This window comes from Henckelia pumila, chromosome 1, assembly GCF_033568475.1.
Source record: "Henckelia pumila isolate YLH828 chromosome 1, ASM3356847v2, whole genome shotgun sequence".
In the NCBI taxonomy this organism is placed as follows: Eukaryota; Viridiplantae; Streptophyta; class Magnoliopsida; order Lamiales; family Gesneriaceae; genus Henckelia; species Henckelia pumila.
In genome coordinates, this window is record NC_133120.1 from 103,146,397 (window position 1) to 103,290,050 (window position 143,654).

Sequence of the window (143,654 nt, forward strand, 5' to 3'; positions counted from 1 at the left end):
AGGAAAAACGATAGTCAAAACCCGGCAAACCTTTGGCATGCTAGGCTAGGTCATATTTCCTCAAGGAGGATGAACAAGCTAGTGGGAGAGGGCATGTTTGATATGTCTGATATTAACTCTCTACCTACTTGTGAGTCCTGCCTAAAGGGAAAAATGACTAAATCTTCTTTCAAAGGGAAACCTGAGCGTAGTCAAAATCTGTTGGATTTGATCCATACAGATGTTTGCGGTCCATTTAGGATTGGTACTAAATGTGGCAACACCTACTTCATTACCTTTACCGATGATCATTCTAGGTATGAGTATTTATATTTAATGAAATATAAGTCTGAAGCATTTGAAAGGTTCAAAGAATTCAAGGATGAAGTAGAAAACAAACTAGGTAAAAGTATTAAGGCACTTCGATCGGATCGAGGTGGAGAATACTTAAGTACCGAGTTTTTGGACTATCTAAAAGAGAATGAGATTCTCTCTCAGTGGACTCCTCCGATGACACCTCAGCTGAATGATATTTCGGAGCGTCGCAATCGAACTTTGTTGGACATGGTTTGATCCATGATGAGCTTCACTGAGCTCTCACCTTCGTTTTGGGGCTACGCGCTTGAAACGGCGATATTGTTGTTAAACAACGTCCACACTAAAGCAGTAGATAAAACATCATACGAGTTATGGAATGGCAAAGCACCTAAGTATTCGTACTTGAGGATTTGGGGATGTCCTGCTTACGTAAAGCAGACAGCGGGAGATAAGTTGGATAGTCGATCCACCTTATGTTATTTTGTAGGGTATCCGAAGAATTCAATCGGATATTATTTCTATCATCCTGCTGAAACAAAAGTGTTTGTTTCAAGGAATGCCACCTTCTTGGAGAAGGAGTTCTTATTGGATAAGAAAGGCAAGATGATGGAACTCGAAGAAATTCGAGAAGAACCCGAGATACAAAATAACGATCCTACACCTCAAGAATCATCACAAGACACGCCTATTACTAGAAGATCCGAGAGGACTTTTAGGCCTCCTATTAGATATGGTCTTCTTCTTGAAGGGGATCAAAGTGAACCCGACATTGGATATGATCCAAGAAACTTCAAGGAAGAAATTTTTGATGCGGATTCGAATTTATGGCTTGAAGCTATGCAATCGAAAATAGACTCGATGCATTCTAACCAAGTTTGGTCTTTAGTAGATCCTCCCGATGGAATTGCTCCAATTGGGTGCAAATGGATCTACAAGAGAAAGCTTGGGCCTGATGGAAAGGTATTGACCTACAAGGCATGATTGGTGGCAAAAGGTTATACTCAAAGACAAGGAGTTGACTATGATGAAACCTTTTCACCAATCGCAATGTTCAAGTCCATAAGAATCCATATTGTCATAGCAGCATGGTATGACTATGAGATATGACAAATGGATGTAAAGACTGCATTTCTTAATGGAAACATTAAGGAAGAGATCTATATGATGCAGCCTGAGGGATACACATCCATGGAAAGCGAGCATAAGGTATGCAAGCTTCAGAGATCAATCTATGGTCTCAAACAAGCATCAAAAAGTTGGAACCAGAAATTTGATGAAACGATAAAGGATTTTGGTTTTATCAAGAACCCGGAGGAACCATGCGTGTACAAGAAAGTAGCTAATAATGCGGTAACATTCTTAGTACTTTATGTTGATGACATCCTACTCATGAGGAATGATGTAGGGATGTTGCAGTCAACAAAGATATGGTTATCAGGTAGATTCTCGATGAAGGATTTAGGTGAGGCATCCTATATTCTAGGAATTCAGATCTATAGAGATAGATCTAAAAGAATGATAAGACTCACTCAATCAACCTACATCGACACCATATTGAAAAGGTTTTCAATGGATGGGTCCAAGAGAGGACATCTACCTATGTGTTATGGAGTTTCTCTATCCAAGTCTATGTGTCCCAAGACTGACGAAGAGATAGAGAAGATGACACACGTGTCATATGCGTCAGCCATAGGTAGTATCATGTATGGGATGATATCTACCAGACCGGATGTGGCCTATGCTCTGAGCGTCACGAGCAGATACCAAGCCAATCCCGGTCAAATGCATTGGAAAGCCGTGAAGGACATTCTTAAGTACTTGCGAAGGACTAAGAATTTATTCATGGTTTATGGAGGGAGAGAATTGAAGTTGGAAGGCTATATCGACTCTAGCTTCCAATGTGACGTGGATGACTCGAAATCAACCTCTGGATTTGTATTCGTGCTCAATGGCGGTGCTGTCTCTTGGAAGAGTTTCAAGCAGGACACCACAGCGGATTCCACCACTGAGGCACAATACATTGCAGCATCAGCTGCTGCTAAAGAGGCGGTTTGGATAAGGAAATTCATCCAAGAGTTGAGTGTAATTCCTGAAGCTGTTGGTCCAGTCCCGGTGTACTGTGACAACACGGGTGCCGTTGCTCAGGCAAAGGAACCAAGGTCTCATCAGAAGTCCAAACACGTACAGAGTAAATACCACATCATCCGGGAGATTGTGGAAAGAGGAGACATCACTGTCGAGAGAGTGGCCTCTACAGACAATATCGCTTATCCGCTTACTAAGCCCTTGCCAGGACCATTGTTTGACAAACATCGCGAAGCAATGAGATTACGTAGTATGACTAGTTGGCTTTAGGGCAAGTGGGAGATTGAAAGAGTGGGTGCCCGGTTAGCCAACTTGTGGCTAAGGGCTTTTATGACTCTATGTAAAACAATCTTTTGTTTAATATAATTTACACTTTTATAATGGCATTGATTTTATCTTTCTTCATAATGTTAAATTATGATATATTATTGTTGTTTTGATAAAGACCTTGAATATACTATAGTGTATGTAAGATGTGGTAGCACATGGGGATGGCTATCATGAAACACATCTTATAGTCACTGTATATTCTAAACTGTTCCTAGTCAATTGAGCCGTCCGCAAATAAGGATAAGGATCGCTCGAGATTGAGACTAGCATTTGCGATGCCGAGTACCACGTTTCATTGGTATGAAACATAGAGATGTTCAAAGCATGCAAATGGATATTCATATGATGAATGATCGAACTACCCTATTCGGACTTTCCAAGTGGTTATCACTTATCGAGTGGATAAAGTCCGCGGTTTTGGTTGTACACCATTAGTCCTTATTACTTGAAACATCATTGAGACTCTATATGCTAGTACTGTACTTTGACTCGTTTACCGACTCTATTGGGGTCATCAGGTGTCGAGATTGGGTACAGTTATGACACATATAGGAGTCGATGCTTTGTTGTCAAGGATTCACCACATACTTGTGAGTGTGGATATCCTATGCGATCTGAGGAGATATTAGTGTGACGAATCTCTGGCCAGAGTACATGATGTGTTTTAGGTTAATGGGTTTTCCTAGTAACATATGCGATGCCACTATTTGATCTCCAAGATGTAATGCATAGTTATCGAATCTCGAACGACTCTCGATATACCAATGGTTGTTGATTCGATCGGGATATATGGATGGAGAGATCGTACTGTACGCTAACCAAAATCTACTGGTTCTTGCAGGCACTATCAGTAATACCTAGGGAATCATGGGGCGATGTTTCTAGGCGCTCTTACCTATTCGATGGGTAAGTCGGAAATTGTTGTTCCGAGTCACAAGGAGTTGTGAGCCCACGGCTAGCTGTATTCCTGAACCATTGAGGGGTACACAAGTAATGGATTACTAAAACCCCGTAGAGATAGTTAAATTTAAAGAGTTAAATTTAATGAAAGAGAAGTTGGACTTCTTAACCAAAGGGAGTGAGATTTCCTAAAATGACATAGAGATGGGCATTTTTGGAAATCACTGAATTCGGATTCAGAAAAATTATCTTGACTCTAAAAGATGCAGAAATGGTTTCTGTGCACATTGGTGAAATCAGTTTATCAATCGGAGTCACGATGAATTTTATATTAATTTCTATAACAACAGGCTTGGCTTGTTGGGCTTAAGTTATGGATTGTGGGCTTTAAGGAGTTAGAGTCCTGATACAATTATAACTAGAAATTATCTATAAATAGAGGTGTTGGGTTCGAAAATTACACACATTGAATACTGCAATTTTTGAAATTCACTCTATACTATTCAAGAGGATTTTTCAAAAATTCCTCTGTCCCTTTTGGAGAAAATTCGACTTGTGATTTTTGTGAAAAATTACAAATCGAATTAACAGATCATATCTGTTTATTCTCTACGTAAAACTTCTGATTGATTTCTAGTGCAGTCAATCAGAGGGTTTCTGTTTTTCATTCGTGGACCTAATTTCGGAGATAGATCGTGACAGTCATCGGTTCCCGGGATTTACAAGAAGAGCAGATTAAATTCTGTTGGAGTCCACGATCAAGCCTTTGCTTGATGAGGTAAAAATTTAATTGTGATTTTATTTTTACTTGAACAAATTTAATCGTAAAAGTTTTGATACCCATATATGTAATCGTTCCATATAATAAAAATAAAATTTTTAAACTTCCGCTGCACCGGGTATCAATTCTTAATTGATCTGAACACAGTTTTCCAACAATTGATATATGACATGTACATATCATCTTGTGCTTATACGTCTGTACATCTTTTGAGATGAGCCAGTTAGGGTTACTCAGCCCTGTTTGGACGTTTGATATCGAATACCCTTAGGTACTGATACCTAGAGGACTTCGTGGTCCGCGTTCGAGATTCGGGAGTGAGTGGTCGCACACAGTGGTTAGCTACCCCGATGTGACGAGCTCATACTCCAGGCGCCAGTCTGAGCAGTTTGTATACAGTTATCCCAGATTTGGATACCCGTTCATTTGCATGCATCATATTTGTATGTTTATCCGTGCTTTCGTATTGAGCTTAGCGCTCACGTCCAGTATTTTCTGTGTATCCAGGAGCTTGGAGAGGCCAGTAGCCCTTGAAGACAGCAAGATTAGCTGTAGGTTTATTTAAGTAATTCGATTGGGTTGTATAATCGAGTTTGTTGAGCCGCTTGTATTCTGCCGGTATTCTTGTATTTCAGTCTTCCGCAGAAATTTTATTTAATGCATGCTTAATTATGCTCTTATCTTTGATTAGATAGCGGATCCGGTATGGGTCGCTACAACAAGAGTCAACCTAAGACCACTTTCGTGATTTGCAGAATCCAAAAGCCCCGATTCCCGCATTCATGGGGATTCCTAACGATTGAAGAATTCCCTAAATGTACCTGAATCGATGTATCTATGCATACCATACTTCTAGTATTATCCCCAGTACTTCTCGACTCCCTATATCCCAATTCAGCACCGGTTGGAATAATCTGATCGATCAAGTCCATCTACTGTGGCTCTCGTTCTGCCTGACGATATCAAACCTAATCAGACAATTACTTAGTGTCATGCCTGCACCAGTCTAGACATACTATCCACTGTCTATATTCATTCAAGATGATCATTAGGACCTGCCAGACCCAAAACGCACTACAAGTCTGAAAGATTCCAACTAACGCTGAACATGTTCCTAATAATTATATCTCTCGCTAAGGCTGCAACAATTTAAGACTGAGGTAACCTGCCACGATATCCCATCTGAAATCACCACCAAGTGTACACTGTCATAAGTCATGCTTACCTCACGTCTCAAATAGTCATGTACAATCCTTAGCATCAGCTATAACTCATTACTGAAGGAAACCATCATTGCTGGAAAATACTTCCCCCGGGTCAATGTTTCAAAAAATTTTACAAAACCATCTCCTGGATAACTCCTACCACAAGAGAATCCAATCATCGACTAGATCCACTAGTCTCGCAGTATCCCATTGACTAAAACTATCTGCTCAGAGTACATGCTCGTCAAGGAAATCCCTCCAGGACTAGTCCTTACGGCAGAAATCCAAACCAATATCTCCGATGACAGTCAGGCAATATCTGAACCACTATACCTAACCAGACATCTAATCCAAGGTCATATCCCATCGTGACTGTTACCAAGACTCTATACTGAGAAGCCTTCCCACCGCCGATCCTGAAGCACAAGGGCTTCCAGACAATCTCCAAAGTACAAAGACTCCCAGAGTAACACTGGCATAGGGTCGCGCCCCATCACATCTAGTCATGGTCATAGTCCACAACTCGGCATATACTCGACCTGGTTTCTGATGAAATCCCATCATCGCAATTCCCAACCTAACGAAGGTCAAACAGATTACTGTTCTAAGGAAACAACCTAGAACAAAGCCCAAAGTTCATATCCGAACAATATTTACATACCTCCAGATGAATCACCTCAGTCATTCACAAATTCCTGGATAATTAATACATGTGTCATTACTTCAAGTTATGTACAACTTCTTTATTACAATCCCATGTAATACATACAGTATTCAAAATACAACGAAATGTACAACCAATAACTTGAAATGATACAACCGGATTCTGATGATTCATTACCACTGAAATATTGTTTACAACTACAACAATATAGTATTTAAAATCATCGTACTCGTCTTCGTTTCTTGATCATGAAGCCTCTAATCGACACACGCATCGATACAAGCATACTCCCATTCAAGTCTCTCTTCATGTCCTCCTGCAAAGAACTCCGGAGAAATGACACGTGATAGCTAACCAGCTATGCTCTGCGTCAGTACATGTCAGTCGACCACCTCTGCACACGATCTACCATCAGCGTTCTTCTTGTATCCATATCATGTTTTTGAACATGAAGTTTCCCATTTGCCAACCGAAAGCATCGATATAAGCATACCGGCAAAATCATGTTCTGCATGAGTTTAATGACCTTACACTCAAAACCCGTCATGCCTTAAGCACTCGAGGCATTTCCTGGTGAAGGTATATATGACAGTCTCTCCAATTATGAGTGGAGAATCTCTTCGGACTGAAACCACATGGGTTATTACACACCATTCGTTCCAAAAAGCCCTCAAAGGTATCTGACACGATATACTCGTTTTTCTCTTCCAGTCTTTCCCGGCTGGAATCCATATGTTCTTCGATCAGCATCCCAATGCATCGAATGATAATCCGTACACAACAGTCAATCTATCTATCGATATGCTACTATTGGTGTTCTCATCACTGTTTCATTCCTTATAGTAAAAACTTCTGCCGCAAACCTCGGCAATGAAGAACCAAATCTTCTTTCGTTAGGTCTCCTCAATCCTACAAGGAAAATCCAACATCTCAATACTATTTCCCAAGTATCTTGCATGCAGCCCTGATACCATAAATGTAGCGACCCATACCGGATCCGTTACCTAATCAGAGATAAGAGCATAATTAAGCATGCATTAAATAAAATCGCTGCGGAAGACTTAAATACAAGAAGACCGGCAGAATACAACCGTCTAAACAAATTCGATTATACAACTCAATCGAATTACTTAAATAAACCTACAGCTAATCTTGCTGTCTTCAAGGATTACTGGCCTTTCCAAGCTCCTGGTGCTCAATCCCGCACCTAAACCTGCCCCGTCGAATGGAGTGTCCAGATACACAAAAAAGACTGGACATGAGCGCTAAGCTCAATACGAAAGCAGGGATAAACATACAAATATGATGCATGCAAATGACATGGTATCCATATCTGGGATAACTGTATACAAACTGCTCAGACAGGGAATATGAGCTCGTGACATTGGGGTAGCTAACCACTGTGTGCGACCACTCACTCCCGAATCTCGGACGCGGACAACGGAGTCCTCTAGGTATCAGTACCTAAGGGTTCTCGATATCAAACGTCCAAACAGGGCTGAGTAACCCTAACTGGCTCATCTCAAAAGATGTACAGACGTACATGCACAAGATGATATGTACATGACATATATCAATAACAATAACATGCAAACACATAAATGCAACATATAAGCATGCATATCCGCTGAAAATCTCAGTCAGTACTTACGTACCTTTTTACAAGCAGTCCTAGCAGTCCAACTCTAGGTTCCAAGCCTATCATCAACTCTACAATGCAAATACCTATGCATCATTCATTAAGCTCTAAAAGCCTTAACTAAGCTATTGCATACTCCTAAATAATTTAAGGAGACTATAGCTATACCTGCGTCCATCGTCAGCCCACTGATGGCGAATATCCCGCAACTGGGGGCACACCCCTGCTGCATCTCCACAGCCTCGAGCACTGCTCCGCTACATGAGCACTGTTCCGCTACTATGTCAGACATTGTCTGACTATACTATAATATTTTTCCCTACTCCAACTCTAAAATAAGAGTACTCAAAGCCCTAAAATAGAGCCACGTTGACGAAGGAGAGGAACTCGGAATTCGCACCAAATGAGGAACTCGGACCTCATATTTATAGAGCATGTTCGGATCGTCCGATCCTTACTTCGGATCATTCGAACTGCTTCGGGCCGTCCGATCGCCTCATCGGATCGTCCGATCTCCGCCACGCGTCCAACCATTCGCATGCAACCATACACCTGTCCAATACACTGTTCGGGCCGTCCGAACCGGCTCTTCGGATCGTCCGAACATCTCCCCGATGACATCACCAATGACGTATTATTTTGGGACAGCTGGCCGCATGAGTTCGGATCGTCCGAACCCACTTCGGATCGTCCGAAGTCTTCAGAGCCTCCGAAGCCTGGCTCCGTCCATGTTCGGATCCTCCGAACTCAAGTTCGGAGTGCCCGAACCTGCCGAACCATACCCACCATTTTTGAGTGTCCTGGATCCATTTCTGGACTCCGTTAATCAATTTGAAATTTTCTTAATCATGTTTTACTTAATCCGAACATGATCCTTCAATTAATTACTCATTAATTGTTAGTTTTGGATACGGGCTACTACAAAAAGAGTGTAAAAAAATATTACTAAATATGATATATGATTATATATTTGAGACAAAAAAAAAAAAGGAAAACATAAACTATATAATTGAGGCGAAGTGAGTACAAGACTAAGTTTAAAATCTGACAATCTAAAAATAATAAAATCATAGTAAGAGACAAACAAAAAAAATCTTGTGAGATTGTGGAACAGTTTAATTTTGTGAAAAAAAATCTACTATTCGATCAGAATTCAAACCTATTAAAAATTATTTATTTTTATAATAAAAATATTATTTTTTAATCATTAATGGATAATGTCAATCCATTTTATATTTATATGCTGACAAGACCATATAAAAAAAACATATGACAAAACAAATATTGAAGATAAAAAATATAAAAATGTGTGTAAATCAAGGTTTTAAAAAGCGCGAATCGTGACGAAGCGTCACAATCAAGTTTCAAGCTTTATAAGCTTAAGCAAGCTAAGTTTAGAATAAGCTTAAGCATGAAAAAACATTTTTCATTTTTTGTTTAATTTTAATTATATGTATTAAGTTAATTAATAGAATAAATAACATATAAACTTAAAGATTTTAAGAATAAATACATAAATTTTCAAGTTATAAAAAACTTAAGTCTCAAAATAAAAAATTATCTGGAGGAAAATGTTTGCGTTAGGTCATGTTTCATCTCTTAGTCGCAAAGAAAAAAATGTACGAAACAAATTTAATTTGGATGCATTTAAATGTTTTTTTTTTAAATATGTTATTAAAATTTATCATTAAAACAAAAATTTAAAGTTAAAAATATTTAAATAATTTAAATTTAAATTTAATATTAATTTAAAAAATTATGTTTATCACGTTTTTCACGTTTTTTTGCGCTTAATATGGTCAACTAAAAGGTTGACCGTTTGTTTCACGCTTTTGTCTAACGCGAAGCTTTTTGTTCACGTTTAATCCCACTTAAACGGCGTTTTTTTGCGCTTTTTGGAACACTGCCAAACATTTGGGACATGAATTCATTCATGTGTAGTCTGATCAGCTCTTCAATCGAACACAGCAAAATGCAAATCATATTGATAAATTGAGTTGTGGCGGATATGCGTGCCCAGATAGGTTTCAACTGTACTAATTACGTGTTAGCTAGTATTTAAATTTTAACCTCTTGCCTAATTTTTTTTTAAAAAATATTTTTAAGTTTTTATACCCCTCTCTCTCAAAGTTTTCTATATTATATTATATTATTATATATGAAATTTACAAAAAAAAATTGGATATTTTGGAAAGCAAAATAGAAATGCACCAGCCGGGAATCGAACCCGGGTCTGTACCGTGGCAGGGTACTATTCTACCACTAGACCACTGGTGCTGGATGTTAAATGGACGAACCAAAATATATTTATTATATATTAAATTTATTATTTAATTATTTAATCAATTTATTAGCTGTAATCTAACCCGGGTTTGCAACCGTTCCGAATTCATATATAGAATTCAAATCTGTTTCTTAAATCAAATTTCTCTGCCAAATTAATAGTTTTTCCCCTTTTTGTTGTTAAACAAATTAATTGTCTTTTATCTTTCTAGTATATATTAATTTTCAACATTTTTATCAAATCTATTATATTTCTTTATGTTTTCTAGATTCTTATTGTAAATACATATTAAATAATTTGGATGTTTACTTTTTCATTTATCATTGCCATTTTTTTTAGCGTAATATTTTCTTAGGAAATTATAACTAACAATGAAGTTTGGAATTGACGTCATTTGATTTTTAAAAATTATATTTTTACTGTTTTTGGCACAAATTGGTACATTTCACTTGACGTGTTCGTGCATCTACAAATTTTGTTCAATCATACATTATATATGTATTCATAATGCAGTGTAAGGTTTTGCTTTTTATAATCTATTTCCCGGTTTTTTTGAAATACAAAAAATATGATATTCATTCAATCAAATAATCGCATAAAACGCCCAAGTCATAATTTATAACCGAACGCAAATGAAGAACAAAAATATTTGAATTCTTGAAATGCTTGAACGTACATAATGCAGTGAGTGTGCGATTTGATTTGCTGAACCATTTCCGAGTTCTCACCTGTAAAAAACAGAAAAGTTGGCATAATCGTTAGTCGTTACTGCTACTTCAAACTTGTATATTTACACAAAAAAGACAACATCAAACACAATTTATTTTCAGACGTAGTTTCTAAAAACTAATATTTTCTAAAAAACAACATATAAAAAATCGTGATACATTGGTTCTTGACAATATAATTTAACAACAACAACAAAGAAAATGTACAATTACATGGATAATTATATTAATAAAAACCCATTTAAAAAAAAAAGTAAGTAAAGTCATTGATCTGCAAACTCTTCAGTTCTTGATTTGATCCTCTGCAAAGTCCCCTGAACCGCAAAATCAAATGCATCTTTCTTACTTCTGAGCCCCAATGAACTCCCATGCTTTCTGTACATAATTCTAGGCATCATCTCCACTAATTTTTCCCTCATTCTCCTTACTTCACTTCTCGGTATACCCATCAATACATCAACGATTTTCAACCCTTTAAACACAACATCTTCCTTGGCTATAAACACAGAGAATTCATTGTACTCCTCCTCCGGCAAGTGCCACCCGTACTGCTTTTTCGCAGACAAATCCTCGAAAAAAACCGGTATACAACCGGCGAGAATGCCATCGAATGTCGAACGCCTAGCCGGCGTATCCCCCGGAGGCTGCAGGCAGAAACTAGCCTGCAGCATTGGCTTCATCACCATTATAGGATCATGTTCACATACCCCATTCGAACAGTCCACAAATTCGCAGAATTTGCCATATCCAGTGCCATTGGCATTCATATTAGTGGTGTTATCACATTCAAGCCTAATGCTTCTTCTGATATTGGGATTAGCGGAAATCCCACCTCCAGCAGAGAATAACATCAAAGTGTTTCTCCTTGATTTCCTCACCCTATTGATCCACGACTCCAGGTAAGCTAAATTTGGAGGGTGAAACGAGGTGGGATATGGGATTGCTTGTTCTTGCCATGGGTAAGCCCTGGATTCAAGAGTCAGAGCCGTGACATTGAAAAACTCGGGCAATTCGAGAAACGAAGTCCCGAAAATCGGCGGGTCGTTCGATAATGGCTGGCTGAAATCCCAGGCAGGGCGTGCCATTACCAAGAAATGATCGTGGCCCTGATTCTTTCTCCATATGGAAGGGTTGTCCACATGTGCTAGATAATGAAACAAATCCAATCCATGGTTGAAGCTGGAATTGACTTCGGGGCCGAAAAGGTATTTCAAGCTGTCGATCCCAGCATAATAGGGGATGTAAACTGCGTTTGCGAGATTGGGATCAGAGGTCAAACAAGGGTATTCAAGCATACGGCGGTGGAAAATGAGTTCAAGCATAAAAGGGTCGGTTCTGTACCAGCTGTGGGAGTTGTTGTGCGTCTTTTGGCCGAGGCCATGGTTGGAGAGATAAGGGCAGAAATCGTCGAATAGAGGATATTGGGAGCAGTTGGTGAGGAGATGGAGGTTGAATTGGGGCGGGAGGTGGCGGATGTAGATCCATTTGTTCGTGCAGTCAGATTCGGGATCGGAGTCTTGTGATTTGACGGCGGAGACGAGGAAGAGGAAGACGGTGGCGGTGAGTAGAAGTAGCAGGGGCGGCGGAGGCATGGTGGTTATTTATTATGGGTGGAGACGATTTGTTCATTGAATTTTACCGCGGATAGATCTGTCGGTGAATATTGTCACTTTGTAAGTGGTCTCATCACCGAATCCAACGGCTGTAATTACAGTTTTCACTCTTTATTATTGATCATTATTATTATTATTATTTTTTAATTATTATTATATGAATTAAAAAGTGGAGTATGTACGTGTAATGAATGGGGTAGTTGGGATCATTATTATTTGACTTTTAAAGCGTTAGATTCGATCATGTTCACATGCACGAACTTTTTGACCAAGTGTATCCAAATATTCATGGCAAATTTTACTTTCGGACAAACGTTTCCAAATCTTTTTTTTTTTTGACATTAATATTTTCATATATTTTGGATTTTTTTTTGTTTTGTTTTGAAGCCATCTTTTGGAATCATTATTAAGAAACATTCATTTTTCTCATTTTAAGTTTTTTTTTTCTTCCATTTCTAGTCTATACATATTGTCTACAATTTTTTTAAGGAATATGTGATTACATATTTACATTGGCTAAAAAATCAAATAACAAACAATACATTTTTATATTTATTTAATTCCAATTAAAGTTATTCTATATATATAATAAAAATTCATAATATAAAACTATTATACCCACGTTACACACGTGCATTGATGGTTAATCTTAAAAGTAAGAGAGAAATTTAATTACTAACTAGTAAACTAGTAAACATGGTGCAACGAAAAATTTTTAGTTACAATTTATTTTATTTTTTGGATTTTTTTTTTATTTTTGCTTAACATATTATTGGAAAAAAAATCAGATGAAAAAATAAATGTAGAAGTCAAATGAAAAATATGATGAAAATTGAAAAGTCGTATAATTGAAGTTAATGTATTATAAAAAAATACGTTTTTTATTTTATTTTATGTGAAAGTGGAGTTAGTGGGAGATTTTTTAGTGGGGATTGTGGGTAGGAAGGGTAATTATTATGGAATTATGGAATAATATAAGAAGGGAAGGAGGGGCAAAAATGGAACAAAAGATGATGTCCACATGAGCATTTTCTCTAGGTGCCTCAAGTATTATAATATAGATAGATAGTATAGATAGTATAGACAGTGCATTGTGCATATGTTTTGTATGTGTAAAATAAATAATTTTTATGTAATTTTTTTAAATCAAAAATAGATTGAGAGGGAGGTTTATTGAGATAGTGGATAGAAGGGGATAATTATGGACTAAAAAATTTTGGTGTCCTTAAAGCTAGTTACTATAAAGGCTCAACTTTAATTATACTAGCACACAAACACACGCGTTGCGTGCCTTATACGTTCTAATGTTTTAATTGAAAATTTAAAAAAAATAGTGAAAGAAAAAAATGGAAATTTTGTAAATTGTTTTAATTGAAAATTAAAAAAATAATGAAAGGAAAAATAGAAATTTTGTAAATAGATATCGGCAAAAAATGAGAAAAAAAAGAAGTGAAAGTGGCATTTTTATAATTACATGGTCATCAAAGGATAAAAGTAAAGGGGTTGATGATCATACCCACATACCAATCCCTCAACTTTAATAAAATAAAAAATATAATAGTATAGATTTTTACTATTAAACTATATATATCTTACATGTTTTTTTTTTTTTCACAAAACCCAAATTATATATAGTCGTTGGTATCCTTATTTTTATCATAGAAACGTTAAAAATAATAACTCCAACACATAATTATTTTGAAGAATTTCAATAAGGGTGTGCCTGGATCGATGAATTTAGTTTAAAAAATAATTTGAGTAATATATTTTACAGATAAATGATATTAGCAAAAATAATCTTTTAAATTTACCTATTTTGTGTTTTGGATGCAAGTGTTCGAATTTGAGTTTTGATTTTGTAAGTTGGTTTGAGTTTCGATCTTTTATTTTTATTTTAATATTTATAGATATAATATCAACCTTTATATATGATCATAAAAACTTGCATCGACGTCCAATCCAGCTTAAACTATCCTATTGGAGGTATCATGCACCCATTGATCAGTTCAAATTTGTATCCGAAACGTTGATCTGTTGTGGGGAATTAAGGTAATGTTTGAGAGAGTTTTTAGGAAGCACTTCTCAGCTTTTATTTCAAAAAATTTTGAAATTTCGAAAAAGAAAAGCTATGAAGTACTTTCTAAAAACTCTCCCAAACACTACCTAATCTTCACTATTAAACTCCCTGGCCAAAGAATTAACCCAATTTATATTGGCTGACTGGTTAAGGAAAGATAACTCATGTTTTCTTAGTCCACTTGGAGGTTACATAAATTAAATAATCTATTACGAACACACAAAGAGAGCAAATTAGGATTTACAACGACCACTTTCTTTATAAAATGTAGTAATAGATAAATTTATACTTCTATTAATATTTATTTCGCGCACACACGTGCTATGTGCAAAAAATCACTAATTATTAAAATTTATTATCCATTGTATTGTCCGTTTTGCTTGTTTTATCCTTTCATCTTTTATTTGGATGAATGCTGATTTTCATTGGTTAAACTTGTCATTGACTATTTGCATTAATAATATTACGAGTTTTTTTTTAAAAAAAAAGGATTGTGTACCATTACACTTTATATGCATATTATTTTTGGGTAACTCAAAATTCAAACAATTATATTCTAGCTTCCAATTGAAATTGATTAATGAAAATGTGTTACAATTAAGAAATCAATTTTTTTTATTTAAAAAAAGGCAGTAAATTACTTTCTATACTATAAATAAATAAATTTACCTAGCTCCAAAACCCTTTCGGCTTGAACCCAAAAAAAAAAATTTGACGCTTTCCCCATCGCCAATCAAGAAGCCATTTCTACATCTTTTCCCAAAGATGTTGAAATCAGCTCTCTTCAGAAGAAAGAAATCCGCCAGTACTTCAAAACCCTTCGAGATTTTCTACAAAGAGTGGTTCGCCACCCTCGCCGACACTCTCCTCCCCCAGCTCCGCCGTGCTCTCTCCTCCGTTTCCACATCCCCGGCCCTTCTCTCCGCCCAAGTCGACGCCATGCACCACCACCTCCGCTCCTACTACGAGAACATGGAGCTCGCCGCCGTTGAAGACGTGGCTCAATGCCTTTACCCCGGGTGGCGCAACTCTCTCGAGAAACCATTCCTCTGGCTCGCCGACCTCCACCCTTACCTCTTCACGAATCTCCTCAGATCATTCCTCGACGATCAAGAATCCGAAGACGGCGACGTTCTTGATACGATTCGGGAGATTCGACAATCTCGCGAGTTTCTTGACGAGCGGTGGCACGTGGCGGTGGCTTGGAGGAGCCCGTCGAAGGCTTTGACGACGAGGGTCGATCAGATTGAATGCGGGTTGAGGCTCATGGTGCCTGCCCTCGCGGCTCGGGCGCGCCACGCGCAGATGACGCTGGTGAGGAGCGTGGGGGCGGAGTGGGGGAGGAGGCCGGATGGGGTGAAGACGGCGGTGGAAGAGGCGTTGGCGGCGGAGATGGAGGAGCTAGTTGGGGTGGTGGTGGATGCCAACAGGCTGAGGAAGAGCGTTTTAGCAGATATTTTGAGCGTAACGAGTGTATACCAGGCCGCTTTGTTTCTTGAAGCGCTCGCTGAATTCTTGGTTGGATTTAGAGATAACAAATTGCTCAAAGAATTCGATAAGTGCAAAATCTACGTATCAATTGACACATAGAAGCTTAATAATCGATACAGCAGGTGGTGTACGTTACCATTTTAATCTTTGTTAAAAGGGATTTCATTCCTGTGAAGAATTTAGTAATTTCTTTGTGGTGTTTTCAGCAGGAAATTTAAATTTGAGTGTGTATAGATGTTTTCGGTTTGTATCATATCATATATACAAAGTGAATGAAGATTTACCATTTTGTATTTGCGTGAATTTCTCTCTCTTTTCTTTATTTTGTAACTAATTAATATTCTATGTTAAAGTAGATAGAGAATCGTTTACGAGATCCTTTTAATTTTGGATTATTTGGATTGGAAAAAAATAATTGACAATTAGAAAGAAACGGCCCACGGGCAACGTTTTCGATTATTTTAATTATTTAAAGTTCGAGTTTTTTTTTTTCTTCAAAAAATAATAATTAAATTTGTCTTTGCGTGAAGATAATTAAATATTAAGATAATTTACATGGATTTATGAACTTTAAAAATCATGTTCGTACTAGAACTCTAATAAAAAAGTAGAAAGTCTTGATTTTAACTAACTAGTGTTGTATTGGAATAATAACAGATAAAGTCTGATAGGAGTCGTCTACAAAAACAACGTACAAGAGGATACCATTGTCTAATATAAAGTAACCACACCACCCAAATTATATTTTGCTTTCTAGTCGAACATTCCTTGATTATCTCCTCTCCCGACTCTCGCGCTACCTATATATATATATATAACGAGGAAAATCTTCTGTTACAAATTGGTTTAACATTTTATGTCCATATAAATCGGGCATGTACGTTTCACGAAAATTGTTTTGTGCATGAACCATGATGTCTCATCCTAACCCATTATTTCCTGAATTCCGCGATTCGGAAATCCCATGCGATGATTCTTTCGCGTCATGTTCCCACACCCCTTTGCTTGACTCCACCTCCTCCTCTTCCTCCTCCGCGGTCGCTGCCGCCACGATGTCTCCGCGGAAGCATCGACGACGACCCTCCACTTTTATCCTCCTCCTGTTGTTGGGGATGTTAGGGATCGCGTTACTTGTGGTGGTGGCTGTTAGAAATTATGGACACGAGCCTGATGAGGTGGTTCCGACGCCACCGCATTATGATTGCACGACGCGGCCGGAGAGGATGCGTCCGGTGTTGCGTGGGGTGGCGGAAGGGGTGTCTCCCAAGAGCTTTTGGCCGTTGATGTTGCATGCGGGGCCTGCGTATACATGGAATTCTACATTGTTGGCTTGGCAAACTTCGGCTTTTCATTTTCAGCCTAAGAAGAATTGGATGAATGGTTTGTTTGATTCTCTTTCCCAGCTCTCAATCTTTTTATTAATTCTTTCATGCTTCGACAAATTTCGAGTTACCAAATCATTGATTCGAAAGATTTTAAGATTTCATCTTACCGTCCTCGAATCAAAATAATTAAGATTGTACTAGGTGAAAATATTTAATTAATACCATGAATTTTGGCATAAAAAATAATATTTTTCATAGATCGGATCAATATGTGATATGTTTCATAAAATTAAGCAGCTATTTGTGTTTTATTATTAACAAATCAAGATATCAAATACTACACTCATACCTTATGTATATAAAATAGAAATATCAAATGACACTTTTTTTTGGATGAATTTGAAATCTATCGTAATTAACATAAAATATTATATAAACATGAAACAAGAGGATCTGAAGTTTATGGTATTACTTCACTAAACAACAAAAATATTTTGAAATATATGAATTTGAAATCTTTTCTTTCAAACTACCTAAAATTAAATATAAGAGCCCGTTTGGAAACAAAAGTTATTAGCTTAAAAAAGCACTTAAATACGTTTAGTTTTTTAAAGTGCTTTTATTAAAAAAAGCAAAAGCAGTTTTAGTGTTTGGATAAATGTTCAAAAAAGTATTTTTTTAAATGAAAATATAAGCAGAAGTCAAAAAGCCAAAATTTCTGGCTTTTAAAAAAACACTTATTTGGGCTTAAATAAGTATTTTTTTTAAAATGTCTATTGTAACCAAACACATAATATTTTAAGAAAAAACATTTTTTTAAAAAAATAAGTGTTTTTTTCCAAAATGTTTGCTGTTCCCAAACGGGCTCTAAGTGATTTGCGTTATACATGATCATGTGCTCAAGATATTAAAACTTTGATATCTCAGTTAGAGATCGTCTTTTTATTTCATGTTAGGAGATTAGCCAATGTTGTGGCTCACTTCTTAGCTAAATTTTCTATTTCTTCCCCTGCACCTTTTTGTTGGGTGTCCGGGTCTTTTCCGAGATGGCTGGTTAATCTTGTAATGAGTGACTCTTAATTGTCATTTATAAGATTTTCTTTCCTCAAAAAAAAAAAACAAAATGAAAAATGCTAGAGTAGAGTTTGTATCTGCTGTCATTATTAAATTATAACTCCATACGCTAACGCATGTTTCTTCTTTGTTTCTCGGTGGTTTTGCGAATGCTTCGGCTGGCATTGCTTTTATTGGGGAATATATTGGATCGTCTTGTCTCAGATCCCAATGGTAAGTACATTGTATTTCTTTAGGGGAAAGATACTACATAAAATTAAAGTACATTGGATTTTGTGTAACCAATGGTAAATATTTCATTTTCGCGGAAATTAATGATATTTCCCCGTCATGATTCATTAGAATCTTCAATCCATGTAATTGTTATTACTAAAAATGACTTAAAACTCATAACTTTGATGTTAGGTCCGTTGCTATACAAGGGATGGTACCATTTGTTCTATCAATACAACCCATATGGTGCAGTCTGGGGCAACATTGTCTGGGGTCATGCAGTTTCAAGGGACCTAATACATTGGCGCCACCTCCCGATCGCCATGGTACCCGACCACTGGTACGATATCAACGGTGTCTGGACAGGGTCCGCGACAGTGCTCAAAGATGGCCAGCTTGTCATGCTCTACACAGGATCGACAAATGCGTCGGTTCAAGTTCAAAATCTTGCATACCCTGCTGACCCTTTGGATCCTCTCCTCGTCGACTGGGTGAAGTATTCCGGTAACCCGGTCTTAGTCCCTCCACCAGGTGTTGCAGCTAAGGACTTTCGTGATCCGACCACTGCGTGGTTGACACCGGAAGGGATGTGGCGCATAGCTATTGGCTCTAAGGTTAACAAGACTGGGATTTCATTGATGTATGACACTAAGGACTTCAAAACCTTTAAACTTCAAGATGGGGTGCTCCGGGCGGTTTCTGGCACTGGTATGTGGGAATGCGTGGATTTCTACCCTGTTTCGGAGATCATGGAAAACGGCCTAGACACATCGGTTAATGGTCCCGGAGTTAAACATGTTATGAAGACTAGTCTTGATGATGACAGGAATGACTACTACGCTATTGGAAGTTATGATAGTGATGCTGGAATATGGACCCCTGATGATCCAAAAATAGATGTTGGTATTGGATTGAGATACGATTATGGGATTTTCTATGCATCCAAGACGTTTTACGATGAAGCAGAGAATAGAAGAATCTTGTGGGGATGGATCAAAGAGACAGATAGTGAAAAGTCTGATAGAGAAAAGGGTTGGTCTTCACTTCAGGTAAATTAATTAGCATCTTCAGTTATTACATCATTGTTGATCTGTGACTCGTTATTATGAAATGAATATTGTTAATTTGAAAAACAGGCTATTCCAAGGACAATATTGTTCGACAGAAAGACTGGCAGCAACATTCTCCAATGGCCAGTGAAGGAGGTGGAAAGATTGAGACTGAACAAGGTGGTTTTCGACAAGGTGGTGGCGAAAGCTGGTTCTGTTGTACACCTTGATGTTGGCTGTACTGCTGATCAGGTTTGAAGCTCACATTCTTTTCGTCTAGTAGACGAAAAATTGATGCTATTTCGAGTTTCTTTTGAATGATGGTTTCCTATTTTGCAGCTTGACATCGTGGCCGAGTTTGAAGTGGATCAGGAGGCTTTGAGCAGGTTAAATGGAACAGATACGGCCTACAATTGCTCCAGCAGTGCCACCAGAGGTGCATTAGGACCATTTGGTTTGATGGTTCTGACCGACGACGCCCTATCGGAGCAAACTCCAGTTTTCTTCTATATTTCTAAGGATACACAAGGAAATTTCAAGACATTCTTCTGTGCTGATCACTCAAGGTGAAATTTCAAACCTATACAAGATGGATTTCTATTTAGGCCATTAATCAAGTTTGCTCATGATGATTTCCTTTATCATGTGTTGTGTTTATAGGTCTTCTGAGGCAACTGATGTGGACAAGAGGATCTATGGAAGCACAGTACCAGTGCTACAAGGGGAAAAACTATCTATGAGAATGCTTGTAAGTTCAAGTTTGTTGGTTAATCTTCATGTTGTGTCAAGTTCAACAAGGGAAACAAAACTGAAACTTATCTGGTTCCTTGCAGGTTGATCATTCGATAGTCGAGAGCTTTGCTCAAGGCGGGAGGACGTGCATCACATCGCGTATTTATCCGACGAAAGCCATATATGAAGACGCTAAAATCTTCTTGTTCAACAATGCCACCGATGTGGATATCACTGCATCACTACAGATATGGCGAATGAGTGGTGCATATGCCCATTGACCTCAATTTTCCAGCCTCATTTTTTTCATTCACACTTAGCTTTAGAATGTATTGAGTTGAGCCATTCTTGTTTATTATCGTTATGGTTTTTGTTCTATTAGAAAGGCGACACTTGTATATAATAATTTCCAGAGAGTTATGTTTCTTAATTTCTACAAGATCAATGGATTATTACACTGCATTACCAATTTTTTTTTTTTTAAATGAAATCGATTCTTTTGCAACTCTAATCATAACAATTCTATGGAAAAAAAAATGAAAATCGATTAATCATAACAATTCTATGACTTCAAGTTCTTCAATCTAACAACTCAGCTGACAAAATAAAAATAAAAGTTCACAGGGACATAGGCGAGTTGGTAAGGCATGTAGTAACGTGGAAGAAATTTGCTAGCATTGCGGGTTCGATCGTGCACTTCTCTCGATTTAACCTCCGCATGAGCCAGACAACGGGCGTCTGACCCATGTGAAAAGAGTCCTTCTGAATCGTCCCTTTTTTAAAATAAAAATAAAAACTTTGAAAGCCGTAACAAGCAGTGGCACTTCATAAGCCAAGAAGAAAAAAAAGACGAAAAAGAAAGAAGGGAAAAATGTGGCTCGAAGTAAAGCAAAGCGAAACATATCCACAATTTCTGAGTCCCTCCCGTTATCCAATTGTAACGTCTTTTTCTTGGCTGATCAAAATCGTAGAGCAAAATAAACTCTTTCTGGAAAATGGCTCTCAGTTCGATTTCATTGCTGCCATTAAGATCCATGAATAAAATTTCTTCCTCAAAATTTTCTGATAAAAATCTCACTTCTTTTCACGTCTCTTCGAAGCCCTCGTCTGTTTCTTGCCAATACGAAACTGAAAAGGGCAAACCTGGCACAGGTGACCTTCTTGCCTTTCTATTAATTATTTATTTATTTTTATCTGGGCATGTTTTAAGACCTCTCTTTAAGGTAGTTTTATTGCAGTTTAATGGATAGATGATGGAATATTTTTTGATATTAATACACGGACGTTGCAGAGCCTAAGAAGTGGAGAAATCTTGTTTCAACAGCTTTGGCGGCGGCGGCCGTGGTAGCATTTAGCTTTAACATACCAGCTATTGCTGATCTTAATAAATTCGAAGCCGAAACTCGGGGTGAATTCGGGATTGGATCAGCTGCTCAATATGGTTCCGCAGACCTCAAGTTTGTTCCCGTCGAGATTCTTGTACTGTATTTTAACAATTTGCTCGTGTTCAAGAGAATTAACAGTCATGTTCCTTGTTCTTTTGTCGTTGTGTAGGAAAGCAGTTCATGTGAATGAGAATTTCAGGTAGTTTTCTTCACACGAGGTGAACATGTATATTAGAGAATCAAAATTGAGTTTGAAAACTATTGAATGCTTTCCGGAATTCAAATGTTTTATGCACAGTTCAGTATTCAATGGAAACGATGAGTTTCTTGGTCCAAGATTGCTTTTGTTCAATATGCCCTTTACACATTTGATTCATAGTTGCCTTGTATTCACATAAGTGGATATGGTTGATACAGAAGAGCCAATTTCACTTCTGCTGATATGAGGGAATCGGACTTCAGTGGTTCAACTTTCAATGGTGCATATCTTGAGAAAGCAGTTGCATATAAAGCTAATTTCACGGGTACTTTTACTTTCTTCTCAAAACAACGTGAAAAAAGTTGATTCCCGATTCCATTAGTTTATAAATTTTATGCCATAGTGTGTGCAGCACTGAAGGACGTCTTGGTATGAAACATTCATATGCTTTCTGAATGTGGATGTCTTACGGAAATAACCAATGACTTACTTATTTTGTCTCCAACAAGAACCAAATTATACACGGTTTGCTATAAAAATGACCGCCTAATGATCCTGTGGTGATAAAGAAAGTTTGGAATTTTTTCAGCCTCTGGACACTGGACTAGGCACAATGAGCTGTTGAATCTTGCTACTGTTGTTTAATATCTGGTATTTGATTTTGTCATCGGGCCATCTTGCGAACTTTGACTATATAATCGATCTTTACTTATGGAACTAGCACAATGGGGGCGTTGCGAAAGAGGCAACGTCCCTTTCCTGACAGAATCGTTTGCATCAACTTTAGATTCTGTTTGAATATAATTAGATCATACAAGCTTGAAAAGATTGCTTATCGATAACTTGAGTCAATCATATTTGGGCGAGATAGATGCTTGCATTTAGAGCTTGGTCAGTTTCCTAGAGATTGCGTGATTCATATTTCAGAGAGTTGAATACAATAACTATACTTTAACCAACCTGAAACCGTCTTAAAAATTGTGCTTGTTTTCTGCAGGTGCTGATTTGAGTGACACCCTAATGGATCGAATGGTAAGCCAAGAAATCTTGTGTTCTGTTTTGTTTTTCTATTAATATGGATGAAATATAGCATCTACAGTAATCTCTGAGAATTTTATTGAAAGGTCATGCGATTAAGGATACTTTGTGACTCTTTATTTATGTCTATTACACTCATTGGTTCCTTGGTACTTTTCCTTGTTATCATTGGTACCAGAACTGCGGCCACGTTAAAATTTCTTATATTGACACTCGCAATCCTTGAGTGCAAGTGTGACACTTAAAATAAATTTGTTAGATTTTGTTGGTATTTATTATTCATGACAAGTCAGTTGGCCCGTGCACAAACGGTGAACTTCTTCGGTGATGTTTAGTTGGGTTTTTTGGGACTTTTAAATCGAAAGTATTGAGAATGTTGTTTAAAATGAATTCTAAAAATGTATTTGACAACATATGTGCAGGTATTAAATGAAGCTAATCTAACAAACGCTGTGCTAGTTAGATCTGTCCTCACACGGAGTGATCTTGGGGGTGCCATAATTGACGGTGCTGATTTCAGTGATGCAGTTATAGACCTTCTCCAGAAACAGGTATATACTTCAATTAAAAGTTATTTACTATTCATTTCGTTTCCTTTTTCTTTTGTCACAGAAAAAATCCTGAAGTTTCATATAACATAAATTAGCGCGGTTTATATAGTTTATATATAGGACCTGAATTGTTTTATATCACAAGGTTAGAAAGACAATGCTTACATACCTTTAATGTTTTTTATGCAGGCACTTTGCAAGTATGCGAGTGGCACCAATCCTGTAACAGGAATAAGCACCAGAAAAAGTCTTGGCTGTGGGAATACCCGACGAAATGCATATGGTTCTCCATCTTCTCCTCTTCTCAGTGCTCCTCCACCCAAACTCCTTGATCGTGACGGTTTTTGCGATTCAGAAACTGGACTATGTGATGCTAGCTGAATCATATCGATTTATGCATATGTACATGAGGTAGAAGAAAATATGAGTTAGCATGTTTTTTTGGCCCTCAAAAACAGTCGGTATACGAGTAAATGGGTAGAATGCATGTAGATTTTTTCAAGAGTTATATGTGCTCTTTTTCTATCGGTAAACAAGCTATTTCACGTCTGATTATAACTATCTTGTATCCATTACTTCATGGAAACACGATCAATTCGAATTGTTGTTATAAGAATCCATTGTAATTTTTAAAATTATATCTTTACACCCCTCGGACATATGCACGTGTCATCTGATATTTCTTCTCTAAGTTGAGGCTTGAAAGTAATTCAAATCTGAAGCAACTCAAATCAAATATATATTTGCATTAAATTAAAGAGCACTTGACAACGTCAGTTCTGTGCAGTACCCATACATTCTTATTAGAAAGCTCCAGTAATATATATTATCCTGTAGCATATATATTATATATGTTTAGATACCAGTTTCTTTACTATTTCTTGATCAATTTGGGAAGCTCGCTGATTCAGAGACCTGATCAGAAGCCTCATTGGAGTTGTTAACCCCATCTTGGCTCAGCTGAGACGCGACAAACTTGTCGAGCAGTCGCCAGTCGGTCACTTGCTCGAGTACGTCCTGATCGTGGTAAAGTGTGTTAACATCCACTCGAATATTATTGCTTCCCAGAAGTCGTTCTTCTTGGAAGCCATATGGGACATCTATCGAGCTGCTACAGTGAGCATTAATATTCAGTGTGGCTGATTGTTGTGACTCTAGATAGGGAAGCTTGAGAAATGCTGCATCATGTTCAGGAATGTTGTATTGCGATTCGAGTTCTTGTTTGCAGGTGTAGTGAGGATGAGATATCAGCTTAGGTGAATCAAAATATGGCATGAAGGAAACTTGATCGTCGCAGTTGTACCAACGTGCCGAGTCGTGTTCGTCCTCGTACCGTATAGTAGCAGCTATTCTTTTCTTGAATACCCTGCATACTGCCCATCCTTCTTCCTGGTAAGATGTATTAACGGGGATCATTAAAGCAATATTTCGGTGCATGCAAGAGAACCAACAAAAGCATGTGATAAAGACACGCACTTGCCTGAGTTGTTCCATTTTCATTGGTTTCGAGTCGATACTCATGCATGATCCAGTCGGATTTCAGGCCGTTGGGGGCTCGACCTTTGTAAAATACTAAAGTTTTTCTCATGCCAATCAAATTATGCTTAGAATAAATAGCCTTGTCTCTTCCCGTAGCTTTCCAGAATCCAGCTTTAGTGGCTCGATTCGTTCGAGTCCCCGTCGGATACTTCTTATCCTTGTGGCTGAAGAAGTAGTAATCATCCTGTTCTTCAGTTCCAATCTTGCACAGTTCTGGTTTTCATTCAAGGATTAAAATGAAATCGAAGTTGGTTCGCGACCTTTTTCGATCGAACACCATAAAATTTCTTTACATTCTACAATCAAAATCGAGGAGAGCCTGAAGTGTAAGTACGCACGTACCTTGAAGATCCCACGGCTCTATTTTGTATAAATCGACATCTTTTATGACATCTAAATCAAATTTTATGGAAGCAATCTTTTTTCTGAGATAGTAGTCGACTAATTCTTCATCCGTGGGGTGAAATCTAAATCCAGGAGGAACATTTGAAAATGTAGAATTCATTTCTTTCGATGTTGTGATCTCAGGTTCCACGCCTGCAACATGTACGGACATTGTGATACTAATGAAGATAATCAAAATTGCTAGCAAGAAAATTAATTTATTTTTATCTCATTTACATATACATTTTCTTCATGTGCCGTCATAATAATGAACCATTATTAGTCCAATGACAAAGCTTACGTCATACGTAAATAATGATCATGATACTTTTAATTTTTTTTTTTAGAAAATTATATTTTTAAGTACTGTTATAATATTCCTCATTTTTAATTATTCAAATAATATTATCAAACCATTATGCATATAATTATTAATTACGTGCACACAACACACCATATATATGCTCAAATCATTATTTGTTAGTAAACATTGTTTTATTTGACCTCGAATTGATCAAGCTTCTAAGAAGGCACGTCATCCGTTAGAGTAATTTCATATCATTATTTTGGAACAAAAACACGAGCAAATCGAAGAAATCTAAAATTGGACGAATCAAAAAACTAGATATTGGTGTTTTAGAAGAATTATTAAAAAAATAAACAAAATAGAACAAATGTGGTGCTCATTTATTATTTAATAGAGGTCTGGATTCATAATATGCTATGCATGAATGGATACTTTAATAATTTAACGTTTTCAGTAATTAAATAAAAACAAAATAATATATATAACTATAGTAACTAGTAATTGCTTTTTTTTTTTATTTAATGAATGATAAAAAAAAAATGAAGAGGGTTTGTATTAATCCACTAAGTTAAATTTGCCACGTATCCTTATGGGGAAAAACATGCAGCCTTTAATAAGTTGATGATCATATTATAGGTGTAGCTAGGTAAAAACAACTCGAGTTTGCTTTTGCTTGAGGCATGAAAAATTAGTAAAGACATTATTATTCGCTCCACTGATATATATAAATAAATAAAGTCATGAATTCCCGAGAAACAAAATAAATTAAAATCTTACATAAAATATAAAGATATATTTTGGTTTGCTTCCTTTAGACAATTAATACAGGTGCTGCACCAAAGAAGTACGCATAATTTGGTGGAAATGAGCATTATCAGTCTCAATAATTTTGAAAGAAGATAATCCATTAGATAGAAATTTTGGGATCAGTAAAAAAATATTTATAAGGATTATGTAAGAGTCTTATATGCATGTCGCATGAAGAAAAAATCTAAATTACATGTGATATAATAAATGCTTTATAAGTAGAATTATTCGTGAATAATTAGGTCAAAACAACAGAGAAATGGCACGAGGGACCTGAAATACAACATTAAAGTTAAAGAAATGTTGAGCAAGAACTCAAATGAATATACATAGCAGTTATAATTAAAGAAAACTCGGCTCGAATAACGAAACCTTGAAGATCATAAGCTCAAGATTAATTTTGATCAGTTGAAGTGATTGAAAACTATATTATATCAAAATAATATTTAAAAAAATTATTTATATGGAGAATAAGATGAAGAAAATCTTTGGAACTGAAAATACCTTGCAGATCCGGTTGAATATTTCCACCTCGTTTTGAAGTAAATCAGGCCTAAATTAAGAATTGGAAAATACGTACGTACTGTCTCGAAGGTGTAGCTGGATTTATTGATGTAACGACATTTTGGAATGGATTTAAGCAAACAGACAAAAATGGTGATCTGCAAGAAAAATCAAACCCTTCTTTAAATTTCCTCTGGAATTGAACTGACCCTTGTGTGATTTTTTTCAAAGAATGAACAGATCCCGAGGAAGTTAGAGGAAAAAGGAAAGGATTTTCCTTTCCCTTTTTTGATCAAATGAAGGAAATAAATTAGATACATGTGGCTATATATAAAAAAGGTTACGCTGTTAATTTATGATTGAGTTGATTTATTTTATTAATTTATTTATAAAACCATATCTTGTGTTTTAGTTTGAATTTAATTATAAATCGTGAAATAATAAATAAATTAACTTAGGTAGTCATGACTGATTAAATAGTTTCATGGGATGTGAAGCTATTTAAAAAAACAAAGAGGGAACATAAGATAAGTAGATAACCGGAAGGAATGGAGTATGGCTCGACCTTCTTATCATATGAGCTCCCGAGTCGCAAGCAAGCGACCTATATTATGTCCCGAGACTCCTACTTTTTCCACTTTGCATATGGGCTTTATATTCTCTACGGCGTCAACCATAAGTTTGACAGTTCGAACTCTCCGTGAGCTCATTCGTAAAGAAGATCCCTCCCTAGTTTTTTTGATGCGCTGGGATCTCTAGGTAGAGAGCCCGAGCGATAAAGGTCCGTTTTAACCCATAAATAAACAGTAAATATTAAGATGATTTAATTTTATAAACAAAATAAAAAAATGCTATATGTACAATTAGAGTTACAAAATATAATTAAAATTACAAAATTATCTCTACATTTTATTTGGAAAAATCTTTCAAAATTATATTTAGGATAATTTTATAATTTCAAATTTACTTTGTAACCCAACGTGTAATTTTATTTGTACATGTAGCATGATCCAAACAAAATATATGACCTTTGTTCTATTACTATTAATCAAAAGAGAGGGTAATTAATTTTGGTAGGAATGCTGAAACCATTTTTTTTTACGGGTAAAACTTGTAAATTTATTACTCTTGAAATAAATTGTTTCCTAAATGCTGAAACCATTTTTTACTTTACCTAAAATACTTCATGATCATTTTTTAAGTACATTTCCTAATTTAAAATAATAAAATATTAATAGTTATTTATAGTTTATTTCTAATATATATGTTTTTTTTTAGTAATAGTATTTTAAATTTAGTCTAGATTATAAAAATTAAAATATATATTTATATCGTGTCCACTATTTAATTAACGTGTGAAAAATACTTAGTTATGATGAATGATGATTACCTTATAATGTTATTTCCCCTTAAAATGGTTTTGAGTGAGGGGAAAGCTAGCTCCGGGGGACGACGGGAGGCGTGGCCGGTGAAGCTGACATATATACTACACCAGCAATTGATATACACTAGTAATATATATATAGTACTAGCTACTACATACTGCACACTTTATTTGCTTATGGATTAAATGAAAAGTGCTTTATATTTAGGCTTATGATTTTTCTTGTCGAATTAAATGAAAAGTACTTTGTATTAGAGCCATCAAATTGGATTAGGTCCGTCGGATCGGCCCGTCCCGCCACACAATGGGTTGGGTTGGAATTTTTTCAACCCAAATAAAGATAACCCACCGAGGCCCGCGACCCGTGCGGGTTGGCCCATCGTGGGTCTGGGTTGGCCCGCGAGCCTGAAGAATTTTTATTTTTATTGTGATATATGTATTTTTTTAATGAAATTTGTGATTTTTTTTTGTATTGTTTACTTTATATAAAATTTACACGTATGAAATCAATAATTAATTTTTTTATTAATATGTTTTTATTAATATTTATTTATGAAATAAAATTTATAATTAATTATAATAATTTTTATTTATTTTTATTTGTAGTGAACCAAACCGCGGGCCGACCCGCCTATCGCGCAACTCACCTTGAATTGGGTTGGATTGAGAATTTTTAGCCCGCCGAGATGGTGGGTCGACCCGCCAAAAGGTGGGTTTTTGGTGGTTGATCCGGCCCGCCATGGGTTGGCCCGTCTGACAGCTCTATTTTATACACATCATGCGTGTGTAGATAGATACATGTGTGTTTAATATGTAAACAAAAATGGGCTTATAGGGTAATGTGGTTTGTAATAGCTCAAATTATCCAATGTATATCGTGTATATCGAATGATAGTTAGGGATTTCATTGTCATATAAATTATAATACATGTATATATATTTATAAATATTTTTTTTTGGAACCAATAAATATACTATGTTATTTGATTACTCAAAAGCTATATGAACTTTTTGGTGTCTTGGGCGTGCCGATATGTTAATCTCTCGCTTCACTTGACCTTGCTTCTTCCCCGACAATTTAGGGGGCAAAACCCCCGGCAAAGAATTATTCATTTGTTATTTATTAATTAATTGCATGCAATATATATCCTGATTTAAACATTGTTCTAGAACCTTTATAATCAGGAGATGAAGTTTACAAGCGAAAACCAAATAACGTTTGTTACAAAGGGTAATATAGATATATATTAACATGGAAATAAATAGTTTTTGACAATGTGGATTTATTATGCATGCAAACAGTAGAAGTAGACGAAGGATGTGAAATAAGCAGAGTATGCAAAATAATGAAAAAACAAGCAACAATATTAATAACTAAAAACATTTCAAAAATGAAATTGAGCGAAATATAACTTAGCAAACAAGACTACTATATTATTTGTTTATTTATTTTGTACACACAAGAATATACAATGTGTATCGTGCGTTAGTATAAAAGTAAAGCAAAAGTCTAAAACGTGGCATCACTTCTCGTGTGTTTATTTGTTAATTTGTAGACTCATTTTGGCATTTTAATATTGAGTTTTAAATTTATGTTTATTTTATTAATGTTTGCACCCACTATTTTTATGAATTTTTTTCTTAACAAATTTGTAAAAAAAAAAAAAAAATTGTGAAAAAAAAATCCACATTCACTTAATTATATATATATTTTAAAGATTACAAATACTCTCTTATTGAGTTCCGATAATAATTACTTTTCGTTTAAAATTGAAAATGTTATAAACCATATATATATGAATTTTGTTAAGCTTTGATGTCATACTGTTAGTTTTGGCACCAAATGTATTGTGTCTAAACTAATTATAACTTCGAGATTGTAATTTGTAGGGGAATGATTAGCATGTTTTAGTGGAGGATCATCATATCAATTATTTTGTGGGATAACAAATAGTATGTAATACAAAATCAATCTCATAAATCTCGTGTCGCTTTATTTAGTCTTGGTGCTTGAAGTTTACCCGCATTGGCATTTACAAAACGTATTCAAGGGGGTGAAAATTACATGAAATAAATCAATGGGTCCTATTGAATTCTTTACCTACCACTTTACTTGAACACAAATATTCTTATTCTTTTTAACTTATTATTATACCCAAATCACTCCTTTTAATTAAATTTGGATTTGGATGCTTACACTTAAATGATATATAAATATATATATATATATATATATATATATTTATATAGATATATTAGCATAAGGCTATTCTTTTATGCATTTTTTTGGTTATTATATATATAATGAATATTCATAGTGATCGGTACCATGCCAGAATGAAATAATTTTGTACTCAAATAGTAATTATCTGATTACCTGCTAACTTTTTAAATTAAGAAAAAAAAAAACAATTTTTGTCATTTATATTATTATTTTAATGGGTTTGTTTGCTGTACCTGCAAGTGGTATGGAGTAAAGTTGAGGCAAACTCGAATAATAGTAGGCCATACGTAAATCGAAACTATATAATAAATATTTTTCGAAATATTAATTTTGGATCGTATATGTTCATCAAACATTGTAACTTACGTATATAGAGATTAGGCGACTCTTCAACTTCTCCTCTCACTGTTTTTTTTTAAATGTTTTATTATACTAATCTATTATATGTACATGTCAGTTTTTATGATTATCATATCACCTCTATTTTAATTTAATAAATTATGAATTTATCTTCCTTATACAAAATAATTACAAAAATTGATTGAAGAAAACAAATTTAAACAAAATCACGATAATATAAATACGCAACGCGTGTTAGTATAATATATAAATTATAATATAACTGGTTGGAACTGAATAGCGAAAATTTTTTAGGGTTAGCATAAAATAAAATAATACCTGAATCACATTTATATATATCAGGCAGGCTCAACTCATTTATACTTTAAGCCCATAATCTAAAATCTAGTTTGGACCTAATTCAACATATCCTAGCCCAATGCCTAAACCCAGACCAGAAAGAAAAATTCTTCCTTTTTTAAAAATGTTCGTGCACTCTGCAGAAAAAAGAATTTAAAATAGTATTTATTCCTCATTGAAATATTATGGGATATATAAATATTCTGAGAGTTAGTCATGTTGCTCTCTCCCAAAGCCGGATCTAGCTAGGGAGAGGTTACTTAGGCGGCTGCCTAGGGCCTCCCTTTGGTGGGGCCTCAATTTTTTTTAAAAATATATTATATTATATATATATATATATATATTTAATCTTCTATTAAACCCTAGATAGATCACGTGCTTCTAATTATTTGTTTAAAAATATTAAACATTGTCAATTTTTTGTGTTGTTGCTCCTCCTCTTTCTTTGCGTACAAAAGAAAAAAATTCGGATTTGGATGATGTTGTAGTGGATACTGATCCAATCTTTATTGAGAGTGTCAATTATCAACATTTGAATCCTGAGAATATAGTTGCAGATCAAATTTTAATTGAGAATATAGTTATGAATAATGATATTCAAGTAAATAATAGTCGTGAAAGGACTGAAATTAAAGAAAATAATAATAATGGAATGAGAGATGTAGATGATACTAGAAATTTGAATGAAAATATAGATATGAGTGGTGAAGGATTATATGATTTGTTCGATTGGAAAATTCGGAGAATAATATGCTTCAAAGAAAAATAGATTTGTTAATAGAGAAATGCTCAAAATGAGTTATGAATATCGTGTATCCGGTTAATGACCAAGGTAGAAATTTCAATTATAAACGTACGTAATATTTTTATATTTTACAAAAAAAATAATTTATATTGACTTTAACTTAGCCTAGAGCCTTCAATTTTATGGAGACGGTCTTGCTCCCATCTTCAGGTCCTTGTCGTTCGTGCACATCCCTCGATTTAATTACCGCATGAGTCAATGAGCCCCTGACTCATGTGAAAAATGGATCTCATTCGGGGTCAATCATTTTAAGAAAAAAATTTAAAATAAAGAGAATAGATGCTGACGAAGAATAAGAAAAATGTGAATAAACGATCAAATTGATATATTTGCTAATCATACTGAAAATAAATTTCATTACCATGCTTCGATGAATTTAAAATTTCATTCAATAAATAAACATTTTTGACTAAAAAATTATGAGATTGATGACTCATATGGAGTAGGTTAGTCTATGCTACACCGAGACCCTTATAGTTTTATGGAAATTGACATGTGTGTTGATGATACAATGGTTGACATTTGACCACATCATAGGAGAAAAAGTACTTCAGTTGTAGCATAGAATAATCCATGGAAAGACCGATGGGAATTATGATAGTTATGGAATTCCATTTACCATTTATATCCACAAGTTTTTGGACAAGATATAATAAATACATACAATTCTACCCTCAAAGGTAACATGATATTTTTCTTTTTCTTTTGTGAGAGTAACATGATCTTTTTCTAATAGTGTATTTTGGTAAGTGAAATGCTATCTATATGGATATTATCTCAAAGTACATTTAAAGGTAGATATTTATTAATATAGATGAGTTCTAAAGTATTGATAATTTGCACTCTCAAATTTAAATCATTGGGCCTAGTTATGAAAATAGGTCTGGTTTGGTATGATTCTATGTCTCCGTCTCCATCTCCATTTATTGTATCCACCCCATACCAATCCTATCCCAGCTGGATATTCAATTTTCATCCACATCTTCATACCCATCGGATGATCGGATATGCATATCTTACCAAAATATCCTATCACCATTTACCACTTACAATTGTATTTTTTTTTTTCAAATTTGAGATATTTCGATAAAATTATGTTTATTTACCAAACTCTGAAGAAACAATAAGAAACAATTAAAAATTAAAAAATATAAAATAAACATCATATAAGAAGTAATAAAATATTATAAATAATTTATTCCAATACTATTATATTACAAAAATAATATTGACTTTATATTAATAATTTTCTTCATTCCATCCAACTACTATCATTCAACAAAAGTAAATTAGCACATTTCTTCAACATAAATAAATACATAAAAATGTATATGCATATATATATATATATATATTTATATATATATATATATAATCGAGGTACTTGGTTTGGATATGTGTAGGATGTTACTACATCCGTCTCCATCCAGAAACCCGAAAATCTTCATTTCCAATTTATTTAATCAAGTCCGAAAAATCCCTCCATATCTTCCTCCATTTGGGTCGAATATCAGGTTCTCCATCGGATTCGGAGAAAATTGTCATCTCTAATTGGACCGATAACTTGTAGCTCATCTGACATCAAGATTCAAATTTTTAGACGAGATTCAAGTTCCAATTGTAACAATTTCCTCCCCAACAAAAAAAAAAGATATACATCATTGAGATAGTGCTTATAATAGCTAGCAGCATGAAATTTTTCGATTTTTTGGTTGGAGAATTCAACATGCTCAAACATTTATTTTTTTAAAAAAGGAATAAAGTGTTTTTCTTAAAAAAAATCTTGTGTTTGGTTAAAATATTTATTTTGAAAATCATTTAACAATTCTGTTTTTTTATTTTATAAAAAAGTCATACTTATTAAGTAAATTTAACTTCTTATCCAAACTCACCCTCAATAACAAATATGGCAAAAACTCCTATGAGACGATCTTAAGGATCATTTTTTTTTAAACGGGTCTCTTATATGAGTTATTTATTAAAAAGTATTACATTTTATGCCAAAAATATTACTTATTATTATAAATATGGATAGGATTGACCCATATCACCAATGAGACCGTCTTACAGGAGTATTACTCAACAAATATATCATCTCAAACTGATATGGAATCATTTGAACTTTTTAGTATATTACATTATTATTTTAAAACTAACGAAATATAATATATTGTTTTATAATACTACAAATATATACTAATATATAAAAAGTTAGTGTACACCCGCTTCATATGGCTTATGTTCGCGATAACTAGCTAGTTGGCAAATGTTCATAACTTAATTTTTTATTTGATCGAAAGCTTCTTCTTTTTTCTTTTTTCTTTTGTTTTTTTTATTTTTATTTTTCTTAAAGATCAAACACAAACGTACGAATATTGTACTGGTACTGCACGGGAATAGTCAAATAGTGCGACTTTTGCATCTTTCAAGGAGATCTGCACAATTATATAAATATATTAAGACGAAATAACAATTTTGCCACCCCGGATTTTATATATATATTTTTTGTTACGAGAAATGTCAACGGGGCGTTTTTAGGTTTTAAAATAATTTATATTCTTTGAAAAACGAAAATTGTTCATAAGTGTAGATTTTTGTCTTTTATTTATCATTTCATGGTTTTATAGTCTACTATTTATCTATTTATTTACTTATTTATTTATTTAAATTTGGTCTTTTTTGATAAAAATATTTATTTTACATCGAAAAATCATACGGGGTGGCTTGGCTCCTTTCATTTAGAGAACTCCGATATTTATTTAGTTGAAAATAAAAATATGTAAGTCTAGTTACATGACCCGTAACAAGACAAAAAATAAAATTTTCTAGTTAGATGACAAAAAATATTGTTTTTCCCAATAGTTATTTAAGCAGCATGAATTAAATGTGTTATTATAGAAATTAATAACGATAACAACACGATATTAATTACATGAGATTATGATAATTAAAGAGCTTCTTGCTAGGGTTTTAAAAATTGCGGCACTGGATTTATTAAAAATTAGGTGAGCTATTAATCAAATATCTTTCGGTTGACTAATCAGAAAATTAATACAATAAAACAATATTTTTAAAAATTATTTATTTTTAAAATTTCAGTAAATTTTTATATTATAATCCTGATATATATATAAATATATCCAATAAATTGCATAGGAGTTATTTATAAAACATTACCAATTAGTTTGACTATCGATCAATATTTATCTCAAGTCGCGGGAAAAAAAAAATGTATACACTAAACAGTAGAGTTTATTAAACTATTGGAAATGGATTCGCCGCAAAAATATTGTGCACTTATGTTTATAATAACATACGATAAAAACGTAAAATTATAACAAAATAGTTTAAATTAAGGGAATATAATTAAAGACGAATTATAAAAACAGTTCATAGCCAAGAATTTCAGAATATAAGCAATACCTTTAAGGTTTTTGCATTCGATTCGATTCAGATTTATTGGTCTTCCAATCTTCGAATTTAAGTTTGAACAGCCTGTGTTCAAACTTCGGATTTCTTATTTAAATGTTTGAGATTACCGAAGATTAATTATAAAAGACGATATCATTAGATTAAACATCAACTTTAAATATAGTATTTTGTTAATTAATACACTATTGGGCTGATTGTGTATCTTTTTTAATAAAAGAATTAATTATATTAGATCCGATTATTTTTTATAGTTTTCTTTTTTTTTTTTCCCCAAAAAAAATATTCTATCACTCTCATATTTATTTTCACTTCTTCCACTCCAAAAGCATATTTGTTAAATCACAACATTACTGAAAAGCTTATGTATGAGTCCACTAATAACTTCCTGTGTTTTATGTTTTCAACACATATATTTTTGAAAAACAAGTACGGATAAAAGAATGAGTGTTTAAAATTTAAAAACATAGAGATTTATGTGAACGAGATTCAAAAACACGTCATTTTTTTACATAAATTTTTTTTTAACGATTTCAGTGAAACAGTGCATGATTTTATTTTATTTTTGGTTTGGGTGGTGAGAGATCCACCTCCACTCATAAGCATCCTTGAATACACAACTCAGCATACCACATTAATAGTGGCACTGAAAACAAAGCACAACAGCTGAAATCTACAAATGTGCAAAAGCAGGCCTATTCTTATCAGCTTTCGTGGATTTTGAAGAAGCTCATCCAAATACAGACAGCATACTTTGAATTTTCAGACATGGGAAAAACCAGGGGATTCAGGCTCGGACGCAAACTGGTCAAGGTCTTCAACTGGTTCATCCACCGTCGAACGCGGCGGAGACCAACCGCGTACGAGCGCCTGGAACCGCCGAGGGGACCCGTTTCCAAGCTCTGCAGCAAGTGGGTCAACTTCTTGAAAATGGGCCTCTGCTCAGGCAAAAGAAATTCGGGTTATATTCGGGTCGGGCATCGGTCAATTGAGCGACCAAATCTACCGGCGGCGAGTGTACCGAAAGGGCACCTTGCGGTGTATGTGGGTGATAAAGAGGACGACGCGTCTCGAGTTCTGGTTCCTGTAATCTACTTCAATCACCCGTTGTTTGGTGAGCTGTTGAAGGAGGCTGAAAACCTTTACGGGTTCAATCACCCTGGTGGGATTCAGATTCCTTGCCCGAAATCCCAGTTGGAGAATATTCAGATGAAGATCGCCGCCGCAAGAGGCGGTGGAACCTGGCGGAGGAGGCGCATCTAGTAATCGGACTCTTTTCTATAATAATCTACTTCGTGGCAGTTAAGTTCTTTCCCCGTTCAACTTTTCTGATTTATGCTAGCTGGCCCTGTGGAGGTTGGTTTTGCTTAGATTTTAGAAAATTTACATGTACAAATTTGTTGGCGTTAAGCCTGGATTTCATTGCATGTCCCATTTAAACTTTATTAGTTCAGTTCTTAAACTAGATCAAGGTGAAATGAATTTGGTTTCAATCTCTAAAATGAAATTGGTTCAAGAATCAATTACTTGTAAAAGTCTCGAATGCAAAAACAAAAACAAAAACAAAACCATGAAACGTTGAGTTCAATGTTTCAATCCAATGTTTACAGCCAATGGCCATAAGATATTTGATAAATTGATTTTAAAATTTTAATTAAAAAATATATGCTAAAATTAAAATTCCATTTAAGGGATTCCCCATGAATGCATCCCATCCCTTGTTGGCTATTCGACCACATCACTCGAGAAGACGGGGGCTTTGTTTCTTTCAAATCATCGATCGTCCATATTGTACTAGAGATATATATTTCCCTAGTCCACAGAAACTATTTAAAAATAAATACCATAGCCATATTTTATGAGGCTACAAAATTTAAAAATTAACATCAAATTTTCAAAGACGACATCTATGATTTTTGTTGTTCAATAGCGTTTGAACAACTAGCTACCTTCTCACTAGGCCTTTAATTGTCCATTTGACATTTCTCGCGACTCTTCATTTTGTCGTACTCTTTCACATTGCAGATTTTTTTTTTTTTCCCTCGGGAGTGTCGATTTCATTGTCTTTGGCATTTTATCGACAATTTCACATATTCATTCGATATATACAGACCATGACATTTGCATAGAATATGACATTGATTATATATGAGCAAGTGATTTGGATGTCCAATAAAGAAAAAAAAAAGTTAGATAGAGGGAGGGAGAGACTGTTAGAATTTTTATTCTACATTATGTTGGGCTTGCATATTTAGATATCAATTATATTATATACTATCTGATTTAATTGATCAATAAGTGATTTATAATGTTGACCCAATATTTATTTTATATGTATGGAGTTTAATGTGTAGAAACCATATATTAGGATTGATGGGATTCTAATGAAAGGGTGTCACCAATGGACTCTTTTGAAAGAGTACATTGAACGGACACATTGAAAGATTGTAATCCCCAAACCAAATCTATAAATACGTTTTGATCGTTATTCTTTCTCCCCATTCAAGAGAGAGTTCGGGATATTCTATACTAGATTAACGTGAGATTGATTAGTAAAGAATTAAAAGAAGATTTGGTTGTGGAAGGCTTCATCCAAACGAATTCGTCAATATGGATTCGGGTATGTTTTACAGCAGTACTGATAATTTGATATGAATGTTAAAGATCCTGTTATGAAATACTAAATTATAACAGCGATCACATCGTATAAATATCGAAAATTATAATATATATGTGATATAATTCATATTAGCGATTCTTATGTATAATATGTTTTTACCTAAATAAGATACTTTTTAAAAAATTATATTGATATAAAATAAAAACTAACAAGAAAAGACGAAGTCGGAAATGAAATTAATATGTCCGAGTAGATGAAAGTTTAAAGATAATTTTTAAAATTGAAAATTATTGAGTGCAAAATTATGCACAAACGTGAGAAATTTTATTTAATGAAAAACATTAAGTTTTGTCTTCAAAATTAAAGGTGTCTAGGAGATGCTAGAAACCATAATTAGCAAAAGCATGGAAATTGGAACTTGGAGGGTGAATGACATTTTTGGGATTAGAAAAAATATTTCAATAAATTACAGCTTTATAATTTTATTAGACTCTTCATTAGGGCTGACAAATTTTACATAAATCTCGACCCGTCCCGATTCCCGACCCGTTCTCGTCCCGAATTTTTTCCGTCCCGAACTTTTTCCTACCCGAGTGGTCGGAATTTTTCCCGACTCGATCAATTTTGGGATCGGGATCGGGATCGGGATAGGCAACTCTTCCCGACGGGATTCCCGACCCGACCCGACTATAAAAATAATATTTTTTTAAATAATATTTTTTAATTAAAAAAATAATTTTTTTTAATTTTATGTTTTAATATTAATGTTTTATAATTATACACCATATAATTTTTTTATATTTATCTTTTTTAATATTAACATTGAGTTATAAATTTTTATTTTGTTTTTTTTATTATTATGAATAATTATATGTTTTTTTTATTAATCAAGTAGTTGTTTTAGTTTATTTGTAATGTACTAAAAAAATGTTTTAGTTTTTTAATGGTTATATATAAAGAAATTTTAATTTATTTGTAATGTATTAAAAAATTGTTTGATTTTTTTCATAATTTCTTTTAAAAAAAATATTTACATAGAATTTTTTTTTTTTAAAAAATATTATTCGAGATTACCCTCTCCCGACCCGACGGGATCCCAAATATTCGGGATCCCGAACATTTGGGTCCCGACACTTCTGGGTGCGGGATCGAAAAAAAAAAAATCCCAATTTCTATCGAGACGAAAATCGGATAAGAGGGTTACGGGACGGGTCTCGATCCGATTCCACCCCTACTCTTCACCATTGTATGTGTAGTTTAGGGTCTTTTCCATGCTAAGTGCTATCACATAGACAATGTCAATGTACGTTTTTTTTTTCATAGGGTCTTTTCTATGCTAAGTGCTAACACATAGACAATGTCAATGTCCATTTTTTTTGCATTTCATTCGGACATTGCCCCATTACCGGGCAATGAGATAGGATAGACAAAACCCTAGTTTAGATATAATAAACTAACAAAATTACTTTTGAGGCACAACAAATGAAATAGTTAGATCACTTTTTTTTTAAAAAAATAACTAACATCCCTAATAACATCTTATATCTTGGGACCTCAAGTTTAATCAATCAGATAAGTAAAAAGCTTTTCTATTTATTTATTTCTTCTCATTTAGTTCGTATTACGAAAATGGGTATATTCTACAAATTCCGTATTGTAACCTTAAACAAATTGTTTTTACTTTTTAACGAGGAGTTTGCGGGCTTCATCACTTCAGTACTGTAATACATATAGATTTTTATAGGTATTAAAAGTTAGCATGTCTTTTCAACTCTTTATCATCAAGATTCTCTTCTAATGAGTCCAAATTAGCTGAAATTTGTGCAAGGAGATTCAAACAACTCCAAAGTTTTATTATAATACAGGAGAAACCATCCAGTATTAACAAGTACAAACCGTGGCAATCACTAGGCGCTATAACCAGAGGTTATAGGACTCCATATCGTGGAATTGTGTCCGCCACAGGCAGCCATACAAGCTTCCTCCATTTTTTCACCCGAAACCCCGTTATTGCACACGTTTGCAAACGCTCGCATGTGTTTCATGCCATACTGAGTTAATGAACCACAATGCGCCTCAAACAACCGAACCTGAGATGGGACTCATGATTTCAACTGACTTGGGGAAAGAATTCAATAAACATCTACACACACGATACGATGAAAAATTGATGAAAAATTAGCTTACCATTGATTTCAAACACTCCCAGTCATCCACTAGCGGCAAACCAGGACCTCTCAGGGAATTCAGACGCGATGGGCCATTTTCTGGACCAAATAAAACCAGGCCAATGATATCTATGCTGCCATCCAACCGTTTTCTGTGCCGTATTGTGTCGGTTATCTGCTTCAGAAGTTCCGCCTTGTCCGTAGGGTCTTTTACGATTTTGTACTGTGAACATAACAGACTCACGTTCAGGATATAAGCTAAGCTAGTCTTTATGACCTATGCCAAACACTTTACAGAGGGCGGGGCGGGAAAAATGGAGTGCTTGAACCAGGAAATGATTATGCTCGAGGCCTTAAAAAATGGCTCACCCTTTCCCATAGAAATAGAAGATCTGCGTCCCTCTGGTTGACCACGTCCATGTGATATTTGTTGTGGGGTACCCTATTTGGGGGAAGGCCCATGGTTGCAGGATCAAAACCTTGAAACAGAGACAGCTTCTCGGGTTTGAAGTTCTTGTTTCCGTATTCCATGACGTGAGATCCAGCATTGTACGTATTATGGTTAGATGTTCTGTCCTTCACCTGCATAAAATATGATTCCAAAAATTTTCACATGTTTTCCTCCTTGCACGCGTGGAATTAGGTAGTTAGCAAGCGTTTGATTTGAACATCACCTGTTGGTATTGTTGCTCTATTGTCTCCCTTTTGAGGTTGTGAGTTTCACTATGGAAAAAAATGATTTAGAATGAGTAAAAGTCTCTTTCCTATAGTAATGCTAATAGGAAATCTCAGCTTTAAAAACTATTCCACCTATACTGATGCACAGAAATATTGCAAATTGCAAGATCAAGGTATTCTTAATTCCCCCTGTAGAGGATGCACTTTCGACATGCATGGCACCAGAAAGTCTTTGAAGATCGATGTTCATAAATCACCGGTGTAAAGGAAGGTTCAATACAATTAGAGAATTGGCTGTGTAGCTCCACCATTAATTCGGAAAGCAAATATACAAGGACAACATTAAACGAATTTCATTAGGACAAGAATGCTGAATACCTGTCTTCCATCCAAGCAACACTATACAAATCTCCCAAACATGTGATATACTCTGGAGGCGGAGAAGGATCCATCCCTGGACAATAAGTTCCCCAACTATTCTCGTCTGCATTTGATGCAGTTGTCACATAGATGTTCAGGTTATCTGGCATCATCCCTTCAAATAAGCTTCCACTCTCGCAAGCTTCCACATATAGAACCTACAAATTCATTAATTTTGAGTTCACAGGCCAGTTTATGAGAAGAAATTGCCGGGTAGAAAATTAGGCCTATACCTAAATATCATGACATGCCATTGAGTGAAAACAAAAGAGGAGCTTTCATCATTAGTATGATAGTTGGAAAAGTCAAATTTCAGAAAAAATAAACACGAGTGTCATTGTTCCTGTTTTCAGTAGGGGAGCATTCGTGTTGGTTAACCTCTTAAGGTTTCAGTAATTAAACAATTCATTTCTAAAAAAGCAATGCTCGAAAATAAGCCCAGAATTGAGAAACCACTTGCCATTTCTTTGTAGGTTCCAGATGCATGCTTCTTTTTCAAAACTTCAATAAAATCCTTTGCATAAAGGTATGGCATGTTCGGCATTCCTGAAATCACAAAACAAAACAAACCACAATTTTACAACCAACAAATAAACACAATATTAGTGTCCAATTGATTTTTTACTGATCAAGTATCCAAATTATTTACCTAGGACTCCAGGGCCACCATGATCAGAATAGTATATAAATATTCTATCATTAGGTTTACTATCAACGACTTTCCCGCTTCCACCTTTTACGGCTCTTTTGTCTCCAAGTATTACAGCATACAAGTTCTCGGCAGTAACTTGGTCACCAGTGTAATCCTAGAACAAGCGGCAGTCAAGAAGTATATTTAGCATAAATTAAGAGGTCAACTTGTTAATTTTTAATTTCAGCTCCACCATGTCAGAAAAATCTGAAAGATCATTTTCCAAACTTCACAAGATGGTTTCAATTTTTTCTAGAACTACATTATTTCACCTGTAACTAATTATTTTATCGATTCCTGCATATTATAAAGCAAAAACAGACCTTTCAATAACTTTGGCCTAACACAGAAACAAAGGAGTACATTGAGAACCAACCAGGAGCTTGAAATATAATGCAAGAGTGATATGCTTATTATTGCCAAAACCATTTGCCAAAACTGATCAATTAGACCACTATCGGTTCCAGACAAAACAACAGCTTATACACATTGCACGATTTCTTAGCTGCAGTAGTAAGATCACTCATCAACATATACAAAGTTAAGCAAAAAAGCAAGATCAAACATCCTTCCATGAATATTGGGAATACCTTCGGAACGCCTTCGTAGACATCCCCACCTGTCGGATGGTTAATTATAACTCCTCTCCTAGGATTTAAATCATTGTTTGCTATGTCGTCATACATGAAAACTATGATGTTCTCATCTTTTAGACCACCTCTTTTCAGTATCTGGTACGCATGACAAATATCAGCCTGCATCATCCAAAACATGAAGTTACAAATCAGAGTGTAATTTCTTTATAAAACAGAACTTGGTCCAACAAATATTAGGTTCCAAGATCAAGTGTTCCGACTCCATAAGCTGTAAATTACTGCGATAGGGAACTTTGCAAGCAATAATTACCCCCACCGAGGACGAGTCGTTGCGCAGTTGGACTAACCACTCTCTCTGTGGTACGATTATATCTATGAATATCAGCTAAACAACGTAGCCAAGTGCCAAAAGGTTTAGAATCAATTTCCAAATCCAGCCGTTTCTACTTAATACGTCATGGGTGGCCACTAAATACACATCCATCGTACTAGCTCATGTCTTGGATCTTAGATCCAGATATAATTCTCCTTCTTCTACTTTCTAGTTTATATACGATGAAATAGAACTTCAATTGTGACACTCTCTCCCAATCTCATCAAGCCTGTGGAAAAAGTGATTTCAACACAAACACATTTTCAGCAAAAAATAAATCCTGACGATTTTATACCCAATTTTGACTACTCTGACCAAAACACAAGAGAGGGAAATTCAGACGACCTGTTTAATCTAACACCACCTGGCATGTAATTACGATCACGAAATTGATAAACCTTAGAATCAAAACGTCACCTGATGCCGATAATTCCCATACCCATTGGAACCCGCCACCAGCACCGCCCATCTCGTAACTTCCTCCAGCGTGGCGCCTCCCTCCACCGGCGAACGAATGATTGGGTCCCAATATGGGTCTTGACGACTTCTTCCTCTCACTTGGAAAGGCAGCGCCACGACCAGAATCATCAACACCAGAATCGAAGAAAAACGAGAAAAGGCCATTTCGAAATGCAGCACGCATGTTCCCGGCGTTCAAAGTGCGTGCCTTTTGTAGGTAGGGAAAGGTGTGTGCAGGCATGCAAAGCTGAAGAGTGACACCTGGGAGGGAAGAATGGGAGGTGGGCCCGCGGCTGGAGATTGAGTAACATCTGTATATGGGATGATACTAATCAATAATTGAAATTGAAGTTGAAGTGGACTCCCAGATTCATTCTCAAACGTTAATATATGCAAAGGGTAGGTATAAATGATGGAGTATATAATAATATATTAATCATAATGTATAAACTTCTTATTTTTTATGTGGACTGGGCTACAAAATGCAGAATCATTTGGACTGAGCATTCACCAATCGAGCCCAAAAATAGCAGATCACGTGGATTGGGCCAAACGGCGATTTAATCGATGAATATGATATTGTGTTGCGTAGCTGTTAAACGGTTTGGACAAAATTGGATTAGAACTCGGGTAGCTCAACTCATTATTCCCTCCAATTTGAGTGTTGACTCGAGTTACTATTTTTTTAAAGGATATAGTATATATAAAAAATATTTGTAAGCTGAAGCACTGTTGTATCTACAAATATTTTTGAGTTTTTCGAACATAAAATCAAGTATTTCGATAGTTTTTCTAGTCGAAGCAAAGAATAAGTTGAATATGAATCTCAAGCCTAAATTTTTTTGGTGACGCTACATGTACACAGATGTTTACACGCTGGGTTACACGTTATACTTGAAATTATAAAAATATTTTTAATGTATTTTGGAAAGATATTTTTCAAATAAAATAAAAAAATAACTTAATGTGTACATGTAGCATTTTCGAAAATTTTTAGACAGCGGGGAATGGGGATACTGGAGAGGCGCTTTTACTTTTCCAGATCAAAATATTTGTTTTCCAATCTTATCTTATCTTATAATTAATAATAATATAATAATAATAATAAATAACAAAATGATGCTGTAAAAAAAAAAGAAAAAAGTACTACTAGTATTATACAACAGTCCCGATCTTTCTAGAAACCCTCGACCCCCAGTGGAAACCTCTGGGAACTTCACCTGCCTTTTTTTTTATCCGCCATTTTATCGTAAACCCTAATAATATCCAGTGAACACTTTCCTTTCTAATCCATCTTTGTCTAGCATAATAAACCACGATAATCTTCGGCCCGATCAATATTATTCTCTCACTTAATTCTCGTAGTTGTTGAAACCATTCATGGCTGACGAAGCCAAGGCCAAAGGGAACGCGGCGTTCTCTGCCGGAAATTTCGCGGACGCCGTCACCCATTTCACTGAGGCCATCAACTTGGCACCCACCAACCACGTTCTATACTCAAATCGATCGGCCGCCCACGCTTCCCTCAACAATTTCTCCGAGGCCCTTTCCGATGCCCAGAAGACCGTCGAGCTTAAGCCCGACTGGAGCAAAGGCTATTCTCGTCTAGGTGCGGCGCACATGGGGCTTCAGAACTTTGGAGATGCTGCTTCCGCTTATAGAAAGGGTCTCGAGATCGATCCCAGCAACGAAGCACTGAAATCAGGATTGTCCGATGCTGAAAGGGCTTTTCTCAGAACCTCAAGGCCTAGGTCTGCCCCTGAAGCCAGCCCGTTCGGCGATTCTTTCGGTCCGGAGATGTGGGTGAGGCTGGCGAACGACCCCAATACACGGGGGTTTCTTCAACAACCAGATTTCGTGAAGATGATGCAGGATCTTCAGAAGAACCCGAATAATCTCAATTTGTATTTGAAAGACCAGAGGGTTATGCAAGCTTTGGGGGCTTTGTTGAATTTGAAGTTCCAAACAAGGTCATCAGATGAGGATGCCGAGATGCCGTCGGCTGCAGACTCCTCATCATCAACTGCTGGTGAGTCGAAGAGGCCCGAACCTGAGCCTGTGCCTGAACCCGAAACTGACCCAGTGGATGCTCAGGAAAAGGAGAAAAAGGAGATTAAGGCCCAGGCCCAGAAAGAGAAGGAGAACGGAAATGCTGCATACAAGAAGAAGGATTTTGAGACTGCAATTCAGCATTATTCTAAGGCCATTGATCTGGACGATGAGGATATTTCATTCTTAACTAATCGTGCAGCTGTTTATTTGGAGATGGGCAAGGTAAATTAAATTATTTCCTAATTTGTTTCATTGGTTGATGCAATTTCGCTTATGATATCGAATGTTTCGGTGGTAGTAAAATCCTTTAATAGAAGTAGGAAATTTTCGTTACCTTGAGCATTAGACCTGGAGCAAAATTGTTGAATAATTGCTATCATAGGTTAAGCTAAAAGTAAGAAGTGTAGTTTCGGTAATTTATTGTGTTAGCTATGTCCAGTCATTCATCTGAAAAGTGTCAGCACAATCTGAGTATTGCGAATCAGGATGCTTGAACTTTTAGAAATCATGTTAAATAGACAACTTCTCCATCAGCAAATTTGTTTAATAAATTGCTATCATAGGTTAAGCTAAAGGTAAGAAGTGTAGTTTCGATAAATTATGGGTTAGCTATATCAAGTCATTCATTTGGAAAGTGACGGCACAATCCAATTATTGGAAATCACGATGTTTGATCTTTTAGAAAATCATGTTTCATAGAAAACTGCGACATCTAGCATTTCTTGGATACTAAACGATGAACTGGGTATCAACTTTTGAAAGCGGTGAAATTTACCTTTTTAACTATTGAAATTAGGGTAAAAATGTGATTTACTCTTGAAACTGTAGTGGTGGTAGCTGTGTGTTCAGGTTGAAAAATGTCAATATGCATTCATTTCGGTGTTTCCAGATATTTAATTGATTTTACCATCTTGATCTGCTAAGCATATCTATGGTGATTTGAGATTGTAAAATTTGAATGTATGTAATTTTTTAGCAGCAAACTAATTAATCTGTACGACTATTTGACGAGCTTAAGGTATTATCAAATGCCTTAAGTTACCTATTCGGGGCAGCATGTTCTATTCTTGTATGAATTTTCCGAAATATATGTGTTCACTTGCTCCTGATGCCCATGCTTGTGCTGGATGAATCTGTTTGCTTTCTTCATTTTGCAATGTTAGTAGTTTAGAAAAGATCAAGTGTTCGGCAGTGTCTTCTTTGAGATTAGAACTTAGAAGTTCATAAGTTGGCTACTTCCAGTGAACTGAACACTTGGATATAAAAATATGAAAGCAGTTTGGCATAGTTTCTGCAAAATGTGAGTAATTGAATATATTATTCGAGACTCCTGTTCATTCTTTTTGGGATCGGTGTGAACCCTCGTATCCGTTATGATTGTTGTGTTTGTATTAACTTGTGCATTTAAGTTGACAGGCTTCTTAGGCTTCTTCATGTTAAACCCATTGTTTTATTAACTAAAAAGTTGATACTTTTAATGTTTAGCATGCTTCTGATTTTAAAAAACAGCTTCACAATGATACATGTGGTGGTAAAATTATTCAGTTACAAAGGACGTCTTCACTGAGTTGACTGCAATACACTCCTTGGCCCTTGTTATGCATAAAAAATCTGAGAACCCTTGATGAGTAAATAGCTTTCACATTTTAAATGAAACACGATTGCTTTGCACCAACTTGAAATATTTTTAAATGATAGTTGTTTTTACCGTTTACGTCTTGTATGGAGTAAGGTTCTGAACAATTTGAAGACGAATGGTCAAAATTCAAAACCAAGTTTCAAGGTTTACAAGTTTAAACAGGTTTAGTACGAGTTTAAATGTAAATTTTTTTAATTTATTAAAATTTTAATTATCCCATACCAATAATTACTAATTACGCTACATAACACAAATATGTAATGAATGTAAGAGTAATACCCACATTTTCAAATAATAAGAAACACAAAAATCTCAAAATTGTATTTTTTAATGGTGTCCACAACTAGATCTCATAAAAAATTCTAAATATCGGAAGATTCTATGTTAGATTCTACTTTGATCTCATCTTCTTCATTCATCTGATCTTTTGTAAACGCAAATTTGTTCTCTCCTGGCTAAACATTTTCATTTGCATATATTTTTTGAAGTTTTTAATTACTTGATGGAAATTGAAAGTGTCTAATTTTTACCAAGTTAATTTAAAATTTGAATAAAAAATCGTGCATAATCGCAATTAAGCCCGTTTAATGATGCTTAATGCTGTCAACCTACAGTCGACAGTTTTTACTGTTTTTTGCCAAATCGTTGCGTTTTCATCATGTTCGTGTTTAATCTGTGCTTAATCCCACTTTTTAAGACACTGGTATGGTGTATCGGTCTTTTAATTCTAATAATTCACTAGGGCCAAAATAAAATTGACTTTGTTGTCTACCATAAGTGATGTTGCATGTGAGTCATGTTTGCTCATTTACAGCAATCCACGTTTTCTTCGCGGTGGTGTCTTTTATCAGTTTACCCCAAGGCAGCCATATTTTGCATCTATTTCTCCTTACTGTCCTATACTGCAAGTAAATCAACATATATTTTTTCTGTTGTGGTGCTGAATTTGAAGCTTGATGTCTTCGTTTTGTTATTGATTTCAGTATGAAGATTGCATTAAAGATTGCGACAAAGCTGTTGAAAGGGGCAGAGAACTAAGATCAGATTTCAAGATGATAGCTAGGGCGTTGACTAGAAAAGGAACCGCCTTAGTGAAGACGTGCAAAACTTCTAAAGATTTTGACATTGCCATTGAGGCTTTCCAGAAAGCCCTTACTGAACATCGAAATCCCGACACTCTGAAGAAGCTTAACGATGCTGAGAAAGCAAAAAAAGATCTAGAGCAACAAGAATACTTTGATCCACAAATAGCTGATGAGGAGCGTGAGAAAGGTAGGGCGGCGTTTTCTGCTCATCTAGTAGAATTTAATCACATTAGACAGTAGCTGTTAGACAATTTTTAATAGTTCAATACTTCAATTGCAGGTAATCAGTTTTTCAAAGAGCAGAAATACCCTGAAGCTGTCGCGTGCTATAGTGAAGCGCTAAAAAGGAACCCAAAAGATCCCAAGGTACTTCACACTCAGGGTTGTGAGCCTGTTTCTGCAAATACAGCTTCCTAGAAGTTTTTATGAACTCTTTTGTTAAAAAACAATAATAATAATTTGTCGAACTTGCAGTCATATAGCAATAGGGCTGCTTGTTATACAAAACTTGGGGCAATGCCTGAGGGACTCAAGGATGCCGAAAAATGCATTGAACTCGATCCAACTTTTTCGAAAGGTTACACCAGAAAAGGGGCCATCCAGTTTTTCATGAAAGAGTACCAGAAGGCATTGGAAACATACCAGGAGGGTCTGAAGCACGATCCTCAAAATCAGGAATTCCTTGATGGTATCAAGAGGTAGTTTGATTATTGCTGCCTTTTTTTTTTTTTTTTTAATTTCAATGCATGCTGCAGCTATTAGTTGTTTTAACACTCCTATAGCATAATTAATTGGAGCCCATCCTGTTTTCTTGCAGATGCGTGGAGCAGATAAACAAGGGTAGCCGTGGAGATTTGACCCCAGAGGAATTGAAGGAGAGACAGGTAAACGTACTTTCCTTTCAGCATCCTTGTAATTTAGCTATGACTACTGTTATGATTATATTTATGCGCTCTATTTGCAGGCTAAGGGGATGCAGGACCCAGAAATTCAAAACATTTTAACAGATCCAGTAATGAGACAGGTATGGGTTAAAAGATTCTTTTGTTTGCTGCACCCCTCACCATTAGAGTATGCATTTATCTTATGGACATGTCCGGTACATCTCATGATCAAATGGTGGTGAATGCACTTGAGTGTATCACTTGATAGGTCAAAAAGTTATATATTCGGTGTGAATCTCTCTAGCTTTTTTGACCCCATTTCTAGTTTAGATAGTCATAATAATGAGGTTGAGTCTCTCAGCCATATCTTAGGTTTGGTTAACTTATTGACAATTTAACCTCTCTCAAGGTTAGCCTTAACCTTTGTTATTATTCAAACATAGTTGGTCTTGGCTTGAATATTGATCATCGGCATTATGCTTCCCTTTCTGGAATAACAGGTCCTAGTCGACTTCCAAGAGAATCCGAAGTCAGCACAGGAACACATGAAGAACCCTCTGGTGATGGACAAGATACAGAAGCTGATCAATGCAGGAATCGTCCAAGTTAAATAAGCAAAGCACGACTGGACACCGAGGAACGACCGAAAGAGCAGTAATTAGATATCCATCTAATGGAATTAATGTGACCTGCCTCATTTTTTTTAGTTCCGTGATATTTTGATCCGTGTGCCTGCCTGCCTTCTCATATGTTTATGTTTACTTACATTTGGAGTCTGTATGACGGAGTTGCTACTCACGGATTCAGTTTTAATTGAGACACATTTACCGTCCGAATTATTGTCGTTGATCCTTTGATGAAGTCGGTCGCTTTCAGATTTTTAAGTTGATGTTGGTGTGATGCTATTTTTATGCATGTGAAAGTACTTAATTTGGCTTGATTACGCTCTCAAGACTTGGGAAAAAAATTTATAATGTTTTTGGATGAATTGATTTTGTTTAAATGGAATGATTTGATTCGAGATTGTACGTGAAATTTGGATTTGAAACCCCTTCAATATCATCACAATGATCAATGCATTTATAAAACTTAATAAATGATATATTTGGAATACCTTAAATATAGTCAAATCTGCATTTATAAAACTTAATAAATGATATATTTGGAATACCTTAAATATAGTCAAATCTATCTAATTAATTAGTTTTAAGCTTGTAAAATGTTTTTTTTTTGGAAGAATAAACTTGTAAATTTACAATCCACTCAAATGCGGTTTGTGTTCTAAGTTGACCCGTCAGATTCTTTTATGCAACCTTGATGGTAAAAAATTTCTCCATGTGAATTTTACTTTTTTTAATTTAATTTAAACATCGTTTGCTCGAATGAAACATTGACATTACAATCAAATAAATATACAATTTAGCGTTGATATTTAATTTGGATAACGTTAAAAGTAAATTTTCCAGTTTGATTTTAATTATATTAAGTATATCAAAATTAAATGAAAAAAAGTTGTATCAAACAGGAAAAACAAATAGAGAAAACTTGTACGGACGGTGTTTTCAAATAGCTAAACTATGATACTATTAATGTAAAACAAATTAAAACTCAATTTTGTTAAAAAAACAAAAAACAAGTAATAATTGGTTTTATAAAAAATTTATCATTGATATATTCGATTTTTTAGATTGAACAAATATTGAAACGTACATCAAATAATATTTGTTTTCAAAAAAGAAAATGGAATATATTGAAAAACAGCAAAGAAAGTTTTGTGGTTATATTTTTTCGACACAAAAAATAAATAATGTTTACGAATATTATTGTCAATTAATAAAACAAATGAAAAAAATAGTGTGATAAATATATACAATATGAAGTATAACGACTAACTCAAAGCTTAGCCAAATGGTATCCCAATTTACATTCTCTTTTTCGTCAATTTACACCATTTCTCCCATTTACAGGAGAGGTGACTGCTCCAATATGTTTGTATAAAATATTTTACACACACTTTTTTAAAAAAAAAAAAAAACAAATAAACAAACAAAATACTTCACACGTAAGTACACTATATATATATATATATATATATATATATATATATGGAAAATTTGTAGGCATTAACTCGAAACATGTCCAGAGAGCATAATTTCATCAAGGAAATAATTTCATCAAGGAAAATGCTACATGTACACATTTAGTTACACATTGGGTTATACACTACACATGAAATTACAAAATTATCCTAACACTTGATTTGAAAAAAATCTTTCCAAAATACATTAATAATATTTATGTAATTTCAAGTGCAACGTGTAACCCAACGTGTAACCCTCCATGTACATGTAGCATCACCCTTTCGTCAAACTCCAGCATAATTATTGATGAAGGCCAAAGCAACACTGGCCAAACGAGCAATTCTAAGAATCAATCCTCGTACCACAATTTTCGTCTTCCCACTAACATTAAAATCATCGATGCATGTGTCATCATCGGTTAGAGCAGCACTTACCCATGTTTGAACATCACTCATTTGAACAACAAAATTGTACCCCCTTTCGCTATGATTCAATCTGCTCAAGGATCTGTGAAGCTCATACACCGAGTCTCCCACCTCCTCCACGCACTCAGACAACGAACCAACCTCTCCCGGATTGATTTTTTGCATATTCTTCAAGAATTTTAGGGCCGAGTTCGTGTTGTTGAACGCCACGGAAAGAGCGGTGAGGGCTAATGTTCTGGGATTGGATTTAACTGTGGATTCATATCTTGAAAGAGATTCGTAACAAATATTTGGGTATAGTGTTGATGCACACGACTTTTTTATGTATCCAAGGGTTTTGGGATTCGTAGGAGAAGCTCCGAGGGGATAGCATGCAATCTTATTATAGCGGATACTCGAAAATATAAGAATCTGAACAATCATTATAAGGTTGTGAGAATACAAGAATTTGTTTTTCATTATATTCTAATTGTCTTTTTTTTTTCTTTGGGAGAAAGTGTAATATTATTGGTGCTATTGGGAGAATATATAGGATCATGAGATTTAAGGTTCCAAAGTTATGTATGTATGGATATATACATGTGTGTGTGTATATATATATATACCAATTTTTTTTTATGACGTGAGAACCTACAACCACTGCCTTTCGATGTGTACTGAGGGTTACTTCGATCCTATCCCATGGGCATTACCCCATGGGGTAGGTAGAACTCTTTTATTGGTTCAAATCATGGGGGGCCCACATCAATCATGTGGGGCCCACATAATTTGACCAATCATGTGCTTCCACCTATCACATGGGGTAAAACTCATGGGATAGGATGAAATTTTCCGTGTACTGAGTAAACTCCAGAACTAACACAATAACTTGCAAATCATGCTAGTCGGACAACCGTTCTGAGCAAGTCTTATGTGACATGTTAGTCTAAAAAAGTGGTTGTAGAACTGTAGAAGAAATCTAACACCTCACCACTGATCAAGTGCTTATCTATTCCACCAACCGAAACACTCTTTTTGTCGCCTAATTCTTGTGTAATTCTTGTCAATATTTGTTCAGATAAGAACTACACTAGTTAAACTCGATAATACACTCTCAAAATCACAAGATGAGAATATCTAACATCTATGCGTACTAAATTAAATCACGACTTACGACACGTTCTGGTTTGGCAACTATATCCGTACTTCGTGTCTGAATCAGAACTCATGGAGTACAACATAAAATTTAGTCATTTTAATCAAAATTATGCTTAAAATGGATTTGCAATTATATTTACGAATTCCTAAGGAAAATATGATGTTCAAAGATTCACTTCACACAGCTGTAGCACTTCGTTGTCAGTACCATTTCGGTTATTTCATTAATTAATCAATAAATTGTAATTATTCAATTATGATCCTGCTGAAATTTTATCAAATGAAAGGTTTGATTAAAACGTTACATCGAGTTGCACCCAAGTATTAATGTTGCAAAAGCTATTTTGAAGATTTGCTTTCAAGAGCTATAATCAACAAATGAATTATTTCAAAGTAGTGTTGTTTCATGATTTCTTCTACCATAAATTTTCAGAATTTCGATTTCCCCTACCAATATCTTCTTGAACTAGCCTGTCACACAGGGCTTGCCTAGTGTGGTTTACTTGGCTAACGTAATTTGCAGGCTATTGCGTTAGTTCGGGGGTTTACCCAGTGCACACCGAAAATAGCGGCTGCGAGTTTCCACGTCACAAAAAATAGTGGATATCTAATTAGTCATGTTTTGTCACGTCGGTATTACGACCATTAAGTTATCACTATATATATTTTAGTATAGCCAATAGAGACATTGATAGAGTATTTTTTCGGGATATTTTGATTATTGGTTCTAACGTCTAAAGTTTGGTTTAGATAAAATAATTTTGATTTTTTTTTACATGACACCCAAAAATGCTTATATAGTATCGAAAATTAATGATATGACATTAAAAAATAATGATATGACATTACAAAATACTGATATAGCGTCAAAAAATGATAACAATGAAAGCTTCAACATCAATATTAATATTGGTAATACTTTAAAATAATGATATGACACTATAAAATATCAATATAGCGACAAAAAAAAAAACGACCACGTACGAAACCCTTGTCGTCCATGATATTGATAAAATATTGATAATGCTTCGACCGTTGTGGGACAGGATGTCACACATTCATTTTCAGGTAATTGGGTTCAATGAGCTATCTAGTGGAAACGTCTAATTAGGAGGACTACATCATAACACTTATCTTCAATAATTTTAAAAGAAATTCACTTAAGCTTCTTGTCTATGTATCTTATCTTTTCCAAGTCCCCATCCAACGAACGTAGTAATATATATATCGAATAATAATATTTTTTCAAATAAATTTTTAATTATTTATTTTTTTAAGATATTAGGGAAAAAATTCTCGTTCACGTCCACAAAAGATATGTATATATTCCTCTAGAAATGAAATCTTGATTACAGTCATTGTGGTATTTTCGGTTAGAACATAAATTTCTACTTAGAAGGTCGTGACAGAAATTGACATATGATATATATAGAATTGACATAAATGGAATCTTGTAGCTAAATACTCTGTAATGTAGACAATTATGTCCTTATAATATCAACAATTGATAATTAATTTGAAGAGGAAATAATTGACATAAATGATACGTGCACTTGTGGCTAATAATTTTCTGAAACTTGTCCAATTTTTAACGAAACGTATTGCAGAAAACGAAGTAGACGGGACCAATCATCTGAATTCTAAACGTTGATTCAACTGGAATAAAGACCAGTATCTTTAATTATTATTAATTTTTTTGAATAAAGTACCCTTAATTATATATTTAGGGTGAATTTTTTGTTATTGTTTAATCATTATGAAACTTGAAGGATTTCTAACCCCGTGTGCATTAGGACCACGCATTGTATTTATTTAATTATTTTGTTTGCATATTTTTTGGTTCTCACATTTTACTCATGATAACAAAGATTTCAAAGATGACGTGCGAGTAACAAAGATTTTGTTTGCATATTTTTTGGTTCTTCACATTATATAGTTCCACCTTTAATATTGACCATTTTTTGGGGTTAGTCTATGCTACATCGAGAGTGTTTCTCCCCCTATTTCAATACCATTAGATTACGTGGGACCAATATATTTTTATGGAAATTGACATATGTTTTGAAGATCCAATGGTTGATATTTGACCACATCATGGGGGAAGAAGTACTCCAGGTGTAGCATAGAATAATCACATTTTTTGTGTGTAAAATCGCATCAATTTTTTTTTTTTGTTATTTTACCCCTAGTTTAACACACATCTTCTTAAAATTATACCTCAAATGACTAAATTATCCTCATTTTTTTCTAATATTCTTATCTTCTTTTTAAAATTTCATCATTTATTAATTCTTATTGAATTATCCAAATAAATTTTTACAAATTATTTCTACCTTTTTAAAAATTCATATGTTTTTTAATGTTCTGAAAAAAAGGTTAACCCAGAATGGGACCCCATTCCACATTAGTTAGAGGATCATTGGCTCATCTGGAAGTTAAATCGAGGGATGTGCACGAGCGGCATGACATGAAGGAGAGGGAACAACATGGCTCAATCCTCATAACATACCCCACAATATTTCAGCAGGGAATATGCTCTACACGAGGATCGAACCCGCAACGCTGGAGAATCTCTTCCCACGTCACCTCAGACCTTACCAACTCGTCTATGTCCATGTGGACATGTTTTTTAATGTTGTAACTTATTTACATGCCAACTAATTAAATTATCGAGCACGTGAAAATCAAATTTCACGATGACCAATATATATAAGGGATGGATTTTCGGTATACCGTACCAAAAATACCGATATGAAAAAATTCATACCGATACCGCGGATACCGAAATTTCGAAATTTTTGTATGAAAAAATTTTATACTCATACCGTATAGATACCGAAAAAAATACGGTATACCGAAAAAATGTCTGTATATTGAAAAATTTCGATACGATATCCCAATAATTCGGTATTTTGGTACGATATCCCAACCCTATATTAACACTTTGGCTTGGAATATTCGTCATTAGTGGGAGTAATTATTAATTAATTTATAGTTATGAATAAATTTTATCAATTTTTAAAATGATTAAAATTAGTTTTCACTTTTTAATTAGCTTTATAAATTATAAGTTACATACGTACTTGACAAATAATTTCGAAAAATGAAATAAAACTATCAACGTGCTATCTAAAACGTGCTCGAGTGATAAAAAAAATCGAGCTACTAAAATATTCTTTAAAGTCAAATTCCAACTCAAGAATTAATTACTACTAAATTAAAATTTATAAGTCGATTTTTTTGGGACAATATAATATCGACACGCGTCATATATATTAATTTCTAGTTATAAGTCGAGGAGCCATCATATAAGCATAAAAGACAACAAAGTCTTGATTGTCCGTAAGGTAGCGTCGACTGAACTTCATTGATTATTTTCAATGAGAATTCAAGATGTTTCACTATTATTGTCCATGTACGTTATTATTTTTTTCCCGTAAAAACATTGGTATTATTAATATTATTATTATTAGGATTAGGACTAAGACATGAGAAACCGTAATCACTAAGTATTATTATTGTTATTATTATTATTATTATTGATGTCTCACGAGTTGGACAATCACATATTTGACTCCAATAGAGCTTCATAAACCAAGAACTAATTAAGGCTTGAGTCTTATTCTAAGAGGTAGGCTCGTCCATGAAGGTAAGTGTTGGAGAAGAGAAATGTTTGTGATGGGTTACGTCTAAAAAGTCCATTGGACTCAGGTCCGTTCATAAAGGTCCAATTCAAATATTTTTGGTGCCCATGCTTATCTAATTATTATTTAGATTTAATTCAAGCAGGCCCTGAATTCTACAAAAGCCCATAAGAGGTTCAAGCTCATGAAACGCTCTGAATATCTATAAATAACTCAAGTCACTTCATTATTAAGGTACACACTTTTTTTAGCACGATAATGTTTTACTCTTGATTATTATTCCTTGAGTATTCACTGACTTGAGCGTCGGAGTGCCTACGTCGGAAATCCTCCCGGCTCCTCTGGCCTTGTTTTCTGACGTAGGAACAACCCACTGAAGATCTCTACAGGGAACATACAAGGATTTGTAGATACTCCGGATTTTGTGGAAGCAACGTGTCAGATACAAGTAATTTTTGACTACATCAGTTTGTAACACCTTAAATTCAATGAATGTCTTCATTATACCGAAGGGTCACCAATATCATAATTATCCCAAGCAAAGCATGCTTCACTTTGAAATTCCTAAGTGATGAGCTTTCCAAAAAAAAAGTGCACCTTGAATATGAGTAGTAACAATCAAATCTTTTGTACCTACCATTCAGGTGTATGATCGGTTCATTCAATCTACATCGCACATTCATTGGTGAGATTTTTTAATCTTTTATGTGTTAACAACTCATATTGCGGACCATGTACTGTCTTAGGAAGTGCGCTTCGAGTGTTATAATGTTTGCTCCCAAGACATGAGGAAAAACCACATCAAATTGGGCCCTAGCTATGAGGTAATAAGATTAGACGAGATTATGACTGTATAGAATGATGAAATGTGACAAGAGGTCAAGGTTTGGATAGATGGGTGGAGAAATGAAAGAGAATGAAGATGCATAGCAGATGAGAGGGGCTAGAGTGAGGTCGCCCAAGTCTCAGCCTTGCCCTAAGGGCAAGGTGGCAATTAAGGTGTAGCACCCAATATTTTTTTATACGTAAATTTGCATGCATAATTAAGGAAAATAATTATTTAAAATTTTGGTATTTGGGTTAAATGACATTTATGTGTTATTATGTGAATTATATGCATGATTTAAATTTATTTTAGCATTTAACCCGCAATTATTATATTTTTTAGATTTTTGGAGTAAATAAGTTATTTTATCGCGTAGACGGGACCGTGCACGGACGAGATATTGATTTTTCATCCCAATTATTTTTAGGAGATTTAAGTAGCCATAAATTATTATTTTGAAGTTTTTATTCTGAAAAATTATGGTATTTTATTTTTATATTTTAGAAAACTCATTTTTAGCCAAGTTAAGTCATTTTATTGACTTTTATTAATTTTTAAAAATCCTCTAATTTAGTATTTCGGGATTTATGTTATTATATAAGATTAGTACAGATTTTAAGAGTTTAAAATTTTATATTTTATGCTATATTATCTATCTAATTAATTTATATTAATTTTAAACCTAAATTAAGCCTAATCAACCCTAAACTTACGTCTCTATCCCCTAGCCGCCTCCCCCATCTCATTCTTCATCTCTTTCATCGGTTAGCAGCAGACAACTCAGTCCCATAGCCGATCTTCAAGTTTTTCTTTGAGTTTCGTCGTCCCGGGGCCCTTTACGCATATATCTTCAAGAATTATTATCAAAGTCATGTCTATTTCCTTCGTTTGGACACCATATAAGCTATGTATGCATTATTGACAGATTTTTATTGTTTGATATTGAGGTTCATGATTTATATGCAAGAACTTGATGGTATTCATGGTTTGATTCATGTGTTGGGTGTTTTCATGGTTCATACTCACGTTTTTATGGTTATGGGCGTGCATGGCTGCTGGTCAGGGGTCTTAGGGGTTCCTTAGGGTCCCTATGGTCGAGTGGGGTGGTCGGTTTGGGGTTGGATGGGTCTAAAACGAATCCCTTCATTTCTAGTGCACAACTCACGCAGGTTCAGGGTTCAGAGGAAGAAGACTTCGTTCTCCTTCCTTAGGCCCCTATTTTAGGTGAAGTTTAAAGGGTTTGAACCCTCTAGATGTTGGCTAGGATTGGGAAGTGGTTTCACGGTCATTGGTGGTCGGAGCAGGGAGAACAAGCGGAAATATGGCCGCTGCTCATGTCTGCGCGCGAGCTGGGGAAGTAGCTGAATGCAAGACTTCGTTCTCACTCCCTAGGCAATGGTTTGGGATTATTCTTGTCATGTTAGGACCGCCTGGGAGTGGGCTAGACTTGGGTGGTGGTAATCCGGCCATTGGTGGCCGGATTTGGCCGACTGAACGCCGGGAGTGGCCGGTGCTCATTGCCGAGAAGAGTAGAGAGGGGGCGACGGGTTTAGGGTTTTGGGATGGTTCCTGGGTCGGGTTGGGGTCTGGGTCGGGTCTGGGGTGTCATGGGTCGGGTCATTAGAGTCCGGGTCCGTGTTAGGTGGGCCGGGTTTGGTTATTTTAATTTTTAAGTGTTTATTTATTTAAGTGGTCTTTGGGCTTCAATAATTAAATGGAAAATTATTTGGGCCTCCAAATAATTTTATTTGGGGCTTAAATAATTTATTTAAGTTAGCCCAATAATTTTTATGGGCTTGGGGAGCCATGGGAATTTTTGGGCCAGCCAATGGATTGTTGGGTCTGTCTAGGAATTTATTGGGTTTAATTAAGTTAATGGGCTTAAATATTTTTATTTAGGCCCAGTTAAGTTTAAGAAAATAATGTTTGGACTTTTGGGTTAATTAATGGGCCACCTTAAGATTTAATGGGCTTAGAGTGAGTGATCAGCAGTCTGGACCAACCCATAAAAATTACTATGTCCGAAATATATATTTAATTTATTTTATGCATGAAAGTATTTTAAGTATAAGTCTATTTATTATGAAAATCAATTAAATATATATTACGAACATATTTTCAGTGCATGCATTCATGCAAATTTACATGTTATGATTATGATCAAGTGTTGAGCAGCAAAATATTTTTATGATAGGAATTGAAGTAGTGTGACAACACAGAGGTGGTTATCCATTATTTATGTTAAGAGATAGTTTACTACCAGCACAGAGGTGATTTATCACCGCCACGTACGTTGGTTCAGGAGACTGATCATTCGGCACAGATTTAGTCACACTTACTGATAGGACCATAGACTGTTTCAAAATATTATGCTCAACTATATTAAATATGCTTATGATGTCAAGTTATGCTTATGTTTAAGAATCAGTATCAGTGATGTTTATCTCATGATTATGCAATATTTTTATTCATGCATGCATGTACACGTATATGTATTAGTATGATTATGTGATGCATTATTTTAACCCTTGTTATAAAGGATTAGACATGTTGAGCCTCTAGGCTCACTACGCTTATATGGTGCAGGTGAGAGTGTTGATTCTTTTGTAGCTCCTACTGGTGGTGGGGATCTATGAGTTCGTTGGCAGTAGACCCCGTGACCGTCGCAGTATAGAGTTATTATTGTTTTGAGATATTTTATCAGGGTTTTTAAAACAAGTTTCAAATCTTTATTTATGATTAATTCCTCATACATGAGTTATGGATTTTGGAGTTACATATTAAAATTATTATTTCATGTCTCGAGATTTTTATTTATAAATTTTTATTTTTATTTATTTAAGTTGTTGTTAAAAGAATTTATTTGTAGTATTATTTTTCATGTTTTTACATATACGTATGGGCGCATATGTATAGTTATTATTTTATTTAAAAAGAAAAGTTTTCCGCATTTTATTAGTAGTAGGCGTTTCATAAGGTGGCTCTAGAAAGGCGAGCTACGATAATAAACGTGTGATCCGCACATTGATCACTGAGTTTTGACCGTGTATCACACATTGATCATCACTGGAGTTGATCGGATATAACAATAAGCGAGTGATAGCAGCTCGAAATATTCGATCTGGTTCTTTGCTTGAGTGTGAGAACACTCGTACGCTTTGATGATTAAAAAAACCAGAAGTGCTTCAACTGTGTACATCTTCGAATATTTATAGGAGAAAATATCCAACGTTTAAAAATCTAGTCGTTTAGAATATGTTCCAGTAATAGCCGACAATTCACCAGAATGCATCACGTGTCTTTGTCTTCTTTCCAAATATAGTACAAATAGTACGGAGCAATTGGAATGCAGCTAGATATGAGAATAACATATTTATTCTTTTTGTCTTTTTTCTCCAACAACCTTGATCGATCTTATATGAAGGTATGAACGAAGTTCGATAATTGATCTAGTCTAGATTGTCTTGAACTTGTCTAGTAGCCTGAATTGGTTTGGAAGTGATGATCGATGTGAAAGGACCAGACTAGTTCTTTTTTAGTCAAAACTTGATCTAATCTGATAAAATATTCCTTATCATTTTAGTCTTGTTAAAGATCAAATATTCTAAGATTGTTTTATCATTTGAATGTGTTCTTGGTTTTGCACAATGTTTCATTTGGTCTGCTTAAACTTGTCGAGTATAAAATTTATGTCATTACCAAAATTAAGATTTTTCCTTATCATATTTAGGAGTTGCATACCGTACCCTATCGAAAAATATATACCGTACCGTATATCGATTATACCGTAAATTTAAGGTATACCGAGATTTTGATACGGTATCGGTATATACCGTTTTATACCGAAAAAAACCTTATATTTTTTATAATTTATAAATTTATTGTTTAAAAATATTATATATTTTTAAATTTTTATATAATATTTCGGTATATCGATATACTAGTATATACCAAAATTTTCAAATTTCATACCGTTACCGTATCGAAAAAGTCGGTATCGTTACCGTACCATACCGAAAAAAATGGAATACCGAAAATCCGATAAATTCGATATTTTTTTGGTACAATAAATTCGGTATACCGAAAATTCGGTATTTTTTCCCACTCCTAATCATATTTATATAATCTTGTGTATTTTATTTCATTTTATGTATGTGGATTGAGTCGAATAGGAGATATATCTCACAATTAATTGACCATTGAGAGCGGTCTCAAAGGATTTTTTGTGATTTTTTTTTATTAATGATTAAAAAAATCTATAATTTATATTTAGTGTAGCACGTTAATTTAAACCTACAACCAGTATTTAAACAAAAATTTCACGTGGCAGGTAGGTTTCACATGATACGTACGCATATCAATGAATCAACGCTAGCTAGTCAGTAGACAGTACTCAATAGTGATCAATTATGTTATTTCCACTTGCAACTCAGCTTAATGACTCGATATACAGAAAATAGAAGGCTAATATATTATTTCAAAATTATATTCAGAAACATATATGATATGTTTGATTTGTTTATTTTTTTCCCAAAAGAACGTGTTATGTCGAAAAAAAAAATTACATTAGCTTAATGTTTTAAAATTTGTCATGAGTTATTCTAAAGTAAAAATAGTCTGTTAATTGAGTTATTTTTTGGAATGTTATATATATATATATATATATATATATATATATATAGCCGTTACCCGTCATCATGTGAGCTTTAACATTCAAATATTAGTTTCTTAAAATATTAGGTTTGATTTGATTTAAAAAATAATTTATGTATTTTAATCATAATTTCAAATTTAAGTGGCAATTTAATCATACGTATTCGAAGTTTTGAGTCGTCCTACAATAAACTAAACTATATGTATTTTTAATCCTTTTAATTTTGGGGAGCATGATGAGAGTTTCATTGATGTGTCGAATTGGTAAATGCAAAATCCACTTGCCTAAAATAAAACAGTACAATAAAATTAAACAATCTCCAAATCCTAATAGTTTATCACCTCATGTGAACCACAAAACAAAGGAAAATGCTATATTTACAAATGAGTTTACAAGTTTGGTTACAAAATACAATTGAATTGACAAAATTATCTCCACACTTTATTTGGAAATTTTTTTCAAAAATTTATTTAGGATAATTTTGTAATTATAAATGCAATTTGTAAACCAACTTGTAATCCAATTTGTACATGTAGCATGATCCACAAAACAAATTACACTAAAACCATTAATTAACACAAAACTTATAAGAAACCTTACAGAGTCACAATATCACTCGGTTTATTCAAAACGTATACCCCTGCAAAACAAAATTATAGGAGAGTTCGAGTTCATGCATGCGTAGCTGCAAAGCGATTAATCAATGCAAGTGCGTTACTGGTAACTTGTGTACAATACGAGACTCTTCTCCTTATAGCAAACTTCACATATCCATCCGTGCCAGGCCCCGAAAATCCACCCAGGCACGTAGTTTGGTCGGTCAGAGCCGCGCTAACCCACGTCTGCACGTTGCTAACGTGCCATAAAAAATCCTGATCGTTCATAGGACGTTTCATACCCTCAAGCTCCTTTATTGAACTGGTGAGCTGATCGACTGCGTTGCCTATGTTGTCTACGCAATCTTTTGTGGCTCGGTACACAATCGGTTTCATGCCCTTTCCGGTAATCAGTTTGGACACGAAACTAGACAAGTATAGGGCTCGACTTAGACTTATTGAGAGCGCGATCTGAGCTAGGTTCCAGGGGCTTTTCTGGATTCTGGTGGAGTAATTAGAGAGGCATTGGATGCAAAGAGCCGGATAGCGAGTGGATCCGCATTCTTCTATGATAAACTGTGTGGGATTAAGGTTTGAGTGAAGAGAAAATTCTGCTGATATTTTCACAGGTATGTGTTGTGAAGATAAGAGGAGAAGTGCCAAGAAAATGATGTGTTTTGCCATTATAATTTTCAAGTGTTTATGCAAGTGTGTTCGGGGGAGTTTTATGCAGAGTTAAGAGGAGCTCCTTTGAAAGGGCCACCTAATTATTATTTTTATATATATATAACAAATACGATTTCTAATAATTAATGTATAAAATATTTATGCAAACATTAATTCAATGTTGGAAGGAGTATAGATAATTAAGGTACGGAGTTTATTTTTGAAATATTGCCAATAATATATATGCTTCATTATACACATATCGCATGTGCGAGGTGAGTACTAAATCACCATATGCTATATAATGTAGCAAACACTGGCAGAAATAAAATAATAGACGAACGTTAAAAATATTGTCTATAATAATGGACAAGTCAAATCTCAGTCGTGGTTGTGATGGAGTTTAGTGTTCTACTAAGATTTTTAACGATAAAAAGTTTGTCGGGTATTAAAAGCAAAATCTCTGACAAATGAAAACTTATTTTGTTCACACATGCATGCCCAAAATGCCAGAGAGCTGTCAATGGGATCTTTGCATCGTTATCTGCTGTTCTTCGTTGTTCAAATATTATATTATATTATATATATAAATATATATATATTACAATAAAAAGGGTGGAATGGACGACTCCGTATGTAATAGATGAGTAGATAATGAATTATCTAGCTCAACATATAATCTAAAACAGATGAGTTAGACTGATAATTTTATGAAATTAGTCGGGACGGAACCTCTTTTGATTTTTGTGGTACCTATATATGTAACTTATAGCTATTAAAGTATAAGGCCCGATGCCTCGTTTCTTCAAATACAAACCCTAATCACCATTAAAATTAAAGTAAGCTCTTGCTAAAGTCGAGAATCGGGTACGAGACAAACTAATTAAGGTACGTAGTGAAAAAAAAATCTATAATCATATATATATTTTTAGAGGCTGCGAACATTTTATAATTTTTGTATGTATGGGTAATATTATACCTCGGCCAAATTTAAAAGTTTTATTTTTTTCTAAATAAAATATCTATATTTTGTAAATTCGATCAGAATAAACTAGTATGCCCTTTTGTTTGCTCCTATACGTACAATTTGCAAAGATAAAAATTTGTTTAAATTACATTATTTAACAGTTTTAACTGGAATTGATAATACAATATACACCAACTCACACATGCATTCCATCTATGTTTAGGAAGAGGCGAATGGCAATGGGTCGGCTCCATTAGGATCCGACTCATGATCCATACCCGCTTCGCCATACTTTGTTAAAACTTAAACTCATGCTCAAATTTTCATGGGTTGGATTTAGGGGTGGGTCGGTACGGTCGTACCGAAAAAATCGGTATGAAATTTTTTCATACCGATACCGTACCGTACCGTATACCAAATATGCCGAACTTTCGGTATGACGAAAATCTATACCGTGTACCGATACCGAATTCAAAAAAAATTTGGCATATCGAAAAATTGTCGATATACCGAAAACAATTCTGTATACCGGCAAAAAAAGTCGGTATACCAAAAATTTTCATATATATATATTTTTTAAAAAAATTATTTTTCGGTATTTCGGTATATACCGGTATACCGAAAATGGAAGGTTGGAATGGATTTGATCTTAATTGCACAATCACCTCTATTTGTTTTGATATTTAACATTTGATTCATCTAATTTTAATTACAGCATGACATTCTATTATTTTTTATAGTTATGAAATTACCTTTATTTTAATATAAACATCAAAACAATAAAAAAAATTGTACAAGCACACAACGCATGCTTCAAAACTCTACAATCAGTTGTTAGAATCAATAAGTCTTCAAATTGTTCTCTTTCCTGCAACAGATATTGACGGAAAAAGTGTTGCTAAATATATGCCGTCCGTTATTTCATATGTCACGACAGTTCGAACTAAAACAAATTTTTTTTTTTCTCGCTAGTAAATATAAAGAATTATATAAAATTTGCTAAGACAAACCCATAAACCCTAATAGCCGACGTGGGGGTCCAATAAGACCCATTCCAAGACCTATTAAGACTCAAAATTTCATAATTGTACTTACTCGAGACCCCATTTTTCCATAGACATACCCATCTCCAGGTCGGGTCCTTGTTAGACGCATATCATTGTCATCTCTGTCTATATTTGTCAAAACTTAAGAACAGATGGAACATTTCAAGTGCTTAAAAAAATTTCTTTCACAAACGAATAAAAAAATCAATACAAAATTTGCATCGTATTTTTCTTTTTTATATTTTTTAAGTATTTCACTCTAGGCGCATGTTAATCGATTCAGATTGTCGTGTGATGAAATGAAACAATCCCATATGACACTGAACTACTGAAGTCTGAATTTGATCAGTTTCGGGTGTATGGGCCGGGATTGATAGTGTAACCAAATTCAAAATCAAATTTAAGCTAGTTTGAAATCAGATTGGTCCGTATCAAATTTGAGTCATTTGAAAAAAAAAAAATCATTATGTATCCAAAGACATTAGATATAATTTTCAAGTCAAATCTTAATTAATTTATTAATTATCTAATATTTATGTAGTATATATGCTATCCAACATAGTTCCATGAAGCCGGTTCTAGACTAGTTCAGATACCGGATTCAAACGAACATGCTTTAAATGGTTTCACTTTCGGATCTATTTTGAAACAACCCAATCTGGCTCATTATTACTGTTAGAAATGATCAACCAAAGTCCCACATTGAAAATTTAAGAGAAAGATCATGAATTAATATATGGAATGATATCTTCATTGGTATGAGGTCTTTTGGGTGGGTTCACAAAATCAAAACCAATGTGGGTGGAATCCTCGGAAACTCAAGGAGAAGAAGTTTGAGTCTTCGATTAAAGATCCGTGAAAAAGCTCTCGAGGGACGCTCCCGAAAATTCATGTAAGGCGTGTGCTGCAACCCATTGAAGGTGAGTAGGCTCGATTGGAGGGACGGATTGAGGGGAGGCCTGGTGGGACTTCGTTTGAGGGGAGGATTGTTAGGAATGATCAACCAAAGTCCCACATTGAAAATTTAATGGATTAATATATGGAATGATATCTACATTGGTATGAGGACTTTTGGGTGGGTTCCCAAAATCAAAACCACGAGGGCTTGTGACCAAAGTGGACAATATTTGACCTAACAATTACTGTGGAATTTGGTTCCGGATTAAACTGGATCGAATTCGGATCAGTTCCAGTTTGATTCAATCCGTAAACCATGTCTACTACTCTCCACCTTAAACCATTCTCCGTGAGATACTACCCCATTACTAACTTAATTAGATAAAATCAACCAAAATCCCGAAGTCTTTATACAAACAAAATTTTAAGAAACTCTGCATTTACTCGAAACTAGGACACAAGCCAAGGAAACGAACTGCATCATTGGCTAATGCTGATCCCCTGATAAAGATTTCCCCGGTACGTATAAATTTAATCTTCTGCATTTAGATATAGAAGAAAAGGCTACAGATTACCCAACTCCACATCATATTGTTTGATCATACGGTTATATACTTGAGCATCGTCCCGCGAAGCTTTTCCATGTATGCTGCAGCTTGCGCCTGCATCACAAAAATTTTAGTAAAAAGTATTAGAAATCTAAATAAAGATGTTCTTACATAGTAATTCTAGCTTTTGGCATCCATTAATTACCTGGTTAGCCTGATGCGCATTCGCAATGTTTTCGTCGAGAAGCGTCAACAAAGATCTGTTCACCTCATTCCGCTCAACCAAGTCCAGTAGCTGCATGCAACGACAAGTTACCAATGACCCTATAGAAATTAAACTCATATACATCCCAAGAAACAAGGGGTCTGATAAATAAATTGAAGTGGCATACAGTAGCCTTGACATCCTTTGATGTCAAGATTTCCATTAAGCTCTTCCTTGCTCTTACGAGTTCTGATTGCAATTTATCATATGCTTCTGCAGAAAAATGAAAGTAAAAAAAAGAGAAATCAGTATATTTCAAGAAAAATAAATAAATAAATGGAACTACTCTCACATGAATATAACAACCTATTCCTTCTTCCAGAGCCTTTTGAAGTGCTTCGAGTTCAATTACTCTGTCTTCTATATCCTACATGGAAATCATTGGATATAGATAATTATTCTTTGATCTGACTGGAAACCAGGTGAGGCACGGCACGGTTTAGAGACAAACCTGAGTCTTGGACACAGCAAACCTCAGTTTTCCGAGTTCGAGTTTCAGATATGAGAAAAACTCATCGTCCAATCTGCATACAGATTCACGCAGATATATAAAGGGAGAGGTTTTACATCATTAATTGTGAGGGGCTGTTTCCCTTGAATTAGAAATATTCTGAATATGTTTATTCTTTTCTTAAAACGCAAGTGTGAACCCCCCCAAAACTTGCTTCTTTCACTTCCTGTGAACCACCTCCAAAGATGATTTCCTTGTATTACAGAAGCTGCTTGCCTCTTGGTTGAATGGAGCAACATTTGAGTTTTTCAAAGAACAATCGAAAACTATCAATGTACAAACTAAAAGATTTGGTGAAAAAACAAATTAAACACTTTGGACTTTCTTCGGGTTGAAATTTTCCCACATAATAGCAAGCATGATTCATGCTATACATTGGAATCTCATCATGCTGACAGTATGCATGATATGCTAATTCCATGAATGACTGATTAAATCACACGCAGACGTTAAAGCCTCACCTTGACCTCAATCTTGCAATCTCAAATTCGATCTCCCGGGCTTCAGTGTCAAGTAAATACTCAACCAGCTCCGCTGTCTTGCCCGGTATCACCCGAGTCTAATGCAACACGAACAAAGATCAAACACTAAATAAATATCACAATTTCCAAAGTAAGCATTCCGTTGCTAGCCAAATGCATAATGTCATAGAAAATTTTCTTTAAAAAAAAACACAAAAATTACACTGGATGACAATAAGTCTAACAAAAGTCATATATTTTCCGATTCAGTGAAAGCGGATTAGTTTGAATTTTCCCACTTCACAAGTAACTAAATAAAAAATTAAAAAAAATCAAAGCAAAGCAAGAATTTTCTGAACGAGTGCACATTAACTCTGAATTGTATAACTAGGCAAAAAAAAAAACCCACCTCCCGAAGAGATCGGCGGCGCTCTTTCTCTTCGCGGACTTGGCGTTCAAAGGCTTCTCTGGCATCGGAGTCCTTGTCAAGGCGTTTCTTGAACTCCATCCTAGAGATATGGCCTGGTTGGGGAGCTCCCAGAATGCCTTCCGGATCCTTCCTTCCCAAATTAACCAAACGAAATTTAATCATCAATCCATAATTAGCTAGGATAACATGTGAGCATAAAAGAAATATTGAAAAGTTACCCATCCTATGCAGCAAATTTTAGCTGCTTGATTTCTGGGTTTTGTGAATTTCGCGGATTCGAAATGGGAATAAGGATTTGAAACAGCGAGAGTGAATCCAAGACCAAGAGAAGAGGCCATGAATGGCCGCGGCTGAAGGACTGTAGCTTGTTCGTTATCCGTTAAAAATACAGTAACCAATACAATACGTCAGCGTCTTATTTCTGCAGGCCCGGATTGGTTTCGGAGCAAGTACAGGCCTAGCAAAGTTTTGGGCCTGTTTATGTACACACTAATGTTAATGGACCGAAGCCTAAAGCCCAACCCAATCATAACCATGTCAGGTGTTACACTTTACACTCGCAAAATTTAATTATTGAATATTTCCTCAATTTATTGACTTTTGTCTCGTATCCAACAATATCACTTTCTAAAAATATGTGTATATCACAGCTTAATGTTAACCATATAAGCTGGGTGGGTTCATTTTTGACACCCTGTTTTTTCCTAACTAAATTACATTCAATATTAATAATGTAACTATTTGGATTAAGGTCGATCTGAGGTGGATTTCGTAATATGATGCCTTATAAATTGGGAAATTAGGATGGATGCAATGTTTCTTGGATATTTAAAATGCATGTGAATTGAATCAAATTAAACTTTTACGTGCACGAAATTATCCGCACTCTGTATATAGTAATATACATTCTTTTTCTTGCCAATTAACAACTAACGTGGTTTTATTTTTGTCGGTCCAAAATTTCATAAATAAATATTATATACGTTGGACAATCGCCACACGTGATATATCAAGCAGAGCGATTACCAAACGTTAAAGCAATTGCAATTGCAATAATTAGAATAAATAAATAAATAAATAAATAAAATGAAAATAAAAAATTATACTTACCTTACTGTCTCACTTATTATGGAATATAAAATGTATATGATCCCTTTGATCTTTGAGAGTAATTAATTACATTTTTTCAAGGACAATAAAATAAATAAATCCCGCGTGAATTCAATATTTGTTTAAAATTTCTTCAGAGTCGGAATCTTCGCTACATTTTTTAATCGCGTAAGGGATTTTTAGTCGTTTGTGTACAAAAAGTATTTATACTTGTTATATTCTTGTCTACATAGATTAAAGTTCAAATTTAAAATAATTTATAGTGAGATACAAATTATATATAAATCTGTGTCAAAGGCATCTCCGACTCTCTTTTATAATGAAGGATTCCTCCATTATAGAGAAAAGTTTGCCTTCCAACCATACTCGAAATGCATTCTACATTTTGAAGAGTGCTACATTAATAAACTATATATGGAGGATCACTATACATAATTGACATTGTTTGGTTTGGTATATTATTAATCTATGTATAACTTATCTCATTTAATTTCGCGTTATTCTCGTCATATTATTTATCCATCTATTAATTATTAATTTAAATCAATTAAATCAAATAAATTATAATCTATGCATCAAATCAAATAATGTATTAACTATTATTTCTTATTTATTTTTAATTTATATTATATTATTTATTTATGTATTTCTTATCTTATTACTCAAACCAAACTGTGCCCAATCATTAATTAAAAAAATAACATCCTCCAAAATTACTTTCATGGTCTTTTTGTAGTTTTTTTGTCCATTTCATTTTTCTACAATTTTTATATTAATGTTAGCGTTCAGTTTTTTAAATTTTTTAAAATTTAATTTGAAGTGTATTGTTTTATTCATTAATTAATTGTAATTTTAATATTTATTTGTGTTGTACTTTAAACTTTATGTGACGTTTATGTGTATTTTGATTTATATTTTATGTCATGTTGTGTGTTTTTGTAATTTAATGACCAAATAAATACATTATTTTAAAAATCAAGTCGAATAATTTTTTATTGTTTTATGTTTAATCATATAATACATAATTATTAATATATATTTATACGATTTATTTGAACTTTATCGAATTAAGTCAGTTGAATGATATATTATGTAATTATTTAATTGTATATGTGTGTATTTGTAAAAGAAAAAAAAAGTAAAAAAAATAAGTATTTGGTAATATTTAGAGGATATGAGTCATATGAGATTGAAAAGCTTTTTGAAAATGAATATTACTTCCTCTAAAAAAAGAAAGAAAAAGAAAATGAAGATTACGAATCTCTATCTTAGAGGATAGATGATGAAAAATAGAAGATATGAGTTGGAGATTGTCTAATGTACATTTGTAACGTATCATATTTAAAGAATGTCTACATTTTATTAATACAAGTTTTTTTTAGTGTACTTATATTTTCAGTCATATGTTTCCAATGAAACTTCTAAAGTATGAGACTATGTTTGATTTTGAAATTTTTATTAAAAAAAATTATATATTAAATAAAAAAAACCTTTTGATTTTTAAGTTAGAAACATGTCCCACCACACTCCACACATGTTTCTCATAGAACCATTAATTTATGTTTAGTCTTCGTCTATCGAACCAACCCGTCCAATACTAAAAACGAGCGGAATTGGATTGGGATTTTAGTAACCTGTTTGGAGGGAGACAAAACTGGTTGTTTTGACTGCGGGTCACGATGGATTGGCACGCAAATAATTTCTTATAATTTTAAATTTATACATAATTATTATTTTTAGTGTTGTTAAAAATAATTTGATTTTGCAAAATTGAAAAAATAATTTTTTTTGGTCAATTAACTTGTCAAGATTTTGGTTTTGGTCAATTAACTTTTCAAAGTTTGATTTTGATACACTAACTTTTAGTTTTCGGCTATTTTGGTCCAACTGCTAACGTGTCATGATGTCATCGAAAAATGATGACGTGGTACCGAAAAATGCTGACATGTAATGCCTTCACGTCAACGATTGGACCAAAATAACCGAAAATTAAAAGTTAGCGTAACAAAATCAAACTTTGAAAAATTAATGGATCAAAACTAAAAACTTGACAACTTAATGGACCAAAAAAATCATTATTTCTTTTGAAATATGTTGTTTATGTATGGTTTTTAATTTAATTTTTTTGCCAATTTTTTCTTTAATTTGTTGGTTGGTTGCTCCGCGTAAATTGCAACTCGTGACTCGACAATTCTGTACATGGGAAGCTTTTCAAGGGGTTTCTCATTTTAAAAATTACCCAATTAAGTCAAGTAATTTAATTTTAAAAATTTTAAATATGAGCTACATGAATGAGACGTATATTATTAACATGAATAAAACTTATCAAATTTTTTTAATCACCGTTTAACTTAGACTTGAGAGGGTCCAAATATCATTCCATCTTCGTTGAATATTCCAAGTCTCGTAAACACCCACGACTTGAGAGGGTCCAAATTAGACGCAGCTGGCTTAATTGGAAGTTACCATTACTAACCAAGAAAATAAGTTAATTATTGATGTGTTTATCACAAAATGACTATCCGGGGATGGGTAAATTCCCGAGCGGAAAAGGTAAGTGAATATACAAAATATATGAATATCTTATCCGTTTTGAGACGAAGTTCTACCCACATTCTTTTTAGAGAGTTCGTCCTTTTTTCTCCTTGCCCCCCAGAATGGGCTTTTATACTCGCCCACCCGGGTCCTCAATGATTATTGGGTATGACCTTACTGACAACTTTTAGGGTGATAAGATGGTTATCACGTGTGATTTAGACCCCCATAATTTTCGGACAGAGCCCATTCCTTTGGATCGTGTTCAGTAATGATTGGATTTGTGATTTGATCCTGACATACTTCAAATAAATGTGGCCGTTTTCTGGCCCTAAAAATAGAAAGGCCGGGGCCCCACTGGTGTTCCTTTCCTTTCCTAATTTCCGAAGGCTTACTCCGGGAGGTTCTAGCTCCCAGGCCCCTTTCGATCTCCTGTATCGGTCCGGATGCTAAGACCTCCCAGGTTAAGCCTTTCTTGCAGATCCCAGGTTACTGCCCCCCAGTCCCGGGTTCTTTAACATGTCGTAGTTACACCCTCTTTCCGGGTCCAATCCATTCGGGGTATCGTCATCCCGGGTATGTGATATCATCACACTTCCTAAAGATAGTCGGGCTAGGACCTGCTCCGCTGTCCCGAGAGGCTAATACCATCTTTTCGGGTCCAATCCACCTGGGGTATCGTCATCCCGGGTATGTGATATCATCACACTTCCTAAAGATAGTCGGGCTAGGACCTGCTCCGCTGTCCCGAGAGGCTAATACCATCTTTTCGGGTCCAATCCACCCGGGGTATCGTCATCCCGGGTCCTATCTCCCGGGGTATCTACCCGGGAGTCGCTACCCTTACGTCAGCCCTAGACGCTTCGTAGTGCGTCTGTCAGAGAATTTGTCAGACGTCGCTTCAGCTTCTTGAGCACGCTTTGCGTATCTCTGCCGTTTATTTCAAAATACACGGCTCAGATTATTTTGGCCCCCTTTTAGTATTTAATCGTTCGCGACCCTTCCTTATTCTTCTCATCGTCTTTCTTCTCGAACTCATTACCCTTTGGCTTTCAGCGACTGTGCTTTCAGTTTCGTTGTCCGCTTCCCTGCATCCCTTATTCGCTTTAATTCTGTAAGTTTTATTTCAATGTCTACAGGTACCTCATCTACCTCTGGAGCGAACGCCAAAGGCTCGCCCAGAGACGAGGAGCCAAGCGGTAGCTCGAGCGATGCTCGCTCCGCTTCTGCGCTGCTTTCCCGACCTTCTTCTTTTAAGCCAGCTTCCCGATTCCCGATGAAGCCTTCCACTGCTTCTTCCTCTCGCCCCAAAGGAAAAGGCAAACAAAAAGTGAAGAACCCAAAACCCCTATCTTCTGTGCCCTCTTCCTTGGGTTGGTACACTTACCTTCCTAGCACCCTCTCCCAAGGGGCCGCGGAGGAACTTCGTGGCTCAGGGGAAATCCCTTTATCCTATTCCTTATTCCGTCCTCTACCTGGGAGTACTCCTGATACTCCTCCTCACGGTTGCTACACATTTTTCCGAGACCAGATTTGGAGTGGCCTTCGATTTCCCATTCCTCCTTTCTACCTAGTTTTTGTCGACTTCTTTCACGTTCTTGTTAATCAATTCCACCCGAACTCCTTCCGAATAATGGCCTCGACCTATATCCTCTTTAAAATGCACAACTTAGCCATCACCCCTCTGATTTTGCACTACTTTTTTTCTTGTCGTTTCAACGAAGGAGCTTTCTCCCTGGCCGCACGACTGACTGCTCGTTTTCTTTCCGATATCCCCTCATCTTTAAAAGGATGGAAAGAGCGGTATTTTTTTATTCAACCCCCGGCTCCTTTCCCTTTTAGGACCGGGTTCTTATCTAGTCTCCTTCCTCAACCTGAGCTTCCCGAACATTATAAGGTTGAGGAACCTTATACTCGTAGTTTGACCTTAGTCAAGAATAGGACATTTTCCTCTCCTGCCTTATTAACGAACGATAACATCATAGCCTACGGGTTGGGCACCCGGGTGGAAGATCTCCTTGACCAGGTGATCAATGCATACAGCGACCAGGGGGCTCAACCTGCTAATGGCTGTTCTCTGACTTTCTTTACACTACTTTATTATTAATACGTATGCGTACTAACATTTGTTCCTTTGGTGCAGAGCCATCAGATATGATCAGGAAAGAGTTCGCCCGGCGGGTAGCCGAGAGGAAGGCTGCTAAAGAGAAAACCCAAGCCCTAGCCGAGCGAAGGAAAAAGGCCCGTAGGGAGGAAAAGAGTCATATTCATCCGCAAAGTCCTTTGCGTTTACCCACCGTGGTAGTCCCTCCGTCTACAGTGCCGATTCTTTCAGCTGTGCTCTCTCCCCCTTCAAGCGCTGCTGTTGCCGGGACTTCTGTGACGGCGCTATGCCCACCTCGACTTGCTTCCCAAGCCCAGCTATCTTTGTCATCGGAGGACTTGGAAGATGAGGTACCGCTTTCCCATCGTAAGAGGAAAATCGGCCAGGTATCCCAGATGACCGACCTGACGGGCTCGGAGGACATCCCGCTGTCCAAGGACCCGGCCTCATCTGCTCCTATTTCTTCTATGGCCCTTCGGGCCCCGGGCTGGGACGCTTCTGTCTCTGCGGGTGACCCCATTTCTCACGCCTAGGGTGACCAAGTGGATTCTACCTCCTGGGGCTCTCGATTTCCTCTGTTCTTATCAGGGACAGCCTCCTCCAAAGTTGCCCAAATCCAAAGCTTGCTCTCCCCGGAAGACCACTCTTTACTGGCAGCTCATGGTATCACCTCCAAACTATCGGAGGGTGTTTCTCATGCTTATACGGTAAACTCTGCCCTTTAGATACCTGAAAAAATGTGCTTGTGCACATCTTTATTTAATCCCTTGGTTGCTTTGGATGCAGGGCTTATGCATGCTGGCCAATGCCCTTGATGAGGCGAACGCTAGTCTCGCCCGAGAGAGCGAGAGGTGCAGCTCTTTTGAGGAGCATATCACCCTGCTTTTATCGCAGGCAACCGCCCTAAGAGAGACTCATGAAGCGGAGGTTCGATCCCTCCGAGAGTCGCTGGAGGGTTTCTGGGCAGATGTGGCGCGGGTGGAGGAAAGATGGCAGCGTAAGCTAGTTGAGATCCAAGATCGCCGCTCTGCCGAGATTCAATCTTTGGAGGCTCAAATAGAGCAAATTACCCGGGAGCTTGGTCAAGTTCGGCAGGAAAAAGACCTGGCTTTGAACGCCGTGAGTGGGCTTCAGGCTTCCGCGGAGGTGATGCAGAACCAGTTGGTAATCGCCCGTACGGAGGCGGATATGCATCTTTCTTCAGCTCTGGATGCTGCGCAGGCTTTGGAGGAGCGCTTTGGCACCGAAGCTGAATGGCGGAATTCTTTCATTTCCTCCAAGGAGTTCGAGCAGACGGTGATGGATAAGTCCTTCGACTTCTTCACCCAAGGCTTTTACCTCTGTTCTGCTCAGTACGAGGCAGCTGGCCTGATGCGGGAAGGAGTTCCAGATCTTAATTTGGCCATTGCTTCTTTACCCTCCGGTCCTGAAAATGAAGGAGAAGTGCCCCAGGAAAGGGTAGACGCCAGAGAAGAGCAGAAATCTCAAGAGGGGACCGACCCCTCGGGTTCTTAGATTTAGACTATTCATTGGAGCTTTTAGGCTTGGGCTCCTAACTTTTACACATGTATATTTTGTTTGTTAAGGAAAAAACTTTGCTCTTGATTCGTCTCTTTATTCGAATGATTTTTTCTGTATGCTTGGATAAATCCCTTGTTTTGATATACCACGAGGGTGGCCTACTCTCTCGGGCATTTTCGATGCCCGAGCGCCAGGAATCCTGGGCTTTTTTTTTTTTTTTTTTGATACCAGGGTGGTGGATCACCTGGGTTTTTTGGTGCCAGGGTGGCAGATCACCTGGACTTACATGGCTCGTGAATTACCACGGGCCTTTGAGTACCAGGGTGGTGGATCACCTGGGTTAAATGGCTCGTGAATTACCATGGGCCTTTGAGTACCAGGGTGGTGGATCACCTGGGTTTACATGGCTCGTGAATTACCACGGGCCTTTGAGTACCAGGGTGGTGGATCACCTGGGTTTACATGGCTCGTGAATTACCACGGGCCTTTGAGTACCAGGGTGGTGGATCACCTGGGTTTACATGACTCGTGAATTACCACGGGCCTTTGAGTATTTTTGCGATTTACAATAGATCAAAACATACCTTTTATTTATACACATGGCAGAAACATAATTTACAGGCGTATATGTACTTTTAAGGATAATAAGACTTAAGATGCAGAGTATTCCACGGCCTCTGTAGGACTTTGCCCCGGATGTCCTCCAAATACTAGGCGCTCCTTCCTATCCTCCGAATTACTTTGTAAGGTCCTTCCCACTTTGCTTCTAGCTTCTTTACCCCTCCTGCCGGGTTAACTTTCTTCAGTACCAAATCTCCTATCTGGAATTCCCTGGTTTTGACCTTTTGATTGAACGCCTTGACTATCCTGCTCCGATAGGCTTCCATTCGAATAGCGGTCCGTTCTCTTTTTTCTTCAATCAGGTCTAATTCTTGCGTCCTGTCCATGGTTTCTCCCTCTTGGTGAGCTCTCACCCGGGGGGAGGTTTGTCCTATTTCCACTGGGATCACAACCTCGGACCCATACACCAAGCTGAAGGGTGTTTCTCCTGTGGCCGTCCTGGGGGTAGTGCGGTAAGACCATAGCACACCGGGAACCTCCTCCACCCAACTTTTACCAGCACCAAAAAGTCGGGTTTGTAAAGTTTGGATGATAGTCCTGTTAGTTAATTCCGTTTGTCTGTTGCTTTGGGGGTACGCCACGGAAGTGAATACCTGCTTTACCATCATCTCTATGCACCAATCTTTTATTTTCTTTCCCTGGAACTGCCTCCCATTGTCCGAGACAAACTTCCGAGGCAAACCAAACAGGCAAACAATGTTCTTCCAAATAAATCCAACACCGCCTCTTCAGTGATTCTTGCTAATGGCTCAGCCTCCACCCATTTAGAGAAATAATCCACTGCCACCAATAAGAACTTTTTCTGTCCAGGGCCCACAGGAAATGGTCCTACGATATCCATGCCCCACTGATCAAAAGGACAGGATGCCCACATTGGTTGTAACTCCGCCACTGGCTTATGAAAAAAGTTCCCAAACCTTTGGCATCCTTCACACGTCTTGACTACCTGCCGGGCATCCTGCTGCAGGGTGGGCCACCAATATCCCGCCAATAGGGTACGCCGGACCAAGCTCAGAGCCCCTCCGTGATCTCCGCAACAGCCTTCGTGTATTTCCTGAAGTACATACCTCACTTCTCCTTGGGCTAGGCACCTTAGCAAGGGACCCTGAAAAGATCGCCGGTATAACTTTTCATTAATCAGGGTGAATCGAGCTACCTGCCTCCTGAGCTTCCGGGCATGTGCCTCCTCCCCAGGAAGGATTCCTGTCTGCAAGTACTCTACAAGGGGAGCCATCCAGGATCTTTCCGAGGCCTCTTCTTCCCTTTCTTCAAGGGCCATCACCGACCCGGACTGTTGTATCACCACCCGGCTATCAATACCAGTGAGGGATGATGCCACCCTGGCAAGGGCGTCTGCCTCCGCATTATGCTCCCTGGGAATTTGCTCAATGCTCCAACTAGAAAATTCTTCTCCCTGCTGTTTGATAAGTCCCACATACTCCTGCAATCTCTTCTCTCTGATGCTAAAAGTTCCCTGGACTTGCTGTACTACCAGTTGAGAATCCGAATATACAATCACATGCCTGGCTCCCGCCTCCCGAGCCAATTTCAAGCCCGAGATTACTGCTTCATACTCCGCTTCATTGTTTGACTTGAAAGATGATAATCTTATCGCCACTTTAGTTTTTTCCTGAGTAGGAGAAATGAGGATCACCCCCACTCCGCTTCCTTCCAAACTGCTGGCCCCATCCACAAAGATTCTCCACACTTCCTCCTGTCCAAATGTGATGACCTCGGTCAGAAAGTTAGACAAAGCTTGTGCCTTAATAGCTGCCCGAGGCCTGTACTCTATATCATATTCTCCCAATTCTACTGCCCACTTGACCAATCGACCTGAAGCATCTGGTTGAGTCATCACCCGGCCCAAGGGGCTATTGGTCAGGACGATGACCGGATGAGATAGGAAGTAATAAGGTCGGAGATTCCGGGCAGTCAAAATAAGGGCCAGGGCCATCTTTTCCATTTCACTGTATCGAATCTCGGGCCCCTTCAGAGCATGACTTACATAATAAACTGGCTTTTGATCTCCTCCTTCTTCCTTTATTAACACCGTGCTCACAGCAAACTCTGTCATGGAGATATAAACCCACAATCTCTCCCCTGGTTCGGGCTTAACCAGGATGGGCAGATTTGCCAGATGCTCCTTTAATTCCTGGAAAGCCCGTTCACAATCCTCACTCCATCCAAATCTCTGGACCTTCCTCAACACCTGAAAGAAGGGATGACTCCGGTGGGCAGACCGAGCGACGAAACGAGACAGGGCAGTGACTCTTCCAGTCAACCGCTGCACTTCCCTAATGGAGGAGGGTGATGGCATCTCCCTCAGGATTTTTACTTTCTCCGGGTTTACCTCTATTCCTCTCTAGGTCACTACGAATCCCAAGAATTTCCCGCTTTTCACTCCGAACACACACTTGGCCGGGTTAAGCTTCACCCCGTACCTTCGCAAGGTACCAAAGGTTTCTTCCAAGTCAGGAATAAAATGGTTCCTGGTCCTGGATTTCACCAGGATATCATCCACATACACCTCGACATTTCGGCCCAATTGATTTTTGAAAACTCTGTCCATCATCCTTTGATAGGTGGCTCCTGCATTCTTTAACCCAAAAGGCATAACCACATAACAAAACGTTCCTCCTGACGTAACAAAAATGACCTTATCCTGATCTTTCCTAGCCAGGGGAATTTGATGGTATCCCTGGTAAGCATCCATGAAGCAAAGCAGCTCATAACCAGAGGTAAAATCTACTAACTGGTCAATCCGGGGGAGGGGATAGCAGTCCTTGGGGCAGGCTTTGTTTAAGTCTCGGAAATCTATGCACATCCTCCATTTCCCTGTACTTTTGGGTACCAGCACTATGTTAGATAACCAAGTAGGAAACTGTACCTCTTTAATGTGCCCCGCTTCCAGAAGTTCCCGGACTTGCTCAGCAATGACCTTGTCTTTTTTTGCCCCGAAGTGTCTCTTCTTTTGTCTGACGGGCTGGGATCCTGAGAGGATATTTAGCCTATGTTCTGCTAAATGGGCCGGGACTCCAGTTAGCTCTTTGGGAGAACAGGCAAACACATCCGCGTTTTGGGTTAGGCAGATCTTTAATTGCTCAACCAAAGCAGGCTCCATCCCCCGAGCCACCCGGGTGATCTTCCCTGGCTGTCCAGGCACTACCTCCACCTCCTCATTTTCTTCTTTTACTTCTCCTACCGCGCACACCTCTTCTTGTCTAGAACCATCTCTCCTCTCCGTCCCTCGTGCCCTCTTGTTATCCACCCGGATGGTGTCCGCATAACACCGTCGGGATGAGTGTTGATCTCCCTTTACTTCGCCCACTCGATCCCCCACCGGGAATTTGATCTTTTGGTGGTAAGCAAAAGCGACAGCCCTAAAGGCATTTAAGACCGGCCTTCCCAGGATAATATTGTAGGAAGATGGGGCCTCCACCACGGTGAAGAGGGCCATGACAGTCTTCTTTATATCGCCCGATCCTCACGTAATAGGCATCCGCACTTCTCCTTTAGGCCGAATGGTATGTCCTACAAACCCATACAGGGATGTTTTTACAGGGTTAACCTCACATCCCCGCAAGTCCATTTGCTCGAATGCATCCTGGAAAATGACATTCACAGAACTCCCCGAATCCACAAACACCCTTCTTATGTCATAGTTAGCTACCTGCGCTCGGATGAGTAAAGCATCGTTGTGGAGTAAACACACTCCCTCCAAATCCTTGGGCCCAAAGGTAACGACGGGGCAGGGATCTGGTCTCCGGGCCTCGATTCCCAAGACCTCTCTTTTGCTCCAAGATTTCCGAGCCCTATTAGAGTCCCCATCAGTGGATCCTCCCGAAATCATGTTGATCACCCCTTTGGAAGGTCCCTCTCGGGGTCCTTTGTCAGGCCCCCGTGACGCTACCTCCCGGGCTTTCGAGGGGTCAGGCCTATTGTCTCGTGAGATGTCAAACCGGGGTACCCAGGGGCGTCCCCTATGCTTTTTCTCCACATGCTTTGTTTCCTCAGGCACAGGCTGTCCTGGTTCCACGACGAGCCTCCGACACTCGCTAGTGTCGTGTGTGTTAACCCGGTGTATCGAACAGTATTTTTCCGGCCTTTTCGGAGGCAATGGCTGGACATTCTCCTCACACAAGTGTATTTCCCGATCCCGGGCTACCCTGTGAGGAGCAAAAGCAGCAAGCCTTCCTGGTTGATCCTGCCTTCTTCTTCCATGACTACCCTGGTTTCCTCTCTCCTTCTGCTCTTTCCTCTTGTCCTTCTTCCTCTTTTGTCGCTGGGCCTCCTCCTTATTTATATATTTCTCGGCTCGAGCCAAGAGGTCCTCAAAGTACCGGGGGGCCCTCTTGACCAGAGACCGGAAGAATTCTCCTTCTCTGAGCCCTTGCGTGAAAGCAGTGATTTTGGTTTCAGGTGCACATGCAGGCACTTCCAAGGCCACTCTATTGAACTTTTTAATATAAGCTCTTAGAGACTCCTCGTTCAGCTGCTTTATCTCGAAGAGGCTGAGGTTGGTTTTCTTGTATCGCTTGCTGCTGCTGAAGTATTGCAAAAAGACCTCCCGGAATTCTTTGAAAGTTTTGATGCTTCCTTCCTCCAGATTTTCTAACCATCTCTGGGCGGAGTCCACCAAGGTAGTTAGAAATACCTTGCACTTGATTTGATCCCCATAACAATGCAACATTGCCACATTCTCAAATCGGATTACATGCTCCTCGGGATCAGCGCTGCCATCATACTCTTTGATTTTGGCGGATTTGAAATAGACAAGCAATGGCTCCCCAATGATTTCCGGAGAGAAGGGACAACCCAAACTTTTGATCCGCGCGGATTCCCGCGGGTCAGTATTCTCCAGTTTTTGTATTTTTTGCTTCAACATTTCCAGCTCCCCTGCCATGGTAACATTTGCCGATCCCGCATGTGAATTTCCCTCATCCTCCACGTGTATGCCTTCACTCTTCTCTTTCTCGGGCCTCGATTCTGGCTCTCCTTCCCCTTCTACTTCTTTTTCTTTATCCTTCCTTTGGCCCTCCTTTTCTCCTTGTTTGATCGCCATGATTCTTTGTAGAGCCGCGTCCACCATAGCGTCCACTTGCTCCTGGATTGCGGCCACTGCTCGACGAGAGCTTTCAGGATCATCGATGATGGTCATATCTACGCCTTAGACTCAAGTTTCCCACAGACGGCGCCAATGATGTGTTTATCACAAAATGACTACCCGGGGATGGGTAAATTTCCGAGCGAAAAAGGTAAGTGAAGATACAAAATATATGAATATCTTATCCGTTTTGAGACGAAGTTCTACCCACATTCTTTTTAGAGAGTTCGTCCTTTTTTCTCCTTGCCCCCCAGAATGGGCTTTTATACTCGCCCACCCGGGTCCTCAATGATTATTGGGTATGGTCTTACTGACAACTTTTAGGGTGATAAGATGGTTATCACGTGTGATTTAGACCCCCATAATTTTCGGACAGAGCCCATTCCTTTGGATCGTGTTCAGTAATGATTGAATTTGTGATTTGATCCTGACATACTTCAAATAAACGTGGCCGTTTCCTGGCCCTAAAAATAGAAAGGCCGGGGCCCCACTGGTGTTCCTTTCCTTTTCTAATTTCCGAAGACTTACTCCGGGAGGTTCTAGCTCCCAGGCCCCTTTCGATCTCCTGTATCGGTCCGGATGCTAAGACCTCCCAGGTTAAGCCTTTCTTGCAGATCCCAGGTTACTGCCCCCCAGTCCCGGGTTGTTTAACATGTCGTAGTTACACCCTCTTTTCGGGTCCAATCCATCCGGGGTATCGTCATCCCGGGTATGTGATATCATCACACTTTCTAAAGATAGTCGGGCTAGAACCTGCTTCGCTGTCCCGAGAGGCTAATACCATCTTTCCGGGTCCAATCCATCCGAGGTATCGTCATCACGGGTATGTGATATCATCACACTTCCTAAAGATAGTCGGGCTAGGACCTGCTCCGCTGTTCCGAGAGGCTAATACCATCTTTTCGGGTCCAATCCACCCGGGGTATCGTCATCCCGGGTATATGATATCAATTATCTTTGGATTTTGTACGCTAGACTACATAGACCATAGTATAGTAGAAGCCTTCAACGGAGACTGCCCGAGTCAACGGGACTGCTAATTCTGTTATTAATATTTTGTGCCGTGACCCAGCATTTGAGCAATTGGCATAATCATCTATTAGTTCCAACTATTTCAATATTTTTTTAAATTAATGAAAGACAATTTCCTCCGACTCTTGCCGAGTCTCGATGACTCTGCAGGCCGATTTCTTGGTCAAAACAGATAATTAATTGGGAAAGATCAATTACTCGATCGTCTCAATTTTCTTTTGAAAAGAGGCTAAAGTGATCGATGCACAATAATTCTAATAGTAATTATTTTGTATTTAAACTCGATCGTTTGGCAAAAATAAAGTAATGAGTACAAATATATATAAATATATATATATAATTAAATTAAAGTTGAATTACGACCACCGTAATATGAATATATGGAAAATCGTTTGCTTGGATCCCCCACCAAAAAATGTGTATGGATCAAATTTCAAAATTTGTCACTTCAAATCCAATGACGACTTTTCAAATGTTGGTGTGAATTTATAAGTTGCTGATCAAAACCCAAATTGATCCAGTCCGTAACGTGCCTAAAAAGAGGGGAGAATTAAAAACCTAGGAAGTCAATGTAAACAACACCAAATTATATTCCAATTATCGACCGATACAAATAATTAGAATCGGAAGTTCGATAATATATCCACTCATAAAAAAAAACTCACACATATTTAAATATGAGTTGGAGTTATTTATTTATACAAATAGAATATAATAAATGCTGCCTCGGGTTAGTTAGTTGTGAGAATGTGAGGATGAAATGATTTATAGTTGAATATATAAATACGATGAACATCTTGTATAACTACCCAATCATGAATAATCGTCTCATCATTCGATTTTTATAATATTACATGATTATATATTGAACATTAATAATATCGGATAGGCCACCTCACATGAGATTTGATGCTCTTATTGTTATATAGTTTTATATGACTGAATTAATTTATATTATTATTAATGCATACCGATGATCCGGAGACAACTGTGATTTGACTAAAAAAAGAGAAGAGGAAGCAATTGACGCGTACCCCACAGTATCCCAGGCTGTCCAAACATTAAATAAAATCATTGACTAGATGGATCCATACGAATAATCCCGATCATCTTAAATTCTTCCATTTCCCACTTTAATTTCAGACGACGGAACCCACCAAATAGCAAACACCCCAACAGTACCCTCTTTTTTCTTTCTTTACTAGCAAGTAGAAGATGGCAAGAATTACGAGTACCATGGTCTTGGCGGTGGTGCTGGTGGTGGTCTCCGCCAGCAGAGTGGCGGAGGGTCAGTCGACTGATTGTGTTTCGAAGCTGGCGCTGTGTGGACAGTACCTGAACAGCACGACCACACCGGGGGCAGATTGCTGCGACGCAATGAAAACAGTGGTGACCACTCAGCTGGATTGCCTGTGCAAGATTTACAACCAGCCTGGGGGATTGCGTGCTTTGGGGATCGACCCTCAACAAGCCCTCGCCCTTCCCAAACGCTGTAATCTCCCTAATGACGTCACCGCCTGCAACGGTACGTACGAGTCCCCGTTTTAAAATTACAAAATTATCTCTTCTTTTTTTTTTAAAAAAAAAAAAAAATCTCTTTCCAAAATAAATTACAGACATTACGTAATTTCAAATGCAATCGCGTCTAGTTCAAATTCTTGACTAGCTCTTTGAGCCTTTTGAAAGTTATATAATATAATTATTCACTGTGAAATTGATTTAATTAGTAAATTTTTGTTAAACACCGGAAATTTTGGAAATTAAATTGACTTGCTAGTTGCTAGCTTGTTGACGAGGCGTCATATCTACCTACACTTAAATATTTGGTGATATATATCGAATTAAGGTACTGTTTGTAGGCTTGATTATATAAATAATACATAAATAATACATAGCTAAATACTATATTTAATAATAATAAAAAAAATGATAGTAAATATAATATTTGATTCATAGTTTATTTGATTTGATTGATTAAATTTTATATAAAAATGATAAATTATCGTTTTGTTTTTTTAATAATAAATAAAATATTAATAATATTATTTATAATGAGTAATATACTAATTTAAATTCAATGATTGAATTCATGTAATATAAATAATTAATGATTTGATTCAATAAATTATGTGAAAAAAAAACGAGATTTGATAAAACGAGTTCTATACATATTAATATGCTACCAACAAGATACATGACTACAAGATATAACTTTGACCAGTCAAAAAGACCAAAGCAATGAAAATAATGATATGTTTTGGCAAACTGATGTTCGTAAGTTCTATGTTTTTCTTGGAATTGTACGTACAAGTTATATTTTTACAATAATTTTCATTGATACGATATCCCCGCCCTCGTTCGCTATCAATCACACTAAATCTTGATCAATGGCGTTTATGGTTACCTAATGAATTTCATCTGCATGTCATGCTCAATTTCATTGGTATATTTGCGACAAAGTGTTCCAATTTGCTAATTTATAGATGATTCGGTGGATCGTTTGTTAAATGATATTAAATATATGCGAGGTTTTGGTATATTATTACTCGATCGACTTTTGCTGCGAATTATTATCATAAACGACAAGCATTAGAAACTGGTTTAAAGTAATTAATTTGAATTGGATTGTAATTGTGGACTAATAGAAAGTGGTTTTGGTTTCTTCTGTCTCGGCAGCTTTAGCTCCAGGTGCTTCCGCTGTTCCACCTCCAGGTAACTGTTAGTTACCTTGCTTCTTCTCACTATCTATTATTATTATTATTCTTTTTAATTGAGCGCCTTCAGTTTGAAATTAAATTCGTAACCGAGGTTTTCTATACCTATATATGCAATTGTTTTTTATATTATTGTCATGATCAGGCCCTCACCCGTCCAAGTACAACCTGAGTTACCGTAGACTGTTTTACGAAAACAGTTAACTCACATGGCCAAATAAATAAATTGCTATGTCTACACATCAAAGTATCACATACATTAAAGCCCAATAACTGAGAACTTTAATTCATCACTTTAGTTTGGACTTAACTTAAGAGACCGTCCACAATACATAATTATTCGCATATAAGCCCATATAACTTGAATTGATCTAATATATATATATATAACAAGGTTCTAAAATTCGCTAGGCGCTGGTCGGGTGCCGCCTAGGCGGGGACTAGGCGCCGCTAGGCGAATTCCGCGGTATAACAAAAAAAATCACATTATATAACTCCAACACAAAAAAAAACATCAAATTTAAAAATGATTTCAAGTATATAGCTTCTTTTCTTTGTTCAGAAATCAGAAGTACATCAAATGAAGATGAAGATTGGTCTGGGTAAAAACCTTTTCTATTTTCTCTTGACTCTGGCCTCTTCGTTGGATTCCTCTCAAATGAGGATGAAGATGGTTAGGGCAAGCCAACAAGTTATTTTGGCTTGTTGGACTTTAGTTTGAGGCCTCATTGGCTTTCATTTTTTTTATTGGGCTTTTAATTAAAAGCTCAATAAAAAACTTAAAAGCAAAAAAAAACCTAAAAGCCCAAAAAAAAACCTGAACGTGCATCTTCCCGCACAGCCCGATAAGGCGCGCCTATGGCCGCCTACTGCCGCCGACGCCTAGGGCGGCCGATTATCACTTTTCCGGTGCGGCCAGGGGCCGACTAGCGCTTAGGGGGCGCCTAGGCCGAATTTTCGAACACTGATATATACTTAAAGAAACACTCATTTTATGTCATTTGATCGGGAAGAACATGCTAAAAATCGAGGAATTTTAATTGGGTCTGATGCATGTTATGTGTTGGATGGAAGAATATGAGAATAGATGATTTCGAATCTTCAGAGAGGAAGTATACTCAATTTTTTCTGCTTATTTTCAAATCCATGAATTTATATTTCTTTAGATGCGTACAGTCAGATGTTATTAATTTGTCTGGCTGAGTAGGTTTTGGAATCCACCATTTTGATGATATAAAATGTTGATATAGGTAACAGATTAGAAGAAAATTTAATTAAGTTAAATAACAATCAGAGAGTTTTAATTTATGCTAATTGTGACTGCATGCAGGGACACCTGATAAAAAGAATGGCGTGGACAGAATTTCATGGACTGGAATGCCAGCCCTCCTCCTACTCATGGTTTCGGCTACTATGTTTCTCTATTGAGTGAACACTTTATTGTAATTTAATTTGCTATGATAAGATGAGATACATTAATCAGTGCTATTGCGGAATATTGTATTCGATTCCATGTTAATTTCCCTGCGTGGCTTGATAATTATATTGATGTATGAAATTTGTTTCCAGCATCAATTGTTAACTTTTCGTAAAGCTTGAGTTTGCGAGTCAAGCTCGATATAATTCGATGTAGATTTAGCATGTGCCACACGAGCCGTCGAATAGATCAGGTCACGAGTCGAGTCGTTCCAGTTTATACTTTATAGCACCCCTTCCCCTTAAAATGATGGATGTACGTTTATATACGGTATCTATGCTGGGTGAGGTGGTCTGGTTTAGAGATAAAAAACACATGTCGAGATATTTCATATATGAATAATTTCTTGTCATATTTTCAACTTTTTATCTTAATGTTATTTTTATTAAAATAAATAATATATACTAGTTAACTCGAACCTGGATTGATCCATTTCGATTTTTAGTTAAAAAGGACTAATTGGTAACGTTTCAGATATAACATGGTTTGAAATCTTACTGCAATTTCTTTGGATCGTCCGAGTTACGAATATGCCCGATCCGATACATCGACGCCACTGACAATTCACGAAGTTGGGTTATGTTCTTTTCATTCGCAAAATCATTAAATCATGTGGAACTTATGTTTTAATTACATCACATATGTTAGAAATTTAGAGATTTAAATTTGACAACATAGAATTTATTTATTTTTAAAGTAACTTGCAAATTTATTGAAGGAGATGGTTTGATTCAAGCTTATAACCAACAAGAATTTCACCATTCAGCTAGACAAATTACAAACGAGAGGAAAAACCAAATACGTTATGAGATACACCGTAGAAAATCTAATTATTGTGGAAGTGACACATTATATAAAATTGTGGCCGACGCACCAAACTCAATTCCAGAGTCATATTCGCAAAGGCCGTGGGGAAATCAAGAATGAAATGTACGTGGTAATTATGAGTACACTTGACTTCTTCCAATGGTTAAAAAAAGCTATTGGAATAAAAGTCCACCACCAAGCACATCAACTTTACCGATCATTTCGAAAAATGAAACAAATCAATCCAATCATCTTCTCTCAATTTTTATGTAACGGATAATAATTTGAAAGACTTTGCAGTGTCTTTTTTTTAAAAAAATTTATCTCGAACAGTTGAATATTTGTTTTTAGAATCAGTAAATTATACAATTTCAATTTTAGACTATGTTCCTACCGCAGTCCCGTGACCATTGCTTGTCACAGTACTTTTTATCGTTATTTATAAGAATAGAAAAATGTGACGGTCAATCCAAAACAAGATTAAGCTTACACTATATCAGTATATTGTCTAATAAATTTTACCCCATTCACCACAGACCATATTTATGCATTTATTTTACTTGGACGCCAATTTATCACACACACATATATGGACATTATCGACTTAACAAGCATTAACCCATTATTAGGACCCAAAACATCACACCAAAGACTCTGTTTATAAGCGCAGATCCATATATTAATTTCGGAATAGAATTATCTGAAAAAGGCATACATAATTTCACTAGGTAAATTGATCTAGATATAACATAAAAAAAAATTCATTCTTATGTCTTCTTTGTGAGACGAAAAGAAGCAATATATATATCATTAACTTCAAGAAAAGACCATGGATCTTCTCCAAGTCCTGTCATTAGTCCATTAACTATGGAGTTAACTTTGTAAGTACTCCTAAAACTTGTTTAAAGTCTTTAAGTTGGCCGACAACTCCATGTTAATTGTGATAATAACCTTTCAAAAGTTGATTTTAGGTATTGGCCGAAGATATAATTAATTGTACTTAAATTTTCAATGACCACTCCATTATAATTAGCGCCAAATTCCATGTGACGATGAGATTACACCCAAATTCCGTCATCTTTACAGGAGGCGCTTAATGCTCATATGTGGACAATATTTTGTCACATTCCAGGAATAATTCCATTTACGGGTATGTTTAATTAGAATATATTTAATTAATGAAATTTGAAATTTTTTACAACTATTATTTATTAATTTTTTTCAGACAATTTTATTCGACTGTCGGTCATGCTACGATCATTTATTGTTTTCACTCAACAAAATTGCCGAAATGTTTGGAGAAATATTGGTACACCACAAAATACTGATTTGCCTGCCAGCGAGTCCCATTAAATTGTGTGATTGATAGTTCCTAAGACATAATGATGTAGTTTTGCCTTTGAGATGGAGAATGAAACTTTTCTTGCTAATGGGGATTAACCTGATGACTTCAGGATTAGCATGTAACGTGCTAGTTAATAAAAGCTTAACATTAGTTAATTTATATAATTTATTTGTCAATATTTTGCTTTGAGTTATGGGGGCAGCCCAGGAAACTACAAGGTAAATGGACAATTTGATAACTATCTACTTCTTTTTTTTCCTAATTATTTCAAAAGGAAAAACAATGGTAATTTTATTTTTGTAAATACGTTTTACAATATCATGATGTTAGAGACTATAATGCAGGGGGTTGATCTTGTTTTCGAATGAACAATACATTTTACAATCGTGATATATTGTACATCATAGCTACAGTCTTACATAAAAATATCATAAATATATTGAGTAGGTCTCTTATAAGACAGTTATATAGATCTATATCTGTAAAACAGGTTGACTTGATTGTACATTATTGATATATAATAAATGTATTTGTAACTTATGCTGTTTCTAATATTAACGGGAGTCGCTTGATATCTTTAACACGTTTTTCTTTCGATTTGTCAAACCTACGCTTTAATACATGTCAGGAAAATCATTCCGTCCACCAAATCCATCTTACTTTCACCACAATCAAAATTTTATTGATGTTAATCTATTTCTTATTATTTTATTATCTAACCTATGCTTTACGAAAAATTATGTCGAAATTTTACAATATCGTCGATTTTATCACCAAAATCCTTCTTTTTTTCCCATACTCTCTCAATTCACTGACAGACACTATGACACTACCATATCCCAATAACTAATAATATATAGTTCAGAATTTAAGACTAAAATAATAATCAAGTTCAACTCTGCAACAATACAGATAGAAAAAAATTTCATGAAATTAATAGTTCTCGATCGAGTTTGAGTTCGCATCATGAATAATATGTATATTAAAAAAAAACAAAGCGAACCCAGGTAGTTCCTCAAAGTCAAAGACCAAATTGTTGGAATTATTACCTGCCACCATTCTAAGCCTCAGATAACATAATTTATTGCAATTTGTGTCCAAATCACAAATGATAAAACAATTTAATGGCCATAATCTGTTCAATGTGACTAAAATCAATCCTCTATATAAGACACGTATTGCGAAAATGCAGTTTAAGCTACCGCTCGTAACATCATTCAAATAACTTGTACAAATTTCATGTACAAAGGCAATTTGGTTTACACAAATACTTAAATTTTCCAAGGACAGTAGTGACACAGTACACGGCCGGTTCTCTATAAAATTTAGAAATTGAAAATTGATGGAAAAATCCGGAAATTTGTTTTGATCGGGAGACCAGATTTGATGCCAATTATGATTTTCAACGTGAAAATATTAGTATTAGAATATTATCACTGGCCTAATCAGCAAAAAACCGGATCATATTAGCTGGCAAAGACTTTTGCTTCATTTATTCCCCCAAAAGAACTATATTTTTTTTTTCATTTCACTAATAAATTGATTTCAATGTAACTTATAACTACCAAATGATCGATTTCACTCGGTTTTCAATGTATTTAGTTAAAGCCTTTGACTCCATCCAGTGTACCAAGTCGAGGCATTTTAATTTTGCATGTATTGAGATGCAGTCGATTGAATCTATGTTATATGAAGGGCTGGGATACCGTACCGTACCAAATTTTTTTTCGATATACAGACATTTTTTCGATATCTGTTAGATATCAGTATGAATTTTTTAAATACCAAAATTTCGAAATTTCGGTATCGGTATCGGTACTTGTGGTATTTTTGATATGATATACCGAAAACCCAGCCTACTTATATCAGAAGTAAAAACTCTCAGTGTCTTTGTATAAGATGTTTCATGCGAACATTACATTGCAAGATAAAAAAAAAAAAAATACTGTTGGACTCCAATTGAAATGAGATGTTGGCACAAACATCTTATACAAAAGTAAAGAACAAGAGTGCTATTCTAGGTGTAATGTTGATTCACCCGATACAAGCATCCAACTCGTAGAACTCGAATATAATCAGATTCATATCATCTGCTTAATTAATTCGAATAGTATTTATCACTCAGAAATTGAAGGGATTTCCGAACAAAATGATTTCTACATCTTAGTGTGATCTCGTCTCAAGCAGGTTATAACAGAAAATATTATTTTGACTCAGATGATGCTTGATGGTATATATTTATACGTTATTTCCACACATAAAACGGTAAATGCTCAATTATACGATCATATAAAATTTTATCACTATATTTCAAGTTAAAGGTATATCCAAATTTTCCATATATATTCTTATGTTATATGCTTTCGTAGATAAATAAATTCATATTTTTTTCAAGATTTTACACCTATATGTAGTGGATAGGTGAAAATACAAATACACCTATATTAGCTAATTCATGCAGAAAATATGTTGTTATTTACAGAAAAAATCATATTTATACATGGTTTTTTTTTTGGAACTAATTTATACATGGTTTTTGAATCCACAGTATGAGCCGAGTATCAAATGGATTTCGTGGGGACACCCAGCGATCCATAGTGTTTTTTTTTTCTTTTTCTTAAACATATTTTTTGGGCCCAGTCAATTTTATTTATGAAATGGTTCGTATTATTGCTGAAAATTTTCGTTTTTCTTTTATTTTTTGACGATCAGACTATTATTATTTTTTTTTTGAGAAGCTGACGATCAGATTATTCTTTGCAACAAACATGCACGAATCAATTACATTAATGTCCTATATATGAAAGAAAAAATATATATAAATACCTACAAATTTATCATTTTAGATGAACGTATAATATATAACAATTAAAATATTTCTTGAAATTGATAATGCAATTAGTTGATATATACTTAATTCCTTACATATATATAATCATACAAAAGATATTTCCAACTCATTATTTTATTTGAAGTTTAATGATCACAACTCATGATGAAGCTCCCCGTAAAACGGATCCAAGCAAACGGGTGATGACGTTAGTGATGACGAATGCGTGTGTCACACAGCAATCACCACTTTAGGTGATCCTTGCGTATTTGGTTTTATATTATAGCCAAATATTTTCGGGATCTTATATATGGCGATTTTTTGTTTAGAAATTTTTGAGAAATTCCTTTTTTTGTGAGTTCGACATTAAATTCAAAAAAATTAAACACTAAGGAAATCTTTTTTTTTTTTTACCAAGACAAAATCATATGTTTAAAAATTATATTTCTCACAACTGAAATTAAAATATTTGTAAATCGCAAAATATAAAGAACTGAGTTTCGAATGAAATTAAGAAGCCTCAACATATATATATAATTGTATGTGGGAGGCTTCAAATTCATTGTAGCTTTTGTTTTAGGTTTACCCATGTGGAGTTGCTCCAATAATAACATCTAAAGCCATGCTTGCAGTTCATCAGTGCCTTTCATAAATCCAATGGTGGGCCATACGTATATAATAACACATGCACACACACACATACATCAAATAATTTGTATTATTATTATTTTAAAAAAAAAAAAAGAAGAAGAAGAAAGTAATGGATACGTTTGATGCCTTAGCTTTGGGGTATATAAAGGTGGGTAAGGGGGACTTTTGATTTCTACCAAAGTTTTAAAATATAATTGATAAGTACATATATATGAATTTATATTAATTTAATTATTAGTAGCTGCTACTGGTGGTGGAGATGGGAAGACAACCGTGTTGCGACAAAGCTGGGGTGAAGAAAGGGCCGTGGACGGCGGAGGAAGACAACAAACTTATCAATTTTATCCTGACCAAAGGCCAATGCTGCTGGCGGGCCGTCCCCAAACTAGCGGGACTCCGCCGCTGTGGCAAGAGTTGCCGCCTCCGCTGGACGAATTATCTCCGCCCTGACTTGAAGAGAGGCCTCCTCACTCCGGCGGAAGAGCAGTTGGTCATTGATCTTCACGCGCGCCTCGGCAACAGGTATATATATATATATATATATTCTCTTGATCATTTTTGGTACTTGTTTTTCCTTATACGTTCAACTTCTTATATAGAAAGGGACCAAATGCAGCTAATCAAAAAAGTTTTAGGTTCCAAATATTCGCACACATTTTTCTACATATACCATAACTAACTCATATATAGATTGTTTTTTGAAATAAATTTCGAATGAGTCGTTAATTAATAAACTATATGATGATAGTAAATATTCTAAAAGATTTTAATTGAATATAGAAGATGATCAAGAATATCATCAAGGGTAGACAAAGGTTTGCACTTGAAATTTAAATTCATGTCATTAATCTTCTCGCTATTGTCTATCTTTATATGTCAAAAGTTATGTATTATTTTTTTTTTCAAAAAAACATTTTTTTAAATAAAAAACGATGTTTGAATAAATAAGTAATCATAAATAAAGATTATAAAAGAAATCAAAGCCATAAGCGAGAGCTTTATCTTTTATTTTTATTTTTAAAAATAAAAATAATCTATCAGTGTTTTTTTTTTTTTTTTTATAGTATAGAGCCCGTTTGGAAACAAAAGTTATTGGCACTTAAATAAGTTCAGCTTTTTAAAGTGCTTTTATTAACAAAAGCAGAAGTGGTTTTAGTGTTTGGATAAATATTAAAAAAGTATTTTTTTAATTAAAAACATAAGCAGAAGCCAAAAAATTCAAAATTTTTGGCTTTTAAAAAAACACTTATTTGTGCTTAAATAAGTGTTTTTTTTTTAAAACGTCTATTGTAACCAAACATCTAACTTTTTAAGAAAAACATTTTTCTAAAAAAATAAGTGATTTTTTCAAAATGACTACTGTTCCCAAATCTATTAGTGTTGTATTCATATTATCTCTATTTTTTCCATAGTCTGATGCCTTTATATCCGTGTGGGTGAAAAAAAAAAAGTGTTCATTGGTTAATAATGAGCTATAATAGACTTCTACACTTGAATTATATCAGATATACAAAGTCACCAGCAAATACACCGAAATATAAGTGATATGCGGGCATGACAAGAGAGTGATAATATGTCAGGGACTTGTAGAAGTCATCTTTAAATTCCCGTGGCTAATGGATCAAGGGGTTATGAAAAGATAATGATTGCGACGTCCCTATTTCATATAAATTAGAGAAAAAAATTCAATTAATTATAACAATTTGAATTAATCATTTTTATAAAATGAATATCAATATTATTTAGTGATTGATTATACGAATCATCACGCAATTTTGCTTCGCAGGCCTGATTCTGGGACACAACAAGAACTAGGCTATATATTTTATAGTCCAAGTAGCCACTAAAGCGTTATATATTTTATATATATAAAAAAAGCGTTATATATTTTAGGTGGCACCTCAGTATCAATTTAGGGGAGGAAACGTCACCAGAACACTACATATACAAAAGTAAAAATAGAGTTGAAATTGGACAATATTAAAGGTTTGTATGTTTAGCTCTTTAAAATGCTAAAATTAAGATAGCGTTTAGGAGAATTTCTAATAATTATTTCTCAACTTTCTCTTCATAAAAATCGAGCTCGCATTTCAACTTTTAGTCTCACCAAAATTAATATTAATACTACTGCTCCATGAACCTTTCGAAATTAGTGCCCTTTTTCCTTGGTCGATCATGATGAGAATTATTTTTAGTCGCGTTCGCCTCTCGCCCACTAAACATTCCATTTCAAATTTGTAATCTTTTACTACTATATGCATATATGTGTATATATATATATATAGAATATTTTAGATATAGAATATAAACTTATTCCATAAATTCCAATCGATTCGTATTTCATTACTATCTAATTATAGATAAATCAATAATTACAAATCAAGTAATGACAAATTGATGAAATAGTATATACAAAGCCTTTCCTTTTTTGGTTCAAGCTTGTGCAGTAGTTCTTTTTTTTGCAGCACACTTATATCTTTCTTTATATGCAAAAATAAATTATTTTTTTTAGCCACAAAGTTGTATACTTGTATTTGTATTCACAGTAATGCTTTCTGGCACGTAACAATTATTATTGTCACGCACTAACACTAAATCTCAAATTTGTAAATCAGGTGGTCCAAAATCGCAGCAAGATTGCCAGGTAGGACAGACAACGAGATTAAAAATCATTGGAACACCCATATCAAGAAAAAGCTACTCAAAATGGGAATTGATCCTGTCACACATGAACCCCTACTAGTCCAACACCCAAACACCAACCAAACTACAAACTCACCGTCCAATGAATCAGATAATTTCCCCAAACCAGCCAAACATCAATTCCCAGAAGCTACCTCCGCTATCAACTTAGACGAAAACCCGTTTTCGCCACGCGAAAATTGTTCGTCCGACGAATCGGTTCTACATGACAACAGCTTGTACGAAAACGACCCTTTGATCGCCTGCCTGTTTGGGGATGATCCGCCTGATCAAGTTGTGGTTCCGCTGCAGTTCCCGTGTTTCGACGAAGAGGTGAACAACTTTTGCTTGCAAACTTGGGATGATTCATGCTCGTGGCTATTGGATTGTCAAGATTTTGGGGTTCATGATTTTGGATTCGACTGTTTCAGTGACGTGGAAAATGACAAGGCCTTAGGTATGCATGGGGGGAATGAGGGGAAGTCGATTATATTATAGTGGTCCTTTTAATTTAAAAATAAAAATTACACGTAGGGCAAACCCATAACTTATGAATAAGTATAGTATATGGTCAACCAAATAGACTACTAGCATAGTCTGGGCTTTCTTTTCTTTTCTTTTCTTTTCTTTTTCTTTTCCTTTTTCTTTTTGTTGTTTTTGGTACATATATATATGTTTTGGATACGAGTGATGCAGGATGCACGGGTGTGAATTTTTTTTTTTATATAAAAAAAAAATTGTTGTATATAGATACATCAACATGCATATTATTTATCAACGCCTGTAAATTTCCACGGTGGATTTGGTAAATTAAAACAAATGTTTCGACTAATTAAGGCAACTTAAAAATCCTGGTCTGGGTATGTGATTTTATGTTCAAGTATGAATGGTACTTAAAAGTTAAAAAAACGTACAATATAGAGAACAGAAGAATTTAAAACAATTTATATCATGAGTTATTAATATACTGAACATACGTACATAAGAATTCACTCATGAATAATTAATTATTTGGATTGTTCGACTTAACTTAATTCGACAATAAACATATAACAAAAGATATACATTTAATTTACGCATATATTTCGGAATCATGCAACCTCGGAGAAGGAATAGCAATCAGCGGCGTCTTCTTTCTCATAACAATCCCAAAGTTTTCAGACAAATCAATATTATTTTCTGATCCCTCAGGCAATTTCCACTCAAACAAATGGAAAAGAGTAGCCAACAAGTGCATCACCATCCTCTCAGCCAGGAGAATTCCAGGGCAAATCCTCCTCCCCGATCCAAACGGGAGATACTGGAAATTGTTCCCAGTGAAGTCAAAATTCCCAGAGCCATTAAAAAACCTATCAGGTTTAAATTCAGAAGGGTTGTCCCAAACAAGAGGATCCCTGTGAATGGACCACACATTCAAGAAAACTCTGGAGCCCTTCGGGATTGTGTATCCTCCGATTACGCTGGATTGGCTTGGAAGCCTGGGGACTAGCAGAGGAACCGGTGGATGAAGGCGAAAAGATTCTTTTATAACGGCATCCAAATAGTGTAGTCTTGGTATGTGGGATTCTTCCACTGCGTTATTTAGGCCTACTACTTGTGTTAGCTCGTCTTGCACTCTTTTCTTCACTTGTGGATCGTTCAAAACCTCGGACATCGCCCACTCGATGATTGTCGCAGTTGTGTCCGTGCCTCCAACGATAATATCCTGTTGCAGAAACAAATTCCCAGTCAGACATAGATTTTACAAGTTTTCATGTTGAACATTCATATATATATGCATCAAATATTAAATGTATTCTAATTCCCTTCTTGTTTTTTCTTTTATCTTATTCTGTTTTTTTTCTCATACTCAATATAATAACTGAAATGGGAAGTGGTTGATTGAACCAATATTGATACACCGTTAGTCAACAACAGATGTATATTAATATAATTAGAATCAGCTCAAGTTTCTCAAAGGGAAGTTCACGTTGCAACAGATGGTCAACTCATTACAGAATATTGATCAAACAACATGTGAGATAGACAAGGAACAATTCATGAATTGTTGGAAGAATAACAGAGTGAAGTTAGAGTGATTTGTTCTTGTATCTCAAAACTAAATAGTTGGCTTTTGAAAGTCAAAATTAAAATCGAAGAAACTTCGAGGAAATAATTACCTTTAATATAGCCTTTATTTGAGGCAGATCAATCGATCTATTTGAAACATTTTGCTCCTTGAGCTCCAAAAGAATTTGCAAAAAATCCTTTCTTCCTTCATCCCTACTTTTCCCACTCGCCATCGTCTTCATACGTTCATATATTACAGAATCAAGAATTTCATCGATACATGGCATCAATCTCTTTGTTTCTTTCTCGATTCCTTGAACATCGAGCTTAGCCAAAACCGGGAAGAAATCAGAAACATTAGGCTTCCCCAACAAATCCACAACTTTCGAAATCGCCTCTCGGAACTCGCTTCCAATTCTATCCATTATTTTCTTATCCATGGTACCACCCCAAAGCATATTGAACACCACGTTCAGTTCAGTAACGAATATCAATTCGCTGATTTCAACCGAACTACCAGTCTTGATCTTCATACACAAGCTTTTAACCACCTTTCTAACCTCGTCTTTTCGAAGATGATAGGAAGCTTCGAGATTTCGGTTACTCAGCATCTCTCGGACAAATAATTTCCGCATGTCACGCCAGTACTGCCCGTACGGAGACCAGACTATGTCTACTCCGCCGGTGGCCACCATGGCGGCAACCGGGGGATCCCGGTTGGCGAAAACCGTGTCATGATCTCTCACAACTTCTTTTATCAGGGAAGGTGAGCTGATTACTACGCTTAGCTTGCTCCCAAGCCAGAGCTTGTAAACAGGGCCGTATTTTTGAGCCAATTCTGTGAATTGTTTGTGCAGGTTAAGCTGAAGGAACGGTAGGTATCCAAGAATTGGCAGGCCCCGTGGACCTGGTGGAATCGGATGTGTTTCTTTTTTAGATGTTTTGGAAATCCAAAACCACCAGATGATTGATGCTATGATGAGAAAGGCGCTGAGAATTGCTAGTTTGTAATCATCCATTTTTGCAGCTGAGAGAGAATTGGCTAATACCAATTAAGTTCCTGGCGGATTTGTAATTTATATACAACAATATTGGGAACTGACTTCTTATATTTCGCTCAATAATATGTTGGATTACAATTTCATTTGGACCCAACCACTCGAGTATATTTTTATTTCAAAAAATACACATTGAACTCAAAAAAAGTTAGATTCGAAGATTTCAAATCTTTTAAAATAAAAATTTTTTAACCTGACTTCGAGCCAAAACAAAATTGACTTATTAGTTGAGTTATTGACTTCTTATAATTTGTTTGGATTTGTGCAAGTCTTTTTAGTTCTATGGATAGACCTAGAGGATTAATTCGGATATATTCGGGTCGGTTGGAGTTTACAATTTTTTAGATGATTTTGTTTCGACTCGAATTCAGGTTGAAAATTTTTTTATTAGCATTTTTGTATAAATTTGAATCAACTCCTCTAAATTTATCCACAGAACCGAGAGACCTCTACAAATCCAAACAAATTAAAATAAATATATAACTTTGCTTCCCAAATTTAAGTTAAAAATAGAATTTATATTTTAAAAATAAAATAAATTTAATAAAAATATGTTTATTTAGATAAAATATTTTTTATAAATATATTTGATCAAAAAAATTATTTAATCAATCTAATTTTTTTAACAATAAATTTTTTGTTTTGTTTTCTTAATAATTTTTCAGCCGATCGTCAAATTCAAAAATTAAAATTAAAATTCAGGTTTTTTGAAAAAAAACTATCATAATGATACTAAATAAATAATAATTTTACAAAATATAATTAATTTTAAAAAAAAAACAAAACAAAAAAAGGGGGTGGGGTTGCACATGGGGACGTGCCAATTGGTTGCTGTCCCCATGTGCTGATGCTGGCGGCGGAAGCTGCAAATTCCAGCGTCCAATTTGCTGTGACATGCAGTATTTTTGAAATTGTTTTATTTTTTTAAATTAAAAATAAAAAAATTAATACGAAAAAACTTTGAGTTTAGCCTTGCAAAAAGGGTATCACTAGCTAGATCTCGTCGCGATGATTCCAAATCTATATTTATTTTCAAAAACTGACCACCAATGATGGAGATACGAGCAATTGAAGTGACAGAAAGAATTTTAAAAAAGAAGAAGAAAAGAAACGCAGAGGTGGATCGGAGGAGATGAGATTCAGGGGAGAGAGTACTGTGGTGTAAGGACCCAATTTTAATATGTTAATTAATTTGTGTGTTAAAAATATGTATGAATAAATATCGTTTTATAAACGATATTAAATTGTATATTTGATTTATAAATCACACAGAAGTTGAAATAATTCAAACCGAGTCAAGTTTTAACCCCGAATGAATAAATAAGATACACATTAAACTAATACATATCCATAAATATATATATGAAATATATATTATCCTCTCCATCGTATTCTCTCTCCTCGGTATTCATCTTCTCTGCCAATCTTTGTTATTTTCTTTTCACAATTTTTTCCCGTCACTTTAAATGGCCGTATCTCCTTCGTTTTTGGTCGGATTTAAAAAGTAAATATAGTTTTGGAATCCTCGCGACGTAAGCTTTAATTTGATACCGATATCGTAAGTTTTCTCGCGACATGTTCGAACGCAATTCCGGCAGCCGTGACCTCCGCCGCTCGTTTTCGCCGGAATTCGGGAAGAAACCTTGGTTTAGGTTGTTTAGAGCTTAAACTCGAAGCTTTGCACAAGATTCGAAATTTCCAGAGGTAGATTTCGAGATTAGGGTTTGAATTTTGGGGATTTTTGGTTAATTTGAATTCCAGTGATTTATATTTGTTTAATTCTTGATTGTAGGTGTTATATTTCAGTTGAATTGAGGTATGGTTATTTTTCAGAATTTAATTGGGAATTATTTCGAATTTTCAGATTATTTTACTTGGGATTTTTGAAGTTTAGAGTTATGTAAATTGCAGTTTAGATATTTAGATGCGTTAGACTTGTCCTATAATAATTTTAGGATTTGTTAGTAAATTTCAGAAAATTTCAGATTCTGAAATATTTAGTTCATTCGATGTATATCGTCATATATTCGATACTTGGACATTGATAGGATGTTTTGATATTAAAAATACATTTTTGGAAATGTTAGTTTGATTTTTAGACTTAGTTTCAGTAATTCTCTGATTATATAAATGGGAATAGGAATTGATATGAAATAAATAGTTTTTCCACAGGATTGGATTATTCGAGAACTACTTGAGATATTTCTGTGGTAATTAAGTGTTGGTTGATATACGTATGAACTGTTTATATTACGACGCTTATAGTGGCATGTAATGATATTAAGTATTTTGTAATGAGTGATAACGTGCTTTATGTGCTTATGTGTATTATACGATTGCATTCACTCATTTACAATTTTTCATAGCACATTGAGCCTTGACTCCTTTGATTGCTATTGATATTGATCTCTTGAGATGTATTGAGTCATCATGGAGCGAGTGACATTGTTTAGTGCATTCCTAAGATAGCATGAGGCACAGACAGGTAGCTCCTGTCGCCCTCCGATGCTACGTACGACACTCCTGATGACAACATGAGGCTGGACGGGTCGCTCCTGTCACCCTCCGATGCTACGTGTATGGATTAGCAGTGATGATTCGAGGTCTGCTGCGTTCCTGGCATGGGTGGTCACTGAGATTATTGTGATACGTTTCGTTTGGACTCCATTTGGTATCCCTTATTCTATTGATACCTGCCACGCATTATATTGCATTTTATTGCATTGTACTTGATTTCATGTTAGTTATATTTGTCGTAATTTTTCTAGTTCGTCGTACTGAGGTCCGACCCCTGTTTTCTTTTTATGTTGTGGTTGTTTGTGTTTCCATAGCAGGTTATCCAGGGGGATTTAACGCATCTGGTGGAGCGTCATCTAGTGTTACCCAGTGAGACGAGCGTGGAGTCGAGTTCCCAGATATATGTATATATCAGTTTAGCGAGTTTTATATTTACCGGGGTGATGCCTTGTGTATTTGTATCGATAGTTTTGGACTTTGTTTTGGATTGTTATTTGTGTGATCGAGCCTTGCCGGCTCTGCATGTGTTTAGTCCTGGCCAGTGTGGCTATAGGTTTGTAAATTGGGTTTGTGTCTCTATTTTCGAGTATATATTGTTGGTTGTGTTGTACAGTTTTTTTTTTGGATGTCCTATTTACGAATAGGTCATGCCGAATTTTCTGTAGGCGCAAAACGCAAATTTTTAACTCGTTTTTGCTGTTTACATTAGTTAATCCTGGTTGTTTGATCATTAAATATTAAATCAGGACACGAGCCCTTTCATTTGGTATTAGAGCATAAACTGGGATATGCTCGAATTAGAGTCTAGGACACTCGAGTTTAGACACTAACAATATGGTTGCGTATGTGTGTGACTACTTGTTCTTACATGACTTACTTGTTGTGTTTATTATTTGAACTTATCTGATTGAACCAGTAGTTCTTGGCTTTAGAACTTAGTTTATGAATTCTTATTAGAACTCTGAGTTCCTATCATAGTTTTCTGTTCGTTACGTTCTTTCTGCCTGTGTATTTAAATCCTTGTGTTTTGTAGAATGGAACCGGGAGGAAGAGGTAGAAAAGGAAAAGAAGTTGTAGAAGAGTCTGCAGCGGAAAATGTTAGAAATCTTGATGATATTGTCAGGGGAAGACGTGGTCGACCAGCTGTTCAGCCTCCGAAAGATGTGGAATTAGAGGTGGAACAGCAGCCACGGGTAAATCCTGACAAGGCAAAAGCTGTCCAGGCTGAGGCTGATACAGTGACCCAATTGACTGAGAAAATGGGAGGAATACGATTAATAATTTCTCAATTTTAGGAGTTGCGTCCTCAAAAGTTCTTTGGCAATGAAGGAAGTGAGAAAGCTGCTAGTTGGTTGAAAAGTCTCAATAATATGTTTATTGGACTAGAGTATCCTGATGAAATTCGATTGAAGTTAGTTCCATTTCAACTTAAAGATCGAGCGCAACTTTGGTGGGAAACGACGACATAAACACTTTCTGCTTCTGGTGAAAAGATTACATGGGAAGTATTTCGTACTCAATTTGCATAGGAATATGCACCACCATCATACTATTCTGCTAAGGAAGATGAATTTAATCTGTTGGTGCAAGGCAATAAATCTGTTGCTGAATATGCTTCTCAGTTTTCTGCTCTTCTGCCTTATGTCCCACACGTTGCAAAGAATGATCGGTCAAAGCTTTCAGATTTTCTGAAGGGGCTTACACGAACTATCCACACATTGGTTAACTACTGGAACTCCATCAACTTATATGAAAGCCGTAGAAAAGGCAAAAAAGATTGAAGCAAATCTACTCAGGGGTGAACCACAATCAATTCCAGCATCTGTTCCTCAAGGAGCTGGAAGCAGTTAACAGACACCGATGGGCTTACCTCCATATCAGCCTACTCAGTCTTCTCAGCAAGCGAAGAAGCCTTGGTTTAAACTGTGAGGAAAACAATTTTAAAAGAAATAGCAGTCCAGTTCATCGAGTTCCAGTGGTAGTCGTGGTGGAAGTTCAGTTGGATCGACTAGTAGAGTGTACTGTGATAGATGTGGTGGTAACCATTTGAGTGCACATTGTACAGGATTTTCAGGGACTTGTTTTATCTGTGGTTTGGTTGGACATTTGGCCAGAGCGTGTCCAAATGCGGGAAGACAACAGTCTCAACCACAACAGTTTGGTCAGTTTCCTGGAAGACCATCGTTCAGGCCATATGCTCCAGTACCGCAATTTGCTCCTACACAGCCTTATGTTCCGGTACAGTCAACTCAATAGCCTAGGTATCCATCTCCTCAGAGTCAGCAGCGTTTTCCAGGGCCACAGCAGGCTCAAATGCATGCCATGACTAAGGATCAGGCACAAGATGCACCTGGGGGAGTTATTGCAGTTATTTGTTATATTTTTTAGTATCCTGCACGTATCTTGATAGACACAGGAGCATCTCATTCATTTTTATCTGTTACATTTGCTGATGAGCATGAGATTGCTTTTACTCCGTTATTGGATACTGTGTATGTTGCTACTCCTGCTGGTGTTTTCTTGATGTCTAATGAGATAGTTTTGAATTGTGTGATTAGATTTGAGGATAAGATCATGATAACCAATCTAATCAAACTAGCTATGTCTGATTTTGACTGTATCTTGGGTATGGATACACTGATGAATTATAGAGCTACTGTTGATTGTTTCCATGGAATTGTGAGATTTAGACCGTATTATGGCAATAAGTGGAATTTTTTTACGGTAATGATTCACAATCTCGCATTCCATTAGTATCGGCAATGGAAATGTTTAGATTATTGTCGATAGGAAATGAAGGATTTATGGTTTATGCTCTTGATACAACGAAGGATGAGAAATTGAAAGTTTCAGATATCCCTGTCGTTAAGGATTTTCCTGATGTATTTTCTGATGAGATTCCGGGTTTTTCGCCTCAGAGGAAAATAGATCTTAGCATTGAGTTGATGCCAGGGACAAGTCCTATTTTCCGAGCCCCATAGCGATTAGCTCCAGCAGAATTGAAAGAACTCAAGACGCAATTGCAAGATTTGCTGGAAAAAGGTTATATTAGACCAAGTGTGTCGCCTTGGGGTGCTCCAGTCTTGTTTGTGAAGAAGAAAGACGGAACTATAAGAATGTGCATCGATTATCGGCAATTGAACCAGGCTACTGTGAAGAATAAGTATCCTTTGCCACGAATTGATGACTTGTTTGATCAGTTGCAGGGTACATCTGTGTATTCTAAAATTGATCTTCGTTCCGGATATCATCAGCTTAGAGTTCGAGAGGAAGATGTTCCCAAGACAGCATTTCAAACACGTTATGGACAATATGAATTCTTAGTTGTGCCTTTCGAGTTGACTAATGCTCCAGCGGTTTTTATGGATTTAATGAATCGTGTGTGTTTGGGAGTTTATAGATCGATTTGTTATCGTGTTTATTGATGATATTTTGATTTATTCTAAATCGAGGAAGGAGCATAAAGAACATTTGACATTAGTACTTCAGAAACTCAGAACATCACAATTATATGCTAAGTTTTCTAAGTGCGAATTTTGGTTGGACAGAGTATTATTTCTAGGACATGTGATATCAGCACAAGGGGTATTTGTCGATCCTAGTAAAGTTGAAGTTGTTCTTAATTGGTCTAGTCCAACCAATGTCTCTAAGATTCGTAGCTTTTTGGGCTTGGCTGGATATTACAGGCGTTTTATTAAGGGATTTTCTGACATAGCAAGACCTATGACGATATTGACTCAAAAAGATCGACGTTTTATGTGGACTGAGGAATGTGAAGCTAGTTTTCAGACTTTGAAAGAAAAATTGACTACGGCTCCAGTACTAGCATTATCTTCAGGCTCAGGTGGATTTGTTGTATGTACAGATGCTTCTTTGAATGGACTGGATTGTGTTTTGATGCAAAATGGACGCGTGATTGCATATGCATCTCGTCAATTGAAACCACATGAGATTCGTTATCCAGTTCATGATTTAGAATTGGCTGCCATTGTGCATGCATTGAAAATATGACGTTATTATCTGTACGGTGAACAGTTTGTGATTTATTCCGATCATAAGAGTCTGAAATATTTATTCACACAGCCTGATTTGAATATGAGACAACGTCGATGGTTGGAACTGCTTAAGGATTTTGACTGTGACATTCAATACCAGCCAGGAAATGTGAATCAAGTTGCAGATGCTTTGAGCAGAAAAGTTCATACTAAGATGTTGGCATCTTTAACTATTTCTAAACTTCATGAGCATTTGGGAACTTCAGGATGGACTTATCGAGCTAAAGGTAATCATTTCATAATTTCATATATTCAAGTTGAACCACGAATAATTTCAAAAATCAAAGCAGCACAGAAGACTGATCCATACATTCATAATTTGAAAGAATTAACTCCAGCCAGTCAGTCAGATAGATTCATTGTTGCTTCTGATGGATGTTTGCGTTATAATGGTAGACTTGTGGTTCCGAATTTGATAGATTTGAAAGAAGATATACTACGAGAAACTCATTGTAGTCGACATAGTTTACATCCTGGAATTCGAAAGATGCATCATATTTTGAAAGCCCATTATTGGTGGGAAGGTATGAAGAAAGATATTTCTGATTTTTTGGCTAAGTGTTTGACGTGTCAACAAGTGAAGGCTGAAAGAATGAGACCAGGTGGTATGTTACTTAGTCTTGAAGTACCACAGTGGAATTGGGAACACATTACTATGGATTTCATGACACACCTACCTCGTTCTAATCGCGGTTGTGATGCCATTTGGGTTATTGTGGATAGATTGTCTAAATCTACTCATTTTATTCCATATGATCGTACTTGGACATATGCGAAAATGGCGAAAATGTACATTGATCAGATAGTGCGATTGCATGGTGTGCCAGTTACTATAATATCAGACCGTGATCCCATATTTACTTCTAAGTTTTGGTCTAGTTTGCAATCCGCTTTGGGTTCTAAATTGGCCATGAGTACTGCCTATCATCCACAGACAGATGGTCAATCTGAAAGAACTATTCAGACACTCGAGGATTTATTACGAGCTATTGTGATGGATTTCAGTGGTGGTTGGCAAGAATCTTTAGCTTTGGTGGAATTCTCTTACAATAATAGTTATCAAGTATCTATCGGGATGACACCATTTGAAGCCTTGTATGACAGAAAATGTAGATCTCCGATATGTTGGGAAGAAGTAGGAGAACGACAATTGTCGGGACCAAAGTTTATTCAAGAGATGAAAGAAAAAGTTGAACTGATCAGGAAAAGAATGAAAGCAGCCCAGGATCGTCAAGGCAGCTATGCTAATAACAGGCGTAGACCTTTAGAATTTCAAGTTGGCGATTTTGTTTTCTTGAAAGTATCACCATTTCGTGGTACTATGAGATTTGGGCGTAAAGGAAAATTAGCTCCTCGTTATATCAGTTCGTACGAGATTGTTGAGAAGATTGGTATTTTGGCGTATCGTTTGAACTTGCCGCAGAGTTTGTTTGTGATACATGATGTATTTCACGTATCTATGTTGCGGAAGTATGAACCAGATCCTTCTCATATCTTGAGGGCTGATGATGTGGAGTTGATAGTTCCCTTAGCTATATTGAATATCCAGCGCAGATTCTTGATCGAAAAGAAAAGCAACTTAGGAACAAGACGATTCCTTTGGTTATGGTGGAATGGAGTAGACATGGGAGAGAAGAAGCTACGTTGGAATTGGAGTCTAGAATGCGTCAAGAATGGCCTCATTTGTTTGACAATGTCATGAATTATTCTATGTACTCCGATTTCCCTATGTATTATCAGTGGTAGATGTTTGACTACTTTGTATAGAAGTTTGATGTGTGTTAATTTTGAGGACGAAATCTTCTTTTTAGAGGGGGAGAAATGTAAGGACCCGATTTTAATATGCCAATTAATTTGTGTGTTAAAAATATGTATGAATAAATATCGGTTTATAGACGATATTAAATTGCATATTTGATTTATAAATCACACAGAAGTTGAAATAATTCAAATCGGATCAAATTTTAACCCCGAATGAATAAATAAGACACACATTAAACTAATACATATCCATAAATATATATATGAAATATATATTATCCTCTCCATCGTATTCTCTCTCCTCGGTATTCATCTTCTCTACCGATCTTTGTTATTTTCTTTTCAAAATTTTTTCCCGTCACTTTAAATGGCCGTATCTCCTTCGTTTTTGGCCGGATTTCAAAAGTAAATATAGTTTTGGAATCCTCGCGATGTAAGCTTTAATTTGATACCGATATCGTAAGTTTTCTCGCGACCTGTTCGAACGCGATTCCGGCAGTCATGACCTCCGCCGCTCGTTTTCGCCGGAATTCGGGAAGAAACCTTGGTTTAGGTTGTTTAGAGCTTAAACTCGAAGCTTTGCACAAGATTCGAAATTTCCAGAGGTAGATTTCGAGATTAGGGTTCGAATTTTAGGGATTTTTGGTTAATTTGAATTCCAGTGATTTATATTTGTTTAATCCTTGATTGTAGGTGTTATATTTTAATTGAATTGAGGTATGGTTATTTTTCAGAATTTAATTGGGAATTATTTCGAATTTCCAGATTATTTTACTTGGGATTTTTGAAGTTTAGAGTTATGTAAATCGCAGTTTAGATGTTTAGATGCGTTAAACTTGTCCTATAATAATTTTAGGATTTGTTAGTAAATTTCAGAAAATGTCAGATTCTGAAACATTTAGTTCATTCGATATATAGCGTCGTATATTCGATACTTGGACATTGATAGGATGTTTTGATATTAAAAATACATTTTTGAAAATGTTAGTTTGATTTTTAAACTTAGTTTCAGTAATTCTCAGATTATATAAATGGGAATAAGAATTGATATGAAATAAATGGTTTTTCCACAGGATTGGATTATTCGAGAACTACTTGAGATATTTCTGTGGTAATTAAGTGTTGGTTGAGGTACGTATGAGCTGTTTATATTACAACGCCTATAATGGCATGTAATGATATTCAGTATTTTGTAATGAGTGATAACGTGCTTTATGTGTTTATGTGGATTATATGATTGCATTCACTCATTTACAATTTTTCATAGCACATTGAGTCTTTACTCCTTTGATTGCTATTGATATTGATCTCTTGAGATGTATTGAGTCATCATGGAGCAAGTGACATTGTTTAGTGCACTCCTGAGATAGCATGAGGCACGAACAGGTAGCTCCTGTCGCCCTCCGATGCTACGTACGACACTCCTGATGACAGCATGAGGCTGGACGGGTCGCTCCTGTCACCCTCCGATGCTACGTGTATGGATTAGCAGTGATTATTCGAGGTCTGCTGCGTTCCTGGCACGGGTGGCCACTGAGATTATTGTGATACGTTTCGTTTGGACTCCATTTGGTATCCCTTATTCTATTGATACCTGCCACACATTACATTGCATTTCATTGCATTGTACTTGATTTTATTCATGTCAGTTATATTTGTCGTAATTTTTCTAGTTCGTCGTACTGGGGTCCGACCCCTGTTTTCTTTTTATGTTGTGGTTGTTTGTGATTTCATAGCAGGTTATCCAGGGGGATTTGACGCATCTGGTGGAGCATCATCTAGTGGTACCCAGTGAGACGAGCGTGGAGTCGAGTTCCCAGATATATGTATATATCAGTTTAGCGAGTTTTATATTTACCGGGGTGATGACCTGTGTATCTGTATCGATAGTTTTGGACTTTGTTTTGGATTGTTATTTGTGTGATCGAGCCTCACCGGCTCTGCATGTGTTTAGTTCTGGCCAGTGCGGCTATAGGTTTGTAAATTGGGTTTGTGTCTCTATTTTCGAGTATATATTGCTGGTTGTGTTGTACAGTTTTTTTTTGGGATGTCCTATTTACGAATAGGTCATGCCGAATTTTCTGTAGGCCCAAAACGCAAATTTTTAACTCGTTTTCGCTGTTTACATTAGTTAATCCTGGTTGTTTGATCATTAAATATTAAATCAGGACACGGGCCCTTTCATGTGGAGAGAGATAGGATATAATATATATATATATATATATATATATATATATTATCATAATGACAATATAATTAAATGTGTGTACTCAAAATATTTTTTGGCCATTAAAATTTAACCCGATTTAAGTTATTTCAATTAGGGGTGTTCATCGGTCGGTTCGGTCCGATTTTCGGTTTTCGATTTTTGAAATATATAATCCGATATCCGAACCGTTTTCCTTCGGTTCGGTTCGGTTTTTTACTAAATCGGTTTGGTTATTTCGGTCGGTTATTTTGGTTTTGATATAATTATTTTAATTAATATTATAAATATATTTTAAAATATAATATGTTATCTTTCAAATGATTTTTTTGTAAAATATTTAAATTAAAAGTCTAAATGACTTAAATAAACAACAATCAACTAAAAATTATTTAAAATGATTCTTTATTCATTAGGTATTATCTCATAAAATATATAATATAAACAATTATATAAATAAATTATTAATTTAATAAAATTTCGATTTTTTCAGTCGGTTCGGTTTTGAGATATATAATCCGAAACCGAATCAAATAATTTTCGGTTTTAACATTTATATCCGAAGGAATGACTTTGTTCCATAAAACCTTATCCTTATAATCCAGGATACGAATAGGTTTCTCAACATAGGTCAAATCCTTGTTCACCTGAACCTCAGACCGCTGTAGAATATGAGATTCATCCGCCACATACCGTCGCAACAGAGATACGTGGAACACGTCGTGAATACTGGATAGATGCGGTGGCAAAGCTAGTCGATAAGCCAAATCGCCAATGCTCTCCAAGATCTCAAACGGACCGATAAACCTGAGAGATAACTTGCCCTTAAGGCCAAATCTGAGAATCTTGCGGAAAGGTGACACTCTCAGAAACATTTTCTCCCCGACATCGAACTGCAAAGGCCTACGCTTGATATTAGCATATCTGGCATGACGATCCTGTGCAGTCTTAATCCGTTTCTTGATCTGATCAACAATGTCTATCGCCCACTGGATAAACTCCGGTCCCTCAGCCTGTCTCTCCCCCACTACTTCCCAGAAGAGTGGAGTACGACAACGTCGCCCGTACAACGCCTCAAAAGATGCCATCCCAATACTAGTATGATAGCTGTTGTTGTACGCGAACTCGATCAATGGCAAATGATCCTGCCAGGCTGAACCAAAATCCATGACGCATGCTCTAAGCATATCCTCCAAAGTACGGATAGTGCGCTCCGATTGACCATCAGTCTCCGGATGATAGGCAGTACTCAAACTGAGAGTAGTACCCATCGCACGTTGAACACTCCCCCAGAATCTAGAAGTAAATCTGGGGTCCCGATCGCTTACAATGCTCACAGGCACTCCATGAATTCGAACGATCTCCTGAATGTACATCCGTGCCATGCGATCCACAAAGTACTCTCGGCTATAGGCAATGAAATGCGCTGACTTGGTGAGTCGGTCCACCACAACCCAGATAGCATCACAGTTCCTCGGGGATACCGGCAAATGGGTCACAAAGTCCATTGTGATAAACTCCCATTTCCATTCAGAAATAGGCAGACTGTGAAGCAATCCTCCAGGTCGTCGGTGCTCTGCCTTGACCTGTTGACACACCAAACATCTCGAAACAAACTGATAAACACTGCGTTTCATTCCCTTCCACCAGAAACGAGTACGTAGATCCTTGTACATCTTGTTGCTCCCAGGATGAATACTCAACTTAGTGCGATGTGCCTGAGACAAAATCTCCTCTCGCAACTCTTCATCCTGCGGAATCACAAGCCTACCAGACAAACACAGAAAGCCATCTGACTGATAATGAAATCCAGACGAGCTACCCTCGTTAGCTAGACGAGCTAAACGTTGGGTCTTCGAATCAGACATCTGAGCATCTCGGATCCGTGAATACAAAGCTGGCTCAGATAGTATCGCAAACATCTGGATACTCTGCATACCTTTCTTATGCTTGAAGATATAACCTGAAGTACAACAGTCACTGATCGCACTAGACATCGAACAAGTCTGAAGTGCGGATAGTCGCACCTTGCGACTCAAAGCATCAGCGGTGAGATTAGCAGCTCCCGGATGGTACTTAATCTCGCAATCATAGTCCTTAAGCAAGTCCATCCAACGTCTCTGCCTCATGTTCAACTCCGCCTGAGTGAACAAATACTTGAGACTCTTATGGTCGGTGAAGATCTCAAATTTCTTGCCATATAGATAATGACGCCAGATCTTCAAAGCGAACACAATGGCTGCTAACTCCAAATCATGGACTGGGTAGTTGTCATCGTGAAGCTTTAGCTGTCTAGAAGCGTATGCGATCACATGCCCATTTTGAGTCAGGACACAACCTAACCCCTGAAGAGAAGCATCAGTGTATACTACATACCCTCCAGATCCTGATGGTAATGCCAACACCAGCGCAGAAGTCAACTGGCGTCGAAGCTCACAGAAATTCTCCTCACACACGGAGGACCACTCGAAATCCACACCCTTGCGGGTAAGCTGCGTCAAAGGTCGAGCTAGCTGAGAGAAGTTCAGAATGAAGCGACGATAATACCCTGCTAGACCCAGAAAACTACGGATCTCAGCAACTGTCGTCGGACGCGACCAATTAAGCACCGCCTCAATCTTGCTTGGATCAACAGAAATTCCTTCCCTGGATATGATATGGCCAAGAAAGACCACTCTTTCCATCCAGAACTCACACTTGCTCAGCTTGGCGTACACCTGCTCATCTCGAAGAGTCTGAAGTACCAACCGCAAGTGAGAAACATGTTCTTCCGTATTACGCGAATACACCAAGATGTCGTCAATGAAGACCACGACAAACTTGTCCAAATACTCCCTGAAGACACGGTTCATCAGATCCATGAATATAGCCGGCGCATTAGTCAAACCAAATGGCATCACTAGGAACTCGTAATGCCCATAGCGAGTACGGAATGAAGTTTTTGCTACGTCCTGATCACGGACTCTCAACTGATGATACCCAGATCTGAAGTCAATCTTGGAGTAAACTGACGTGCCCTGCAGCTGATCAAACAAGTCATCAATACGAGGCAACGTATACTTGTTCTTCACAGTGACTCGATTCAGCTGCCGATAGTCAATGCACAACCACATAGAACCATCCTTTTTCTTCACAAAAAAACAGGAGCTCCCCAAGGAGATACACTAGGACGAATGTACCCTTTGTCTAAAAGATCCTGTAGTTGATTCTTCAATTCACGCATCTCTGACGGAGCCAGACGATACGGTGCTCGAGAAATTGGTGAAGTACCCGACATCAACTCTATGCCAAACTCGACTTCCCTAGCAGGAGGAAAATTCGGAATCTCATCAGGAAATACATCTGGGAATTCATCCACAACAGGAATGCTTTCTATCCCAATACTCTCAGCGGACAAATCAACTGCATAGATAAGGTAGCCTTCCCCGCCAGACTCTAGAGCTCGACAGGCTCTCAAAGCTGATATCAAAGGCATCGGGGGTCGCGCTCCCTCTCCATAGAAATACCAGCTATCACTCCCCTCCAGATGAAAGCGTACTTGTTGGAAAGCGGTGTTCAGATCAATTAGAATTGATACCCGGTGCAGCGGAAGTTTAAAAATTTATTTTATTAATATGAAACGATTCCATATCTGGGTATCAAAACTTTTACGATTAAATTGTGTAAGTAAAATAAATAATCACAATTAAATATTTTACCTTAAAATCTCGAAATGAGATAATGGACTCCAACAGAATTTAATCTGCTCTTCTTGTAAATCTCGGGAACTGATGGCGTCACGATCAATCACCGGAATAAGGTCCACGAACAGAAAACAGAAACCCTCTGATTGAATGCACTAGAAATCAATCAGAAGTTTTGCGTAGAGAATAAACAGATATGATCTGTTAATTCAGAATTGTAATTTTTCACAAAAAATTACAATCCGAATTTTCTCAAAAAGGAGCAAGGATTTTTGAAAAAACCCTTAGAAAATAATATGCAGTGTTCAAAAATTAAGACTGAATCACACGTAATTTTCGAACCCACTACATGTATTTATAGATAATTTCTAGACTAGGTTAAGTTATAATTGTGTTAGGACTCTAACTCCTTAAAGCCCACAATCCATAACTTAAGCCCAACAAGCCAAGCCCGTTGTTCTAAAAATTAATATAAAATTCATCGTGACTCCGATTGATAAACTGATTTTACCAATGTGTACAGAAACCATTTCTGCATCTTTTAAAGTCAAGATAATTTTTCTGAATCCGAATTCAGTGATTTCCAAAAATGTCCATCCCTATGTCATTTTAGGAAATCCCACTCCCTTTAGTTAAGAAGTCCAACTTCTCTTTCATTAAATTTAACTCTTTAAATTTAACTATCTCTACGGGGTTTTAGTAATCCATTACTTGTGTAACCCTCAATGGTTTAGGAATACAGCTAGCCGTGGGCTCACAACTCCTTGTGACTCGGAACAACAATTTCCGACTTACCCATCGAATCATGGTAAGAGCGCCTAGTAACATCGCCCCATGATTCCCTAGGTATTACTGATAGTGCCTGCAAGAACCAGTAGATTTTGGTTAGCGTACAGTACGGTCCCTTCAACCATATATCCCGATCGAATCAACAACCATTGGTATATCGAGAGTTGTTCGAGATTCGATAACTATGCATAACATCTTGGAGATCTATTAGTGACATCGCATGTGTTACTAGGAACACCAAGTAACCTAAAACACATCATGTACTCTGGCCAGAGATTCGTCACACTAATATCTTCTCAGATCGCATAGGATATCCACACTCGCAAGTATGTGGTGAATCCTTGACAACAAAGCATCGACTCCTATATGTGTCGTAACTGTACCCAATCCCGACACCTGATGACCCCAATAGAGTCGGTAAACGAGTCAAAGCACAGTACTAGCATATAGAGTCTCAATGATGTTTCAAGTAATAAGGACTAATGGTGTACAACCAAAACCGCGGACTTTATCCACTCGATAAGTGATAACCACTTGGAAAGTCCGAATAGGGTAGTTCGATCATTCATCATATGAATATCCATTTGCATGCTTTGAACATCTCTATGTTCCATACCAATGAAACGTGGTCGGCATCGCAAATGCTAGTCTCAATCTCGAGCGATCCTTATCCTTATTTGCGGACGGCTCAATTGACTAGGAACAGTTTAGAATATACAGTGACTATAAGATGTGTTTCATGATAGACATCCCCATGTGCTACCACATCGTACATACACTATAGTATATTCAAGGTCTTTATCAAAACAACAATATTATATCATAATATAACAATATGAAGAAAGATAAAGTCAATACCATTATAAACGTGTAAATTATATTAAACAAAAGATTGTTTTACATAGAGTCATAAAAGCCCTTAGCCACAAGTTGGCTAACCGGGCACCCACTCTTTCAGTACTAATCTCTGATAGCAGTCCACTGAAGCTTGATATGTAGTCAACATATCTATTCCCAGAATGCAGTCAAAGTCGTCCATCGCCAGGACCATGAGATTCGCTAACAGAATGTTCCCTTCGAACTCTAAAGGGCAACCCATCACTAGACGCTTAGCCAAAGCAGATTGGCCCGTCGGAGTAGAAACAGACATCACTACATCTAGTGCAATGCATGGTAACTTATGCCTCTTAACAAAACGTGCAAAAATGAAGGAATGAGATGCACCAGTGTCAATAAGTACAAGAGCAGGTATACCATAAAGCAGAAATGTACCTGCGATGACTTTCTCATTCTCCTCCACTGCCTGATCATGTCTCAGGGCAAACACCTGGCCAGAAGCTCGTGGCCTCAAATGAGAACTCCCAATAGGCTGTCCCTGCGACCTCTGCTGAACGGTGGCCTGAGAACCAGATCCTGAACCAGAACCAGAACCGCCTCCCCCAGATAGTGGAAAATCCCTCCGGATATGACCAGTCTCTCCACAATGGAAACAAGCTCCAGAAGCTCTACGACACTTGTCGGATGGATGGTTCTTCCCACAGTGATCACACTTGTCCTTCTTACCAAAACGGACAACACCAGCAGATCCAGAGGAAGAAGAAGTAGATCCAGACTTCTTGAAAGATTGGGCACGGGGACCCAAAGAACTAGCAGGTCTCGACTGAGAGAAAGACCTGTTCCGCCGAATGCTGTCCTCCGCCTGGTGACAACGGCTCACCAAACCCTCATAAGACATGTCATCACCAACCGCCACACGATCATGGATCTCAGGGTTAAGGCCCTGAAGGAACAAATTATACTTCATCCCAGAGCTGTCGGCAATCTCGGGACAATAGGATATCAGATCAAAGAACTTCTGCTGATACTCATCAATAGACATGGCTCCCTGGCGCAGACTCAGTAGCTTGCCCGCTTTCAACTAACGGAGTGCATGAGGAAAATGCAGCTTCTGAAAAGCTGTGCGGAACTCGGCCCAGGTGGCCACTCCTCTAGCCGAAACCAAAGGTGCAGAAGTAAGCCTCCACCACCTACGGGCTCGCCCATCCAGAAGATAGCCAAGGGTCTCCATCTTCTGCTCCTCGGTGCAGTGGAAAGTCTGAAAAGTCGTCTCCATGCGGTCTAACCAATTCTCCGCATCCTCCGGAGACTCACCTCCAACTAAGGGCTTAGGCCCCATCTGCAAGAATCGATGTACACTGAAACGGTCCTCATCTCGATGACGATGGCGGTGTTCCCGACGAGGCTCCCGGTCGGCATCACCCCAACGCCCACCAATACTGCCATGAGAACTCTGGTCGTCACGATCTGCCATCTACAAAAGTACCTCATGGTTACCTTATGCAGAGTCTAAATCCCAAGAATACTATGCATGCTCTGATACCATAAATATAGTGATCCTTACCTGGATCACCTACTAAACAGAACTTAGGCATGCATTTAACTTAATTAAACAAATATCAGAATAATCTTGCGGAAACCATAAACAAATACAAACCCAAGGAAAGGAATCTGTAATTTATCCAAATATTATACAACCAAATCGAATAGCTGTATCAACCCAACGCTGTGCCGTTGCTTCAGGAGGTGGCTCCCATACCTAGTAGATATGCCGGACCCAAATCGATGGAAGTCCAACCACTAACAGGATAGGGAAAAACCCTACTAACAGACATATCGAAGGAGATAGCTCAGTATGCAAATGAATGCAGCATAAATCAATGACATATAAACCATGCAGTCACATAATACATGCATACTCAGTTAGGATATCTCGAACAGTACTTCCGTACCTCAAAACAGTGCAAGCTCTACCAACTCTAGGTCCACGCCTATAGTCTGCTCTACATTTTCAAATGATACTACTATCATTAAAGTGCTCTAAAATCCTTAAATAAGCTATTGCATACTCCTAAATATTTATAGGAAGCAAAAGTTATACCTTCGTCCGTCGTTAGCCCTTTGATGTCGATGCCTCCAGAACTTGGGCACAACTCCGCTACGACTATCGAACGCCTCGACGACTCCCGGGTCAAGCCTAGGAAGGCTAGAACAACTCGAATACGACTAGAGTAGAGAGGAAATCCGGAATTGGAAATTGAAAATGAATTCTCGGCCTTCTATTTATAGACAACGATCGGAGCTTCCGATCCTCGATCGAAACGTCCGAACCTTGATCGGAACGTCCGATCCTGCCATCGGAGCTTCCGAAGATCCTGATCTGCCACGTGTCAAAATATCACTTATTGACTTTGGATAGGGGTGATCGGAGCTTCCGATCCTGATCGGAGCTTCCAATCTTGCCACACGTCATGCCTGACGTAATACCATCGGAGCTTCCGATCCTGCATCGGAGCTTCCGAACTCACCTTCGGATCTTCCGAACTCTATCCAAGTAATTATGATTAAATCCTTAATTACTGATTTTGGTTACGGGCTACTATTATCGTCGCTTCATTTTGAATTTCTCTCAGCTAGCTCGATCTTTGACGCAGCTTACCCGCAAGGGTGTGGATTTCGAGTGGTCCTCCGAGTGTGAGGAGAATTTCTGTGAGCTTCGATGGCGGTTGACTTCTGCGCCGGTGTTGGCATTACCGTCATGATCTGGAGGGTATGTGGTGTACACTGATGCTTCTCTTCAAGGGTTAGGTTGTGTCCTGACTCAAAATGGGCATGTGATTGCATACGCTTCTAGAAAGCTGAAGTTTCACGAGGAGAACTACCCAGTCCATGATTTGGAGTTAGCAGCCATTGTTTTCGCTTTGAAGATCTGGCGTCATTATCTGTATGGAGAGAAATTTGAGATCTTCACCGACCATAAGAGTCTCAAGTATTTGTTCACTCAGGCGGAGTTAAACATGAGGTAAAGACGTTGGATGGGCTTGCTTAAGGACTATGATTACGAGATTAAGTACCATCCGGGAGCTGCTAATCTCACTGCTAATGCTTTGAGTCGCAAGGTGCGACTATCCGCACTTCAGACTTGTTCGATGTCTAGTGCGATCAGTGACTGTTGTACTTTGGGATATACCTTCAAGCATAAGAAAGGTATGCAGAGTATCCAGATGTTTGCGGTATTATCTGAGCCAGCTTTGTATTCGCGAATTCGAGATACTCAGATGTCTGATTCAAAGACCCAGCATTTAGGTCGTCTAGATAACGAGGGTAGCTCGTCTGGATTTCATTATCAGTCAGATGGCTTTCTGTTTGTCTGGTAGGCTTGTGATTCCGCAGGATGAAGAGTTGCGAGAGGAGATTTTGTCTCAGGCGCATCGCACTAAGTTGAGTATTCATCCTGGGAGCAACAAGATGTACAAGGATCTACGTACTCGTTTCTGGTGGAAGGGAATGAAACGCAGTGTTTATCAGTTTGTTTCGAGATGTTTGGTGTGTCAACAGGTCAAGGCAGAGCACCGACGACCTGGAGGATTGCTTCACAGTCTGCCTATTCCTAAATGGAAATGAGAGTTTATTACAATGGACTTTTTGACCCATTTTCCGGTATCCCCGAGGAACTGTGATGCTATCTGGGTTGTGGTGGACCGACTCACCAAGTCAGCGCATTTCATTGCCTATAGCCGGGAGTACAATGTGGATCGTATGGCTCGGTTGTACATTCAGGAGATCGTTCGACTTCATGGAGTGCCTGTGAGCATTGTCAGCGATCGAGACCCCAGGTTTACTTCTAGATTCTGGGGGAGTGTTCAGCGTGCGATGGGTACTACTCTCAGTTTGAGTACTGCCTATCATCCGGAGACTGATGGTCAGTCAGAGCGCACTATCCGTACTTTGGAGGATATGCTTAGAGCGTGCGTCATGGATTTTGGTTCAGCCTGGCAGGATCATTTGCCATTGATCGAGTTCGCGTACAACAACAACTATCATACTAATATTGGGATGGCACCTTTTGAGGCGTTGTATGGGTGAAGTTGTCGTACTCCACTCTTCTGGGAAGAAGTGGGGGAGAGACAGGCTGAGGGACCAGAGTTTATCCAGCAGGCGGTAGACATTGTTGATCAAATCAAAAAACGGATTAAGACTGCACAGGATCGTCAGGCCAGCTATGCTAACACTAAGCGTAGGCCTTTGCAGTTCGATGTCGGGGAGAAAGTGTTTTTTCACCTTTTCGCAAAATTCTCAGATTTAGCCTTAAGGGCAAGTTGTCTCCCAGATTTATCGGTCCGTTTGAGATCTTGGAGAGCATTGGCGATTTGGCTTATCGACTAGCTTTGCCACCGCATCTTTCCAGTATTCACGACGTGTTCCACGTATCTCTGTTGCGACGGTATGTGGCGGATGAGTCTCATATTCTGCAGCGGTCTGAGGTTCAGGTGAGCAAGGATTTGACCTATGTTGAGAAACCTATTCGTATCCTGGATTATAAGGATAAGGTTTTGCGGAACAAAGTCATTCCTCTGGTTTTAGTTCAGTGGCAGCGCCGAGGCACCGAAGAAGCTACTTGGGAACTTGAGGACATGATGCGTGAAGACCATCCTGAGTTGTTTTAATTTCGGTTTAAGTTGTATTCAGTTGTAAACTCTGTAAGCGTTTGACTGGAATAAATAATGTTTCTGATTTCTGTTTTACATTCAGTACTTAAGATCTGTTTTTGAGGACGAAACATCTTAAGTGGGGGAGAATGTAGTAGCCCGTACCCAAAATTAGTGATTAAGTATTAATCAATTCATTAATCCTACTAGTTAAGAGTAAACGTGATTAAGGGAAATCTTAATGGGTTAACGGAGTCCGGAATTGGATTCAGAACACTTGAAAATGGTTTGAGGGTCATCGAGTTCGGAGGCTCCGAAGTCAAGGTTCGGACGGTCCGAAGTCAGGGTTCGGACGATCCAAAGAGTGGTTCGAACTCTCCGAACATGCTGCCGACAGTCGTCATGGATGATGTCATCATGCTGACTTAAGAAATGACGTAATATCGGGTTTGAATGACCCGAAGCCCAGTTCGGGCGACCCGAAGTCCAGTTCGGACGATCCAAACTCCGTCTATAAATAGGGGGTGCCGAGCTCATTTTTGAAGTGCACCAATCACCTCTTCTCTCTCGATTCTTTAGTCTTCTAATTCAGATCTAGGGAATTCTAGGCGTCCCGTTGGGAATCCGGAAGTGGCATAGCAGTCCAGGCGTCGTAGCGGAGCTGTGGCCTAGTTTTGAGGCAATCGACAACAAAGGGCTAACGACGGACGAAGGTATAGATTTTGCTTCCTATAAATATTTAGGAGTATGCAATTGCTTAGTTAAGATTTTTAGAGCACTTTAATGATAGTAGTATCATTTGAAAGTGTAGAGCAGACTATAGGCGTGGACCTAGAGTTGGTAGATCTTGCACTGATTTGAGGTACGAAATCACTGTTTGAGATATCCTGACTAAGTATGCATGTATTATGTGACTGCATGATTTATATGTCATTGATTTATGCTGCATTCATTTGCATATTGAGCTATCTCCTTCGAGATGTCTGTTAGTAGGGTTGTATCTTATCCTGTATGTGGATGGACTTCCATCGATTTGGGTCCGGAGTATCCACTGGTATTTTGGTATGGGAGCCACCTCCTGAAGCGACGGCACAACGTGCTACATACCAGGGCCCGGTCTGTCTCTTTTATCTGATCCTTGACCTTGAGTTTATAGGGAGTTCACTTTGCATGCATGTATACTCATACTCTCGTACTGAGCGTTTTATGCTTACGTCTCGTACTCTGTGTTTCTGGACACCCTATTCCATGGGGCAGGTTTGCGATTGGATGAGGCGGGTAGATTCAAGAGGGGCTAGGCAGTTGTTGGCCAGCTGGAGCTTCGCCTAGGTTTTATTCTGTTGTTATTAGATTGATTCAGTAGTTCGATCATGTTGTATAATATTTGGGTATTTACAGATTTCTTTCCTTTGGATTGTATATTGTTTTTGGTTTCCGCAGTTTTATTCTGATATCCATTTAATTAAGTTAATTTCATGCCTAAGTTCTGTTTAGTAGGTGATCCAGGTAAGGGTCACTACAATTCTTCTGGGTCAACTGAGTAATCGGCTTAGCAATGGAAGAGAAACCCTCAATAAATCGGCGATAATACCCTGCTAAACCCATGAAGCTTCGGATTTCTGGCACTGATGTCGGTCTCGGCCAATTCATAACTGCCTCGATCTTACTGGGGTCGACAGAAATTCCATCTTCTGATACAATGTGGCCTAGAAAAACAACTCGGTCCAACCAAAACTCGCACTTCGATAGCTTAGCATACAACTGTTCGGCTCGCAAAACCTGCAATACAATCCTCAAATGCTATACATGATCTGAACGGTTCTTCGAATAGATCAGAATATCTTCAATGAAGATAATGACGAACTCATCCAAATATCGCTGAAAGATACGATTCATCAGATCCATAAAAACTGCTGGAGCATTTGTCAAACCAAACGGCATGACTACGAACTCAAAATGCCCATATCTGGTTCTGAAAGCTGTCTTAGGCACATCCTCGTCGCGAACTCTCAGCTGATGATACCCTGATCTCAGATCTATCTTCGAATACACTGAATAACCCTGCAATTGATCAAAAAGATCGTCGATCCTAGGTAGAGGATACTTGTTCTTGACCGTCGCTTGATTCAACTGGCGATAGTCAATGCAGAGTCGCATAGAACCTACTTTCTTCCTCACGAAGAGCACTGGAGCACCCCAAGGCGATACGCTAGGTCGGATGTGTCCCTTGGTAATCAAATCTTCTAACTGCTCCTTCAAATCCTTCAATTCTAACGGAGCCATTCGATAAGGTGCTTTAGAAATGGGCTGAGTACCTGGTGCAAGTTCGATGTTGAATTAGATCTCTCGAATCGGCGGCAACCCAGGAATCTCATCTGAAAATACATCCGGAAACTCGCTAACCATCGGTATCTCAGTCAACTCAGGACTAGACCTCTGAACATCTACTGCATAAATCAATAATCCTTTTGCTCCTCTCTGAATCAAACGAGACATGGACAATGCAGAAATCAAAGGAATCCTGGATCGAGAACCCTTACCGAAAAATTTCCAATCATCTGCCATCTCAGGTCTGAAACGAACCACTTTCTGGAAGTAATCTACTGTCTCCCTATACTTGGTCAGAGCATCAATCCCGACAATACAGTCAAAATCAGATAATCCAAGTACAATGCAGTCAATCTCAATCGAATTCCCCTCGGATTCTAACACACAGTTACGGACCAATCTCACCGAAACAGTTTCCCCACCCAAAGGTGAAGTGATAGAAACGACATCAGATAAAGGCTCAGCAAATAAATCATGCATCACGACAAATCTTTCAGAAATAAAATAGTGAGAAGCACTTGTATCAATCAAAACAAACGCAGGATAACCAAAGATCAAACAGTTACCTGCTATCACGTCATTCGGGGCTGCATTGGCCTGATCCTCTGTCAAGGCAAACACCCTCGCTTGCTGTCGAGGAGGTTGGTTCTGATTTTGGTTACCTCCCTGACGAGACTGCTTCTGGGGCTGAAAAGAATGGACTGCAAAAGCTGATATCTTGGGCTGAGCTGGCGGTCTAGAAGAACTGCCGCTCTGAGCTCTTTCGGATCCTCGCTGAGGACAGACTCTAGCAAAGTGACCCGGCTGCTGGCAGATATTGCAACTACCAAAAATGCCTTGACACTGATTCGTTGGGTGGCGTCCTCCACACTTACTGCACGATGCTCCTGAAAACCCAGAATTTTGTCCGGAACTGAACTGCCTAGAGCCACTGGAGTTCGATGAACTGCTCCCAGACTTCTTGAATTGCTTCCCCTTCGGTCTATACTGATCTCGCCTGTTCTTGCCACTGTTGCCTCCCTCAACCCTCTGGGACTGATTCGACTGCTGAGAAGGTTGATATTGATACTGGGACTGCTGAGGCTGAAACTGAACAGGCTGGTTCTGAAAAGATCTCTGCTGCTGCTGAGGAGCTACTTGATTTCCTCGTTGCATCAAAATCCCAGCTTCGGCGCCCTTTGCCTGATCCATGGAATCTGCGAAGTTTTTGGGTCTCCCGGTATTGACCAAGGTAAAGATCTCAGGATTCAAGCCATTGATGAAATGATCGTCTTTGGCCTCTTCGTGATCTGCAACGTGAGGTGCGAATCTCAAGAGACTGTCGAACTTGCTCACGTACTCCTCGATACTCAAATTCCCTTGTTTCAATTTCACAAATTCGGCATACTTTTCCTTACAATACGAGACAGGAAAGAACCGCTTGTAGAACTCAGTCTTGAATAAATCCCAAGTAACAACGGTGCCTCGATTCTCATTTGCCCTCTTGGTTGTGGTCCACCAATTCTTGGCAACACCCTGAAGCTGGTGAATGACTAACCTGATTCTGCTGTCATCGGTATAGTCAAGGGAATCAAAGAGCTGATCGATTTCCTCTAGCCAACTCTCACAGTCAACGGAGTTCTCGGTACCAGTCAAGGTAGGCGGTCAGAAAGATCGAAATCTCTTCAATAGAGTCTTCATCGGGGTTGCGGTTGCATCAAACTGATCCACTCCAGTACTACCCTGACAATTCGGAGGAGTTATTACTGGCGGCGGATTCTCAGTAGAAGGAGGAGTCAAAGGTGGTGGATTTCTTCTCACAGATCATCAAGGTGTCATCTGATATCAAAGGTTAGGACACAATATCTCAAACTCAATCTCAAAACCTCATTGTCCAACTCTGCTCTGAGTACTCATGAATCTCAATGGTATCCAATGACATATAATAGCACAATTACAGATATATATCACGTAAAATGCTTTATAAATTAAATCACAAATCATATAATTCAATTATTTCAAGAATCAATAAAGCATGCTCGCACGTATTTAAAATAATCATTTAAATAAATCAATCACATGCGAGAATTCAATTCATGCGGACTCGATCTACCCCGCTTACTCTAGTTCAAATCCAAGAATCTTATCGCTCTGATACCACTTAATGTGAGACCCCATTTCTAATCTACTAATCTTGAATAATTAAACAAAATCGAACATGAAGAGCTGCGGAAAAACAAACAAAATTTTTTTTAAAGAGCCTCGCGCGCGCGCAAGCTACGCGAGCAGAGGCTCGCGGAAATGCTCGCGCCCGCGCGAGGAGAAAGCTCGCACGCGCGCGGGCAAAATTTCCCGAGCCACTCGAGGCTTCTCGCGCGCGCGCGAGGTGATGCCTCGCCCGAGCGCAGGGAAAACGGGCAGAGAGGGAGAGAAGCCTGGGAAAAATTCAACAAAGGCAATTCCAATCAATCCAAACTCAAGCACAATATAAAGCAATATTTAGAACATGCCATAATCTAAGTTCTGCCCAAAATACAATACTAGGTCGAGTTCAATAATAGAGTTCAAACGACTCAACAAAACTAATACAAGTACAACAAACTCGACCCTACAACGCGGTGTCTCACTTCTATCCTCTCACCCCAAGCTAACCCAAACGAATTGGTCCAGCTCCTGATCCTCCTGTTGCCAAGTACACACACAAACAAAGACAACAGCCGGATAAACCGGTTAGAAATATAATTTCTAAGTAAAAGGAGACAGGCATGCTATATCAAATAAACACCTCAGATTGAAATGCAATAATCAATAACAATTCAAAATGAGAATGAATGAATGCATGACTTCAAAACTCGGGACTATCAAATCAGATAATCGAAATATCAATCGGTATACGGTTGGAATCCCGGGGCCAAGTCTTCACAATAACTCACCGACACACCCATTCGGGGTGGATGTCGTTCAACTCAACCCCTAGACTTTAGAGCAACTATAAGAAGTATTCTGGAAATTGAAAAAACTCGAAATCCAAAGCCACTTCAATATAGCTCCCTAAATCGTCTATATTCAAAACGAATCGAATAATCGGCTCAATATGAATGCAAGTGTAAACAAATAATCAATCAAGTTCACACAAACAAACAACATGTAGTATGTGATTTTCGGGACTCGAGAATCAATTTGAACTCGAGTATTAAATCTCATTCAATTCAATGTCGTCTTTTACCTTTCAAGTCCGTCGGGAATTAAAATCTGAAAATAACAACGAACTCAAATAAATAATCAATCGAATCACAACAAATCAAAACAAATAAACTCAATCAATATACCGTCTTCAATTCTCAATTCGAATCAACTCCCAAGTTCGATCCAAATCCAAAACTCCAATCCAAATCTGAAAATGAAGAATATACGGGTTCGATATCAATCTACCAATTCAATCAAAACCCGGAAATCAAACCGAAACAATAAAATCTCCAATTCAAACTCGATTTCGACGGCATAACGGCTATAAACGGTCAAACCAAAAATCATCAACATCATCAAACCATTCTATATCATCCATATTGTAGTAACCCAGATTCCATTTTAAGATAATAATATGATAATCATGATTAAGGGTCCAGTCTAAACTGCTGAACTGTTGAGCTGCTGAACTGCAGCTAGGGAATATGAGCAGCTAGGGAAACATGAGCAGCTAGGGAATCTGCTGCTAGGGATTATATAGCTAAGGATTCTTTAGCTAGGGAATTCTCTTGCTAGGGATTCTATGGCTAGGGAATTCTGCTGTTAGCCTGTTAGGGAATTTCGTTACTAAGGAAGTTCGAAAAGCTGCTAGGGAATCCCGAACTGCTATTAGGGAATCCCGACCTGCTACTAGGGAATCCCGACCTGCTGCTAGGGAATCCCGAACTGCTAATAGGGAAGCCCGAACCCTCTAGGACAGGCAGGCAGGTGTGTGGACGCTTGCATGAATGACAGTTGGCGCCTAAGCATGAGCTGTCAATAATGGTAGTGACTCAGCTCAAGCATCTGATACGTGGCATGCTTATAGGAGCTCGGACGTCTCGACGTCAGCTCAAGAATCCCGATCACCCCAAATATTTGTCTATAAATAGGAGCTGGGGATTCAGTTATTTTTCACATCACTTCCATCTCACTTCATATATTTACCCGAAAAAGTGTAGCTCGGGAGCTCGGGAAAGAGTAGCTCGGGAATTCGGGAAGGAATAGCTCAGGAAGAAAGAGCTCGGGGTCGGACCAAGAGGCCAGGTCGGGTCGGGTCGGACTTGAGACCAGGTCGGGTCGGGAGTTGACCTAGGACAGCTAGGGGTTGTCTTTTTCCAGCTTAGTTCAGAATTCGGTGTTAGGTACATACACATTGACTGAGATTGCCAGCGAGTATTCATGTTTATATGTTGCATTTATTTGGCATTATTATGTGGCATGATGTATGTTTTACCGCTTTCTATATTCATATATCATGTGCACATACACGTTGAGCCTATACCTTGTTATACCTGATTATAGAGCCGCTCAGCTCTATACTCGATAGTCTATCACTAAGAGTACCGCGACGACGGGGACATGTATGTCTGACTACTCTGGTGTATTAGACGAGTGTGGTTGCACCCAGAGGTTGATCCGTGCGGTGGCAGCACTCATGTGGCGCCGGTACTGAGCATGACTTTTCAGATGACCATTACCAGTCATCATGTTGCATGCATCATATACATATGTTTACTCATGTTTATGTACTGGGCGTTAGCGCTCACGTCCTAGTTGTTATCTTGGACACCCATTCCACGGGGCAGGTTGCAGGATGGACGGAGCCGGTAGCTCGAGGCAGGATTAGGGAGCCAGAGCTTTTCATGGGATTTTATACAGCATGATTTGTTTAGCTGTATAAATGTTTTAGACAGTTTATTTTAAGCATTTCAATATGGTTGTATCACTACAGATTTAAGTCTGGATATGTTTTCCTAAGCTGTTATGTAAATTATGGATTATGTTTTCGCACGTTTTTACTCTGTTAAGAATTTTGCTGTATTAAGTTTAATGCATGCTATTAGTTGCCAGTTAGTAGGTGATTCCATGCAGGGTCACTACATTTTAAGTTTAATGCATGCTATTAGTTGCCAGTTAATAGGTGATTCCATGCAGGGTCACTACATTTTTGGTATCAGAGCATGCATGGATTTTGGGAATAGTATTTGGGATTTACTCTCATCTTAAGTAATTATTGCGCATTTGGGATTTGAATGTGCAATTCTTTTCAGGATATGGCTGACGAAAGTCACGGTAGTGTTGGCCAGGGAGGTGGTCTGTAACACCCGGTATTTTAATACGTAAAATTCACATGCATAATTAGAAAATTTATTTATTTAAAATTTTAGATTTATGGGTTAAATTATGATGTGAATTAATTGTGCATGTTTCTTTTCATTTTTAATGTGCCATATCAGTGTTTATGCGTGTGTGTGCGTGAGCATCAGTTTCCTTCAAGAATTTTCAGAAAAAACGAGATTTGTTATGGTTTTATGCGTTCGTTCTTGTGATTCTTGATCATATTCATGATTTTCTTAGCCATGGTTCGTACCACTGCTGGTCGAAGGGATTTAGGATGTGTGAGGGTTGCCTAAACTCGAATGGCTCGAGTGACTCGAGCCAAACGAGCCCAGGAAACCAGCTGTTGCAGGTCGGGTCCCTTGGATGCGCAGAATAGGGCTTCGTGGAAGGGGGCTCGGGTTCGGTTCTGTGGGTTGCATGGGGCTGGGTTAGTGGCTAGGTTCGAACCGCCCAGACGTGGGCTACGTCTAGGCGGCGGCGCTCCGGCCAGGGGCGGCCAGAGCAGGCCGGCAGCAGCCAAGGAATGGCTGCTGCTCACGGTCGCGGCAGAAACGAGAGTAGGGGGGCGACGGGTTTAGGGTTTCAGTGTTGGGTCCGGGTCGGGTTGGTGGTCCGGGTCAAGTCAGTGGGTCTTGGGTTATGTTAGTTGGGTCCGGGTCCGGGTCAAGTTAGTTGAGCTCGGGTATTTTATTTTTAAGTTAATTAATAAGTCTAAGTGTTTAATTGGGCTAATTAGTTTAATTAAATTAATGGGCTATATTTAATTTTCTTAGTGGGCCTAAATAATTAATTTAAGTTAGTCCACTAATTTTTATGGGCTTTAGAGCCCATAGAAATTATTGGGCCAGTCGTTGGGCTTTTGGGCCTGTTGGGCCAGAATAGAGTGTTATTGGGCCAGGAAATTTTATTGGGCTTAGAAATGTGTTAATGGGCCAATCTCAGTGTTAATGGGCCAGAATTAAGGAATTGGGCTTCAGTGTTAGGGCCAGCAGTTCAGTACAACCCATGAGAAATTGCATGTGTCCTGAATATATATTTAATTATTTTTATGCATGAAAGTTATTTTTAATATTTATATGTTAGTATGAAATTAAATTAAATATATATGAAGGACACACATTTTATTTATGTACATGCATTCATGAAATAATTTTTATGCATAATTTTAATGTTTAAGGTTGAGCAAAAGAAAATAATTTTTATGTTGGAAGTTGAAGTAGTGTGACAATTTAAGGGGGATTCGTCCCCATATGTGAACTATTGAAGGGCAGTTTACTGCCAATTTAAGAGGTGATTCGTCACCACCACGTACGTTGGTTTACCACGCTGATCAGTATTTAATGTATGTATGGTTACACTATGGATACGACCTTTCGATGTTAGAAAATACTTTGCTCAACAATGTTTATGTAATATTATGATATTCAAGTTTAATTTAACTTTATGTTATGTTCATGATATTTTTAAGCATGCTCATTCATGTATATGTTATGTATTAGTATTAAAGTGATTTAAATTATTTTGAACCCTTGTTATGTTAGCATGTTGGGCCTCTAGGCTCACTACACTGATATGGTGCAGGTGAGTACGTAGAGGAGGATGTAGTATCCAGCGGCGGCGAGGACCTATGAGCGGACATGCAGTAACCCCGTGACCGTTGTCTGAGTCTACGTCATGTTTTGAATATTTTTATCATGTCATACATTTATTTATTTTCAGTGCTGGTATTATTACTCATTTTATTTAAATATTTTCAGTGCATTCAAATTTTATTTATTTTGCTTGTGTCAGTATTTTATTAAATGTTTGACTCAGATATTTAATTTATTGAAGGTTGCATTTTTATTTAAGTTATTTATTTTTAAATCTATTTATTCTGTGCATATATGTATGGGCATGTATGTACATATTTTTACTTAGTAAGTGTAAAAAAAAAAAAAAATTTCCGCATATTTAATTACATTTAGAGAGTTAGGGTCGTTTCAGTTGGTATCAAAACACGGTCCTTGGAGGGGTCATTACTGCTATGCGAGCTCAGAAATCCACGCTACCGGTCTGTAAGTTTTAAGTGTTTATAGCATGATTTACTTTTAAGAATTTAAGTTAGCATTAATGTTAAAACACTTAGTTATGCATGGCGATTTACGTAAAGAAATATGTGGTGGTGCAGAATGCCTCCGAGAACTATGAACAGACGTGGGGAATCTCCACCTCTGCAGAACCCTCTTGCAGCATTGGAGCAGGCCAATGCTAATATGATGGCAAAGATTACTGCTCTGTTGGAGCAGCAGGCTGTACGTCCTAGACTGTCCCACGAGGAGGACGTAGCTGAGCGGTTCCAGAAGAAGGGACCGAAGGAGTTCACTGGTACCACCGATCCATTGGTGGCTGAGGGGTGGATTCGCTCTTTGGAGTCCATCTTTGCATACATGGGGATTACTGACGCCGACAGGGTGAACTGTGCGACTTATATGATGAAGGGAAATGCAGCTCTTTGGTGGGAGGGTGCTGCCAGGGGAGTACATCTTTCTACATTGACTTGGGCGGAGTTTAGGCGTATCTTCTACGCCAAGTATTTCACGGAGGATGTGCGCAGTCGCATGATCCGGGAGTTTATGAGTCTCCGGCAGGGGGACAGGTCAGTGATTGAATATGTGACGCAGTTCGAGAGGGGCTGTCATTTTGTGGCTCTGATTTCAGACAGTCCACCGGAGAAGATGAGGCAGTTTGTGGAGGGACTGAAGGCGGATATCAAGCATGACGTACGTATGATGGACGTCGCTACATATAAGGCGGCAGTTAGTAGAGTACTGAGGTCAGAGGAGGGTAGGAGAGAGATACAGCGAGAGCAGCAGGGGAAGAGACAGATTCAGTCTGGATTTCAGCGACCATCTTTGCAGCCTCCTGCGAAGAAGCAGTATACTGGGCCATCTAAGGGCCCGAACCAGCAGCAGAGGCCACAGCAGCCGAGGGGCGGGGCCCCTAATACTGGAGGTTTTCCTACTTGCCCGAAGTGTCAGAAGATGCATTAGGGACCTTGTCTTCTGGGAGCAGGAGTTTGTTTCCACTGTAGAGAGCCAGGGCACCTGATAGCTAATTGCCCGAGGAAGAAGAACACTGCTGGTAGAGTGTTCGTTATGCAAGCAGAGGAGGCAGACCCAGATACGTCCTTGATCACCGGTATATCTTACCCCTAGTATTTTATAATTTCTTCCTTTGGTTAAGAATTTCGATTTTTCTTTGTGAAATAATTTGTATTTGGGATTTTTCTATCTGCATGTTAGAATAAGAAGCATGTTTTACTTGTGATTAGAATTAAGGGTTATTAGTGACTTATCTTTGGGGGAAAGTTTAGTAGTGGTATGAAATTGTTGGGATTCTTCTGCGTGCAGGGAGAATTTTAGTTGGAGACAACTCCACGTTTGCGTTGCTAGATTCAGGGGCTACGCATTCGTTTATCTCTCTGGAGTTTATCAGACGGATAGGCATCATACCTGAGATTTTTGACAGTGGTTATGATGTCACTATGCCATCAGGACAGATTATTTCTACCTCTAGTGTCATTCGAGAACTGGAGTTGGAGCTTCAAGGGCACTCCATTCGCGCAGATGTGGTGGTTTTGCAGTTGAGTGGATTCGATTTGATATTGGGTATGGACTGGTTGACAGTCAATGGTGCTTTGATTGAATTTCGTCGGAGATCAGTGTCAGTGAAACCATCAGAAGGCGACCCGTTTACCTTCCATGCATCTCAAAGCAGTGATATTCCTCAGGTGATATCTCTTATTCAGGCGAGGAAGCTGTTGAAACGGGGTTGCCAAGGTTTTCTAGCAAGTATTGTCACGGCCTCAGGACCATCTAGCAGACCATTTTCAGAGATAGAGGTGGTTCGTGACTTTTCGGACGTCTTTCCGGAGGATGTTGCAGGAATTCCACCAGTGAGAGATGTGGAGTTCAGCATCGACTTAGTGCCAGACACCGTGCCTATCTCTAAGGCACCATACAGACTTGCTCCTACCGAGATGAAAGAGTTGAAGAAGCAGATACAGGAGTTATTAGAGAAAGGCTTTGTTCGTCCTAGCTTTTCTCCGTGGGGAGCTCCAGTGTTATTTGTGAAGAAGAAGGATGGAAGTATGAGATTGTGCATCGATTATCGAGAGCTCAACAAAGACACAGTGAAGAATAAGTACCCACTGTCGAGAATAGAGGACCTATTTGATCAGTTACAGGGAGCTTCGGTGTTCTCCAAGATTGACCTGCGATCTGGTTATCATCAGCTGCGAGTTAGAGATGCAGATGTGTCCAAGACTGCTTTTCGGACACGTTATGGGCATTACAAGTTCTTAGTGATGCCATTTGGGATGAAAAATGCTCCAGCAGTTTTCATGGATCTCATGAACCGAGTATTTCAGCCGTATCTTGATCAGTTCATCATAGTTTTCATTGATGATATCTTGATTTACTCTAGGAGCATTGAGGAGCATAGGCAGCATCTACAGACAGCCTTGCAGACTTTGAGGGAGCATCGTTTGTATGCCAAGTTCAGCAAGTGCGAGTTTTGGTTCGAGCAGGTGGCATTTCTTGGCCATATTATTTCGAGAGATGGGATTGCAGTGGATCAGTCGAAGGTTGAGGCAGTGCAGAAATGGGGTATTCCGAGGAATGCTTCGGAGATTCGCAGTTTCTTGGGTTTGGCAGGATATTATAGGAAGTTCATCAAGGATTTTTCCTCTATTGCAGTACCCTTGACTTCCTTAACCAAGAAGAACGCGAAGTTTATTTGGAGTTCAGACTGTCAGAGGAGCTTCGATCAGCTGAAGGAAGCACTCACTACTTCACCAGTTTTAGCGATGACAGTACCACACGAGGAGTTAGTGGTGTACACCGACGCGTCTAAGCTAGGTTTAGGCGCAGTACTTATGCAGTGTGGTAAGGTTATTGCTTATGCGTCAAGGCAGTTGAAGATTCATGAGCAGAACTACCCGACACATGACTTGGAGTTAGCAGCAGTGGTCTTCGCTTTGAAAATCTGGAGGAACTATCTGTATGGCGAGAAGTGCAAGATTTTCACTGATCACAAGAGCCTCAAGTACTTCTTCACTCAAAAGGAGTTGAACATGAGACAACGGAGATGGTTGGAGTTGGTTAAGGATTACGACTGTGACATTAGCTACCATCCAGGTAAAGCTAATGTAGTGGCCGATGCTTTGAGTCGGAAGTCGTCAGTGGTATCGTGTTTGTCAGTGCAGTTACCACTGCAGAGTGAGATTCAGAGGTTTGATTTGGAGTTTTACTCGAGTGGTCATGCACCGAGCTTGTCAGTGTTGACGGTGCAGCCGATTTTACGGGATCGGATCAGAGAGGAACAGTCTACTGATGAGGAGTTGCAGCGTTGGAGACAAAGAGATGAGGCCAAGGGTGGTCTTCTGTATACAGTTGTGGATGACATTGTTCAGTACCGTGGTAGGATGTGGGTACCGAACGTCGATCAGTTGAGAGCTGAGATTCTAGTAGAGGCTCACACATCTCCGTACTCCATTCACCCCGGAAGTACGAAGATGTACCGAGATTTGCAGCTATTGTATTGGTGGCCCGGGATGAAGAGAGACATCGGGAGAGTTGTGTCAGAGTGTTTAACTTGTCAGCAGGTCAAGGCTGAGCATCAGCGTCCAGCAGGACTTCTTAGACCTCTTCCTATTCCGGAATGGAAATGGGAGAACATTACGATGGACTTTGTAGTTGGTTTACCGAGGAGTGCCAGAGGTTGCACAGCTATTTGGGTGATCGTGGATAGACTCACCAAGTCAGCTCATTTCTTACCGGTGAGGACTACTTACTCCTTGACACAGTATGCAGAGCTTTACATCAAGGAGATTGTTAGACTGCATGGCATACCAGTGTCTATCGTATCCGATAGAGATCCGAGATTCACATCCGCGTTTTGGAAGAGTCTGCATATAGCATTGGGGACCAGATTACTGTTCAGCACAGCTTTTCATCCCAGACAGATGGTCAGTCTGAGAGAGTGATCCAGGTTCTCGAGGATCTACTGAGAGCTTGTGTAATAGACTTTCAGGGCTCGTGGGAGACTAGACTGCCATTAGTGGAGTTTACCTATAACAACAGTTTTCAGTCGTCTATAGGTATGAATCCTTATGCAGCATTGTACGGGAAGAGATGCAGATCTCCTGTGCATTGGGATGAGGTTGGTGAGAGGATTTTACTTGGTCCTGAGATCGTGCAGCAGACAGCTGACATTGTGACTCAGATTCGGGATCGAATGAGGACTGCTCAGAGTCGTCAGAAGAGTTATGCAGATACTCGACGACGAGATTTGGAGTTCGCAGTAGGTGATCACGTGTTTCTGAGAGTGTCACCTATGAAGGGAGTAGTGCGATTTGGCCGGAGAGGCAAGCTTAACCCTAGATATATAGGGTCATTCGAGATCTTGGAGAGAGTTGGCACGTTGGCCTACCGTCTAGCTCTACCACCAGGGCTAGCGGCAGTGCACAATGTATTCCATGTATCCATGCTTCGGAGATACATCTCGAACCCGTCACATGTGTTGGATTTTGAGCCTCTTCAGTTGACACCGGAGTTAGCATTTGAGGAGAGTACTATACGGATCTTGGCTAGGGAGGAGCGCAAATTGAGGACGCGGGTCATACCGATGGTCAGAGTCCAGTGGCTGAATCATTCGGAGGAGGAAGCTACTTGGGAGACCGAGGCAGACATGAGGACTCGCTACCCGGAGTTGTTCGGGTAAGTACTTTAATTTCGAGGACGAAATCCAATTTAAGGAGGGGAGAATTGTAACACACGGTATTTTAATACGTAAAATTCGCATGCATAATTAGGAAATTTATTTATTTAAAATTTTAGATTTATGGATTAAATTATGATGTGAATTATTTGTGCATGTTTCTTTTCGTTTTTAATGTTCCATATCAGTGTTTATGCGTGTGTGTGCGTGAGCATCAGTTTCCTTCAAGAATTTTCAGAAAAAACGAGATTTGTTATGGTTTTATGCGTTCGTTCTTGTGATTCTTGATCATATTCATGATTTTCTTAGCCATGGTTCGTACCACTGCTGGTCGAAGGGATTTAGGATGTGTGAGGGTTGCCTAGACTCGAATGGCTCGAGTGGCTCGAGCCAAACGAGCCCAGGAAACCAGCTGTTGCAGGTCGGGTCCCTTGGATGCGCAGAATAGGGCTTCGTGGAAGGGGGCTCGGGTTCGGTTCTGTGGGTTGCATGGGGCTGGGTTAGTGGCTAGGTTCAAACCGCCCAGACGTGGGCTACGTCTGGGCGGCGGCGCTTCGGCCAAGGGCGGCCGGAGCAGGCCGGCAGCAGCCAAGGAGTGGCTGCTGCTCACGGTCGCGGCAGAAACGAGAGTAGGGGGGGCGACGGGTTTAGGGTTTCAGTGTTGGGTTCGGGTCGGGTTGGTGGTCCGGGTCAAGTCAGTAGGTTCTGGGTTATGTTAGTTGGGTCCGGGTCCGGGTCAAGTTAGTTGGGCTCGGGTATTTTATTTTTAAGTTAATTAATAAGTCTAAGTGTTTAATTGGGCTAATTAGTTTAATTAAATTAATGGACTATATTTAATTTTCTTAGTGGGCCTAAATAATTAATTTAAGTTATTCCACTAATTTTTATGGGCTTTAGAGCCCATGGAAATTATTGGGCCAGTCGTTGGGCTTATGGGCCTATTGGGCCAGAATAGAGTGTTATTGGGCCAGAAAATTTTATTGGACTTAGAAATGTGTTAATGAGCCAATCTCAGTGTTAATGGGCCAAAAATTAAGGAATTGAGCTTGAGTGTTAGGGCCAGCAGTTCAGTACAACCCATGAGAAATTGCATGTGTCCTGAATATATATTTAATTATTTTTATGCATGGAAGTTATTTTTAATATTTATATGTTAGTATAAAATTAAATTAAATATATATGAAGGACACACATTTTATTTATGTACATGCATTCATGAAATAATTTTTATGCATGATTTTAATGTTTAAGGTTGAGCAAAAGAAAATAATTTTTATGTTGGAAGTTGAAGTAGTGTGATAATTTAAGGGGGATTCGTCCCCATATGTGAACTATTGAAGGACAGTTTACTGTCAATTTAAGAGGTGATTCGTCACCGCCACGTATGTTGGTTTGATCAGTATTTAATGTATGTATGGTTACACTATGGATACGACCTTTCGATGTTAGAAAATACTTTGCTCAACAATGTTTATGTAATATTATCATATTCAAGTTTAATTTAACTTTAAGTTATGTTCATGATATTTTTAAGCATGCTCATTCATGTATATGTTATGTATTAGTATTAAAGTTATTTAAATTATTTTGAACCCTTGTTATGTTAGCATGTTGGGCCTCTAGGCTCACTACACTGATATGGTGCAGGTGAGTACGTAGAGGAGGATGTAGTACCCACCGGCGGCGAGGACCTATGAGCGGACATGCAGTAACCCCGTGACCGTTGTCTGAGTCTACGTCATGTTTTGAATATTTTTATCATGTCATACATTTTATTTGTTTTCAGTGATGGTATTATTACTCATTTTATTTAAATATTTTCAGTGCATGCAAATTTTATTTATTTTGCTTATGTCAGTATTTTATTAAATGTTTGACTCAGATATTTAATTTATTGAAGGTTGCATTTTTATTTAAGTTATTTATTTTTAAATCTATTTATTCTGTGCATATATGTATGGGCATGTATGTACATATTTTTACTTAGTAAGTGTAAAAAAAAAAAAATTTCCGCGTATTTAATTACATTTAGAGAGTTAGGGTCGTTTCATGGTCATCATCATCGTCACCATCGCCATCAGGATGATCGACATCGTCCTCATGAGGGTTGATCGTTACTCTATTAATAAGTTCATGCAAGTAGGACCGAAACCCTTGTTGAGAGGTGAGAATCCTGAACAGGCAAGAGGTTGGATGTCTAAACTCGAGAGTGCGTTTCGAGCTTTTGATTGCACTGAGGAGCAGAAACTGGAAGTTCTAGAATTCGTTCTAGAGGATCGAGCACACTTATGGTGGGATGCCAAAGCTACTCAGGCACGTACTGAGAGAGGACAGGTGACTTGGGTGGATTTCTGTCAGCAGTTACAGAAACTGTATTTTCCTCCAGCTGTTCGTCAGGAACGATCTATGGAGTTGCTGACTCTGAGGCAAATATCAATGACTTTTGATCAATATCAGCAACGATTTCTTGATCTGCTACCTTTTAGTCCTCATATAAATTACAGTGATGCGTCCAAGTATGATATCTTTCTGCAAGGCCTGAATCAAGATATCTACTCACAAGTTGTCGTATGTGATAATTTGACATCTTATGAGACTTTGGTGAACCATTGTCGTCAAGTGGAGAACAGCAATAGGCGGGCACTGTTGATGATTTCAGGACAGCCTAGTGGATCTCTTGGACCTAGGGATCAATCTGTTGTGCAATCTGGACCTATGTCTTTTTCTACTACTACTACTACTACTTCGTCTGGTTCTCGTGGTTCATGAGGTACTTTCCGTTTCGGGAAGAAGAAGAAGAAGAAGAAGGAATTTTGCAGTCACTGTGGTGGGAAGCATCCTGCGGCTTCGTGTCGGAAGGCTACTGATGCTTGTTATATTTGTGGTGAGCAGGGACATCTGCAGAGAGATTGTCCTCAGCGCATGGGTTCTGCTAGTGGATCGGGATCACAGGTTGGATCTCAGGCTTCTAATTTTCCACGTCAGCAGATAGCACCACAGAGTTCTTCTGGTTACCGTCCACAGACTCAAGGGCAGGTATTTGCTCTGTCTCAGGAGCAGGCTACGGAGGGAAGCGATTGCATGTTGGCAGGTACCTTTCTCTTATGTAGTATTCCTGCACTTGTCTTAATTGATATTGGAGCATCGCATTTCTTTATTTCTAGTTGTTTTGTTAAGAGACATAGATTACCTTATGTATCATTAGATATTGATTTAGTTGTATCTACTCCGCTGGAGCAGGAGGTAGTAACTAAGCGTCTAGTGATGGGTTGCCTTCTAGAGTTTGAGGGTAATGTGTTATCGGCTAATCTGATGACTCTTTGTGTAAACAATCTTTTGTTTAATATAATTTACACTTTTATTAATGGCAATGACTTTATCTTTCTTCATATTGTTATATTGTGATATACTATTGTTGTTTTGATAAAGACCTTGAATATACTATAGTGTATGTAAGATGTGGTAGAACATGGAGATGTCTATCATGAAACACATCTTATAGTCACTGTGTATTCTAAACTGTTCCTAGTCGATTGAGCCGTTCGATAATAAGGATAAGGATCGCTCGAGTTAGAGACTAGCATTTGCGATGCAGAGTACCACGTTTCATTGGTAAGGAACATAGAGATGTTCGAAGCATGCAAATGGATATTCATACGATGAATGATCGAACTACCCTATCCGGACTTTCCAAGTGGTTATCACTTATCGAGTGGATAAAGTCCGCGGTTTTGGTTGTACACCATTAGTCCTTACTACTTGAAACATCATTGAGACTCTATATGCTAGTACTGTGCTTTGACTCGTTTACCGACTCTATTCGGGTCATCAGGTGTCGGGATTGGGTACAGTTACAACACATATAGGAGTCGATGCTTTGTTGTCAAGGATTCACCACATACTTGCGAGTGTGGATATCCTATGCGATCTGAGGAGATATTAGTGTGAAGAATCTCTGGCCAGAGTACATGATGTGTTTTAAGAAATGGTTTCTTAGTAACACATGCGATGTCACTATTTGATCTTTAAGATGTATTGCATAGTTATCGAATCTCGAACGACTCTCGATATACCAATGGTTGTTGATTCGATCGGGATATATGGATGAAGGGACCGTACTGTACGCTAACCAAAATCTATATGGTTCTTGCAGGCACTATCAGTGATACCTAGGGAATCATGGGGCGATGTTGCTAGACGCTCTTACCATGATTCGATGGGCAAGTCGGAAATCGTTGTTCCGAGTCACAAGGAGTTGTGAGCCCACGGCTAGCTGTATCCCTGAACCATTGAGGGTCACACAGAGTAATGGATTTTTAATCCCCGTTGAGATAGTTAAATTTAAAGAGTTAAATTTAATGAACAAAGAAGTTGGACTTCTTATTTAAGAGTAGAGGAGTAAGATTTCCTAAAATGACATAGTGATGGGCATTTTTGGAAACCACTGAATTCGGATTCAGAAAAATTTATCTTGACTTTAAAAGGTGCAGAAATGGTTTCTGTGCACATTGGTGAAATCGGTTTATCAATCGGAGTCATGATGAATTTTATATTAATTTCTGAACATGCGGGCTTTGCTTGTCGGGCTTGAACTTATGACTAATGGGCCCTAAGCTGTTAGTGGCCTACATTATAAATAAGTTATTGCAGTACAGAAATTACACACAACAGGTCACAATTTTCGAAAAAACCCTATTTTTCTCTCAGTAGTGGCCGCCCCCTTTCTCCCCTCTGCTCGGAAAATCCAGTCTGTGAATTTTGAATTGCAGTCTGGTTTAACGGATCAAATTCGTTAATCTCTTCGTAGAAACTTCTGATAGATTTTCTAGTGCAATCTATCAGAGGGATTAAATATCCGTTCGTGGACCTGATTGAAGAACAGTTCGTCCATCAGTTCCAGGGATATACAACAAGAGCAGAGAAATCTGTTGGTGTCCATAATCTCGCTTCGAGATTGGAGGTAAAAATTTTATAATCGTTATTTAATTTTTTACACACACAATTTAATCGTAAGGTTGATACCCATTATGGAATCGTTCCATATAAAAATTTTAAACTTTCGCTGCACCGGGTATCAATCCTAATTGATCTGATCGCCGCGTTCTCCAACAGTGGTATCAGAGCCAGGTTGCTCAGATCAAGCGATTAAATTAATCGATTGTACAAAAAATTTTTAAGCCTCGGTTTTTGAAACAAAATAAATATTTTAAAAATAAAAATTTTTTTTTCGGGCAAAAACCCGGGCAGCGATTGGATCGCTGCCCGGGGGGGCAGCGATGGTCGCTGCCCCGGGCAGCGCCAGGGCAGCGCCCAGGGCAGCGATGTGATCGCTGCCCAGGGCAGCGATCGTCGCTGCCCTAGGGGCAGCCGGGCTGCCCGGCCCGACCCCATTAGGGCGCGGGCAGCCCGGGAATGTCCCGGGCGGCCCGCGGGAAAAAAAATTAATTTTTTAATTTTTAAATTAAATTTTAATATGTTAAAATTCTATTTTTGGTCCGATCGAAAATTGTTTTTGATTGGTCCACGAGGCATCGGATCGAATTGTTCGAGTCCGAAAATTTTAAAATTGATTTTTGGATAAATTTGAATTTTTTGAAAATTTAAATATTTTATCCGTTAAATTGAATTTTGAAATTAATTATTTTTGGTACAATTGATGATAAGATATGATCTTATGGATATATTGAGTAAAATATGATTTTATGTATAAAATTGGATTTTATAGATAAAATATGATTTTATTTGATAAAAAGATAAAATATGATTTTCTATGTAAAATAAGATTTTATATATGAAATATGATTTTATCTTTTTAAATTTAAATTGCCATTGCATGTTATCCAATAAATTAATTTTGAATTAAATGTTATTGGATAAGGATGATCGATTGCCATGACCAATTTTGTAGGTGTATGTTAGGAATTTACATTTTTTTTTATTGTTGTTGGTTTTATTAATGGGCCTGGTTTACAGCCCAATATGAATTGTCATATGTAATAAAAGTGGGCTTGGTTTATGGCCCGTTCCCACCCCTTAAAAATGTATCCCCTACTTGTCATTGTTATTTATTGTAAATACATTAGATTTAGTGGGAGATGAAGATTTGAAGATGGAGGTGGGCCCAGCAGACAATAAAGACAAAAGAAATGTAAATTGGAAGCTAATGTAATAGGATTGCATTGCATACTGCATATTACCTAGGATTGGACTAAGACTCGTGATTGGCAACCACGGGTCGATTAGAAATGGAATCGATCATCCTATATAATATATGATATTATTGTTTGTATGCATGTTTTAGACAAAATTGTGTGAATCCGGCAAGCATACAAAATTTTAAAAATGATGAGACAAATTTTCAAAATTAAAATCCCTCATTTTAAATATGATTTAAAATTGATATCAAGATAAATAAAGGAAATTTAAATTTGTTTAAATGTTCCTACCTTCCATCAACGATCAATGTATGAGATGCTACCCGCGGATACGGTCCGGCTCATATTATTGGGGGGGCCCGTTCGTCGGAAAGCTGTACATTGGATCGACACATGTTGTAAGTTGGGTGGAACTCCCATGGGATCGGCTCATATTATTGGGGGATCCACATGGCGACCGTCCATCACAACTTAATATTGATGGATCATCTTGACATGTCACAATAAACGGTGTCATATTATTGGGCCCTTATTGGACATGAGATAAAAACGTGGAGGTTGCTTTGGAAGCAATTGGGCTCTACCTTTTGAAAATTATGGTTGACTGATATTATTCGGGACCATAGTTTATCAATTGGACTCCATGTTCTCACTAAGGAAAACAGTTTCCCGTTTTCACTAGAGGGTAGTGAAATCGTTAAAATAGTGGGAGTGAGATTCATAAAATAAATTTCGCCTATTTTGTCTTAGTAAATTAATTAAACAATCACTGATATTTGTCTGTTTCTTTTCAGTATTTCATAAAGATGAATTCGCGTAATCCACTTTTCTCGATCCTCGAACAAAATAAATTGGCTGGCGCAAACTATACGGAATGGTTCCGTAAGTTTAAGATTGTCTTGACTTCGGAGAAGATGCTCTACGTGTTAGAAAAATCTCCTCCGAAGGAAGCACCAGCTGACATAAGTCCGGAAGAGTTAGCCAAACTTGATACATAGTGGGACCATGATATCAAGGCCAAATGCTATATGCAAGCCTCGATGTCTGATGAACTCCAGAGGCGATTTGAGGACACCGTGAATGCTGCTGACATTCACGTACAACTCAAGGAACTTTTTGGGGCTCAATCGAGGGCTGAAAGGTTCGCTACTGTAAAGGAGCTAATGACATGTCGCATGCGTGAAGGGACTTCGGTCCGTGATCATGGGGTACGAGTGATTTGGCTCATACAGAAGTTAGTAACCCTTGATTTGGTGTTGGAGCATGAACTCAACGTGGACTTACTACTGCTATCTCTTCCTTCTTCGTTTGACGGATTTGTGGTGAATTTCAATATGAACAAGATAGAGGCCTCCCTTGAAGAGATGGTCAATATGCTTGTGACATATGAATCCACTTTAAAGAAGGATAAACCGGCTTTCTTGGTGGGATCCTCTTCTTCTGCTAAGAAGGGGCCAAGTACAAAGGGTAAGAAACGTTCTGCCCCACCCAAGAAAATCGAACCCGAGAAGAAGTACAAGACAAAGGCTTCAAACGTGGAAAAGTCCAAGGATGTTTGCCATTACTGCAAGAAGCCCGGTCATTGGAAGCGTAACTGCAAGGAATATCTTGAGCAGTTGCGAACTGCGAAGGGTATGTTCTATATTGAAATAAATGTTTCACTTAATACTACTTCTTGGGTATTGGATACCGGATGTGGATCTCACATTTGCAATGATTTGCAGGTGATGACAAGAAGTCGCAGGCTTAGAATGGGTGAGACCCAGCTGAGGCTCGGAAATGGTTCCAGAGTTGAAGCTAAAGCTGTGCGAGATATTTATTTAATTTTGCAGAATGGTTTTAAGTTACTTTTGAGAGATGTTTTATTTGTTCCGGATTTGATTAAAAACATTATTTCTGTTTCTATGCTTGATAGAGATGGTTATTCTTGCAATTTTGTGAATGGGATTTGCAATATATACAAGAATGAATGTTTGATTGGAAATGGACAACTTGAAAACGATCTATATAACTTAAAACTAAAAGACGTTCCAATAAATTATGTTGATAAACCGGCAACAACAAACAAAAGGAAAATCGATAGCCAAAACCCGGCAAACCTTTGGCATGCTAGGCTAGGTCATATTTCCTCAAGGAGGATGAACAAGCTAGTGGGAGAGGGCATGTTTGATATGTCTGATATTAACTCTCTACCTACTTGTGAATCCTGCCTGAAAGGAAAAATGACTAAATCTCCTTTTAAGGGGAAACCTGAGCGTAGTCAAAATCTGTTGGATTTGATCCATACAGATGTTTGTGGTCCATTTAGAGTTGGTACTCAATATGGCCACACCTACTTCATTACCTTTACTGATGATTATTCTAGGTATGGGTATTTATATTTAATGAAATATAAGTCTGAAGCATTTGAAAAGTTCAAAGAATTCAAGGCTGAAGTAGAAAACAAGCTAGGTAAAAGTATTAAAGCACTTCGATCGGATCGAGGTGGAGAATACTTAAGTACCGAGTTTTTGGACTATCTGTAAGAGAATGAGATTCTCTCTCAGTGGACTCCTCCTATGACACCACAGCTGAATGGTGTATCGGAGCGTCGCAATCAAACTTTGTTGGACATGGTTCGATCCATGATGAGCTTCACTGAGCTTCCACCTTCGTTTTGGGGCTATGCGCTTGAAACGGCGGTATTGTTGTTGAACAACGTCCACACTAAAGCAGTGGACAAAACACCATACGAGTTATGGAATGGCAAAGCTCCTAAGTATTCGTACTTGAGGATTTGGGGATGTCCTGCTTACGTGAAGCAGACAGTGGGAGATAAGTTGGATAGTCGATCTACCTTATGTTATTTTGTAGGGTATCCGAAGAATTCAATCGGATATTATTTCTATTATCCTGCTGAAACAAAGGTGTTTGTTTCAAGGAATGCCACCTTCTTGGAGAAAGAGTTCTTATTGGATAAGAAAGGTGAGATGATGGAACTCGAAGAAATTCGAGAAGAACCCGAAATACAAAATAACGATCCTACACCTCAGGAACCATTGATAGACACGCCTGTACCTAGAAGATCCAAGAGGACTTCTAGACCTCCTATTCGATATGGTCTTATTCTTGAAGGGGATCAAGATGAACTCGATGTTGGATGTGATCCAAGAAACTTCAAGGAAGCAATTTCTGATGCGGATTCAAATTTATGAAGCTATGCAGTCGAAAATAGATTCGATGCATACAAACCAAGTTTGGTCTTTAGTAGATCCTCCCGATGGAATTGTTCCAATAGGGTGTAAATGGATCTACAAGAGAAATCTTGGGCCTGATGGTAAGGTATTGACCTACAAGGCGCGATTGGTGGCGAAAGGTTATACTCAAAGACAAGGAGTTGACTATGATGAAACCTTTTCACCAGTTGCAATGTTCAAGTCCATAAGAATCCTTATTGCCATAGCTGCTTGGTATGACTATGAGATATGGCAAATGGATGTGAAGACTGCTTTTCTTAATGGAGACATTAAAGAAAAAATCTATATGAAGCAGCCTGAGGGGTACACATCCATGGGAAGCGAGCATAAGGTATGCAAGCTTCAGAGATCAATTTATGGTCTAAAACAAGCATCAAGAAGTTGGAACCAGAAATTTGATGAAACAATAAAGGATTTTGGTTTCATCAAGAACCCGGAGGAACTATGCGTGTACAAGAAAGTAGTTAAGGATGCTGTGACATTCTTAGTACTTTATGTTGATGACATCCTACTCATTGGGAATGATGTAGGGATGTTGCAGTCAACAAAGATATGGTTATCAGGTAGATTCTCGATGAAGGATTTGGGTGAGGCATCCTATATTCTAGGGATACAGATCTATAGAGATAGATCTAAGAGAATGATAGGACTCACTCAATCAACCTACATCGACACCATATTGAAACGGTATTCAATGGATGGGTTCAAGAGAGGACATCTACCCATGTGTCATGGAGTTTCTCTATCCAAGTCTATGTGTCCCAAGACGGATGAAGAGATAGAGAAAATGACACATGTACCATATGCGTCAGCCATAGGTAGTATCATGTATGGGATGATATCTACCAGATCGGATGTAGCATTTGCTCTGAGTGTCACGAGCAGATATCAAGCTAATCCCGGTCAAATGCATTGGAAAGCCGTGAAGGACATTCTTAAGTACTTACGAAGGACTAAGAATATGTTCATGGTATATGGAGGAAGAGAACTAAAATTGGAAGGCTATACCGACTCTAGCTTCCAAAGTGACGTGGATGACTCGAAGTCAACCTCTGGATTTGTGTTCATGCTCAATGGCGGTGCTGTCTCTTGGAAGAGTTCCAAGCAGGACACCACAGCGGATTCCACCACTGAGGCAGAATACATT

The 143,654-nt window shown here is 37.5% G+C and overlaps 16 protein-coding genes and 1 non-coding gene across 17 annotated transcripts; 7 read left to right on the plus strand and 10 right to left on the minus strand.

Moving 5' to 3' along the window:
* Positions 1–10,107: 10,107 nt before the first annotated feature.
* TRNAG-GCC (transfer RNA glycine (anticodon GCC)) lies at positions 10,108–10,178 on the minus strand. The gene has a single exon. It is a non-coding gene; the product is annotated as a tRNA-Gly (tRNA).
* A 580-nt stretch (positions 10,179–10,758) lies between these two features.
* LOC140875137 (probable xyloglucan galactosyltransferase GT19) lies at positions 10,759–12,581 on the minus strand. Its single transcript, XM_073278694.1, has one exon. The coding sequence runs from the start codon at positions 12,503–12,505 to the stop codon at positions 11,177–11,179; it is 1,329 nt and encodes a 442-aa protein (XP_073134795.1). The 5' UTR covers positions 12,506–12,581; the 3' UTR covers positions 10,759–11,176.
* Positions 12,582–15,339: 2,758 nt separating this feature from the next.
* On the plus strand, positions 15,340–16,282 carry LOC140875930 (protein INAPERTURATE POLLEN1). The gene has a single exon (XM_073279767.1). It carries the CDS (start codon positions 15,369–15,371, stop codon positions 16,191–16,193), a length of 825 nt encoding a protein of 274 aa, XP_073135868.1. The 5' UTR covers positions 15,340–15,368; the 3' UTR covers positions 16,194–16,282.
* Positions 16,283–16,963: 681 nt separating this feature from the next.
* On the plus strand, positions 16,964–20,909 carry LOC140875949 (acid beta-fructofuranosidase-like). The gene is made up of 7 exons (XM_073279785.1): positions 16,964–17,474; positions 18,698–18,706; positions 18,899–19,755; positions 19,843–20,007; positions 20,095–20,321; positions 20,416–20,503; positions 20,589–20,909. The coding sequence occupies exons 1-7, from the start codon at positions 17,006–17,008 to the stop codon at positions 20,766–20,768; spliced, it is 1,995 nt and encodes a 664-aa protein (XP_073135886.1). The 5' UTR covers positions 16,964–17,005; the 3' UTR covers positions 20,769–20,909.
* A 467-nt stretch (positions 20,910–21,376) lies between these two features.
* LOC140875938 (thylakoid lumenal protein TL20.3, chloroplastic) lies at positions 21,377–24,276 on the plus strand. The gene is made up of 7 exons (XM_073279777.1): positions 21,377–21,639; positions 21,779–21,944; positions 22,042–22,071; positions 22,290–22,396; positions 23,069–23,103; positions 23,532–23,660; positions 23,850–24,276. Exons 1-7 carry the CDS (start codon positions 21,483–21,485, stop codon positions 24,039–24,041), a joined length of 816 nt encoding a protein of 271 aa, XP_073135878.1. The 5' UTR covers positions 21,377–21,482; the 3' UTR covers positions 24,042–24,276.
* A 77-nt stretch (positions 24,277–24,353) lies between these two features.
* Positions 24,354–27,470, minus strand: LOC140875961 (NAC domain-containing protein 7-like). The gene is made up of 4 exons (XM_073279795.1): positions 27,202–27,470; positions 25,542–25,736; positions 25,141–25,412; positions 24,354–25,049 (listed from the first exon to the last, which is right to left on the minus strand). The coding sequence occupies exons 2-4, from the start codon at positions 25,702–25,704 to the stop codon at positions 24,546–24,548; spliced, it is 939 nt and encodes a 312-aa protein (XP_073135896.1). The 5' UTR covers positions 25,705–25,736; positions 27,202–27,470; the 3' UTR covers positions 24,354–24,545.
* Positions 27,471–36,209: 8,739 nt separating this feature from the next.
* LOC140876186 (auxin-responsive protein SAUR36) lies at positions 36,210–37,170 on the plus strand. Its single transcript, XM_073280074.1, has one exon. It carries the CDS (start codon positions 36,511–36,513, stop codon positions 37,003–37,005), a length of 495 nt encoding a protein of 164 aa, XP_073136175.1. The 5' UTR covers positions 36,210–36,510; the 3' UTR covers positions 37,006–37,170.
* Positions 37,171–40,229: 3,059 nt separating this feature from the next.
* Positions 40,230–44,103, minus strand: LOC140892366 (legumain). The gene is made up of 9 exons (XM_073301226.1): positions 43,706–44,103; positions 42,910–43,074; positions 42,278–42,434; positions 42,089–42,174; positions 41,587–41,786; positions 41,205–41,253; positions 40,900–41,112; positions 40,550–40,753; positions 40,230–40,452 (listed from the first exon to the last, which is right to left on the minus strand). Exons 1-9 carry the CDS (start codon positions 43,910–43,912, stop codon positions 40,270–40,272), a joined length of 1,464 nt encoding a protein of 487 aa, XP_073157327.1. The 5' UTR covers positions 43,913–44,103; the 3' UTR covers positions 40,230–40,269.
* Positions 44,104–44,956: 853 nt separating this feature from the next.
* LOC140889720 (hsp70-Hsp90 organizing protein 1-like) lies at positions 44,957–50,345 on the plus strand. Its single transcript, XM_073297445.1, has 7 exons — positions 44,957–46,021; positions 48,422–48,710; positions 48,804–48,889; positions 48,998–49,221; positions 49,341–49,407; positions 49,488–49,547; positions 49,908–50,345. Exons 1-7 carry the CDS (start codon positions 45,128–45,130, stop codon positions 50,019–50,021), a joined length of 1,734 nt encoding a protein of 577 aa, XP_073153546.1. The 5' UTR covers positions 44,957–45,127; the 3' UTR covers positions 50,022–50,345.
* Positions 50,346–51,298: 953 nt separating this feature from the next.
* LOC140875987 (pectinesterase inhibitor 10-like) lies at positions 51,299–52,455 on the minus strand. Its single transcript, XM_073279823.1, has one exon. The coding sequence runs from the start codon at positions 52,370–52,372 to the stop codon at positions 51,773–51,775; it is 600 nt and encodes a 199-aa protein (XP_073135924.1). The 5' UTR covers positions 52,373–52,455; the 3' UTR covers positions 51,299–51,772.
* A 10,275-nt stretch (positions 52,456–62,730) lies between these two features.
* LOC140871131 (pectinesterase inhibitor 9-like) lies at positions 62,731–63,454 on the minus strand. Its single transcript, XM_073273576.1, has one exon. The coding sequence runs from the start codon at positions 63,452–63,454 to the stop codon at positions 62,846–62,848; it is 609 nt and encodes a 202-aa protein (XP_073129677.1). The 3' UTR covers positions 62,731–62,845.
* A 3,261-nt stretch (positions 63,455–66,715) lies between these two features.
* Positions 66,716–68,945, minus strand: LOC140875888 (uncharacterized). The gene is made up of 8 exons (XM_073279713.1): positions 68,780–68,945; positions 68,541–68,687; positions 68,132–68,229; positions 67,611–67,683; positions 67,466–67,526; positions 67,287–67,372; positions 67,100–67,189; positions 66,716–67,008 (listed from the first exon to the last, which is right to left on the minus strand). Exons 1-8 carry the CDS (start codon positions 68,897–68,899, stop codon positions 66,946–66,948), a joined length of 738 nt encoding a protein of 245 aa, XP_073135814.1. The 5' UTR covers positions 68,900–68,945; the 3' UTR covers positions 66,716–66,945.
* An 8,132-nt stretch (positions 68,946–77,077) lies between these two features.
* On the minus strand, positions 77,078–78,769 carry LOC140871149 (uncharacterized). The gene has a single exon (XM_073273588.1). The coding sequence runs from the start codon at positions 78,767–78,769 to the stop codon at positions 77,078–77,080; it is 1,692 nt and encodes a 563-aa protein (XP_073129689.1).
* A 1,167-nt stretch (positions 78,770–79,936) lies between these two features.
* On the minus strand, positions 79,937–81,610 carry LOC140871166 (uncharacterized). Its single transcript, XM_073273601.1, has one exon. The coding sequence runs from the start codon at positions 81,608–81,610 to the stop codon at positions 79,937–79,939; it is 1,674 nt and encodes a 557-aa protein (XP_073129702.1).
* Positions 81,611–83,668: 2,058 nt separating this feature from the next.
* Positions 83,669–86,877, plus strand: LOC140883366 (non-specific lipid transfer protein GPI-anchored 7). The gene is made up of 3 exons (XM_073289807.1): positions 83,669–84,113; positions 85,265–85,300; positions 86,633–86,877. The coding sequence occupies exons 1-3, from the start codon at positions 83,804–83,806 to the stop codon at positions 86,728–86,730; spliced, it is 444 nt and encodes a 147-aa protein (XP_073145908.1). The 5' UTR covers positions 83,669–83,803; the 3' UTR covers positions 86,731–86,877.
* Positions 86,878–92,547: 5,670 nt separating this feature from the next.
* On the plus strand, positions 92,548–95,793 carry LOC140864374 (MYB-like transcription factor ODO1). The gene is made up of 3 exons (XM_073268564.1): positions 92,548–92,560; positions 92,651–92,934; positions 95,028–95,793. The coding sequence occupies exons 2-3, from the start codon at positions 92,672–92,674 to the stop codon at positions 95,590–95,592; spliced, it is 828 nt and encodes a 275-aa protein (XP_073124665.1). The 5' UTR covers positions 92,548–92,560; positions 92,651–92,671; the 3' UTR covers positions 95,593–95,793.
* A 258-nt stretch (positions 95,794–96,051) lies between these two features.
* LOC140864310 (labd-13Z-ene-9,15,16-triol synthase, chloroplastic-like) lies at positions 96,052–98,233 on the minus strand. The gene is made up of 2 exons (XM_073268448.1): positions 97,254–98,233; positions 96,052–96,799 (listed from the first exon to the last, which is right to left on the minus strand). Exons 1-2 carry the CDS (start codon positions 98,160–98,162, stop codon positions 96,167–96,169), a joined length of 1,542 nt encoding a protein of 513 aa, XP_073124549.1. The 5' UTR covers positions 98,163–98,233; the 3' UTR covers positions 96,052–96,166.
* Between the last annotated feature and the right edge of the window lie 45,421 nt (positions 98,234–143,654).

Coding starts and splice junctions, on each gene's coding strand:
- LOC140875137 (XM_073278694.1), bottom strand. CDS start 12,505: ATGCCTCCGCCGCCCCTGCTACTTCTACTCACCGCCACCGTCTTCCTC.
- LOC140875930 (XM_073279767.1), top strand. CDS start 15,369: ATGTTGAAATCAGCTCTCTTCAGAAGAAAGAAATCCGCCAGTACTTCA.
- LOC140875949 (XM_073279785.1), top strand. CDS start 17,006: ATGATGTCTCATCCTAACCCATTATTTCCTGAATTCCGCGATTCGGAA. Junction 20,322..20,415: donor TTCTGTGCTGATCACTCAAG/GTGAAATTTCAA, acceptor TTGTGTTTATAG/GTCTTCTGAGGCAACTGATG. Junction 20,504..20,588: donor AACTATCTATGAGAATGCTT/GTAAGTTCAAGT, acceptor GGTTCCTTGCAG/GTTGATCATTCGATAGTCGA.
- LOC140875938 (XM_073279777.1), top strand. CDS start 21,483: ATGGCTCTCAGTTCGATTTCATTGCTGCCATTAAGATCCATGAATAAA. Junction 22,397..23,068: donor ATATAAAGCTAATTTCACGG/GTACTTTTACTT, acceptor TGTTTTCTGCAG/GTGCTGATTTGAGTGACACC. Junction 23,104..23,531: donor ACACCCTAATGGATCGAATG/GTAAGCCAAGAA, acceptor ACATATGTGCAG/GTATTAAATGAAGCTAATCT.
- LOC140875961 (XM_073279795.1), bottom strand. CDS start 25,704: ATGAATTCTACATTTTCAAATGTTCCTCCTGGATTTAGATTTCACCCC. Junction 25,413..25,541: donor AGAGCCGTGGGATCTTCAAG/GTACGTGCGTAC, acceptor AATGAAAACCAG/AACTGTGCAAGATTGGAACT. Junction 25,050..25,140: donor ATGAAAATGGAACAACTCAG/GCAAGTGCGTGT, acceptor ACATCTTACCAG/GAAGAAGGATGGGCAGTATG.
- LOC140876186 (XM_073280074.1), top strand. CDS start 36,511: ATGGGAAAAACCAGGGGATTCAGGCTCGGACGCAAACTGGTCAAGGTC.
- LOC140892366 (XM_073301226.1), bottom strand. CDS start 43,912: ATGGCCTTTTCTCGTTTTTCTTCGATTCTGGTGTTGATGATTCTGGTC. Junction 42,175..42,277: donor TGGTGGCCCTGGAGTCCTAG/GTAAATAATTTG, acceptor TTGTGATTTCAG/GAATGCCGAACATGCCATAC. Junction 41,787..42,088: donor CTGGAACCTACAAAGAAATG/GCAAGTGGTTTC, acceptor ATGAATTTGTAG/GTTCTATATGTGGAAGCTTG.
- LOC140889720 (XM_073297445.1), top strand. CDS start 45,128: ATGGCTGACGAAGCCAAGGCCAAAGGGAACGCGGCGTTCTCTGCCGGA. Junction 48,711..48,803: donor TGATGAGGAGCGTGAGAAAG/GTAGGGCGGCGT, acceptor CTTCAATTGCAG/GTAATCAGTTTTTCAAAGAG. Junction 49,548..49,907: donor CAGATCCAGTAATGAGACAG/GTATGGGTTAAA, acceptor CTGGAATAACAG/GTCCTAGTCGACTTCCAAGA.
- LOC140875987 (XM_073279823.1), bottom strand. CDS start 52,372: ATGAAAAACAAATTCTTGTATTCTCACAACCTTATAATGATTGTTCAG.
- LOC140871131 (XM_073273576.1), bottom strand. CDS start 63,454: ATGGCAAAACACATCATTTTCTTGGCACTTCTCCTCTTATCTTCACAA.
- LOC140875888 (XM_073279713.1), bottom strand. CDS start 68,899: ATGGCCTCTTCTCTTGGTCTTGGATTCACTCTCGCTGTTTCAAATCCT. Junction 67,684..68,131: donor ATTGCAAGATTGAGGTCAAG/GTGAGGCTTTAA, acceptor ATCTGTATGCAG/ATTGGACGATGAGTTTTTCT. Junction 67,190..67,286: donor CAAAGGATGTCAAGGCTACT/GTATGCCACTTC, acceptor CGTTGCATGCAG/CTACTGGACTTGGTTGAGCG.
- LOC140871149 (XM_073273588.1), bottom strand. CDS start 78,769: ATGCCATCACCCTCCTCCATTAGGGAAGTGCAGCGGTTGACTGGAAGA.
- LOC140871166 (XM_073273601.1), bottom strand. CDS start 81,610: ATGACCATCATCGATGATCCTGAAAGCTCTCGTCGAGCAGTGGCCGCA.
- LOC140883366 (XM_073289807.1), top strand. CDS start 83,804: ATGGCAAGAATTACGAGTACCATGGTCTTGGCGGTGGTGCTGGTGGTG. Junction 84,114..85,264: donor TGACGTCACCGCCTGCAACG/GTACGTACGAGT, acceptor CTGTCTCGGCAG/CTTTAGCTCCAGGTGCTTCC. Junction 85,301..86,632: donor TTCCGCTGTTCCACCTCCAG/GTAACTGTTAGT, acceptor GACTGCATGCAG/GGACACCTGATAAAAAGAAT.
- LOC140864374 (XM_073268564.1), top strand. CDS start 92,672: ATGGGAAGACAACCGTGTTGCGACAAAGCTGGGGTGAAGAAAGGGCCG. Junction 92,935..95,027: donor CACGCGCGCCTCGGCAACAG/GTATATATATAT, acceptor TTTGTAAATCAG/GTGGTCCAAAATCGCAGCAA.
- LOC140864310 (XM_073268448.1), bottom strand. CDS start 98,162: ATGGATGATTACAAACTAGCAATTCTCAGCGCCTTTCTCATCATAGCA. Junction 96,800..97,253: donor AAATAAAGGCTATATTAAAG/GTAATTATTTCC, acceptor TTTCTGCAACAG/GATATTATCGTTGGAGGCAC.